The sequence below is a fragment of the Balaenoptera physalus genome, assembly GCF_965194825.1.
Source record: "Balaenoptera physalus genome assembly, chromosome: 3".
NCBI classification, from domain to species: domain Eukaryota; kingdom Metazoa; phylum Chordata; class Mammalia; order Artiodactyla; family Balaenopteridae; genus Balaenoptera; species Balaenoptera physalus.
In genome coordinates this window covers 99765861-99905422 of record NC_138890.1, presented here as the reverse complement: position 1 = coordinate 99905422, position 139562 = coordinate 99765861, and the positions used below count along the sequence as shown (strand labels likewise).

The following is a 139562-nucleotide window of genomic DNA, read 5'->3' as shown; positions in this document are numbered from 1 at the left end:
GCAATAAGGAGACCAGGTTTTAGATTCTTCTCCAAGCAGGACGTATCTGCTTCCACAAACAGGGTTTATAACATCCCTTTGAACACAATACCTGGAATAGAATGAATTCTGCCTAAAAGAACCTAAAAGTATAAGTAAAAAATGCTTAGGTTTACTCTACAGGTATGCAGTCTTACTTGGCCGTGATATACATTTGCTGACAATGCTATAGAGAAGGAAACACTTGTAAATATCAAGTGATTAAAAAAAAAAAAAAACAGAGCTCCAGAGCTCCAGATTTATGTAGTCTGCCTGCTAGCCATGTCCACTTAAGTGTCTAACGGGCATCCAAACTTCTGTGTCTCGGCTGCACTCTTGATATTCTCCCTCCTTTAACCTGCTTTCCCTGCAATCTTTCCCATCTCAGGAAACTGAAACTTTATTTCTCCAGCTGCTCAGGCCAAAAGCTTTGGAGTTACGTTTGACTCTCCTCTTTCTTTCACACTGAATGCATCAGTAGATTTGGTCTGCTTTATTTTAATTATGTATCCTGAATCTGACTACTTAACACCATCTCCCTTGTTCTCAATCTAGTCCAAACCATCACCAGTTCCCTTCTGGACTAAGCAAGAGCTCCTACTCATCTTGTTCCCAATCTTGTCCTCTTAGAGACACTTCTCACCAAAGCAGCCAACAGGAAATTTTTAATATTTATTTTTTAAAATAACGTATACATGTACATAATTTAAAGAGTCAAATAATTTCAAAAGCTTGTTACTTAAACAGCAGTCCCTTACCTCCACCCTCCCTCCAATTACTGCTTCCCAGAGGCAACCACTTTGAGCTCCTTTATCTGATTCTTTTGATATTGACCACATTTCATTCAGTCACCAGTGCCTGTGATTATATGATGCTACAAAAGCTGCCATTACACCGCGATACGCCATGGGTTGAGACATATCCTGATTATGGACGTGCTGAAATGTGAAAAAATGTCTCAGAATTGAAGAAATATGGTACTTTCATTTCTTTGAATAATATGGTTTTATGTATGTGTATATATATATTCTTGATTCTTGGGTTTAGCCATTAAACATTGACCTTCCACTATGGAAGGTGAAGCTCTATTATGCTTTTATATCCTCTCCCCTCCTGTCATACCCCTCATCCACATATAATGTAACATGATTGTATTACTACCCAACATCTTCGCAGTATGACTATATAAACATAGTCACAGCTGGACCATATAATATTCTTTAACTATCTTGTCTCTTTCTTTCCCATTCCTTTCTGTTTTTCCCTGGAATTATTGTCTTTTAAAAAATTTGCTTACATTTCTATATAATTATTCTCAAATTCACTCTCCTGTGTATAAATCTCAGAAACTTTCGGTTCTTTGTCCCAGGGTCTTCTGAGCCCTCTAGCCAGGACTGTGACGGCAGAGCCTGCTGCAGAGCTGTGAGCTCGGCATTTCTTTTCACCATCACCCTGGGATTCTTGTTCCCTGTCTCAACAGGCCCTTGTTCCTTGGATCCTGCATAGTCTTTCTTGATTTGCTCCTTTGTATAGAGTGTCTATTGTATTACTTTTCTGAGAAAGTTTCAAAGTAATGTTTTGAAACCTTGCGTGTCTAAAAATAATTTTATTCTGCCCCTGCATTTAATTGCCTGGGTATGAAATTTCAAGCTGGAAAGAATTTCTCCCAGTATTTAGAAAGTGTTGCTCCATTTTTTTCCCCTGTAGTCCAGTATTGCTGTTATGTGAAACCTGTCTTCTCCCCTTTTTGAAAGTGCTCCTTTCTTTGTGACCAGCGTTCTGAAACTTCACAATGATTTGTCAGTAACTCCTTGAATTATGAGGGGATTCAAGGATATTCAAGGGGATGATTTCATCCCCTCCTCCCCAATATTCTCTTCTCTCTATTTTAAAACTTTCATTATTTGGATATTGACCTTGTGGATTATTGTCTTTTTTACCTATATATTTTTTTCTATTTTTGATTTTTCATCATTTTTTACATTCCTCTATTTTCTATACTTTTGAGTTATTTTCTGGAAGGTTTTCATTCAATCCTCTCACTGTTTTTTCCTTTATTTCCAGTATATATTTTTTATTTCTTAGAATTATTTTATTCTCCAAATTTGTCTTTAAACAGTTAAGAATCCATTTCCTCTCTTCTTGGTCTGAACACATCAACATTTTTTGACCTTTTCTTCTTATGAAGTTTTTGTTTCTTCTAAGTTATTATCTTTGTTTGTTGGCTTTGTCTTCTGACCTTAAGATGAGTAGCTATCCTCAAATTATCTGTCAGTCCTGGATGCCTGTTCAAATTTAAGTATTAGACACCAAAAAGCTCTTTTGGAAGCTGTGTGGCTGGGTTTCACTCCAACGTTATTTGGGTGAGCCATTTTGTTAACAAACACCCAATATTAGTATCTTCAGATATTTTCTCTTGGGATAATCATATTCCTCAGAGAACAGTCTCCATTAATCGCCTTTCTGATGTCTAATCACCTCCCTGCCAGAAAACTGGAACCAAGTAAGGGAAGACAGCTGAGAGTCTCAATATTCAGTAGGTAAATTTCACTCAATCTCCCTCTTTTCAGTATGTACCCCTGCTCTCAAGTGATTCTCTGTCTCTTTATCCTGCTTCATTTTCCTTCTTAGTGCCCTTCACTGCATGACCCATTATATATTCATCTGTTTGTTCATTCTTTGTCTTCTCCAATTAGAATGTAAGGTCAATGAAAACAGGGTTTTATCTCTTTTTTGTTCACTGCTGTATCCCCAATATCTGACAACAACGTGTTGCACGTAGGATGTGCTTAATAAAAATTTATGTAATGGGATAGGTTAAATCATATGAAATTTCTGCTATTCAACTATATGCAAATTCGTATAGTTCAAACTAAATAAAAGAGCATCCTAGTGGCTAAGGATTAATAGCTTTTTCTTAGTGATAGGGAAGTGATTATAGGAGGTATTGAATATCTTTTATAGTTTATTGTATGAAAGTAATCTAATAAATAGTGGGTGAGGAAACTCAAGCCCAGAGAAGTTAAATGACTTGCTCAAGATCAGACTATGTTAGGCAGTAGTAGAACCAGGACCAAAATCTTATATGTACCAGGCACTATTAGAGGCTCTGGGGATAAACCAGTGATTGAAGTAGACATGGCCTCTGCTGGGGATTTCTGGAAGTGAGAGAGATAAAAACCAAGCAAACAAGTATAACAGGGCATTGAATGGAATTGTTCTTATTATCTTGCAATTTCAGCCAAAGGCCCCAAACATAGGCAATATGAACCCTCATAAACTAAAGAGAGCAATGTGGAGCTGTCAAATACCCCTCCAGGGCCAGACTGGTCCTTCAGCTCTCACCCTGACAACAACCGTACCCAGCCTGTTCACTCAGAATACGGAAGTTCGTAGAGAAAGGGGCACTGATTCACAGTAAAGGGTAGTCTTAGGAATTGAGAGCACTGGTGCTTTATCTGCGCTGCCTCTGTATTCAGATTGGGGATATAGTAAAGAGGCTGGATTGTAAGTGCCCAGCCTGAATGCTTCTACGACTTGGTGCAACTATGATTCCAGAGAGATTTAATGTGGTGAAATTATGAGAGTATGTAAATATTAAATGTTCAAGCAAAATGACAAAAGAAAGCACATATCATTCCTATTTCTCCCAGAGAAGATCAACGAGAAAACTTGAGGCACTGAGTTACAGATTTCCCTGTTCATGATGTAAATCTAATTGGAGGGCTCTCCAACCATGTAGGCCTAAAAGAAGCAAAGTTGATATCCATCACACACTCACTCACATTTCCAGTTCTTGGTATCTATCTTCATATTTAAAGGAAATGAGAAACATTCATTGAGCAGATGGCAGTCTACATCAGGGCCCATGAAATACACCTGTGTCTCGCAGGCCACCGCTACAGTGGAAACAGCTGTTGACCTGGACGTGTGTGTTAGTTTTCCATTAGCTCACTGTGTTCACCAGGCCATCTGTAGTTCAGAGCTAAGTAAATGGAGTCATTTTTTCATGGTTGGCTCATTTCCATAGGTTGTTATGTAGAAAAACTGATAAAACATGATTGCTTCAAAGGGGGAAAAAAAAACCCTGCTCAGAGATTCTGGCAAAGTTTCCAGGAAGGTCATCATTAACAAGGCTATTCAATAAACTCTTACCGCCTGTAGGTACTTTACTAATCCTATGGCAGCCTGTGGGGGACGGGAAGTCTACTTGGATTGCTGTCAAATGTAGTGTGGGGCAGAGGCTTAGCATATCCACGTTTATGTTATTTTTCAATGGCACATTTCCTCCTCTCTCTCCCTTCCTTTTCCCTTCCTTCCTTCAGGAACTTTTTTGCCAGTGATATGGCGATGAAGTGTTTTATAAGGTGAATGAGCTCTCAAGGTGTGAAATAGCACTTTTCTTCATTTATATTACAGCAGGAATCTCTGTTTCTTTCACCTGTTGAAATACACTTTCCAGGAAGGAAGGAACCATTCTGAGTATTGGGTCCTCATTACCTACCATAGCATCTAGCACATAGTAGGTGCTCAATAATACCCATTGGCTGAAAGTATGAATAAATTGTATACACATACTGGGAGGAATTTTGGTCATGAGCCTAGATGGTCAATCTGTATTAGTCTTTAAATAGCACACTGGAGATATAGGCTGAAAATAGAATAAAAAATGAAGACAAGCAGGAAAACCCTCTAAACACAGCAGGATTTATAATTAATATAGAGATAAATGGCACTTTATAATCTAATACTAAGGCAGTATACCTGGCTGCCTTTATTATCACTGATAGAAATTCCCTAGCTCACTTTCTGATTTTTTCTTCTAAAAAATTGCCCTTGATTAAGATTTTCTTTAATAAATAATAAATTCACATTTATTAATTATAGATACTGTGCAGAGATGTTTCATCGATGTTTTCACCTGCAAATTACAGGAAGCAGAGACCATCACTATTTTGGAGATAAAGAAATTGAAGGCTCTGAGAGTTTAATTTTCCCACAAGTAGTAAATAGAATGGCTAAGATTTGAACACAGGCTTACTTGACTGCTACATCACACTGTCTGTTAAACATCAGATGGCTCCTTCAGTGCTCCCTGGATATACCTCATCCCCTTGAATTCTACTTAGGATAGAATTTCCTGAGAGCTTTGTTCTTCAATCCTTCAGTTTTTTTCTTTTGCCCATGAATTTGATGACACTGAAGTTGCACCCAAGATCTTTAGAATATGACTAGACCTGGGGCAGAGTTGGCTCTTATAGCCAATGAACACTGTGGTAGCTGCCCTCAGAAGCCATGAGAACCTGCAGGAGGAGGATTTGGGGAGGATGAACCCCACTTGCTCAAGAACACAGCTGAATACTCCTAGAGAGACCAGAACTCACCAGGGAGTGCAGCATTGGCCACAGATGTGGATATCATGGACTTGGACAGAAGATGAACAAGTCAGATGCCAAGGTGAAGGGTAACTGGGAGGTCCTATTTCCGGATTTAAATGTCCTTGTCCCTACTAAAGCAACAAACCCTGCTGGGGCTTCCTTCACACCTTCTGGGCTGAAATCTGCCAGATTTCTGCCTTTCCTCAGGATACACCTTGGGAACCACTCTCATATTTCCTTTATCTTCTGTGATCTTTCTTCCTTGTTTTATGGATAGCCCCAACCTGAGACCCCATCAGTGCACTCTGAAGAGAGCACCTTCATCATCATCTTAGAAAATTAGCTTCTAGATGTCTTTTTCATCAGTTTATACTCAACCCGATGAAACAGTTTCACTGACTTCCTGACAATCTGTGTCTCTGCCCAGCATTTGGAACAGGAGTGGAGCCACTTCCGACACTTCCTGTAAGCTCACAATTACTTTCTGTTCCTTACATCACTGAAACCTCACTTTCAGCCCATCCTTCTCTTTGTTCGTCATGGTCAGGCCCCCAGGCTGAACTGCAGCAGTGCTTTTCTCAGTGGCTTTGGCGTTTCATTTGGAATTTATTTAGTGCAGTGTCCAGGCACATCTAGGAAAGGAAATTTTTTGCTAATTAGGACGTACAACCCTCTCTCTTTTGATCTGATCCTCCATTTTCTTTGCTTTCTTCCTTATGAGAGAATCTTTAGCATCTGCTTGAATGCAGGCATGCATATCTTTCCGCTATAATACTTTCTCTCCATTTGACAGGCAGGATTGTCTTACAGGGAAAAGCTGAACACTCTGACAGCTGATTACGTTACATGCCTTTTAAAATTTTGCTCCTTAAAGAGCATTGGATGACAGTGATGATGACCTATGAAAAGCAATTAAGGCTTCAGGATCATTTCTACCTGTGAGCCGGGAATGAGATGGCAGGGAGCACCAAGGGACTCTTTATGATGGATAATAGCTTCTTTGGGTAAGGCACAAGGTAGGACATGAAATACTGTATCTTAGCTTCTGTAACAATGAGTGTTTTTCTACTAAAATAGGTAAACAAATGCAATAGAATTCTCGAATGCTGGTAGATCAACTTAATCTTCTCTGTTTTTGCCAAAATATTCCACAGAGAGTGTAGCCATTTTTCTTTTTCAGGAACACCAGGCTTTCCTCTCTTACTAAGGTGTAGGGCTTTCAGAAAATTGCTTAATATCCTGGAAGATTTGCAGCCCTGTAGAAATTTTCATAGGGAATAAAAGCGGCTACTCCCTTGAAGACAGTCTTGTGAATAACTTCACATCTAAGGGTGGAATTGTAACGCTCAAAGGCGCAGCATGAGCAGTTTTATCATCGGTGAGGCTGGTTTTGCTGGATATGGAGCATGTAATTTCCTATTGACAGAATCTGAGTTGTTGGAGCAATGGAAAGTCTTGTTGTTCTTTGAGTCACTAGCAGAAGCACCTTGACAGATTATTGTCCTATTTGATTGGTGGGAAGAAGAAGCCTGATTGAGAAATCTCAATCTACCAGGATTCTAAAGATCTTTGGCCTTGCATGCTATCTTCTTAAACTGGCTGTTTTTGCTGAAAAGAGTTGATATTTTGCCTATTCTGAGTGTGGGCAGTAGGATTTGCTGTTCCATTTAGCATATGAAGTTTATATAAAACGTGTAAAAACATTAAGATTGGGCACTTTATGTAGAGAACCTCTTCCGTGCCACTCAAAACTGGATAATTGCCAGCTATTCAAATATACTTGGTGGAGAAAAGATGAGTTTCCATGGCACCAAAGCAATGTCTGCCTGAACCATATGTTTTCCAATCCAAATACAAGGTTTTTTTAAAAAAAAATCAGAATGTTCTCCCTCTTTTTCAGATTTTTGCTATCATGACAAGCAAGAAAACAGCAGGAAATACTTAGGACCTTATAACACAGATCCATTTCCAGAAAACAAGCCAGTCCTTTAGAAAAGGACATTCCAGAAAAAATCCTTTATATGCCCATGTTAAGTATTTAATCTATTCTGAAACTTTTGACGTAGAAAAGGTGTAATAGAAAGCGTTGTGGACTGAAATAATTTGATTTCCATTCTCTAGGCTCGGGATGAGGGAGGTGGGAATGCTACACGATGAGAACACCATCCTAAGCCTTCTTTGTGGCTCAGCAAAGTATCAACCTCAATCTGAATAATCCATGTGCCCGTGGGTACAGTAAGCACCTATGGCTGCTTAACATCTTTTGAAAACACTCTCTTATGTCTTGACCATGTCCCCATTTTGAGTCCTGCCTTGTTGAGATATGATGCAAAAGACTGCCCCAGAATCCCTCACTGCTTAAGGTACAAAAGCACATGACCTAGATTTTCCCATTTGGATGCACCCGTGCAAGAGATGGATGAGGAAGGGAACAATGCTAGGATGTGGTCCCACATAGACCTGGCCAGCGTGGTGGCAGAGGGGTTCTTGTTCTTCTGGGTTTGCAGTGGTGGCACATCTGGCACCCAGTCCCAGGTACTCTCAGTGCCGAGCAGAGGGCAGTGGCAGCTGTGGTGTTGTCACTAGGGTGTTTCCCTACAGGTGGTTGGGTGTTGTTCTTGGGCACTTTATTACTCACTAGTCAGCAATGTAAGTCTAATTCTCTGACTCTCCTTGAGATTCTGGAAACAAAACATGGTAACAGAGAAGTAGTTTAACTTCAGCAGAAATAGATAAGAAGGGTTTTGGAAATGGAAGATTCAGAGTGTCCACAGAATAAAAGAATCTGATAGATTTTGGAGGCCTTCAAATTGAATGTTCTTTTTTTTGATTAAATATGAGATTTTTCCCTTTAACTTTCCCCATAGCTGTACAAGGAAAGACACTAGGGAAAAATTCTTGAGTATCTTCAAGGGCTTGTAAAATAGTATGAAGGAAATAAAAATTGTCCCAAATCATCATTTGGGATAAGTTATTATTAGCTTTTTTCGCTCCAGTTTTATTGAGATATAATTGACATACGACATTGTGTAAGTTTAAGGTACACAATATGATGATTTGATATGTGTATGAATTGCGAAATGATTCCCACAATAAGGTTAGTTAACACATCCATCACTTCACATAATTATCTTTTGTGTGTGTGTTTATGTACAGTGAGAACTTTTAAGATCTACTGTCTTAACAACTTTCAAGTATAAAAATACAGTATTGCTAACTGTAGTCACCATGTTGTACATTAGATCCTCAGAACTTATTCATCTTATAACTGGAAGTTAGTACCTTTTGACCACTTTTATCCACCCACCCCCGCCAGCCCCCTGCCTCTATCTAACTTATTTCACTTAGCATAGTGCCCTCAAAGTTCATTCATATTGTCACAAATGGCAGGATTTCCTTCTTTCTATGGGTGAATAATATGCCATTGTTTATCCATCTATCTATCTATCTCACCTTTTCTCTATTTGTCAAGGGACACTTAGGTTATTCCTACGCCTTGTTTATTGTAGGTAATGCTGCAATGAATGTGAGGGTACATATATCTCTTTGAGATAGTGTTTTCATTTCCTTCACATATATACCCAGCAGTAGACTTACCAGATTATATGATAGCTCTGTTTTTAATTTTTTTAGGAACCTCCATACTGTTTTCCATAGTGGCCGTACCAATTTACATTCCCACCAACAATGCACAAGGGTTTTCTTTTCTCCACATCCTCACCAGCACTTGTTATTGCTTATCTTTCTGATAATAGCCATTGCGGTTCTAATAGGAATGAGGTGATATCTAACAGTGGCATTGACTTGCATTTCCCTGATGATTAGTGATGTCCAGCAACTTATCATGGACCTGTTGGCCATTTGTGTATCTTCTTCGGAAAAATGTCTATTCAGTTCATTTGTCCAATTCTTAACTGGATTATTTGGTTGGTTTTTTGTTTTTGCTATTGAGTTGTGTTAATTTCTTGTATATTGGGTTGGCCAAAACGTTCGTTTGGGTTTTTCCATAAACATTTTATGGAAAAAACCCGAACGAACTTTTTGACCAATCCAATATTTTGGATATGAACCCCTTATCAGATATAGGATTTGTAAATATTTTCTCCCTTTCCATAGATTGCCTTTTCATTTTGTTGATCATTCTTTTGCTGTGCAGAAGCTTTTAGTTTGACATAGTCCCACTGGATTTTTTCTTTTGTTGCTCATGCTTTTGGTGTCATATCCAAAAATTCATTGCCAAGACCAATGTCAAGGAGATTTTTCCCTATGTTTTCTTGGGAGTTTTATAATTTCAAGTCTTACATTTAAGTCTTTAATCCATTTTGATTTAATTTTTGTGAGTGGTGTAATATAGGAGACCAGTTTCATTCTGTTGCATGTGAACATTCCTTTTCCAGCATCATTTATTGAAGACACAACCTTTTCCCCATAGAGTATTCTTGGTCCCCTTGTCAAATATTAGTTGACTGTATATGTATGGGTTTATTTCTGAGCTCTCGATTCTGTTCTGTTGGTCTATGTAAATGATTTGATGTCAGTACCATACTGTTTTGATAGATCTTTCCATCTATTAATGTGATGTTTCATATTTATTGATTTACAGATGTTTAACCACCTCAATAATATTGAGTGTAAAATGGACTTGATTCCAAAAAAATTATTTATTTATTTATTTATTTATTTATTTATTTATTTATGACTGTGTTGGGTCTTCGCTTCTGTGCGAGGGCTTTCTCTAGCTGCGGCAAGCGGGGGCCACTCTTCATCGGGGTGCGCGGGCCTCTCACTATTGCGGCCTCTCTTGTTGCGGAGCACAGGCTTCAGACGCGCAGGCTCAGTAGTTGTGGCTCAGGAGCCTAGTAGCTCCGCGGCATGTGGGATCTTCCCAGACCAGGGCCCGAACCCGTGTCCCCTGCATTGGCAGGCAGATTCTCAACCACTGCGCCACCAGGGAAGCCCCCCCCCCCAAAATTTTAAATGCTACCCTAATAAATTATCTTTGAGGAATTTTGCATTTCAATATCATGAGGCTCTACCAAGCAAGTTAATATATTCAGCAGTAGATTAGGATGACCTCCCAATTTGAATGTAAAAGTGGGAATAATGATCAATAACAGTCACATAAATAAGAGAAGTCAGAAAGAAAAACAGTTTAAAAAGCCTCTTTGACAGTTTGTTCACATGCACTGAAGACTGCTGAACTTAGTCACTGGCACAAGATGGTGAACGCAGCTCTTGGTCTCCTAGGGAAGCTGTTTGCTCTGCCATGTCACATACATACTTTTTTGATCTCAGATACTGTTCTTCTGTCTGGTTTCCTTGTGTTTAACACTTCTGACATATGGCTTGTTTCTCTGTCTACCTTTTATTATGTCGTTTCATTGGGGGTACTTTGAAATCAGTATGAGGAATAATCAGCAGACTACAATTCTGTTTTAAGTGCATTTCCTTATCAAAATACATAGAATTATGTGGCATTCTTAGGATTCAGTGCTTCTACTGATGACATATAATGTAGAGCTGAGTAAAACTATACAGCCTGAGATAGTTAAGTCTATTATTACCTGATATAGAACATAAAAACGGAAGAGGGAAAGCAGCTGGATGAAAACAGCCAGAGAAAGAAAAGAAAGATGTTTTCCTGCTGTCAGTTATTTCTTTTTCTGAGCTTTGAATTTATCTCCTCATCTCCTCTCTCCTTGGGACTCTGTATTTTCAGCTAGTTTGATATAACTTAAGCGTACTGTCAGTACAGTGAAGTCACCTGTGCTCAAATGCGTCTTCACCACTTATTAGCTATGTGACCTTGATCAAGTGACTTCAGCTGTCTGTGCTCTAATTCCCTTTCTATATAATGGGGATAATAATACGTGACTCTACATCATTGAATGAAGATGAAGTGAAACAATTCATGCACCATGTTCAGCATCCTGCCTGCCACCCAGTGAGTCCTCCATGGATATCAGCCATGACTCTTCCGCCCTACTTTTACTCATTGGCACTTTTATCTCAACTGTACTTTAAATGGGTAGGAAAAATAAAGAACTATATTAGATACTTCAACAAGTACATATTAAACTATTTTATACCAGACATTGTGCTAGAGTTGGGGATACAGAATGAAAACAAATAGTGTCTAGAAGGACAGATGCTTTGTCCATGTAGCACATTACTCTATTTCTAGCCTCTATCAAAGTGTCTGACATATAGTAGATGTTTTAAAAATATGTGCTGAAAAGCAAATAATCAACATATGAGGTAAGTATAATTACTCTCACCGTTTTACGGGTGAAGAAACTAAAACTTAGGAAGATCCATTTATTCAGTGTCACCCAGCTAGTAAGTGACGGAATCAGAAATGTAACCACCTCAGCTTGACTCAGCTTGGAGTTCGTACCTATGCTGCATCTCTAGGAAGGAAATGCTAGCACGAGCTATCCGTGATGCTTGAGAGGTATGAATTTGGCTCCTTAATTTCTAGTTTCCAAAGAATATCATCACCCTGAAGATAAACCAAATGCTCAACAAAACACTTCCTAAGTATTTATTGAGTATTCACCTTCTTGAATAGGACACTGTGTTAATCTTTGAGGATGTATCAGTTAACATGAGAGATGTTAGTGGAACTTACATCCCAACCATGGGGACAGCCACTAAATAATTAATTATGTACATGATTGCCTTTGTGATGAATGCTGTATGGGAGCATATATCAGAGGTTCTAACTTAATCTGACAGAATGGTCAGAAAGTCTACACCAAGGAAGGAATTTTTATTTTTTATTTATTTATTTTTAACATCTTTATTGGAGTATAATTGCTTTACAATGGTGTCTTAGTTTCTGCTTTATAACAAAGTAAATCAGCTATACATATACATATATCCCCATATCTCCACCCTCTTGCGTCTCCCTCCCGCCCTCTCTATCCCACCCCTCTAGGTGGACACAAAGCACCGAGCTGATCTCCATGTGCTATGCAGCTGCTTCCCACTAGCTATCTATTTTACATTTGGCAGTGTATATATGTCCATGCCACTCTCTCACTTCATCCCAGCTTACCCTTCCCTGTCCCCGTACCCTCAAGTCCATTCTCTACGTCTGCATCTTTATTCCTGTTCTGCCCCTAGGTTCTTCAGAACCATTTTTTAAAAAAAGTTTTTTTTAGATTCCATATATATGTGTTAGCATACGGTATTTGTTTTTCTCTTTCTGACTTCACTCTGTATGACAGACTCTAGGTCTATCCACCTCACTACAAATAACTCAATTTCATTTCTTTTTATGGCTGAGTAATATTCCATTGTATGTATGTGCCACATCTTCTTTATCCATTCATCTGTTGATGGATGCTTAGGTTGCTTCCATGTCCTGGCTATTGTAAATAGAGCTGCAATGAACATTGTGGTACATGACTCTTTTTGAATTATGGTTTCCTAAGGGTATATGCCCAGTAGTGGGATTGCTGGGTCATATGGTAGTTCTATTTTTAGCTTTTTAAGGAACCTCCATACTGTTCTCCATAGTGGCTGTATCAATTTACATTCCCACCAACAGTGCAAGAGGGTTCCCTTTTCTCCACACCCTCCCCAGCATTTATTGTTTGTAGATTTTTTGATGATGGCCATTCTGACTGGTGTGAGGTGATACCTCATTGGAGTTTTGATTTGCATTTCTCTAATGATTAGTGATGTTGAACATTCTTTCATGTGTCTGTTGGCAATCTGTATATCTTCTTAGGAGAAATATCTATTTAGGTCTTCTGCCCATTTTTGGATTGGGTTGTTTGTTTTTTTGATATTGAGTTACATGAGCTGTTTGTAAACTTTGGAGGTGAATCCTTTGTCAGTTGCTTCATTTGCAAATATTTTCTCTCATTCTGAGGGTTGTCTTTTCATCTTGTTTATGGTTTCCTTTGCTGTGCAAAAGCTTTTTAGTTTCATTAGGTCCCATTTCTTTATTTTTGTTTTTATTTCCATTTCTCTAGGAGGTGGGTCCAAAAGGATCTTGCTGTGATTTATGTCAAAGAGTGTTCTGCCTATGTTTTCCTCTAAGAGTTTGATAGTGTCTGGCCTTACATTTAGGTCTTTAATCCATTTTGAGTTTATTTTTGTGTATGGTGTTAGGGAGTGTTCTAATTTCATTCATTTACATGTAGCTGTCCAGTTTTCCCAGCACCACTTATTGAAGAGGCTGTATTTTCTCCATTGTATATTCTTGCCTCCTTTATCAAAGATAAGGTAACCATAGTGCATGGGTTTATCTCTCGGCTTTCTATCTTGTTCGATTGATCTATATTTCTGTTTTTGTGCCAGTACCATACTGTCTTGATTACTATAGCCTTGTACTATAGTCTGAAGTCAGGGAGCCTGATTCCTCCAGCTCTGCTTTTCTTTCTCAAGATTGCTTTGGCTATTTGGGGTCTTTTGTGTTTCCATACAGATTGTGAAAGTTTTTGTTCTAGTTCTGTGAAAAATGCCATTGGTAGTTTGATAGGGACTGCACTGAATCTGTAGATTGCTTTGGGTAGTAGAGTCATTTTCACAATGTTGATTCTTTCAATCCAAGAACATGGTATATCTCTCCATCTGTTTGTATCATCTTTAATTTCTTTCATCAGTGTCTTATAGTTTTCTGTATACAGGTCTTTTGTCTACTTAGGTAGGTTTATTCCTAGGTATTTTATTCTTTTGGTTGCAATGGTAAATGGAAGTGTTTCCTTGATATCTCTTTCAGATTTTCATCCTTAATGTATAGGAATGCAAGAGATTTCTGTGCATTAATTTTGTATCCTGCTACTTTACCAAATTCATTGATTAGCTCTAGTAGTTTTCTGGTAGCATCTTTAGGATTCTCTATGTATAGTATCATGTTATCTGCAAACAGTGGCATCTTTACTTCTTCTTTTCTGATTTGGATTCCTTTTATTTCTTTTTCTTCTCTGATTGCTGTGGCTAACACTTCCAAAACTATGTTGAATAATAGTGGTGAGAGTGGGCAGCCTTGTCTTGCTCCTGATCTTAGTGGGAATGGTTTCAGTTTTTCACCATTGAGAACGATGTTGGCTCTGAGTTTGTCATATATGGCCTTTATTATGTTGAGGTAATTTGCCTCTGTGCCGACCTCCTGGAGGGTTTTTATCATAAATGGGTGTTGAATTTTGTCGAAAGCGTTTTCTGCATCTATTGAAATGATCATATGGTTTTTCTCCTTCAATTTGTTAATATGATTTATCACACTGATTGATTTGCATATATTGAAGAATCCTTGCATTCCTGGGATAAACCCCACTTGATCATGATGTATGATCCTTTTAATGTGCTATTGGATTCTGTTTGCTAGCATTATGTTGAGGATTTTTGCATGTATGTTCATCAGTGATATTGGCCTGTAGTTTTCTTTCTTTGTGACATCTTTGCCTGGTTTTGGTATCGGGGTAATGGCGGCCTCATAGAATGAGTTGGAGAGTGTTCCTCCGTCTGCTATATTTTGGAAGAGTTTGAAAAGGATAGTTGTTAGCTTTCGTCTAAATGTTTGATAGAATTTGCCTGTGAAGTCATCTGGTCCTGGGCTTTTGTTTGTTGGAAGATTTTTAATCACAGTTTCAATTTCATTGCTTGTGATTGGTCTGTTTATAGTTTCTATTTCTTCCTGGTTCAGACTCCGAAGGTTGTGCTTTTCTAAGAATTTGTCCATTTCTTCCAGGTTGTCCATTTTATTGGCATATAGTTGCTTGTAGTAGTCTCATGATCCTTTGTATTTCTGCAGTGTCAGTTGTTACTTCTCCTGTTTCATTTCTAATTCTATTGATTTGAGTCTTCTCCCTTTTTTTCTTGATGAGTCTGGCTAATGGTTTATCAATCTTGTTTATCTTCTCAAAGAAGAACCAGCTTTTAGTTTTATTGGTCTTTGCTTTGTTTCCTTCATTTCTTTTTCATTTATTTCTGATCTGATCTTTATGATTTCTTTCCTCCTGCTAACTTTGGGGTTTTTTTGTTCTTCTTTCTCTAATTGCTTTAGGTGTAAGGTTAGGTTGTTTTTTTGAGATATTTCTTGTTTCTTGAGGTAGAATTGTATTGCTATAAACTTCCCTCTTAGAACTGCTTTTGTTGCATCCCATAGGTTTCGGGTCATCGTGTTTTCATTGTTATTTTTTTATAGGTACTTTTTGATTTCCTCTTTGATTTCTTCAGTGATATCTTGGTTATTTAGTAGTGTATTGTTTAGCCTCCATGTGTTTGTATTTTTTACAGATTTTTTCCTGTAATTGATATCTAGTCTCATAGTGTTGTGGTCAGAAAAGATAATTGATATGATTTCAATTTTCTTAAATTTACCAAGGCTTGATTTGTGACCCAAGATATGATCTATCATGGAGAATGTTCTATGTGCACTTGAGAAGAAAGTGTATTCTGTTGTTTTTGGATGGAATGTCCTATAAATATCAATTAAGCACATCTTGTTTAATGTATCATTTAAAGCTTGTGTTTCCTTATTTATTTTCATTTTGGATGATTTGTCCATTGGTGAAAGTGGGGTGTTAAAGTCCCCTACTATGATTGTGTTACTGTCGTTTTTCCCTTTTATGGCTGTTAGCATTTGCCTTATGTATTGAGGTCCTCCTATGTTGGGTGCATAAGTATTTACAATTGTTATATCTTCTTCTTGGATTGATCCTTTGATCACTATGTAGTGTCCTTCTTTGTCTCTTATAATAGTCTCTATTTTAAAGTCTATTTTGTCTGATATGAGAATTGCTACTCCAGCTTTCTTTTGATTTCCATTTGCATGGAATATCTTTTTCCATCCTCTCACTTTCACTCTGTATGTGCCCCTAGGTCTGAAGTGGGTCCCTTGTAGACAGCATATATATGGGTCTTGTTTTTGTATCCATTCATCCAGTCTGTGTCTTTTGGTTGGAGCATTTAATCCATTTCCATTTAAGGTAATTATCAATATGTATGTTCCTATTACCATTTTCTTAATTGTTTTGGGTTTGTTAGTATAGGTCTTTTCCTTCTCTTGTGTTTCCTGCCTAGAGAAGTTCCTTTAGCATTTGTTTTAAAGCTGGTTTGGTGGTGCTGAATTCTCTTAGGTTTTGCTTGTCTGTAAACTTTTAATTTCGCCATCAAATCTGAATGAGATTCTTGCTGGGTAGAGTAATCTTGGTTGTTGGTTTTTCTTCTTCATCACTTTAAATATGTCCTGCCACTCCCTTCTGGCTTGCAGAGTTTCTGCTGAAAGATCAGCTGTTAATCTTATGGGGATTCCCTTGTATGTTATTTCTTCGTTTTCCCTTGTTGCTTTTAATATTTTTTTTGTATTTAATTTTTGATAGTTTGATTAGTATGCGTCTTGACGTGTTTCTCCTTGGATTTATCCTGTATAGGACTCTCTGCGCTTCCTGGACTTGACTGACTATTTTAGTTCCCATATTAGGGAAGTTTTCAACTGTAATCTCTTCAAATATTTTCTCAGTCCCTTTCTTCTTCTCTTCTTCTTCTGTGACCCCTATAATTCGAATGTTGGTGTGTTTAATGTTGTCCCAGAAGTCTCTGAGACTGTCCTCAATTCTTTTCATTCTTTTCTCTTTATTCTGGTCTGCAGTAGTTATTTCCACTATTTTATCTTCCAGATCACTTATCCGTTCTTCTGCCTTAGTTATTCTACTATTGATTCCTTCTAGAAAATTTTTAATTTTATTTATTGCATTGTTCATCATTGTTTGTTTGCTGTTTGGTTTTTCTAGGTCCTTGTTAAACATTCCTTGTATTTTCTCCATTCTATTTCGAAGATTTTGGATCATTTTTACTGTCATTACTCTGAATTCCTTATCAGGTAGACTGCCTATTTCCTCTTCATTTGTTTGTTGGGTTTTTACCTTGCTCCTTCATGTGCTGTGTGTTTCTCTGTCCTCTCATTTTGCTTAACTTACTCTGTTTGGCACACTTTTCTCGGGCTGCATGTTCATAGTTTCTGTTGTTTTTGGTGTCTGCCCCTAGTGGCTAAGGTTGGTTCAGTGGGCTGTGTAGGCTTCCTGGTGGAGGGGACTGGTGCCTGTGTTCTGGTGAATGAGGCTGGATCTTGTGTTTCTGGTGGGCAGGACCACGTCAGATGGTATGTTTTGGGGTGTCTGTTCCCTTCTTATGATTTTAGGCAGCCTCTCTGCTAATGGGTGGGGTTGTGTTCCTGTCTTGCTAGTTGTTTGGCATAGGGTGTCCAGCACTGTAGCTTGCTGGTCTTTGAGTGGAGCTGGGTCTTAGTGTTGGGATGGAGAAAGCTCTGGGAGAGCTTTCACCATTTGATATTATGTGGAGCCAGGAGGTCTTTGGTGGACCAATGTCCTAAACTCGGCTCTCCCACCTCAGAGGCTCAGGCCTGACACCCAGCCGGAGCACCAAGACCCCATCAGCTGCACGGATTTTGGGAGGTCTGAGGTCTTCTGCCAGTGTTCAGTATGTGTTCTGTAGGAGTTGTTCCACGTGTAGATGTATTTCTGATGTATTTGTGGGGAGGAAGGTCATCTCCACTTCTAACCCCTCCACCATCTTGAAGGTCTCTACAACAGTCCACTTCTATGTGGTTTGTACCCTGAAGTTTCCTCCTTCTGTAGTTCAGGAACTTTCTGGTTCAGTCTGTTGACCGATCATAAGATGCCCAAGTGAGAACTTTACAAAGCCCCTGTTCTTAAAAGCCTGGCTGGAGTCTCCAAGGTGTCCTGTGTTTTCCTTGACATTTGAAGCCACCATTTTCAGAAACAGGGCACATTTCTCAGTATAATTGCTTTACAATGGTGTGTTAGTTTCTGCTTTATAACAAATTGAATCAGCTATGTATATACCTATATCCTCATATCGTAAGGAAGGAATTTTTAAATTAATCTCTGAAGGGCAAATAGAAAAGAATTAACTAGAAAATAAATTGAGAAAGAGCATTTCTGGCAGAATAGCACGTAGTCATGACTAACTCAGGGCATTGCAGTAAAAGAAAGAAGGCCAGTGTGCTACACCCAGAGAGCAAGTAAGGCAGTAGTTTGCATGAAGCTATAGAGACAGGTTAGGGCCAGATTTTTCAGAGCTTCAGAACCAGGTTAAGCATTTTGGTCTTATCCTAAATCCAGTAGGGTTTAAAGAAGAGAGTGATGTGGTAAGATATACAATTCAGAAAAATCACAGTATGAAAGGACATGAGGGAGAACTCTGTTGAAAGAAGATGGCAGTGTGGGCCAGGATAGTGGGTAAAGGATGGAGAAAAGTGGGTAGATTTGAAAGATACCTGTGGTATAGACTTCATAGACTTGTTGACTTAGATCAGGGAGATGAGCAGGAGGCCAGTCCAGATTTTATGGGACCTGAAGCTTATGGAACTGTGCAGCTCCTCCAGAAATTGATTTCCTGTATAGAGGAAGGTCCAAAGATGGCTGGCAAAGGCCCAGAGACATTGCATGCAGAACACAATGAGGTCTGGACGAGGAAGAGGAGGGGCTTCCTTTTCTGCATCTCTCTTTATTGAGGGGCAACACTTTCCCCAGAATCCTTCACAGCATTTCTCTCAAGTGTAGGAGGTTGGATAGAAAAATAGACGATCCCTTCCAATTCTGAGACTCTCTGATTGTGGTGGGCAGAAAACAATTTAGGCAAGTGCACTATCATCTGTGAGCCAAGAAGGCAACCCACACCCATGCTCTAGTAACAAAACGCAATTATCGTCCAACAAGATACTTTTGAAATAATAATTTATGCTTGGACAACAGAGATAAACTGAGCTGTACTCAGCAAATTGGGACGATGGCCACTCTATCTATTATGGACATGAGTGACTGGGTAGGTTCCCTCTTTTTTCTCACATCTCACTTGTCTCCCCTCATGAAGATGAGTGCCAGCTCTCCCCAGGGATCACTGTGGATGGGCTCTGACTCATCTCCTCATTGATAACAGTTGGCACACGTTTTCTGTCAGCTGATGGGTGCTGTAGCACTTTGTACTGAGGCAAGGAGAAGGCATGAGCTGTACGGTCTCAGAAAGAATCAGGCATGTGGTGATTGTAAGCCTTACCTCTGATAGAACCCAGAATCACGCTGGGAAAGTATTAACTGGAGATAGTTTGCTGGAAGATCATGTCTCCCCAAGTGAGCTGAGAGAACACTGGTCCTGGAAGATGGTCCAGGAAAAAGGGATTCTGTCTAGAGAAGTACATCTGCCTCTTGAAGAGTTAGAATGCACAGCATTGTATTGAGAGGACTTCTGAGAACTCCTACAATAAGGGAATACAAAAAACTCAGTTTTTCATTCACTGTTTCACAACTGTACATGACCAGGGAATCCCTTTTTAACACACACACACACACACACACACACACACACACACACAACACGTCACTGATTAATATGCTGAAGAATACACTTTTGGGGAAAAAAGATACATCAGCATCAAGGCAGGAAGGGCAAATAAAATGGCCCAACGTAGTAGAAAACTCCTAGAGATCATGCCCAGACTAATAACATCCATTTTCAATATGTTTTGGCAGCCCTTGGGCTGGACTACACATAAATTCATGTGGAGTTGATTCTTGATCCAAAGGATGCCTGAGTTATTGGATTGGACTGTTGCTCTCTTAAGAGAAGAGCTTTGGTTCATTTCAAGATCGGTCATAGAGTGATTACTGATAAAGACAACTGCCTCTCCCAGTTTTAAATTTATTGAGATTTGAAAATTTGAAGTAAAGAAGCAGTATAAAATCTATCTAGTTGTTTCTGGAAGCATAAGATTGTCTATTAAGGCATCAGTTTGAAAGTTGGAAGTACAACTGAAAAGTCAAACAGGATGGCATAGTGAAAAGATGGGGTCAGATAGACCAGTTTTAAAATTTTGGCTTAGCTGTGTGACCTTGGGTCAGTGACTTAACCTCTCTGAATCTCATTTTCAATATCTGTAAAAACATTTCCCTTGTAGCATAATGCAAGCATTAGAAATAGTACATCCATTCTTGTGAATTATTAACTCATCATTGTGAAAATATAGAACCTATGTGCTTATCATGTAATAAATGTTCACTTAAAGCTATTTCTATTAATTCTAATAGAAAAGAACTAAGACACATACTATTCATTTGATTCCCATACTATAAATATTTTCTCAAATCTATGTCACCTTTTTGTCTTGCTAATATAAGGCATAGCCTGGGGTCTGGAATTACTGCCAGGTTAAAATCTCAACTCTACTACTTGTTATCTATGTGACCTTGAAAAAACCACAGTACCTCTCTCTGCCTCAATTCTCTAATCTACAAATTAAGGACACTCATATTATCTATCTCCTATTTCTTTTACAATTTTTGTGAGAATTCAACTAAACAATGCAACGTGCTGCAGATATAGTTAAGGACTCATTGTTTTTCATTGTTGTTAGTATCAGCATTTCTCAATGCTTTATATAATGTTTGAATTTGAAAACTCTGACTCATTGCACACAGAAAAAGTGATTGGACATAAGACAAAATGTAGCAAATGATTTCTTTATTTCTTCATCTCCTTCCTCTTCACATGTCACCTGTGGCTTTCCTTGGCCTTGGGTAACTGCTGTCTGAGTCTTAACTGTCACTTTGACACTCACTTCTCATTGCAGTCCAATCTTCATTGGCTACAATTAAATGGTTTCCAATATTGCCTTAGGAGAAGAAGGTTCCCATTGGAATGACAATTTCCAAGGCAACATCACCTTGGCCAGTAATAATTTACAGTATTTCCATCTTCTTCATTGATGCTAATTTTTTCTCCTTTCTTGAATTTGTAGGTAAGAGCTGCAAATTCAAATCTATTTGGCTTTAATGTCCATTTTCTTTTCACAGCACCACAGTAATAATAAGAGTAACAGTCTCACTAATTATAAAAACTAAAATTTATTGAATATTTATTAGGTCAAGAACCATACTAAATTATTTATCTCCATTATCTTATTTAATTCTAACAGTGAACCTATGAGCAGTAGACTTCATTGTCATACATGAAGAAACAAGACCCAGAGAGGTGAAGTAACCTTCTCAAGGGCACACAGCTGGGACATGGTAGAGCCAGAATTCAAATTCACTTGTGCCTGACTCAAGAACCTATACCTTTAGCCACTTTGTGTTGCTGTTGCATTTTCAGACTTTTCTTGCCCTTTAATAATGATGATGCAAGAAGTAACTCTAAAGGATTTAAGGCAGAACCAGATATAGAGGCTACTCTCCTCACATCAAAGCAGCATCTAGATTTATAAATCATCTGCTGTTAGGGCTACTAGGGACAGGGATAAAGGAACTGACGATGGAAGGGAATAGTCATGACAGCCCTGCAGGAACAGACCTGAGAATGTTTCCCCCTACCTTCTCCTATGAACAAGACCCTTTTTGAGACTGTGGCCCCTTCTCCAGGTAAATATTCAGTGAAGATACCTACAATATGGGCTTCTGTGGAGGTGGAGGGTATGTGGGTGTGGATGAGAGTGAAAAGTCCTTTGTGGAGTTCCAGGCAAGTTGTCTGGAAGGAGCACATATGATAGAGGTCCCGTATAGAAAGTGATTTTTGCCTCCCTCGCAGATGCCCTGAGAATGGTAATGACCATAGTCACCTCTTTGTCCATACATTGATGATAGATTAGTGCTTACCTAATATCTACATGTAGCAATATACAAGCAACACGAATTGTACAGATGTACAAATTGCAAGCCAAAACCCAAGTGAGCAAAAGTTACTTCATTTTTTTTGTAACAGAACTTTGTTTATGTTGAAAGTTGGCTTTCTAATAAGTGGTGTCAACTTGATCTCAGCCAATCAAGTTTTCTTCCCTTACCCTGGGGTTGCTTCTGAGAGCGGCTGGTGGACCATGGAGGCATTGGATGGGGTAGGGACAGGGGAGAGAGGGGAGCATAGGTGTCTGCTCTGAGCTACCTTCTACCAATGCCACTGTCAGCTGAAACATCCATTCTAGTCTTTGGGAAGTCTTGTGCTGATCAATGTTACTCCATGCTCCTTGAGAGTTATGTGAGAGTCATTTTTGCTCTTGGCTATTACCTCCTAAATGACTACCTGTATGCAGTTGTTCATTATCTGAGGCTCTGCTTCCAGGTGGAGCTAAGCTTGGGCAGGGTCTTTGTTTATCTATTGGATCAGCATTAAAAGGTGTATGGTTTAATACTGGCTCTTTTTTTGTACTCTAGGCTCAAGAAGGCACAATTTGAAAGGGATGGTATTGGTAGTGGAATGAACAAATGGAACTTTTATTAGTTTTGTTGATATAGTAAGGCTGTGTAATCAACCACCTGAAGACTCGGTTGCTTACAACAAGCATTTATTCTCAATTCAACTTGCCAAGGTGACAAGTTCAGTTTATTTAGGCTGTACTCATCTGGACAGCTCTGGTTCATGCTGTGAGATGGCTGGGTTTTGTTCCAGAATGTGGATCTGCTCCATATACATCTGTTCTGGAAACAGGCTGAAGGGGCAATAGCTCCCAGGAACGTACTCTTCTCATAGCACTGAAGCACTGAAAAGTCAGCGCCAAGCCAAACTGCGAGCAGATTTAGGGCCCTTATTTGCACCACATTCACTAATATTTCATTGACCAAAGCAGATCAAGCTTAGCATCCATAGGCCAGGAAAGTACACTCTGTCCACTGGGGCAGAAAGAGTAGAGTGAATAATCATCATCATCATGTGTATTAGTGCTATATAGCCTTGTAAAATTATGAGGCAGTTAGGAAAACATTACTCTTCCTCCTTATGGGTTTAAATTTATATTTAAGAATTAATGTCTGTCCTTGAGTCATGTGTGTGTATTTGTGTTTGTACTCACAACCTGCACATGGTTAGTCCAATAGTTACCAAATGGGCATTCAAAAGAAAACAGAGATATATCTTCAACCCTCCTGGTGGGAAGACTTTGAAGATGGCTGGATATGGAGGAAAAAAGCCAGTTGAACAATCCTCTGGAATTCTTGAAAAATTATTTTAGTTTTACTGAGTATTTATTACTTAGGGGGAAGGAATGGGGTCTGGGGGAAAACCAACACTTCCCCCCCCCACCCCCCAGTAGGAAGAGGTCAGATTCTGAAATGGTGGGTGGAAATTCCTGGAATGAAGGTTTGAAGCAGGAGAGAAAAATGGGCCTGAGAATAGGAGATCAGAATTAGGAATTGTGGGCTTCTAATGAGGGGCCCTCTGGGAAGGAGTTAATGCTTAGTTGCTGTAATCTGGCCTATAAACAATGTCATGATTAGTGAACTGTTGCAAATGACTTCTCTCACATGCAGTCCCTGTAGTTCGGGTTTTTTGTTTTCTGTTTTTCCCTCAACACTTTAGTTAACGCTCAATCATACAACTCACACAGTGAAAGACGGGGCTATAAAGGAAAATGAAATATACCTATTTAAGCAGATTCTTAAATTACCTTCAAGAAAGCCCATTTAGGGACTTCCCTGGTGGTCTAGTGGTTGAGACTCTATGCTTCCACTGCAGGGGGCTCGGGTTCAATCCCTGGTCGGGGAACTAAGATCCCACATGCCCTGTGGTGAAGCCAAAAAATAAACAAGAAGAATAATTAATAAAAAAAGAAAGAAAGCCCGTTTAACTTCTTAATGTAAACCTTCACCTTTTCCTTTTTACAGTTCATTTGGGAAATATAATAAGTAAGAGAAGGAGGTCCTGTTTTTGTTGGAAACATAAGCTTTTTTTTTTTGACTTTGTGAGAAACCATTTATTCTTTTGATTTATAAGCATATTGTACATATTCTAGTTAATACATCAAGTATATAATGTGGGAGTTCCTTTAAAAATGCGAAGACCATACATGTTAAACTCAGCTACACATTGTATTAGGCTATTAGACAAATGTCATTTTTAATACCACAACACATATATATTACACTTTTTTTTTCACTGACAGAGGAACATGCCTTTCAAAAATATTTTATTGGATGAAACTCTCTTATTCTCAGGAAAATTTTGGTTTTTGATATAATTTATTATGCCTTTTAAAATTCTGTTTGATAAAAGCATTTGGTAAAGCATTATAAATACCTGTAAAGAAAATATAGTTTAAAATTCTGAGGGAAATATTATATAAGTTTCCTTTTCTACATTTTCACAAAAATCCACACAGGCACTAAGAAAGACTGACAAAAATATTTTATGTCTGAACAATATGTTCCAGGTTGGAAACATTCAAACATGACTTTATTTAAACATTAAAGCTTCTCTTGATTGAACCTTTGGCTACAATCCAATGGTTGGTTGGGGTTTTAACCGGGAAAAGATACTGTCAGAAGAATGAAAAAGAAAGCTTCATACAATTAGCACTAGGTTAGGAATGGGGATAGGATGAGTTTTCATTTTTTACCGTTTATTGGCCTCTCTGGGCCTTAGCTTTATTTTTTTAGTTGAAAATTGATCCAATAACTCTCTGGTACTTTTCAGCTTTATTTAATACTTTTTGATGTGCAGAAATTTTCAAAATTCTATCTAACACTATGTATCAAACAACATGTGATACTTCCAAGGACAGAGTGATACTGCAATTCTTTCAGGAGAACATCCTAGATGCATCATGGGTATTGCTCTGGAAATACCCTCATTCTGCACAAATTCAAATGGTAGAATTGGGGGTGAAAGTTTGTCTTACCAAACACACTTTAAAGCAAGTGATAGACTCTAGGGTTCTTTTCCTGATCTAGTTCAATGTAGTTCTCTTCCTGGTCCAGTGCATGTGTGGCCTTATGAAGTTCAGACTTCATGGAAGAATTGCAAACAGCAAACTCAGTGGGAGAATGCCAGTATTGTAGGTGACTGGAACCTTTGTGAGCATATAGGGAGTGGAAAGTGAGGGGATTGGCAGTTAATGAATTAGTATAAATGAGCATCTGGGTAAGGTGAGATTAAACATATAAGTCAAACAAGATTTCAGAGGTATTTTCAGGGGTCTCAAATACCATTTTTTTTTTTTTTTGGCTATAAATTAGATCATGACAGATTCTCATAATTATTGATTATCATACAGGTCCTACCTGAAAGAAGTTGGGGATATTTTTTTCCTAATGCATTTACACTTTGTACATGTTCATTAGTGCAGGAAAGGGTAAAATCAAATGCCTATTGAATGCTGACCGGTAAGGTGCCTGTGATAAGCAGCACCAACTGTTGCGATGAGGGAAGATGGGTCTGAGAAGTAGGTTTTATGTGAAATCTCATATTTTCAATAATCACTCACATATTTAAAACATTTAACATGCCAAACAAAATCTAGCCTTTGGGCTGCCAGCTTGTGTCCTCTGAGTTGAAGCTTGGAGACAATTTGGTGAGAATTTGGATACTATCATCTATAAGACTGGAGAAGGGCCTTTAGTGTCAAGGAATGAACGCTCAGTTTCAAAGATCCAGAAAAATCTGCTCTAATGAACATAATTTAAAAAACAAATGAAACCTCCCATTGGCTCTCCTTATTATGAATATTTTCCTGTTATTGGTTTTCCATGTTATGAGTGGTTTCCTATTAAAAAAATTATGATTAGGAATTTGCCAAGTCCCAAGTATAAGTTTGTTCTAAGAAAGTGGTATCAGTAGCTCTCTCAGTATTTAGTTGGTGGCTGAGAAAGGAGAAGGTAATGAGGAAGAGAGGAAGGCCAGAGCTCACAGCATGAGTCACAGTCACCTTTAGATCCATGGAGCCCTCTCCATGGCACACCAAGCAAAGAAAAATGCTCTAAAACCGCTCAAACCAGAAAATGCAGGGTTTGAGGCCTGCTTCTGGATCTAAATAACCCAGCCTTTCCCCAGAATGATCTAATGGCCACTTCCTGAACGAGCAGTACTTTGGAGTAGAAAGACCCAGGGTGTGAGTCTGATTGTGAACTCCTTCATTAGAGACTTTCCAAACCCTTCTTTAGCATTACAATTTGAATCACCACATGGCAAAGACAGAGGACAAGCTGTTAAGAATAGTCTTACTTCCTCTCATTTTTTGCAGATTACTTTTTCAAATTACCTGTTGCCCAGATTATGCTTTTTCTTTTCAGACATGAAATGGGAGGCCTGAGGAGGCATTCTCATGTGGTATGAGGACCACGTGTGAACCGTGGCTCCAGAAAGAACAAAAGATTTGACTTGTGCAGGCAGGGAAGATGTGTTTTGAAAGAGCTATAATCAATTCAGGAAGTTGGATTTACTGCTTGAGCTCATAGCTTTCAACTATCCAGGCTGGGGAGAAAAAGAAAAAGTACCGCAAAGGATATTACAAGCAGAAGAATCAATGACAAAACAACCACTTCAGACACAGGCAATATCTAACGGGAAGGAAGAAGCATGACTATTTCCAACTTAGGACCACCACTCATTTTAATTTTCCTTCCTCAGAATGTCCACCAGAGCTTGCAGCAGCCGGTCATCCCTGTGCTTGTAAGGCTTCGTGTTATAGAAAACATCAACGTAGTCATTATACAGACTATCCTCAGAGTCTTTAAGCTGGGAAGGTTTGTTCAGCCTTTCCAGGGCTTCATAGAAATTTTCGTAAGGGATGTTGAGCTTTGCACTTGGAGACTTCTTTGGTGATTGCTTTGGGGGTGGGTTTTTGCTGAAAGCGCTTTGTAGGAGTTGTAGCATGGCCTCAGAAGGGGCTCCCTCTGCCAGCTCATCCCTTCTGCCCCCCACGCCGCTGCTGCTGGGGCTTTTGGATGCCAGAGGGTTCTCATTCAGGTTCTCTTGTGTGGGCTGCTCCTGAAACACAGAAAGCCACCGGCAAAGGGGAGAAGGCTCATTATTTAGGAGCAGGCAAGGCAGCTGCAGCACACGCCCACTGCCTGCCCCTCGAGAGGCAGTCTGGGGAGCCGAGAGAACACAAGGCTTGGATTCGCACTAACTCGGAGTTCAATCCTCATTTTCTCATTTACTGAGGCACCTTTGGCACCTTTTTAATCTCCGTGAACTTCTCCTGTAAAATGGCAATTAGAATCCCTCCATTTCTGGTGGTTTTGAAGACTGAACGAGATGATGTATGTAAGCGCTCATACCTATCGGTCTCCTTCACTTGTCAGCCTGCTGCAGTAGAATTCATGTTAGGGAATTTAACAATATTGGATTCATTAATTTTAATGTCTGAATTCTGGATGAAAAAATAAATTTTAAAAGATAGTAGGGTTTCATCCTATGGAAAAGAAGCAGTTTAGCACTCCCACTCCCTTTCCTCCCACCCATGTTTTGGGAAGGAGCTGATAATAAAATAGGTAGTAACTCGTACAGAGGCACCAACAGTGCTGTCGTGTGGGAATAGCTTTCTAGAGGCCTCTGGCTCTGTCAGGAGCTGCCCTTTCAGCCTCTGAGTTGTCAGAAGGGACCTGGGAAGAGACTGGGGTGGTGGGCGGGGAAGGGGGGAACTGGAGAAATCAGAGAAGCGGCTCTTTGTCAACTGTTGTGGAAGCATTTCAGTATTTTAACAGCCAAAGGGTCCTGTTAATACCCTTTAAGGAATCTTGGAGGAAGAAATACCCACAAGGTCCACCTGCCTCCAGAATTGGGAAGAGCAGGCCTCCAAGGTGGAGTCCCAGAGGAAAGCTATTCTGCAGAATATAAATGGGGCCATAATATGAGCTGAGGCCTTCTCACAGCTAGTTTATAAATTTCTTGAATAAATAATGTCTTTGTACCTTCCAAAACACCCATCACAGAGCCAGACCTATTCAGGGAAGGACATTCTGGAAATTATGATAACCTACCTACTACATCTGAGGCACTGTGCTAGAGGCCTGGGGGATACAGAGATAAAGAAAATGTGCTTTCTGCCCACCGTCTGATAAGGGAGAAGCCAGCAGCCTCAGTAGGCTGAGACCTAGGAATGTAACTGACTGACTTTAGCTTTCCTTGGCAATTTTCTGAGAGAAAATGTGATTCTATAGCTCCCCTTGGAGTTGCCAAGAAGTGTCAGTTAAGGAATTAGTAAAGAGAAGCCTGCATGATTTGGTCATTTGAGCCTTGGTCTTCTTTCTGTAAAATGGACATATTGAGGTCTATCCTCTCTAGGTTACAAGGATTATAAGTTAAATGAGACAATGTGAAAAATGCTTACAAACTAGGTGCAATACAAATGTTAGCTATATGTGATCATACAAAAAGACAGCTCTCTTTAAAATTTGATATTGTTATAAGTGGAGAAAATTCATGTTAGAGAACTGAATAATTTTGAATTCATTAATTTTAATTACTAACTTTTGGATAAAAGAATAAATGAAACAATTTCCTGTGGAAAATAAACAGTTTACTCCTACTCCCTTTCCTCCCAACCCATGTTTGATTCGCTTCCTGCCTAAAAGTTAGGGGCAGCTTCACCTACTACATTGTCTACTACAGTTCACAAAAGAACATGCCAGTAAGAACAGAGCCACACAGACCTCCCCCGAGTCCACCATCTTCTCCACCCCTCTTCGGTCATTCTGAACGGTGTTGTAGGACGTGTACACTCGGGGCTGTTTCATGTGTTCTGGTTGAGAAGAGGTCCCATGCAGAATTAGCTTCCAGTTCACGATTCTTCCTTCATTTTGCATTCTTCCAGACTAATGAATAAGCATACATAATTTTAGTGTATGTCCTGAGCAATATAAACTCCTTCAAAATAGCTAAATTTTATAGTTTAATTTTAAAATTCTGTGCATTTCATGTGTAGAGCTCTGGGTACAAAGACATAAATCACTGGACTCACTCTTGCTATGAAAATAGATAGTTGACAGGTTCAAAGATTTAAAAACTGATTAATTGCCTTCAATTAAAAAAGGAGAACTCTCTACGTGAACCTTCTTTTCTATATTGGGTGTGTCCTTGAAAAGTTGACTGTATCTTATATAATGAGAATTATATTTATCAATTATCAACTTGTAGAAACATTCCATTGGGAAAAAAAAATGTCTGCAGAGTAATCTAAATAGCCTTCAGCATTAATCAGTCCTTAAGAACTGTATACTTATGGGAAGAGTAATAATTTTCACAGGCCTAACAATTATGTTAAAAATAATGCTGAAATCTAAAATATCTTTTAAAAAAATCTAAAATATCTTTAAAAAACATCTAAAATTGTAGAGTCAGATTTTGCAGACTTGGTATAAAATAGTCCCATCTTGGTAAACAGATTTTCTTAGTTTCCTTATGGTGAAACTGAGTTAAAGAATGGAGGCCAAGGTTAGGAACAGGACCATAAACTAAGAATGTTTTCTTGTTCTCCCTATGAGAGCAGAAATTTTTACAACTTCCATTGCTAAATCACAATTTTAGCAGTCTTTAGGTGAAAGCTATTCTCAGAGAAAAAAAAGTAACAATGACTGTAGAATTTTTATTAATTTAATTAACATCTCCAGGAATGTAAAATCATTTATTTTTAAAAAGTTATCTAGACATTGAATCTGGTGCTACTGGTACTTATAACACTGCTATCTCAGAATAACTTGGACCCGAAAAACCATTCATTTATATGCTCACCTATAGAAAATGCTGGCGAAATGATAAAAAAATAAATAATTCAACTGTATTTGGCTTTTTGCTCAGACACTTTATTTTTGGGACTGTGTGTTACAATTATAGATGAAAATCAGAGTGTTAGCAAGCAGAAAGAAAACTGAGAAATGCTTTTGTTTCATAACTGAAACAAAAACAAAAAAGTCATATTAAATAAGATATGTTATCTAACAAGTAAGCTACTTTTAAATAGCCACTGCAGTAAATATTGGTAAGAGTTCTGTCATATGACCCCAGCAGAGTGTCATAGCAAAGTTGGTGTAGCATTTAACTATGGTTGTGAATACAGCTGATTCTGGTGGCTGAGTAGGTCATGTGGCTGGCTGTGTTCATGGGTATACTTGGATTTGCCCCACAGTCTGCCACATTGTGTATCAAAATATCTTTTCTGCCTTCTTATATGGCTGGTGCCTGATTTTTTAAAACTTATTTTCTATATAGCCAAGTGGGCAAAGCTTGAAACACTAAACTTTCTCCTTACCTCTATAAGGAGTGATCAAATTTCCTTTGGGTCCTTTCTTATGCACTAACTTTAGAAGTGCTTCAGAGTATTTAAAAGTGAGCTTGTGGTTCTGTATCCTTTCATTCATACTTACAATGTCTGTAATTCCCAAAGTCCAAGTGCCTATGGGATTCTCTCCCCATGTGTGAACAGACATGAAGTCCCAATTCTTAAAGCCATTAGGAGATGTATCCCGCTCTCTTTCAGCCAACAGTACGGTGCTGGTTCCTGTTTTCATGCAAGAATCACGAATTAACAAGTGTCCTAACAGATCTGATAGTAAGACACACTTTAGCATTTGATAACTGAAAATGGAAGCCGGGAAAAACTAGCCCTCTTAATTTTCTCTTTGAGTATAATACCAGGATGGAGACATTCTCAGGAAATAAAAAAGTTTTTATTCACAGTACTTAGTGCATTGCCTGACATATAATAAGTTGTCAATAAATATTGTAGAAAAATAAATAATGGATGAATATATTGAGTAAGGTTTATCTGAATAAGGAGAACTCAGAGAACTATGTTTATGAACTACATTAAAGAAGAGCATCAAAGACCTAACATACATATTAATGGAACTATCATTTTGAAATTTAAGAGGAATTTTTGAAAATTTAATAGGTGCCTGAGTCTATAATGTAACATAGACATAATAAAATAAAGCCATATATAATTTAATCTCTTGTCATATACAATCTACTAGTAAGAGTGGTTTACTAGTAAGAGTAGTTACTCTAAATTTTCAAATCCAAGTTCTCTATAGATCAATAAATAATATTTTTAAGAGAAAGTGTCAAATGAACTATAGGGCCATTAATGAAAAAGCATTCTGCCAATATTTCAGGCCAATTCCAAGGTATTAAGGAAGCATAATTCCAGAATTAACAGAACTTACTCCAAACCTCTAGGAAGTTCATATCCTGGAAGGGCATTATAGAGATAGTTCATCTTTCTCATACATCACTTATGGGAATTAAATTTAGTCAGTTGAATCCTACTAAAACATGAAAAAGGATTAGGACAGCTTCTCCTGGTTGGATCGTGGTTTATGTTTCACAAGCTCTTTACCATCTACGATCTTGTCTGACTTAGTAACCTTTCAGGAAAGGACAAGTGTCCGTATATCGTATCATATGCCTTAATCATATAATTGTGGAAAATTTGTTAGTCTCCTCACTCTCTTTCATGGATCAGAATTCTCAGTTTTTCCACTTAATTCCTTGGATGAGACTGATGTATCTGTCAGCTTAATTATTAGAGTAACTTTCACTAATGTGTTACCTGAGAGAAATGAATGATAGATCAGTGACCTGGGATAATGAGCACAGTTTGAAAATGCATAACTCAGAAGGATTTATTAATTGGTATTATTTGAATAGGCCTCACTCTTTGCTTATCTAAGGATCAGTTTGAATGAGGAGAGCAGAGGTCTGATGCAAAAAAAAAAAAAACCAAACAAACATATTTTTTAAGACTTGGAAGTATCTATGGGAAGACTTAGGTCTATATATAAACACAAATCAATCATTGATTTGAAATCATTTAATTTATACTGAAAAACTTAAACACATAATTTAGAAGAAATTGATTTTTTTTTTTTGAAATTTACCAGCAGCAGAAGTGAGGGTGACATGAAGGTCTCCTCTGCGGGAATATTCAATTGTTGCTTCAAATTGCACATGTTCCAGTGACTTGATAGCATTTTCTTGTCCTTCACAAGCTCTTGTTGGAATTTCTATGATAACTTCTCCATTAGCTTTCAGGGCTCTAAATACATTAAAGAATCATCACTGAACAAAGTGTACCTCTTCTTCCTTGCATTTTATGGAAATATGTACACCACACTCTTGAGGAGATACTCAGCTAGGCTTGTTGTCTCTCTCTATTATGAGTAGAACCCAATTCAGGATTAGGTATAAAGTAATTTTAATGCACAAGAAAATGATAAGGTTTTCTGGAAATAGAAAAAAACAATTCTACAATTTATATGGAATCACAAAAGACTATAAATAGCCAAATCAACCCCAAGAAAGAAGATCAAAGCTGGAGGAATCACACTTCCTAATTTCAAAATATAATACAAAGCTACAGCAATCAAAACAGTATGGTACTGAAGAAAAAATTAAAAAAACAGTAATTCAAAAAGATACATGCACCCCAGTGTTCATAGTACCATTATTTACAATTGCCAAGATATGGAAGCAGCTTAAGTGTCCATCAACATATAAATGGATAAAGATGATGTGATACACACACACACACATACGATGGAATACTAACCAGCCATAAAAAAAAATATGAAATTTTGCCATTTGCAACAACATGGCTGGACTTGGTGAGTACTATGCTAAGTGAAATAAGTCAGAGAAAGACAAATACTGTATGCTATCACTTATATGTGGAATCTAAAATACACAACAAACTAGTAAATATAACAAAAAAGAAACAGACTCACAGATATAGAGAACAAACTAGTGGTTGCCAGTGTGGAGAGGGAAGTGGAGGGGCAATACAGGGGTAGAGGATTGAGAGGTATAAACTCTTAGGTATAAAATAAGCTATAAGGGTATATTGTACAACACAGGGAATATAACCAATATTTTATAATAATTATAAATGGAGTATAAACTTTAAAAATTGTAAATCACTATATTTTACATCTGTAACTTATATAATATTGTACATCAACTATACTTCAAAAGAAAAAAAGTATAGTACTGGCATAAAGACAGAAATACAAGCCAATAGAACAGAATAGAGATCCCAGAAATAAACCCACCCATTAGACCTGAAACTGTAAAACTCCTTGAACAAAATATAGGGAAAAAGCTTCATGACATTGGTCTTGGCAGTGATTTAATGGATATGACATTAAAAGCACAGGCAGCATACACACACAAAATAAATGAGTAGGACTACATCAAACTAAAAAGCCTCTGCACAGCAAAGGAAACAAACTGAAATGGCAACCTGCAGAATGGTAGACAATATCTGATAAAGGGTTAATCTCTAAAATATATAAGAACTCCTACAACTCAATAGCAAAAAAACCAACAACCTGATTCAAAAATGAGCTAAGGACCTAAATCAACATTTCTCCAAAGAGGACATACAAATGACCAACAGGTATGTGAAAAAAAAAAAAGTTTACCGTCATTAATCGTCAGGGAAATGCAAATCAAAACCCACATCAAAACACCTGTCAAGAGTCAGATGACTATTACTAAAAAAAAAAAAGACAAGTGTTGGTGAGCATGTGGAGAAATTGGAGCCCTTGCACAATTGGTGGGAGTGCAAAATGGTGCAGCCACTATGGAAAACAGTATGAAGTTTCCTAAAAAAAATAAAACTGCCATATGATCCAGCAGTCTCACTTCTGGATATTTATCAAAAGAATTGAAATCAGGATCTCAAAGAGATATTAGCACTCCCATGTTCATTGTAGTATTATTCACAGTAGTCAAGATGTGGAAACAACCTAGATATTCATCAACAGATGAATGGATAAAGAATATGTAATATTCCATACATACAATGGAATATTAGCTTTAAAAAAGAAGGAAATTCTGCTTTATGTGACAATATGGATACAACTTGAGGATATTGTGCTGAGTGAATAAACCAGTCACAGGTAGATAAATATTGCATGATTCTACTTATATGAGGTATCTAAAATAGTCAAATTCATAGAATCAAAGAGTGGAATGTTGGTTGCCTGAGGCTTGTGGGGGAAATGGAGAGTTCCTAATCACTGGGCATAAAGTTTAAGTTAAGCAAGATAAATAAGTTTTAGAGATCAGTAGTACATTGTACCTATAGTTAACAATTATGTATTGTACACTTAAAATTTAAGAGGGTAGATCTCATGTTAAGAGTTCTTAACACAATAAAATAAAATGGGAAAAAAGGGAACAAAATGTTAAGGAAGACACAGATACTTAAATACAATGCTATTTGCCATGGCATTGAATTCAAGCAGATTTACCTTATACCCATCAAAAAGTGGTCCAATACTGAAATATACCCTCTTAAGAAATGATTTTCTCTCCCTAATGCAGGCCCTCCAAGCCTCCCACCCTTGGGTATTTTGTGTGAGTGGGTCTTCAGTATAATTGCAGTTGCCTTGATATGAGATTCTGCTTCCGTAGCTAGATGTAGTGGGAGAGGTGTAGTCTAATTGAAAGCCATATGATAAAAGATCCTTCACAGAAGGGAAGTCATGAATCACAAAGCACTGTGGTATGAAGCGAGGTTCTTTTGGAAGTAGGTTTGGGGTAACACTGGTTGGCAAGTACTGCATTTCATCATTTCTAAGATGCGTTAGAAAAAATTGTAACATCTTTGAATTTGGAATGAATATTAAAGAACTGATGGTTGGTAATAGTTTAACTGGCAATGATTTTTCTTAGTGATATATAAAACAATGGTGCACATTAACTTACTGCTATCTGGTTGGTAGGCTATGAGAGGAAAATACAAATATGTTAACATGATTTGCAAATCTTTGATCTCTGTGATTCCTCATGGACACACAGGGAACACTGACAAATGCCATCTCCATCTACTTCAGAAGGGTAGGTGAGAAAAATTAGGCAGAGTGACAAACGTCATACTCAAATAGTGCCATGGGCACACATTTGTTTAAAATTCCTAGAGACACTTACCTGGGCTCAAAGTCATTGTCTTTTACAACACACTCCTTCTTCTCAGGCACACTGCTCCAGGTCCTGGGATCAGCTAAATCCACCAGAGCTTTGGCATTTAGCAACCCGAATCCAAATCGACTATTCACCATCAAGCCTGCTCCATTCTTTTTCCATCCAGGGTTATTGGCCAGTGGGTCATACTCAGAGGTCCAGACAACCAAGTGCTGCATATCTCGCCAGGTGAGATTTGGACTGGAGAGGAAGTGACCCAAAGAAATCTTTCAGGGACAAAAAGAAGTTTCCTTGCAAAAGCAAGTGCTAAAAACAATCATCTCCATCCAGAGATGATGAGGTATCTTTTGCAACTGTACTTATGTAATTTTTGTGCGTATCACTATTGGTATGTCTTTCATTCATAATTAAAAATACAGTCTTGAAAACTTCTCCTCATACCGCATAAGTTAAGATCTTAGCATGAGTAAAATTGGTTTTCAGCATTGTAGAAAGGTAGAACTTGGCCCCTGATTCCTATGTACTTACATTTAACTGGAGCAAAAATTAAAAATGACAGCACTTCCTTTGTGCCCTCCAATCTTCTGCTGTTCATTAACAGCCTTAGTATTTTCAGCATTATGAACCCACAGTTGAGCTTTTGACTTCCTTCTTAGGAAGACTCAGATTTAGACATGGGCTGGCTACCTACTCTTACATATTTTTTTATCTCTTTTCTTTATATAGCAAAAGTGTCAAGAAGTTCTTAGCTACTTGAGATCATTCTTACAAGGCACCATGCTGAATAGTGTGGGGATATTCAAGGAGGTAGTTCATGTTTTTAAGAAGTGTACAATCAAGTAAAGAAACTAAGTCTTTCAATAACTATAATATATCTGTTGAATGCTGTATTCATAGCATAATGTATTGTAGAACTTTGAAGAGAAAGAATTCTTTTGGGATGGAAAGATCTAGGAAGCCTTTTCTAGGAGGAAATATTTGAGTTGATCTTTAAAGGGTGGGTAGAATGTCAGAAAGTGGAAAGAGAGAGAACAGGGGATGAGGCAATGGGTCAAAACCTCTGACGGGGGAAGGATAGGATGTGGCCAGAGTACAGTGAACAGTCTGGTTTACTGGAGCAAGGAAGAGGTGAGCAGGAGTACTGAGCCGAATGGTGAGGACCTTGAATGCCAGGAAAAGGAGCTTATACTTTATCGTTTGGGCAAGGGGGAGCCATCGAGGGTTTTTGAGCAAGGAAATGGTATAATGAGGAGTCTTGGCAAAATTAATTTAGCAGCAATATAAAGATAAATCAGAGATGCATGGGATTGTCAGGTCTGTTATAATGAATATGAAACCTTCCCTGATCACCCTATTTAAGATTTCAATTCTCCCCAAATACTCCTGAGCTCTCTTATCTTGCTATACTTTATTTTTCTTTTATAGTGCTTATCATCTTCTAACATACTGAGCAACTCATTTGCTTTGTGTATTATTAATGTCTGTCTCCCCTGCTAGAATCAGCTGGGAGAAGGGCTGAGATTTTTATCCATCTTGTTCTCTGATGTGTACCAAGCATTCAGAAGAATGCCAGGCGCAGGGTATATATGCTGGGTAAATATCGGTTGGTTGGATGATTGAATGTGTCTAAGTGTTAACTAGCCTTAAATACAATTTTAAAACTTACTGCTATTAGTCATTAGAGTCTTTCATGATCTCAAGCTATTCCTTAGCTTTGAGACCTGCATTGTTTCTATCAAGCCAATCAAGCATTATTTACTAAATAATAAATGCCTAAGTGTTGAGTCTTCAAGGTTTCTATCTTACCACTAGGTTGTGAAACAACCATCAGGGGAATCTGGCTCAACTTGCTATCTTCTCCCCAGAGCCCATAATGGACTGGTTTAACAATCCCCTGGTGACAAGCAAGAGGCAATACACATTCCTAAACACTGAGGAGTCGGTTGCTGGCTAAAAGCCTCGTCCTCATCATAAGCATTGCAAAGGCTCTATCTGGTGGGCCTCAGGGGGAAGCTGTCCTCTCTCCACACCAGCCTGAGTGCACAGCCCGTGCATCACCATCTCTGAAGGGAGCTGCAGTCAAGGACTCAGGCCTTCCTCCCCCATCAAGCTCTTCCCATATTTACATTCCTAGGCCCTGCGCCTTCATTCCTAGGTCTCCTTATCTGAGGCCTTGGACAAAGCTCTTCTTCAGGCGCCTCAGCCAAGGCCTCCTAATGCGGGGAGGAGAAGGAACCTTGAAGATACTTCTCCCCACTCTGACTCAGTACCCAGTACTTCTCCACTCCGAGCCTTCCCCCTCACCCCACCCCACCCCAGAGTCCATAAAACTACCAGAGCCTTCTGTTGGGGCTTCCTCAACAGTGAGACAACCCCCATGTCCATGCTTTCAGCTGACCATCAGCTGGTGCACCTTTCCATGGGGGAAAATGGAATAGGGAGAGTCAGTGTTTTGTCTGGTTTTAGACTCTGGCCTTTACCATCACAGTAAGTGATGAAAGGCTTAACTCTTTCATTTTTGGTCTGTTGCTTTAAAGCTACCCTGACCCCTGGCAGTTCAATATGCTTTCTCTCTGCTCAGCTGAGCTCCTGACAAACAACACAGAGAGTGACTGATAAAGGCCTAAACCTACTGAATCAAAATATCTGAGGGTAGGGCATGATTTTGTATGTATATTTGAAAAAAACTGTCTAGGCAGTTTTATGTTATACCTAAAATAAAGTTGGAAGAAAGAATACAAGCATATAACTAATTAAGACAATTAGGGGTCAGAATAGGGAGTAATAGAAGGCACATTAAATTATATTCTACTGCCAAAGACCTGTGTGAGCTTAAGCAAACCACTTCATCTCCCTGGGCCTGAGTGGACTCATCTGTAAGATGAGTTGTTGAGTATGACAATCTTGAAAATTCCATATTATTCAGAACTCCAATCTGCCCAATATCATATATACTTCATTGTAGATCTTGTTTCCACATTGGCCATCTCACACTGAGGAATAATTAACTAGCTGAGCAGAAATGGCTTATTTTCTGAATGTGGAAACTAGTTCTGGCCCATATGGCACTTTATTGAAATTCTTGCTTCCAGTCTTTTAAAGAGAGTTTTAGGTAAAAGCCTCTTATCAAGGGGGTCTCTGGGCAACACACCAATTTCCCACTTGGACTCTCAGTGTGGGCAGGTGTGTGTGTGTGTGTGTGTGTGTGTGTGTAGGTTGGGATGAGGATATGTAGTAAGGAGTCATGGTCTTGATAATCATGATAATCAAACACAAAGCTGATTTTCTACATTAGTTAGAGAATTTGTTTTTTATTTAGTTGCAGATTTTATTGTTTTTTAATTTTCTTTTACCTATTCTTTGCAAAATATTCAGAGGCTTCATTGTCATGCAATTAGGAAAATTAAGCCTATTTTTCATTTGAGTGATTGCATTTCATAAATGAAAAGGAGCTTCTAACAATAGTGCATCTCATTCCTGACAGTCTTCCTCTGTTAATTAGCATCTCACTCCTCAATGGCATCCAGAATAATTAAATTTTTTAAAACTACATTGGGTTGCTAATCAAGGATGTGTTTATAGAAAATAAGGGCTTTGGAATTAAACACTGAAATTAAGCATTGCTTCTAATTAGAAGAGTGTAGGTAAAGTAATCTGGAGACAAAATTCTAAGGTGAAAAATCTTAAAGGCTACGTGGTTTAGCCGCTAATCACAATTAGATAAGCCTAAATGTTGAAGATTTTCTAACCTAGAGACTTTCCAACATTTCACAATCCACTGAGTCAAGGATTTCTTTGATGTGATTTATCCAAAGGTTTCATGCAACTTTGAAAGTACGTTTCCCATCCTCTAACCTTTAATGAAAACAGAAGATTGGTTCATCTGTTTGTTTAATACCGCCAAAGGTGTGAAGGGATTCAATGTTTCACTTCTTGCTCTTTATTAAAAATTATTCTGATTCTTTGCTCTCCCCTCAAAAGACAGGTTACTGTCTGCCATCTTTCTTAAGTATAATAGTACCACAGGCATTTATCCAAGGAATTCCTGTCTCTCTTAGTGTGTGTGTGTGTGTGTGTGTGTATGTGTGTGTGTATATTATTATTATATATATATATATATTTCCAGGATATGCCTATGAAGTATCCTAATGGGCCTTTTCACAGTCACAGCCCAAAGAGGTTGTAGGAAAATACAGTTGTAAGGTAACCCTTCATAGCAGCTGTTTCTCAAATTTTGGCTAAGGTAACTACCAGCATAAACATTGCCTGGAATATCAGAAACTTCTGAATCTGAGTCGCTGGCAATTGGACCCGGGAATCTGCAAACTAAATAAACATCCAAGGTGATGACTGTATGCTGGTGTTTGAGAAACACTCTTCTAGGGAAGGAAAATATTCCTCTATACATTTGATCCAGAAAGTATTCTTTGAGCCAGAAATCATTCTTTCTCCTTCCCTCTCCTCTTCCCATTCCCCAGACTCCCATATTTAATGCAGCATAGTAAGTAGTCTGCATGACAGGAGCCTTTTATTCAGAATTCATAAACATGAGTTAAGATGTTTCTTTATCAGTCTCAATCTTCTTAACTCCTCTTTCTTTGAGGGGATGGTATTTCCCCTCCCTCACAGGACTATAGGAGGCAGTGTCCTGTAGCTGCTGGTAGTACAGGCTTTGGGGTCAGACAGACCTAAGTTTGAATCTTTTGTGGGATCTTGGTTACATTTCTCAACCTCTCTAAGTCTCAGTGTCTTCCTTAGTAAAATGCAATTAATAATTTCTGTGTCACAAGACTGTTGTAAGGATTAGAGTTGGTATTGTATATAAAGAGGTTAGCACAGTGTCTGGCCATGGTAAGAGCCTGATAAATACTGAATGTTATTATTCTTGATAAATTTAGCCCAGAGTTGTTCTTCAGTCTCCATAGTTGTTCCTTGAGGAGAAGCACATGGTTAAATGATTCTTCCAATCTTGATTGTCTAGGGACTCTTCTAGAAATTCTGGCATTCAGATTTTCTGAAATAGTCATTTTGGTATAGACGGTTGAATGGAGCTAAGAAAACTGCCCATTTGAGAACAGACATCCCAGTAATCTGTATGTACTTTGGCAGGAAGTTTATAAATGTTAAGATAGATTATGGCCATCTTACTGATGATTGAATCAAAATGAAAAGAATTAAATTCTTATTACATGCACCAGGGAGATCATAGACTCTTAATGTCTCTTAAATCATGAGCAGTGTGAGAATCTGATGGAACCTACAAACCATTCCCCCCAAAATGCCAGACACGCACTCTCAAACATTTCTGCATCTAGTTTCAAAGAAGTTCATGGACCCCATGTATTTCATAACAATCCATGGAGTCCCTGCTTTATAAATAGTCCATTAGGAATTAACTGAGATTAATGAGGCTAGATCATTCTTAGATCACTTTCTCCTTATACAGAAATAGAAGGTTTGAAATTTTAGAAGTTAGAGATTACACTTTTAAAATTTAAGTTCTTAGTCAAAATAACATTACAGCTAGATGGGTGTTTCTACTATTCTGGTCACTAGACAAGGATGGGCTAGGTCTGGCTAGTTACATTTGCATGCATCTGATAGGTGTTGGGTAGGGAAGACAAGATTTTAAGGATGGTTTTCTTTTAAAAGCTCCCTGGAGCTAAAAGCTTGTTTCCTAAAATCATAAATATCATGATCTTGTTTCACTACCTGTGTGTAACTACTTGCCTTTATAGGACCTTATTTCTTTCACTCTGGTCCTCTTACCACCAACCTCAGCAATTCATGTTAGATGATCTATATATGCTGATACCTTCAGTTTCAAACTGGAGGATTTTATAAAGGGAAAAGGTTTGAAAAAAATGATCTGATCTGACCCCTCCATTCTACAGATGATAAATTGAGCCCTCTTAATTTGCCTAAGGTCACATAGCTAGTGATACGCCTAGAACTTGAAGCCAGGTGTTCCTTGCACTTTTCACTGCTTAGATTATCTTTCCTCAAATTTGGTTTGGGTCTGCTGATGCCAGTCATAGCTTGTGTCTTTAGACTTTGCCCTCTGTCCATCCCCTTCCTGTTACAACTGGACTCAGATTCTGAACATAGCTTTTCTGTTGGATTCAAGAGCTTCAGATTTCCCAGTTTCTGACTGGGCATCTGGATTTGCTCTTCCTTTATCAGTATCTTTCCAGCCCCTCCAAGTAGGTAGACTCTTGATACAAGCCTTACTAGGCCTATCTTTCTTAACCGCTGTGGCCGTTTCATAGCTGAGGTACCAGGGACTAAACCACAACTCCACAGATGGCTCCAGGGCTCCTGGAACGATGCTGGACTCTCCTCAGGAACTGCAGGGCTTTTCCAGCTATGGCCCGGGCCAAGGAGTTCTGTTCTTCTACTACTGTGAACCTCACCTCATCTACTGAACATGACATGAAGGAACTGCTTTGTCCTCTCTGTAGAGAATATGGATGTTCTTCTAAGATAACTTCCTTTTTAGGAAGGATAATAGTAATTTACAAGTTTTAACACTTCCTCTATCATGCAACCATAGCACCTGACTTAACATTTAAAGATTTCTCACCACACAACATCAGAACATTTTTTCCTCTGTATGAAGTATTAGACTATTGAATAACTATTATGAAGGGAAAAATGTTGCTAAATCTCTTTTTTGGTAACATACGCTAAAATAAATTCCAGGGGGATTTAGAACATAAATATGGTAAAGGAACCATAATAAAAGACATATAAATAAATGTGTATATAATTTGGAGTTGTAAAGATTTTTCCGAGCATAAAAAGGAAAAAAACCTTAAAGAGACTGACAAAGATAACTGTATACATATTAACTTCATTACATTAAAAATTACATGTAAATAAAATTAAAAGGTAAATGTCAAACTAACCAAGCATTAGTAACTTTTCTAACTAAGGCCATAAAACAAAATCAAGGTCATAAACAATCACAGATGATAAATGGCAAAAGAATATAAAATATTGAGCTTCATTAGTAATGAAATAAAAGCATATAGAGATGAGATGCCGTTTTCACCTATCAAAGTAGCAAACATTTTAAAAGATAATAAAACTAGGTTTGATAAGGGTTTAGGAAACTGGCACTCTCACACATATACTGCTGGTGGGAATACAAAATGGTACCGTCTTTATAGACAGTAACTTGTCAATATGTATCAAAATCATTAAAACATGCATGCCCTTTGACCCAAAAATTCCAATCGTAAGTGTTTATCTTAAGGAAATTATCAGAAATGATAACTAATATCTGTGGACAAGGGTGTTTGAGCATGAAATGGCCTTAATAAAATTTGCATTTATATAATGGTATACTACAAAAAGATAAGAGTCCTGTTTTTAATTCTCATGTCCCCTGATGTGTTATATCAGCTCTAGGGTGGGGCTTATATAATCTAAAACAAAAGGATGTTTTTTAAACTTATTATTCTTAACACTACCCACAAGAAATTATCTGGACAGAGTCTTTCTTGGTGGGAATAAACAGAAGTGAGAAGGCCTTATAGCTGAGTGGTAGGAGGACTGGAGAGGACTGAGTGGGAGGAGAGCATGAGTTTTTAAAAGTCAAGGAAGATTGCTTTAGATATGAGAAAGTGCTCTTAATATAGGTGGATTAAAACAATTACAAAATAGTGTGTGAATTAAGATTCCAATTTTGCAAGGTAAGTGTGTGTATTAAATCTACATTGAGATGTTGACAGGAAGAGAGCTTATTTTTTATTATTTTTTGTAGTTTTCCACTGTAACCATATATTCAGAAAAAAATATATGCTATGAAAAAGAAAGAGAAACAGCTTTTTACGGGTGATTAGACGCTTTCTGGGCCTTACTTTGCTTCCAGGGCCAGAGCGAAGATGCCAGCAGCCAGGGGTGCTGATGCAGAGGTGCCTGTGTGGGTCTCTGTGCAGTCGTTGTGCAGGTCAGCACTCGTCTGAGGGGCACCAGGAAAGAAAGAAACATGGGAGAACATGTGAGGAGTGTGATCCTGTCCCCGGGGGTTAACCCCACCGAGGGCTGCATCTGTTAGGATCAGGAAGCCCAGCTGATTCGATTCCCTACTTCCTCCTCTAAACTACAGGCGGATGTTTGCCATCTGCTGATATTTTAGCTCACTCTCCTCTATATGCAACTTGTCTATAATTCTGGCATCAGAGTGCCTTTTCTGGGGATGAAGTCCTCCCACTACGAATTTTTTTTCCTCTTCTGAGATTCCCAAATGAAATGCTGTCTGTAAAAAAGGGACTGTTTCAAAATCACTGTGAATCATGCTGGCCCATTAATCATCAGGTCCATTGTGTTTGGCCTGGCATATTTAGAAATTTTGCCTCATGCACAATTCCCTTTCGCCTTCAGATTGACATTTGACTGCCTCTTCAGCACGAGGAGGTAAAGCCATCCTGATTTGGGCCACTTGAACTATTTGCACAAAACGTGTTTAGTGTGTAGCTTGCACTCACTGTTGATGTAATCTGATGGCCATGAGTTAGTGTCACATTTGTACTTTGATGAACATGGCGAGTTTTTTTGAAATGAAAGTGGGCTGGACTTAGATCTGGGCTCAAATTCTAAACCTGCCACTCAGTAGATGTGTCCCATGGGCAAGTCACTTGGTTTCCCCATCTGTCAAATGAGGTTGATATTTCTTGACTCATATTCTGAGGCTGAAATGAGATCCTGTCTGCGAAAGCATGTTCACACAATGTGATTGCACATAAGGAATTACCCAGGCTAATTTTAGCTTAGTGAAGAGGTTGCTGAGATGAAGGGAAGAAACCAAAGAGACTTCCGATTAGTCTGCCTTGAGGACCACAGTGTTGTTGGTTGAACAAGTACTTGGGCCAAAGGATTGCTAACAAGACACCCACCCAGGCTCTCACACTATGATTTTTAGCTAGCGATTTCAATGTGTGGGAGGGAGGTGCAAAAAAACAGTTTGTTCTATTATCACCTCCTTTGGCTTCCCACTTGGAGTCGCTGAATATCTCAAGTTCTGGTGGCCCTGTTCCTCTGGGGGCTGCGGAAGCAAGGTTGCCCTTTTTACCTGTTGACGCAAGTAAGCCCCAGAGATGACTGTGCTGAGGAAGAGGTTTGCATAAGACAAAGGCTATGTTAGTGCAGCCGTCTCAAATAGAATCCACCAGCTGTCTCTTCTATGGCTCATTTACCTAAGGAGGGATCTTTACAAAGATGGGAATTCTTCCTCCTGCTTCACAGCAGAGTGGCTCAGATGAGGGACCGTCTATGAAGTGGTGACTCTGAAATGGACCACAGGCCATTTTTTGAAAAGCCACTCGGAACACCCACAGGGCCATCAAGAGCCAGGGGCTGTGAATGCAAGTGGGGCACATGTCTGGTAGGCTCCTTTACAGCAGGGTATAAGATATACCTGCTGTAAAGAACCCCTAGGTAGAATGTTATTATCTCTTTGAGTAATTGAAGATATGGGCATGAGAGGTAGGCCAGGGCTTCTAAGTTGAGACCGTAGTTCTACTGTCTAAACTAGAGTAGGTTGCAGAAACAGGCAGTTCCAGAAGAGTGATCCTGCATGAAGATCGTAGTTCTGACAATTTTGTTGAGATGCCATTAATATGAATTTTACACACATTCCAAAGGCTAATTATTAGGCAGGTTACCCACAATCTAATTGGATCGTGACCTGTTTTTTAATTGAGATTAAGATCTACATACTTTAGCTGGTTGGTTCTTTCTGTGTCAGGAGTTAAGTTTGAGGCTTTCAATTTTTAAATTAAAAGAAGTGCCTCGGGCTTCCCTGGTGGCACAGTTGTTAAGAATCTGCCTGCCAATGCAGGGGACACGGGTTCGAGCCCTGGTCCAGGAAAATCCCACATGCCGCGGAGCAACTAAGTTCATGTGCCACAACTAATGAGCGTGTGCTATAGAGCCCACGAGCCACAACTACTGAAGCCCGTGCGCCTAGAGCCCATGCTCTTCAACAAGGGAAGCCACCGCAATGAGAAGTTCTCGCACCGCAATGAAGAGTAGCCCCCACTCGCCGCAACTAGAGAAAGCCCGCGCGCAGCAACGAAGACCCAACGCGGCCAAAAATAAATAAGTAAAATAAATAAATAAATAAAATAAATTTATTAAAAAAGAAGTGCCTCTCTTTGTTCTCAAAGCCCCCGAATGGGCCTTCCTCATCATGCCCTTGAAGGGAAATCCAATAATTGCCCTTGGTAGTCTGACTCATGGAAGTGAAGGCACAGCCAAGCGCGCAGGCTGGAGATGTTCTCTGAGCATATAACCTTCCTAAGCTGCTTATTCGGATGCTGAGAAGTTCACCTCAGGGGAAACTTAGACTGTTATTTTCCTGTAGGTCGTCCATCCTTAGGAGACATAGCTGGTGTATGCTCTGTATTTTTATCATCTGCTAAAGGGCAAGCCAGACATTTTCCCTGCTATTAAAGGATCAACAAGTACAAGGGTGATAGAGCTCCAACAACCCTAAAATCTCCTTTAAGGCTGTTTTCAGGGAGGCATCACACAAGCTGAACAGACATTTGGAGTCTCGGCCATATGTAATGACAGATTGGTGGCTTCTCAGGGCTGAGTTTAAAAATGACTGAGAGGCGACATCATTTTGGCAGAAGCATCATTATCCCTGGGAGAGAAAGCTTCCCGATATATACCCACCCTTCAAGTGAGCAAAGTGTGAGTCTCCCCAACTGAGACGTGAAGCTTAAGCAAATCAGTTTGACCAAAGGATCCTTCTGGAGGCAAGCCGCGTTCTCCTACCTAAGCAGAGAGAGTTAGACAAAAGCAACCTACGATTCGCTGGTCGGTGTAATCGCCGCTGCTGTACGAGGTGGCCAGCGTGGAGGAGCACTTCTCAGCGTACCAGGGGGATAGGCCTTGCTGCGAGGCACTGCTAATGGAGATGGTGTAGATACTGTCTGTGTACCCGTCACAGTCACAGTTATCTCCCTGACGCCCCCCATTTCCAGAAGCCCAGACGAAGATAGAGCCCTTTCCTTGTCTCCCCTAAAGGAAAAGCCAAAACATATCACGTCTATCATCATCACTGGGGTCACTGTCACATCCCAGTAAAATCCCCAACAAATACATAGATGCATGCATGAAGTTCTCAGAAACAGTAATCTGGAGTCTGTTTCAACTCCAGGTCCTCCAGCATCGGTGCTGGAACTCTCACGAGACTGTGTGTTATAAGCCACTGAGCTCTGGTTTGCCAGTCCTTCATCCGGGCCCTCTCTGGGACGGCGCTGAGTGAGGACTGTTCTTTTTTTTCTTTGTTATGTGGATTCATAATCTGGCCTTCAGCACTCACTCGAATTTTTTCACTGTTCCCTTGGCTTATGTCACTACGCTTGAATCTTTGAACTTCCTCTCTTTCTTTCTGCTTGAATCTTCTGGCTGACTGATAGAATGACAAAATCAGGCATTATTCAGATCTGCTTTGCAGCTGCATTAAAAGGGACTCTTCAATTGAATGGAACTCGTCAAGGCTACCCTTTCTATGATTTTCCAATTTGTGCTCTCCAAAATTTCTACTTTTGTTTCCTCCTGTGCAGAACGAGGCCTTAGAATCCTGGCGAGAATGCACTAAACCCCAGTGACAGAGCAACACAACCAAGGCACAAGTATTCATCAGGCACGTGCAGAGAGGGAGGTGACACATTGCTATATTTAAGGATGCATTTTCAGAGTATTTGAAAGAAGTCTGGGTAGTAGTTTACCTCGTGTAGAAATCCAAAAGCAGCAGGAAAATGAGAAAGGACATATCCAGAGTATTTTTGAAAGTAAATATTCTAAGGCTAATGAATATCTGTTGAATGTCAGACCCAGATGGGGAAAACTTTCTTAACCCTTAACTTCCATCCCTCTGAAGAACGATTTGGCTCTCTAAATGCACTTCAAATCATAAACAATAACAAGAAGTTCACAACCATTTCTTTGCATATAAACTAAGCGTTCTTCCCTTCTCCTCATATTCAAATGGTCAGGTTTCATTTCAAGTGGGTCTGTGTTAAGCATCTCACCTGTTTGACACCATATTCAAAAGCCTTCTGGGCTAGTCGGCCAGGCCCCTCCACAGTTTTCCCATCATCATTAGGGCCCCAGCTCGCACTGTAAATATCCACATGTCCAGGATTAAATCCAATTGAGCTGGCTTCAATAGCATCCGTCACAATGCCATCGAGCATTCTTATCCCTGAATAGCGAAACAGACAAATACATATGTTGATGTCAGTGTGTACATGTAGAATGGCACGATGCTCTTAATATTCATTTTTTTAAAAGGACTCCCAAAAGAGTCAAAAACAGGTTACGAGTGTACGTCCTAAATGCCTGTGACCGAGCTGCTAAAAGCACAGCAGGAAGATCAAGTCACCGCCTCCATAAGCTTCCTTATCTGCCCTTTAGAGATAACTCTATGTGCTGTGCTGTGGCCATGGTTGTTGTCACTTACAAAATGTCTCCCCTCCCTCTGCTGCCCTGATAACCTGAAAATGACAGGATAGCTTTCAGAAAGAGGCATCAAACAGCTCTCTCTCAACATGCCTGCTCATGACTATACCACGAATGGCTGTGGCCCAGTCAGTGCCTTACAAAGGACTCTGTACGGGAAACTGTGCAGCTTGAAAAGATCTACTTACAATAGGAAACTCACAAATAGGGAAAGAACTCTTGTTTCTAAGCACTGATTAAAAATAACCCAGAGGCCATTCTTTTATGTGTTTGCTAAGAAACATTTTCAAGGAACATGCTTCCTTTTCTTCTAAATAATCTCAAGGATGAAATCATTGCCATGGATTTCACTCCTGAGGGGGAATCAGTTTTCATCAGGAGAAGGCAGATGCAGTGGCTCTTTATTCTTTCCAACAGGCTGTCACCCATCATCAGACTCATGTATTCAAGAGCCAGGAAGGCAAAAGCAGTTTAGACAGATACAGGCAGCTACCTGGTTATTCCTGGCTTCAGGCTAATGATGCAACGGAGTGCACAGCTTTAGATTTTCACACTATTATTTACTATGGAGCTTGGGTAAAAGAACATGTAGTTGACATGACTAGTAGAAGTTATATTTATTTTTTAAAAATTGTTTAAAATGCATTTGGGAAAAAAATCCCAGCTCTGCTATTTACTAGCTCTGTGATCTTGGACAAGCCACTTAACTTCTATGTGCCTCAGTTTCTTCAGCTGTAAAATGCGGATGATAACAGCTTGTGTGCCTTGAGGATATACTATAGCAGCTACCATTGTACAGGCCTTAAACATATGAACTCATTTATCCTTATGACAACCATTTGAGGTGGGTGCTGTAATTCTCCCCATTTTACAGGGAGAGAGACTGAGGCCAGAGAGGGACAGGGACTTGCCCAAGGCCACACAACTTGCAACTGGGAAGCTGGGACTTGAATCCCAGAAATCTGGCACTCAAATCCATCCTGTTAACTTCCAGGATGTGGATAATGTCTTGGAAGGTAAATGATGGACATACAGTAGGTGTGTTTTGGTTTCCTTGAGAATCTTGCTTCTGATTCCTCCTCTATAAAATGAAGGGATGAGATGATTCTCTCACAGACTATAGCTACTTAGTTCATCATTACTTAAAAAGTGCATTCTTTTTCTAGGTGATTATGTAATTTGTGCTTCTGCCTCCATTTTCTTTAAATTAACATGGCATTTTGACGATGCTGGTATAAAGGAATCAAGAATGACCCTTAAAATCTAGGAGTGTGCTGTAATAGTGAGAGATGCATTCTATATGCTAGGATGTATATTTATTTGATTTCTGAAAAGGAATACAAAGCCAAATTCAAGGTATACTCAGGTAGAGCTTAAAGGAGTTTTACTGTCATTGCCATGTTCTACAATGAATCTTTTTTGTTGTGGTTTTAGAAAATAAACTAAATGCTAAGTTCATAGTATAACCATGAAAGCCTGAGGCAGGGCTAGTGTGAAGAGGAGAGACAAGTGTTTTATTCTCTGTGAGCCCCTGCAGATCCACTCTGCACCCTTCTTCATGGGAACATGGATGACAGCAGTGGGTTCTTTTGTCTTCCCATTGGTTTCAGCCAACTGAAACAGCAGCAGGAGGTTTGGGGGTGAGGGGAGAGTGAGGTACTTATTCCTGGATCCCCCCTGGTTAGAAGCAGCTCCATTGTTGTACTCATGGCCACAGCTCCTGTCCAGTGGCTGTCTCATGTGGTCACAGCTTTCTCTCTCCAGTTTCCGTGACTACTCCCTCCCCTTGCTTCATTAAGTCTAAAGGTGGTAACATCTGCTTACATCAGTTAGTCCCTTGTTGGTTTCTTTTAGCTCTTGTAAATAGTTCCTTTATTAAATTGCCCTGATGGAACTTACCATATGCTTACCTATAAAGACACTGACTGAAACAACCAGAGATTCTAAATTTTTGCTACCACAGATAACCTTTGGCTTCTTACTGTAAGAAATATGTATTCCTTTTATTGTTTTTAACTGTTCTTTGTTATGAACTAAAGGACTACAGAATTGAGAGGCAGGGAAAATCTTTGCCTAAGTTTACCTCCTCCTTCTGTTCTCTTAGCAAGCACTCAATAACAAACTCTTCTAAATCAGAACACAGAGAAAATTAGATTTGCTTCAAAAGCTATTCAACATTTCCTTTTCCCCCCAACAAAGATGTATGGGCTATATTCAGCTATCATTTTCTAAGAATCCAGATCCATTGATTTGCTTACAAATCACATTCAAGTCATGTAGCAAATTTTGCTACATGAAATGGAGTTCATTTCTTCCTCTGGTTGTTGAAAAGTCCCCCCGCACCACCCCATTTACACCAGGTAATGCAAGACTCAAATTAAATTGCAAAACTACAGGAACAACCCTTTGCTTTACCTCCAACTTTGGAATTGTATGCAACTCCGACCCCACACTTGTGATTATTTGCTTGCATGGCAATTTCTCCTGCACATCTGGTCCCATGTCTGAGGATTAGAAAATAGGATTTATAAAATGTAAATGAGGACAAACATTGGTGTTGCATATGAATCCATGGTACATGGATATGTTAACTTTTTGTCAGGCTTGTTGCTGGTTTTCTTCCCATCAGTATTAGATGAAGTGTAGGTATCAGGTGAAGGGAACACGTACTGGAGCCCAAGTATATGAGTTCAAGTTCTAGCTTCTGCCACAAACTAGTGATGTGACCTTGGGTAAGTTACTGGTCCTCAGAGAATTGTGGTATCCCATGAAATATTGTATGCAGAACACTTAGAAAAGTGGCTGGTATATAGTAAGAACCCAGGAAGTGTTAGCTATCGATACCATCTCAAAGAAATGGTTTCTGCACCAGAATTTTGGTGTTAAAGTGACTCCTCACTTCCCCTCACTAGTGACTTCCTTGGATTAGTTTAACCTGTACAAGTCCTAGTAGGAATGTAAAACAGAGCCCCCTCTCAAGCCCTCCTCTCCTCCTCTAACCATATACCAGACTAAAACATCTGAAGGTTTCCTGGTACCAAGAGGATTTTGAAATTTTAACAAGATGCTACAGGCTATTTGGAAAACCAGGGTGCTCCTGCAACTCTGACTGGGACCAGAAACCTGAACAAGACTAGTTTTGCAACTAGGGACAGTGAGGGTAATTTATGATTTCAGAGTGTTTGGGCAAAAAAAAAAAAAAAAAAAAAAAAAATCCATCTCTAAAACAGACCAAAGTCCACCATTAAAGTATCAGTTCTGAAATTCTGGGGATAGTGATTGTCTTTTCCCATCACTTCCCTGACCTCAGGAGGGTCAATAAGTTGAGAGAAACTTTAATGTGAATTTGTTTACTTCATGACTTTATTCCATTGTGGAAGCTCCTGGGAGCAGCATGAAGGCTATTGGTGCTTTGGAGGAGCCACTGACCAGATATGCTGACATAGAGGGAAAAAGAGGAAGGGTTAGCTCTGAGCAACTCTGTCAGCCAGCTCCCTTTGAACACTACTGTACTAGACATCAATTAATTTAGCCCAGCATGAAATATAAAAATCCTAAATTGACTGGGTCATTTAAAATAAGCCTGTTTCAATCCCTGGTCTGGGAAGATCCCACATGCCACAGAGCAACTAAGCCCGTGCACCATGACTACTGAGCCTGTACTCTAGAGCCCATGAGCCGCCACAACTACTGAGTCCACATGCCTAGAGCCTGTGCTCTGCAACAAGAGAAACCACTGCAATGAGGAGCCTGCACCCTGCAATGAAGAGTAGCCCCTGCTCGCTGCAACTTGAGAAAGCCCCCGCGCAGCAACAAAGATCCAATGCAGCCAAAAATAAATACATTAATTAATTAATTTTTAAAAATTGCCATCTCTCAAACCACTAAAAAAGTTAAAAAATCTAAATATTGATACTTGATTTATTTAATACTTGTATTATGAATTAAAGAAAAAATAATTCCTAAGAAAAAAAAATAAAATAAAATAAGCCTGTTTCTCTTATCTTTTTTTCCTAAAATACCAAAGATGATTTCCTGTTCTCCTTCCACTAAATGATGTTCCTCCTTTATGTTAATACTGGATAGGAGTCCTAAGTCAGAACAATGTAATTATCTTTAATTCACGGTCTTCCCTAATGTAGCAGACACCCACTTCTTTTTGGTCTTCTAGCATTTCCCCCTTTTGGGAAGTGGCCCTCGCACACTTCTTGTGATTCCCTATCATGAGGCTTGTCCTCCCAGAGAGCATTTCAAGAATTTGATGCAGATTCTGGGGGAAAGAATTATATTCTTTCTTTAAGTTCCACGTGAGCCATGTGGATCTTGCTACCAGGCAGTGTTCTATTGAGAATGAAGCTAAGTAGAGGTGAGCAGCACTAGGAGATGGATACAGAGTAATTGGTGTCCTGATAGCATACTATTTGAGTTTCTGGATCTTGCAATGCCTGAAGCTGAACATCTCTTGGGTAAAAATATTTTAATATCTCCATTTTACTTAATCTTTGTGTTAGGATTCTCTCACTTGCAACTGAAGCTCTCCTGACCAACACACCCATTCTCTGAGAAATGCATGCATGTTGAACACATAGAAGGCACCTTATGCCTGTGGATTAGCCTTCTTTCCTTTTGTGGAAGGGAAAATTCATTTGCCATCATCGGGGAAATATGCTACCAGAAGTCACCACCACCTGTATTTCCATTTACACAAGATGGAAGACAGCGTCCAAGATAGCAAAGTCTCCAGGTAGAGCCTACAGAATCAACCTGTTGGCAAACATCTCCAGCATTGTACCTCTGTCCTAAAAATGATGCAATATGACACTACCTATTATTTATCTCTCTTTATATAGTGTTTATCTCTCTTTACATAGTACTATTTTCTTAAAAGGTTCAGGATCATGGTACAAATAGGGGTTGATATCTTTGCCTCCTCTTATCCTCACTTCTCACCTCCACACCTTGAGAAAAAAAGACTTTGTCAAAATGGTTCTATATCATTCTTCCTAGACCTGCAGTTTTCTTTCCTTAAATCAGGCTCTGAGATAAAAGAACACTCTATTATCTTAGAACAATGGTTATAACTGGCATTTAAACAAATTGATTTTTAAAAAATTATTCCAGAAGATAATTTAAAGACTACTATTGTACTAGTTAAAATATCCTTGCCACACATGTTATAAAATAGAAGAATAATCTGTAATTGGTGTTGAAATACTGAGCACAAATTCATGCCAGATTAGTAGTAAGAGTTACCTGCACTTTTAAGATTTTGTTATTTAGTGATTCCTCATTTGATTTGCAGAGGAGAATTCAAATGCAGCTTTTATTAACCTCATTTACATAGTAATAAAGAACAGCAGCAACACAGATAGTTTGGAGAGATAATGCCCTTGGAATTGGGAGATAATAGGTCTCTAACTGCTATAAAGGCCAAGACAAAATGGGGCCATTCATTTTGTAAACCTAAGGGATTTATTTCTGACAATATGCTAGAAGGGTAACTCTACTTTTTATTATACCTTTTGATAAATGATGGGGATGCTAGCTTTTTGGTTGATAGTCAAGAGTACCCTGAGACATAGCTGCTTATTGTGTAATTTTCAAATAGCAGATTCTGAATTGGCTTAGAAAATTGTCTCTGCTTCTGCTCTTATCAGATGATTCTATTCTTGTCATGCTTTTTTTCTCAGTGAAAGGAGGTCTACCTTAGTTGCTAAATGAAAAGCCTTGATCATTATCATCATCATAGCACACATTTAACTTTTTCTGTATACAAGGCACTATCCAAGCCAATTACATATATAAACTTATTTAACCCCCTAAGAACCCAGTGAAGTACGTACTATTATTACCTCTTTAGTAGATGATAAAACTAGTCACAAAGAAGTTAAATAATTTGCTCAAGATCACTCAAATATTAAGTGGAAGATCTAAGATTTGATCTAAATCTAGCTGCAAAGTCTGTGCTCTCTTGTTTGGCCATGCTACGCTAACTCTGCTATGTGCAAGGTCCACGGTCTGCTATGCTCTGGAAGCTCAGAGTTTTCAGACACAAAATACATACAATTATATGTGTTGCTTCCTTGGGGCCTTTGGAACTCTGTGAATTGGGGGAAATGTGGCTATTATCAGTACCATACGTTGAGAGTCCCTTTTTTTGGGGGGAGGGAAGAGGGACATCTGAATTCCCCTTCTCATGAGTACAAAACTCTAGAGAATGTCATTTCACCAGGTATTCACCTATCATGCATCTACCACACAAGTTATCACTCTCTTTGGATCCTGGGCCGGACACTGCCTAAGAAGGAGGCTGACATCTTCAGCTAGCAGTCTCCTCAGCTGTGCCCGTGTGGTCGGGAGCAGATTTCCCTCTTAGTCTTGATCAAGGGGATGGAATGAGAGTTGTCATTTTTACTTCATTCTAGGAAGAGTATCCTTTTCTTCCGAGCACTTATTGCCCATTTCCTTAGGAAGCTTCTTTTAGGAGGGTAGGGAACAGATACCTTGTCACCATTTTAGGAGATGAAATAAAAAATAGAGGCAGAGTGAGATGAGTGATTTCCTCAAGGTCATCCTCCCTCCTGGTAATTGGCAAAGCCATCACTACCAGGCAGGCTAACATTACAAGGTCATGCTCTAAAAGAACAGGTGTTCCTCCTGGTCCTGCACTGCCCTCACTCAGAAATATGGCTGAACATTTGTCTGGGGTGTCCTGCTCTAAGTTCCTGAGACATCCCACTTTCCTCCAAGGGTGCCCTCTCATGGTTCCTTTTGTATTGTTACTGGAATTTTCTAACCTCAAGCGCTGTTTGCTGTTAACCCCTTTAAGAGATAAACCCTAAAAGAAGTAAATGGTACTGAAAGAACCCTCCTCAAGCCTCCCCTTCCCCTCAAGGAAGAAATATACACTTGGAAGTTGAGGCCAAATCCTTGAGCCCCAGCCTCCCTTCCTGGGGTTTGTTGGCCTTCTGGAGGACAATCCAAAGTAACAACTTTAGGTCAACATTACTGCACCAGCCACATGGGAATTCTGAGAAAATAAGGGAAAAGGGGAGAGGGAAACTGAGAGCGAGAGAGAGAGAGAGAACTCTATTGACCCTAATTGGTTAATAATCTGAGAGAGGAAGAAAGAAAAGGGAAGCACTTTACGTGGCATCCACAAAGAGCTTTTCACCACTTGCTCTTTCCATCCCCACTTGTAGCAGCACTCATTTTGCCTTGGCTTTCATCTGCTTTGGTGCAAGTTTCTTTTGGGTGGAGCAAATGAAGAGGAAAGTGTGAATGTCTCCTTTAAGTCTGTGAGAGACATCATTATGCACAAAGATGAGTTTTCATATGGGCATGGACACTTGAGGCTGTGTGCCTAGAGGGTGAAGTTCCTTTGGAGCTAAGAAAAAAAAGGTTAAAATGTCTCTTGCCTTTGGGTCTTTATTTGGCCTCTTGCTTTGGTGGGTCTGGCTCTTGGTCTCACTTATCACCTTGTGGCTGCTATGGAGAGTTAATTTAGGAATCAGAAGATGTCCTTTTTCTCTTCCCGTTAGCTTTAGAATGCCCAGCAGAAACTCTGGAACAGGCTACTAATTAGCCCAATGCCCTGGAGACTGTGTTGGATTTGAGGGCCAAGCCCATGGTATATTTCTCGTCTGGTGTCTTGCCATATTCTTCTGAGGGAACTAGTGAGCATGGTTGTGGCCACCATAGGAAGTCGTGGGGATTTGTTACCTTGGTCATCTATATTTCTCTTCATGACTAACACCAAGCATGTTGCTAGTAATAAACGATTCATAGAGGAATTGGGGGCAGGGGGATGGACTCAGATTTTTATTCTTTATGTCTCAAACAATTTTTTCTAAAGCCATAACTATTCAGTAACATTTGAGAGGAACATTTCATAATGTAAGAAGAAAGTTTAATTGAAATATGGTTCTATAAGCCCAAAGGAATATATATAAATAGAACCTTTTGTTTCTGTTTTAAAAGCAACAAAATATTGTGGTATGGATGGTGTACATGAACATTTTCTGAGAGCTAAAATGTGGATCATATTTATAGTGTAATTTTCTCAAGTAAGATAAAAGCATTTTAAAGCACTTACCCCCACCCCCAAAGCCACATTTACTCACTTGTTCTCATTTGTGGGATCATATCGGGGAAATGGATCGTGGTCATTATCGTTAAAATCATAGCTAGCCTCTGGATCCTAAAGAGAAAACAAAAATAACACTGTAGCATCATAAAAAAAGCAGTACTTTCCGAGTCTTCTATCCCTATTCTTTTCTCATCCTGGCTGATAGCTCGAAAGTCTGCATTTTAGAGTTTCTGGCCCAGTTGCTGATCATTTATCATACCCATAAACCAGGCAGAGGTGACGTACACAGAAAAGTGAGCCATCATCCAATTCTCAGTGAATGTTTCCAAAGCTATAGCTCATAGACTCTCATAGGATATTAGAACAGAAGGAGTCAACGTTTACTTAGTTCAACCACCTCATTTTCCAAATGAGAAGATTGAGGCCCAGAGAATTTGAATGACTTAATTAAGTTAGAGCACTAGTTAGTGACACTTTGACGCTCATCTTTCTTAAGAATACACGTGCAAAGAGCTGGCTGTGGGCTGGGGCTCAGGTCTACAGTGATCTCCTTCAGCCTCCTCAGTTAAAATAAACATGTAATTTAATTAAAGAGGCTGTGCTTGAAATTCAAGACAAGCTTCCAGGTCCCACCCCCTTTTGCAATCAGATTGCTACACTTAAACATCTTCCACGTAGGAATTGTATCACTACTACTGCTACTTCTCTATATTTTCCATATCTTTTAATAATTCCTAATCTTTTTCATCTCTTCTTTTCCTTCCTGTTTCCTTTGCTCTTTAGCTGGGGAATGTTGGTTGAGTAGAAAGGATGAGAGGAAGACAAGGGGTAATATTCAAGATGAAACACTGATTTAAAGACCTAAAATATTATGGAGAACTTCATAACCAATTAAGTAAATAATTTTCATTTACTTATTTCCCATTTTTAGTAAACTTTTCTCAGCTTGTCATTTTTGTATTGTGTAGTGCATGCTTTGATTTGCATGGAAGGAATCACATTCACATAACTTCACAATGTGAGAGATATTGACCCATAAGGGATGTGAGCAGGAAGACTGTGAAAATGGTCTCAGACGTCAGGCTTGATTTGATTGCTTTCACGTCCCCAAATACTGTGTGGCATAGAGTTTGAATGGCTTTTAATAATTTAGCTGATGTTAAGTGCCTCCCCCTACACCAACACACATGCTTTTGTACAATCCTTGGCTCCAGCGAATTCTTTCAATGCCCAGTGATACAAAAAAAAAAAAAAAAAGTTTATGTGCACTGGTAGAAGGGTGAGGGAAGTGGCAAAACCATGGCCCGTCATTACCAGGGCTGACATCAGAGTAGCCTCCTGCTTGAGGGAAGCAAAGCCCTAACTGTGTGTCAGTGTAGACAACTCCCTAAGTTGCAGCAATGGGAGGGCTTAGACTCACATAGTTGGCATAGATGTCTGTGTGATTCCACTCCAAGCCATCATCCAGTACAGTGATAACAACTCCTTTGCCTGTGATGCCTTTTTGCCAAACAGGTATCACATGGAGGTCTAGCTTGGGCAGGGCTGCAGTCATCCTAGTATCTTGCTGATAAAGAAAAACAAAGAAGCATTGGTAAAACCATGATTTGTTTGCTGCAAAATAAGAACTGAAGCTCCAGTCTGGAGACCCATCTTTCTTCTTCCTGGGGTCACTCTATTCTTTAGAAGCGGGCAATTAGGTGAAATAAAACAAACAAAGTTAAGGGTAGGACCAAGTGAATCATCAGAGTGCTGCTCTTTTTCGAGTTGTTCCAATGGGAAGTCACTCAAAAGGATGACTCACCCTGTGCCCCTTGTCTTTGAGCTGCGTGGCTTTGAAGAAGTTCATCCCTAAGTTGCTTTCATTTATAATTGCATGCTCAAGCTTTTCATCTACCAAAGCTTTATTTGATGTCCCATGTTTCCATCTCCCCCCGAATCCTGAGCCTCCACTGCCACACTGAATGTACTTTATATTGTCTGGTTCACAGCTATTCATGGATGTTTTTATAAATTTTCTAAAAGAAAAGGCAGAACCTGGAATGCCCAGGAGGCTGTGGTCTTACCAAGACTTGCAATCTAACTGCCTATTTCCAAGTATGAGTGATTTAGGGAGTAAGTATCTGTGAGAGAAGATTTGGGGTTTTTTTTCAGATAACTTTTCTGTTAGTTACTGGATGTGGGACTGTAAGGAAGAAGAGCTGGACAGCAAGGGGAACACGGATATGAGCACATCCCCAAGCATTCAAGAGAGATGCACTAGAGGAAGGCCAGCTTTTTAGTGAAGAGGTCAACAAGAAATTTATAAATAACAACAATCAAAAGTGTCAGTGAATGCACTGGCCCCTGGCTGATGCTCCTCAGAAAGAGGTGGGGCAAAACAAGAATTTCCTAGGCCAGCATGAAGCTGAATCACAGGTGGCTGGAACTACACACAGATTGCTGGAGAAGAAGGACTCTGTCAGTCAGAAGAACAATCATAGAGTGTGGTTGTTAAGAGTATGGCCTCTGGAGCCATGAATTATGGCCCCTCCAGTATAATTACGTGATTTGGGCAAGTTATTCAACTTGCCAATGTCTCTGTCTCTTCATCTGTTAAATGGGTGTACTTACTATACCTACAACAAAATGTTGTGTGAGAACTAGATGAGTTAACTCATGTCAAACATTTAGAATAGTATTTGACACATAGCAAATGCACCAGTGTTAGCTAATGAGTCTCTTCTGCTGCAATGAGGGGGTATTGCCTAGGTTAAGAGAGTTTCAAGAGGAATTGATCTCCTTTCCCATCCATTATGCAACAAGGATGTCTAAGCCTTAGCTTATGGTTGTCATGAAAATTCATCTTTTATAATAAATAAAATATTTTTATTTTTTTAAAAATATTCTTTTATAATATTCTCAACAATAAACACTTCTATTAACATGTATTACTACGATAGAGGCTTAACATTAAAACAGAGGTGAGCATTCTGCAGGCACTTACAGTTTCTCCACTCAGTGGCTACATTCCAACAAGGATTTGATAACTATCTTAAGGGTAGAACTGGTTCGCAAGTCTAGACATCTGCAGATAGATGCCTTTTGTCTTTCCTTGTGTTCCGTCCTTTAGCCTAGTTCGGAAATTCTCACCTGTAAGCGTGTAAGAATTGCCTCTCAGGGCTGTATGTACTGAATCATGTTCACTGTACTCTTTGGGTGATTTAAAGTGTTCTCAAGAGTAACTTTGATCAAATATGTTCTTTGCCATGAGTACTATTTTGGAACCCCTAACTTGCAAGACATGATTCTTCTGTACTTATTCCAGCTAAACTTAAGAAGACAAAAGGCAAAAACCCTTCCTCTCATAGTAGATAAAGATCTGTGTTTCAGACATCCTCACATAGTAAAACAGAAGATCCAGATCATGGAAGGTCCCATCAACCCTAATCTCTAGGTAACACAGCCCTCTGCTGAATTATCTACCATTAAAAAAATCTATTATGCAGATATAACAAATAACCCAGGTCCTACACAGTCCTCCTGTAGGTACTTACCAAGTACCACTGCTGATTCCACATCGGATCATTGAAGAGATCTAGTGCTGAGTCTCTTAGAACTGAACGTTTACTTCTCTCTTTTTCATACTGTTGTTCAGCCCATAGCACCTACAAGGAGTTTTAGAGCAAAAAAATCAACAAATAGCCACCTCTGGTGTAATCATCTTCCCTCTAACTAGCTCTAGTACTCTCTCCATCAGAGTTCAGGCAGCTCCACAGTGTTTTCGTTTGACTATAGATCAAACTGGCAGCTCAGTGAGAAGAAGGGATTGCCCACTGCAGAGATGAACATTTCCTCTATTACAGTAAAATGTACCTTTAGGGGGAGGAGAAGCAGTCAGTGAAGTGATGATTCCCTCAAATTATTTACACTGTGATTACAGTGGAAGTAAAAGTTCAGCCTGCTTTCATCAGCAAATGGACCATATTACTCACTTTTATATTGAGGTTCCAGGGTTCTGTGGCAGAAAATTTGTCCACTTTCATGGAATGAGTCAACAAGCTAAGAGATCCCAGAGACTGCTGTTATGTTGCTCTTACAGCTTAATTTCTCTTTCTTTATATACAAAAATAGAAATTGCAAATGTGACAAAAGACAAGAAAGGCGCTACGTCTTTGCAGATTTGAAATTCTGCCCCCTCTGTTCTTCAACCTTCTGCTTAAGCGTATTTAATATGAGAAACAGATCCAGGGTGATGAATGAGCACTACTGGACATGCACACTTACCATTGATTTAGTTTCATGTATTATGCAAAGACACCTGACAGTACAAAAATTACCTTCCCCACATTTATAGCATAATCCTATTATACTTGAGGCCCTGAGAGGGTGAGGGGCTGCCTTGTGGTTATATTCATTATGAGATAATACCATGCTCTAATTTTGCTGAGCAACATGACTCTTTCCTACCCAAAACATATCCTCTCTTCTGTACACATGGTGATAGTCCGTGGTGTGATAGGATATTGTTAATGTGAGAATACTAATGAGTCAGATCCAAAAATAAAAACTGAAAAATAATTTGCAACTAAAGGATAAAACCGTCCACTAAGACTGTCCTGAATTTCCAATTAGAAAATATACTGCAAACCTATTATAAACATTGGGAGGGACTTGAGAGTTGGAAATCAGTCACTATAATTTATTTTTAAAGTGCCTGTATTTTCAAGCTTAAGTGTTTTGGCTTAAAATACCTCAATGCTTGGAATATACTGCCTGTCTTCTGAGTTGGTCTTTGGGAATTGGCTGCTAGGGAACAAGTACTAATCTTTGAGGGAGAGAGTCACTTACAGTTGGAGATTTCATTAACAGACTTATAAAGATAGCTTATTGCTGCATTTCAGAGTGCTAATTTGAAAGAATATCATCCCTATCCAAAAAAAGGAGCAATAAAATGAAAATCAAAAGCAATTTTTAAAAAATGGAATATAAGAGGAGGCACTCTGTCATCTGATCAGATAAACATCCAATTGTTGGAAACAGTGTTATGATTAATGTCATTAACTCCAAATGCCATATTAATCTCTGTAAGAGGAGACCAAGTGGAACAGAGCAAATTAATGGTGTCCTTCTATTATGTATATAGTAAGTATCATGTACTTAATTGTAAATAATCCTTTTGATTTGAAAAGGGAATTAAAAATCATCTAGTCTAGCCTCCTACTGCGAGCTTCAGTGTGTTCTAGGGTTTTTCCTGAACTAAAGTTATTCTGGGGATAACTTTTCATAGGATTATATAGACTCCTTTTTTATGAAGTTATGCTGGAGAGTAAATTCTTAGCTCTTCTTCATTATGCTCTGAGATTTCTCCCGCAAATCAATTATTAAGGAAACATCTAAAGAATAGAACTGGGCCATCTGTTCATTTTAGTGAGATACTTGAGTAATAGTAACAGGTCTGCTCCACTCTATCCAATTTCCTCCTCTTAAGATGAGAAGGAAGGTCAGTTTGACTTTCTTGTGCATTAATGTCAGGCATGCATTTAGGCAGACAAGGAAATCTCTCTCTTGTTTTGCCCAAGGACTAAGCCTAGCCAGAGTGCTAGAAGTTGCCCCACTTTCAAAGCCCACATACAATTAGCCATCTGCCTTGGGACAGAAAAGAGAAGATTTCACTGGACAAGAAACGTTTAAAGTAATGTTCAGGGCCTCTGATTAGGTCTCTCACTTCTAGCCATTAACTTGGGTAAAAGCCAGCAATGGTTGTTTGTGAGCTGTGGTGTTGCTGTCTGTGGTCCTGATACAGCATTCTTGGTCTCGGTTTGGTTGCTTCTTTCATGTTTGAACACTGGTAACCCAGGCCCAGTCATTTCCTACTCTCATAATTTGTCTTCCTTTTCTTCTTCTTCTTTTTTAAATTTTATCAGTTGCATAAGAAATAAAATAGCAAATTATTTTACAGGGTTCACGAATTCCTGTACTTTCAACAGTTCTAGCACCTTTCTGTCACTTATACTTTTCTTTATGGGAAGTTGAAAGCATGTGTTTTATCTCTCACAAAGCTTCCAGAATTCTTTAGAATGTCCTAGACAACAGAAATCATGTACACAGATATCAGGCCAGCCAGGATAAGTTTTCACCAGTATGGCACATTCTTGAGAAAAGGCAACATTGTGTATGCAGATTCCAATACTTCAAATTTCTATTTCATATCAACATTCTATTGGTGTGTTTGCTGACCTTGAAAACAGACTTCAGAATCAAAAGGTACATTAGACGTACATGAAATTGGCTCCACACTTTACCTATATTCATTCTAGACATTTCCTGCTGTTGCCTAATCATTGAATATGTATACAAACCAGGATAAAAAGAGATCAAATGCTTTGGATCAGACTATACAATACTTATAGAAACATTTTCCTCATGAAGACATGGATTTAAAACTCCCTCAAAAGCACTAGTTCCCTACATAACCAAACCAGACAGAATGACAGAATGTTTTTTCAGTTATACTGAAATGTTATTAAGAACAGGGTTTATGTATTATATTTCTTTGGCATCATCACATCAGATATCAAAGTGCTTGGTACATAATAGGCATATAATAAAAGTCTGTTGATTGATTGTACTGTCAAACAGTTCATCAGTGCTGCCACTTGATTCTCAATATTCATTTTCATGCTCTTAGACTGGATTTGTGAGCTAGTGTTTATATATATATTGAAGACAAATGCACAACACTTACACGATCATCATCAGATAATCTCTTAGTGATACGAAGGGCACTCCTTCGAGACCTCCGAGGATGGTTTTTATGTTTGAATAAGTAGTGATTTTCAAGTGAGCCAATCTATAAGAGAAAAAATTAAAATAAAAATCCTCTTTCCAAAATAAGTATCTATAGGTTAGGTTGAAACACAGCTAACTTGGAGACAGGCAGCTTTTGTTAAATCCATTTCTTGTATTGAAGTTCACTTTTTTCTTCATGAGGAAGACACTGATAGAAGCCTTCCCTCTCAGTGCGTTGAGTGAGATGAGCTTCATGATATTGTGACTTGGGCTCACAGCATACTTGGGAGCTGATGATGCTTCTGCTTCACATATTTCAGAGGAACTACATTTGCTTTTCTAGGTGATGTTATTGTGTAGACAGACATTTCTTAAAAAATATTCATTTTGTCAGATTTATTCTGTCAGAGAACAATAATTTGTGGAAGGCAGGCAAACCCTTTGGTACGATATATAGGCAGTGCCACATTCAGCTAGAATAATTTGTTGTTATTATGAAATATAGCCATTGACTCCATAGTGATAATTATTATACTACTAGTAGTGACCATCTGACTTTCCAATAGTTCAAGGCTTTGAGGAAGAAGCCAGCATGCCACATTTAGGACAGGTGTTCCACCTTAGAGGGTGTAAACTTCTCTGGGTGACTATCAATACATTTGGTCCATTTAGAACTAAGTTCATTATTCTTTTAAGCTAGTTTCCCTTTATTCAAAATCGTACTTAATTGAACCTACCAAATTCTCTAGATGCCCTGTATGTTTTTAAACTGAGCCAAACAATTGACAATGGGTTATTTCAGAAGAACTACATTCTTTAAATTGGTGTTTCTTATCACCTAGAGAATTTTTTAATAGAGATGCTTAGTCCCTGCTCCAAGCATGAACCTCAGGGGGTGAATCTGCTATAAGCTTTACATGGAGTTGGGGAGAGAGAATATTAGCCATAAGAAAAGATCACCAGTGCTTAGCTCTGTTTCTGCTATCAACTGGTTTTGCTTCTTGTCACCCCTGCCCCCAATCCTAGCTTTTGAGGCCTTAAGGAGCTCAAGATAGTGACGCTAAGTTAAGTGTAAACAAAGGAAGAAATAAGCAGAACCAGGAAAGCACTATCAGTCTTTTACAAAGAATTATTATTTTAAAAACATTTATTAGTAATGCCATTTAACTGGGAATATGCATATGCAAATCACATGCAAGTATAGATAGGTTTTCCCACTATTTTCTAAAGCCTCTTGTGACTATGCCACCCCTTCCTCGAAGATCCTACCAAGAGTACTGATTTATTGTTATTTATTTATTAATTGAGACTTGTGATTTTGAAAGACAGTCTGCATAATGAACGGTCCGGGTTTGGATGTATGTCTGGGGCTAATAAGGTGAGAAAATTAAGAGGGAGGTTTTTTTTTTTTTTATTGATTTATTTATTTTTGGCTGTGTTGGGTCTTCGTTTCTGTGCGAGGGCTTTCTCTAGTTATGGCAAGCGGGGGCCACTCTTCATCGCGGTGCGCGGGCTTCTCACTATCGCGGCCTCTCTTGTTGCGGAGCACAGGCTCAGTAGTTGTGGCTCATGGGCCTAGTTGCTCCGCGGCATGTGGGATCTTCCCAGACCAGGGCTCGAACCCATGTCCCCTGCATTGGCAGGCAGATTCTCAACCACTGTGCCACCAGGGAAGCCCCAAGATGGAGTTATTTTTTGCTCTCTCCTCCAATCTCCTTTCACACAATTACCAATGCTATTTAGCTGCCCCAAAGATTAAGTTCCCAGTTTTTTTTTTTCCTCATAGGACACACAAGATTTCCATGATGCCCACAGTACCCACCCGTACAGTTCCGCCCACTACTCACTCTCTTTTTAGATCCCAACAATGCCTTGCAGTTTCCAGACTTATAAGTAAGTCACTTTCTTTTTATCTCCCTGGTTTCCCACAAGCTGTTTTCTATGCCTGGAGTGCCTTCTCCAATGTCATCATGTTCTCCAGGGCAACCTTTGATTCTTCTTCCTAAACCTGTGCAAGTGTTTCCTCCTTGGGCTGTCTTCTTTCACCCCTCCCCAATTCCCTTCCATCCTCAATCCTTCAGTCAACAAGTATTGAGACTCCAGGAACAGCTTCTATTGCTATACCAATTGCTTGCAATTGCAGTCATTTGTTTCTAAACCAGTCTCTAGACTCTTGATTCCTTGAAAGTTTATTTTCCTCCTATTATTCCTCAGCCCCTAACATGGAACCTAGCACAGAACAAGGACTGGGTAAAAGCAAAAGTATGGGTCTGCTACTGGGACACGGAGAAGAGAATTCAATATGTGTATTGACTTTCCTGCTGGGGATTCCAGACAGTTTGGTCATGAAGTTGGAGAATGAAGCCTCTGGCAAGGAAAGGCACATCCCCCAGTGCATCTGGATCTATGGAATTGCCAACGCCCACACCCCATTACTCATCCATGACTTCAGCTGCATCTCTACCACCACCTCTAGAAAAAACGCGCCAAAATGTTTTACAACTCTTTCCTCCCTCCCACCCCCCGTTTCCATGCACAGCAACTTACAAGGCAAGGAATGAGGGCTTGATTCTGAGCCAAGGGAAAGGAAAGCTCAGATTAGAACTCACACCCTCTGCGGCGCACAGCTAAGGAGCCCCCTACATAATGCCTTAACGCCCCCCCACCCCCCAGCTGTCTATTAACCAAGGCCTTGCTTGGACGGGCAACAGTTTTTTTCACAAGGTGAAACCCCTGGAAAGCTAATACGCATTTGGCTGGGGAACAAGAAAGAAAGAAATCCTTTCCCCAGTCACTTCGGCAGCTTGACCCTTCAGGGGAACTGACCAAGCAAAGTTGTGAAGCTCGGACTTTGCAAGTTTCCATTGAGAATCCAGAGCTCCCGGTAGAGGCCCGGAGAGTTGGTCCCATGTCTTTCACCCACCTCATCTATCACTCCGTAGCCCCCGAGCCCCCGGGTCGCGAGTCCCGGCCACTGACACTCTCCCGATGCCCTGGGCGTATCCTCGAAGGCTGCCGGCGAACATCTCCAAGCCTGCTTGACCCCTTGCATCAGGACTTGGATCTGATGCTGCCATATTGAAAAGAATGAAACAGCCAGCTCCTGACGCAGACCCGCTGAGTCCCAGGGGACAGAGCGCTCTGCCTCTCCTCTGGGCACCGGTTGGTAAGAGCCTGCGTGCATCTCAAGTTCCGTGAACAAGCGTGGAGGGATCTTTCTTCCATACCGCGCGGGAACGGATTTCAATTCCAGAGCGGACAACAACGAGACTAAGCTGTACCCAGCTGCAGCGGCTTGGTTCTGCCTGGCTGCGCCCAGCCCAAACAATAAATAAGGCAAGCCGTCTCCAAGCGCGCCGGGGCCGAGAGCTGGAGAAGCTCGTGCTCTTCGCCACTGTGCTGAGGAGAGTGCAGCCTGGAACTCCCGCACGGGAGATTACGCTCCAGTCCCGCCAGCCCCCTCGAGCCCCGGAAAGTTTTCTGAAAGTGCAAACTCTTACCTGACCCAGAAGGTCATAGCCCAGCTCCTCGGCTATCGCTGAGGCTGCCTCCGGTCCCCCGGGGATCTCCGCCGCCCATTCATTCACAAACTGCCTCTTCGCTTTTACATTATTCAATGCACACCAAGCGCAAAAGAGAGCGAAAGCAGTACACTGCAGAGCCCAGGCTCTTGGCTCCATGGCTCTCCCACTCGCTCGCACACGAGTGGGAAGGAGAGGGGGGATGAGAAGCAAGATAGAAAAGCCAGAAAGGATCGCCCCTTCCACCCTCCGGCTCTGGACCACTTCTCGCTCCCGGTTGTTCTGCGACAAGACAGAGAGACGCGCCGGAGAGGCTGGGTGGCGGCGAGCGCTCAGTGCAGCGCTTCGCTCTCCCGGTCTCCCGGTCTCCCGGCAGAGTGGAGCCCCAGCCCTTCCGAGTCGGAATGGAAATCAGTGTTTACACGTCAAATCTACGAAAGCCATCTCTTGACGTCAGATCTACCTGGACTAAGATCTGGATGGTATTCCCAGCGGGATGGAGAAGCGGCTAAAATAAGCAGCAGAGAAGAAAAGGAAGGAAACGTTTGCTCGTATCGGTTAAGTCTGCTCCCGTTCTGATTGTAAATTCTGTAGCCGTGAGAAACACCTTCACTTCTCAAAGAGAAGTGCCCCATTTGAATATAACTACCAGGAATCAAAGATCTGGAGTCCAGCACACTTTCCTTCCCTTCTGTCCGTTTTCTTTATCTTTACTTGATTGTCTTGTGTAAGAGGAGAAGGGAGGGAGGAGGATTCTTATAAAGGCCCTGTGGATATCGGCGCCTGCTGTGAAGAACCGGGCTTTTCAGCCTTTCAGATCGGACAGAGGCTGGGAGGGCAGAGAGGAGAAGGGAAGCTTCTACTGCCCGGATTCTAACCTAAATTGCCTGGGAAAATGAGCACTTCTGGAAGGCAATGCTAAAGCCATACTTTTAAAAACGTATTTTTAACCATTCAAAACCACCTTAGTTAACAAGTTTACATCCTTCTTTCCTCTGTTTCTCAACCTCAGTAAAACAATATCTAAAATTCTATCCCAGATATTGCAGGACCCACTATCACCCACTTTACAGTCCTTATCAGAAAAAATGATTAATCTCGTGATTTTAAAATTTTATTTATTTTTATTCACATGATTTTTAAAAACAGAAAATTATTTCCTTTATTTATAAACAAGGGAATGTAGGGACCCAAGTGCTGTTGTGTTGACTCAGGGAGAGAAAGAGCAGGTTTCATTCGCTCTGAACTTTCCATTCTTCCTTCAGCTCTTCACTTTGGGGTTGAACTGAAGCTATGCCATTACTTTCCCATAAAATGCACAATTTCTTTTTATGGAAGAGTGTTTTCCCGTGGAAAGAGAATAAGCAGACGTCTAAATGATGCTCCGCGCCACCCCCCCTCCCCCCCGATCCCAGAACAGGGAAATGGGTACAGTGCACTGTGGCTGAACCTCTTCTGATCCTGAGGGGTTGAACCTGACGGGAAATGCCAGGATCTCCATTCAGCACCGAGGGATGGACAGCGCCACAAGCGCTGGTTGCTGGAGCTGCCCTTCTGAGCTCCAAAAACTGTTGTCCTCCCGCAACCGCCTAGAACCAAACTGTTTCTCTTTTGACTGGTGCCTTTCCTCTCTTTAAAATGGAAAAATAAGAAATTGACCTCAAGGGAGAAGTACGGTTAGGTGATGATCGTGACTACTTGCGTCGGAGTTCGCGGGAAAGTGACGGTCTCAGCCCAAAAGTAAAATAGCAGGGGATTCAAAGTCTTGCCTGCGAAAGGTCTTTTTCTTTTTTTAAGCTCCCAGCCGCCGGGGGGCGCAGCCTATTCTAAAAGAAGAAAAGAGATAAGAGTGGAAGAAAGCATATGAGCTTGTGGAGAAAGGAAGCAAGAGATAACTCTTTACCGGAAGCAAATGAGATGGAGGCTTGGTGGAGGATAAGGCTGAGAAATGCATTTGCCTCCATGTTTGCAGAAATGTGGAGTAGATTGATAATTTCTTTAAACCTAAAGCTTCTTAACAAAAACAAATTCCAACGTTAATAAGCCATGTGGTGCAGTTAAGTCTATTACTATAATGTAACTGTCACATGAGGTGCTGTAGAATGGTCTCAGATTGATAATTCGTCTGTCAGCTCTGTAAATTCACATGTGTGAATGTTGATGGCTGGGTGAACTGTCTTCTTTTCTCTTCGTGCCTCACCCTGAGTTGTGGCCTCAAGCTCTCTAGGGTGTTTCATTCTCACAACAGACAGATGCTGTGTGCTAGCAAAGCAAAAGAAACTTGTGGCAAATATTTAATAATGGTGTTTCATTATTAAATATTTTTAAATATTTAATATTATTTATTTAAAATATTTAATATTACTTAATAAATATTATTAAATATCTACTGTCAGTTTGACAGTTCAAGTAAATCATTAGCGAGGCCAATGTCTCAATAATGAAGAATTTGTCTTAAATGGAGTACCCTACACACCTGTAATAAACATTTGGTTGATATATTTAATACGGCAAACTAAATTCTCACAGTAAAAAGATAATATCCCCATCCAAACGATATACTGTATATATATATATACACATATATATGTATATATATATGTGTATATATATATATATATATATGTCAGTAATTTATTTTGAAATTCTCTGAATCTTATCTGATGGACCTTATTTGGCACAGTTTCTGGGATGCAGAAGAAATGAGTGTTTACCAAGGCTGGAGGGTGCAAATAGATGTAGAACTCATCCTAACTTTGTCATATCAAGGGCTAGTCTTATCCTGCTATGTGGATGATAGTAATAACCTCCAGGCCCATCAGTGTCATATTTTATATCATGAATTAGAAGAGCCAATTATCACCTTTAAGTTGGTTCTAACAGCATTTGATTCATCTGATTAATTTATGTAGAAAACAGGATAATTCAGAAACCGAGGAGGACTGTGTTTCTATTACGAATTATTAAGTAAGTGTCATGCCTTTCATGACTGCTCCCAACTGCCCAGTGATACAGTTAATCATTTATTAGGTTTTCTTGGAAAGTAATAAGAGCAAGGCTATTATGAACAGGAAGCAAGAATATGTTCAGAGATGACCGTATCTCTTTAGTCTTAGAAAACAAAATGTTTAATCCTTTTGTTACAGTGCAATAAACTATGTACACTAAAATGCACAAAACCAGGTGCTCAAGGATTTATCACAGCGTGAACACTATGTAACCATTCAGGTCAAGAAAAAGAGCATTGCTAGCCCTCCAGTATAATATTCCAGGTTTTTTTTCAAGAGGCATAGGAGAAGGAGTGAGGAAATAACTTAGGTTTAACATTTTCCAATTATTACGTAGACTTACCTGTTTTCTTTGGGTAATAGTAGCTATATATTAAGACAAATATATAATTAATTAGTCTGTATACTAGAAGATATTTGGTAACGGAACATATTATAGAGGGAAATCTACCTATAGCAGTGTTCCCCCAAATAGAAAATTACAATATTTGTATGACACACTGGGGTAAAACTGGAGGAAATTTGGGAATATCTGTACTTAGTACTTAGTAAAGATATTCATTACATATTTTTATATGATACAGTTTTGACAAGAAAATAAAATACAATATTTGGAGCAATATATTAAAATTGAATATAGATAACATTAAATTGAGAACTGTGAATATACTTCCATCGATATAACTTTTTTAAAAAAATAAATTTATTTATTTATTTATTTTTGGCTGTGTTGGGTCTTTGTCTCTGCGCGAGGGATTTCTCTAGTTGTGGCGAGTGGGGGCCACTCCTCATCGCGGTGCGCGGGCTCACTATCGCGGCCTCTCTTGTTGCGGAGCACAGGCTCCAGACGCGCAGGCTCAGCAGTTGTGGCTCACGGGCCCAGTTGCTCCGCGGCATGTGGGATCCTCCCAGACCAGGGCTCAAACCCGTGTCCCCTGAATTGACAGGCAGACCCTCAACCACTGCGCCACTGGGGAAGCCCCATCATCAATATAACTTTTTATCTCAGGTTTTATGCTTGAAAGCCTATATACCATTTCTAATCAAAACATTTTCATGTAAGGCTTTTTGAATTGTTGATGGTTGCTGTCAATGAAAAAAAAATTTCGTACAAGAGAATAAAAATTTTGAAACAAGTTTTACAACCATTAAACAATTTGCAACATTTGATTTTAAATGTAGCAACTCTTCCTTTTAGCTCCTTGCCAAATTTACCATTGGAATTTCATAAGAGGATGCTATAGATTTAGAATTTACCTAAACTTTGTCAAGTATTACAAAATCATTTTTCTAAATTGAAAAATACACGTACCTTTTAGAGATGTTACCATGCACCTACTTTGCCACAAATGGATAAAAGTATTTAATGTATGGGAAAACTGATATTGGGGTCATCACCTAAAGATACACCTACCAAAAACCTCTTTCTTTCTCATTGTCTATCCTCCCATGGCCAAATTTTGGTGGGCATGCTATGCTAGTGAAGCACTTAAGACGTGAACTTCTCCAACAGATCCACAGATCCTTCTCCTAAGATAAAAATGGATATGCTTGCAGCAAGTTGCTCAAGTTGATATCAATGTGATAGACACTTGGCTTGGTTGAGCTCAATGTCTTGAGGCCAGACTAATGAGTGCTAGATGTCACTCACTAATCATGATTGACTAATTGCCAACCTGGTTGGGTCTTCTTCCCAGGAGCCCAGAATCAAGCTACTTGCCTGACCTTCCCAAAGGATAAGAAGACCAAATATCTTGAGGGACATCTATAATTCTACCAGCTGGAAAGCCCTAATCTATAGAAATGAAGGTAAGAGAATAATAAAGCAAAGTCAGTACACAGAAAGCCTCTGGAGTGGATGGATAATTATAAAGGACTTTTGTTGAATGAACTAGACAAACACTTAAAGTCTTGAATTTAATATAGATTTGGATTATTAAAATTGAAGAAATGAGTGCTATTCTAATTATTGAACATGACTCGTCACTTCTAATGAAAGTGGATAATTAAATGTAGTCATATACAAGTATTTATTAACAATTTTTCTTACCTTAGAACAGGTTCCTTAAAAATATGCATTTACTGAGTAAGTTTTGGAGTATGGCTGCTTCTGTTTCCAGGCAATGCTCCTGCTTCCTCTATGTGCTCAAACACTGCCATTTTCATATGGAAAACACAGTACATAACTGCTTTCTTTGTTCCTGAAGTGTATTTTTTTTTAATGAAAATTATAGACTCTCAGTATCAAAAAGTAACCTTAACAGTTCTCTGGTTCCTTGCTTTTCAAAGTGTAGTCCATATACCAAATGATAGGCATCACTTTGGAGCTTGTTAGAAATTTAGTCTCTCAGCCCCCACCCCAAAACTACTGAATCAGAATCAGTTTTTCTAATTAGTCCATGTTGATTCACATGCAATTAAAGTTTGAGAAGCACTGATCTAGTAAACACATCCCTAAATACTTGACACTCCTCAGGAATTGTCCTTTTCACCATTGAGAATGATGTTAACTGTGGGTTTGCCATTTATGGCCTTTATTTTGTTGAGGTAAGTTCCCTCTATTCCCACTTCTGGAGAGCTTTTATCATAAATGGGTTAATGTGGTGTATCACACTGATTGATTTGTGTATATTGAAAAACCCTTGCATCCCTGGGATAAATCCCACTTGGTCATGGTGTATGATCCTTTTAATGTATTGCTGGATTCGGATTGCTAGTATTTAGTTGAGTATTTTTGCGTCTATGTTCATCAGTGATATTAGCCTGTAATTTTTTTTTTTTTTTTGTGGTATCTTTGTCTGGTTTTGGTGTCACGGTGATGGTGGCCTCATAGAATGAGCTTGAGAGTGTTCCTTCCTCTGCAATTTTTGGGAAGAGTTTCAGAAGGATAGGGTTAACTCTTATCTAAATGTTTGATAGAATTCATCTGTGAAGCCATCTGGTCCTGGACTTTGGTTTGTTGTAAGTATTTTAATCACTGTTTCAGTTTCAGTACTTGTGGTTGGTCTGTTCATATTTTCTCTTTCTTCCTGGTTCAGTCTTGGAAGATTGTATCTTTCTAAGAATTTGTCCATTTCTTCTAGGTGGTCCCTTTTTTTGGCATATAGTTGCTTGTAGTAGTCTCTTACGATCCTTTGTATTTCTGTGGTGTCAGTTGTAACTTCTTTTTCATTTCTAATTTTATTGATTTGAGTGGATAAAGAAGATGTGGTACATATATATGATGAAATATTACTCAGCTATAAAAAGGAATGAAATAATGCCATTTGCAGCAACATGGATGGACCTAGAGATTATCATACTAAGTGAAGTAAGTCAGACACAGAAAGACAAATATCATATGATATCACTCATATGTGGAGTCTAATAAAAAAATAAAGATCCAAATGAACTTATTTATAAAACAGAAACAGACTACAGATATTGAGAACAATCTTATGGTTACCAAAGTGGAAACGTCGAAGGGGGGAGGGATAAATCAAGAGCTTTGGTGAACACACACACACTACTATGTATAAGATAGATAACCAACAAGGGCCTACTGTATAGCACAGGGAACTCTAATCAATATTATGTGATAACCTATATGAGAAAAGAATCTAAAAAGAATGAATATATGTATATGTATAACTGAATCACTTTGCTGTACACCTGAAACTAACACAACATTGTAAGTCAGCTCTACTCCAATAAAATTAAAATTTTTAAGAAAAGGAATATTTCTTTCAGGTGGTTAGGTAATTCAGGGTCTCCCAAAACAGCCCATTCTTTGGTTTGGGTTGGCTCAAATAGTTACAAAGCCCTTCCTTATAATGACATAAATCTTCCCTCATTATCTGCCTCTAGTCATGCTAACTTTGCCCTATAGTACCACACTGATAGGTCTCAAGCTCTTTTCTTTATGACAGCTCTTCTGATCTGGAAGACAGATTATTATGTCTTGTCTAAGTTTTTTCTACTCTAGGTTAAACATCCCCAATCTTTTTAATGATTTTTGCATCCTGGTTACTCTTGTCTGAACAGGGTCTTTTTAACATACTTTTAAAAATATGGCACCTAGAATTAAATGTAATATAGTTGGCCAAACCTGTGTTGATTAGAGCAAGAATTTTACCTCTTTTTGGAAACTATCCTTTTGCCACTATAGCCTAAAACTTAGTTAGCTTTACTTCTTTCTTATTGAATAAATAATTTACTAGAATCTCTATTTGTAGTCACATGTGCTGCTATTAAGTTACATTTCCACCCTGATTTGCACAGTTTTTATGTTTTTGTTATCTGTGTATATAGAGGCAGGGGGTTAAGTGTTTTCCTTGTTGAGTTTCAGCCTCTCAGGATTTTTGGAATCTTGATTTTTTCATCCATTGATTTGCTCCTAGCTTCATGCTATATACAAATGTAGTCAACTTTCCATTAGTATCTTCATTCAAGTTATTAATAAAAAGATTTTAATTAATTAAGATGGAACCATTAGAAACTTCCCTACAAGTTAACTGATTTAATAATCATTATGCTTTAGAATCAGTTACAAATTTATCTTGCCAGTGACTGCTTAAAAGGAAAGCAAAAAGACCTTGTCACATGATATGCAGAAGTCCAGATATATAGTGGCTATAGGACTGACTCTATGTCATGCTGGGTGTCAGTGATCAAAATTTATTTTGTGAGTAATAAAAACCAAAAATTTAATAATTTGTTCTGAAATTGATGGTAGTCCACTGATCTAGTTCATAGAACTTACTTCTTTTTCATTCTTGGAACTGAGAATTTTTGACTCTCTCGTCTTTCAGTACTGATCTTTATTCTGCTTTCTGATATCCCTCAGTGAGCTTTGACACTGGTTCAGGTGTCTCCCTTTTAGAATAAATTTATTCTTAATTGAAGTTTACCCATATTATCTGTCCCCTCCCCTTGAATTAGTCCCAAGTAGCAGTGGTATAAACAGAATCATCTGATACATGTAACATTTTTGTCTATCAAAACAAAAGTCATCTTGGATGAATCAAAATTATTTTGGTTTCAAAAGACAAAGAGCTGTATCCTAACTAAAACTAGCTTAAACAAGAAAAAGGAAATACATTGGCTTATGTTATTAAAGCTTGAAAAAAGAAAGAACTGGCCCAGAAGACTGGAATCAGAGACTTAAACAGCATTATCGAGTGTCCTCCCCACCCCCTCTCTCCTCACTTCTCAGCTTCTACGTCTTCTTAGCTCTCGTTTCTCAGGCTTTTCCAAAGGGTAAAATACACAACTGTTGGTACTTCTGGGATCACAGCTTTCCAGTTCATAAACCAAGGAGAAAACGAGGACCTCCTTTCCATCCTCAACATGAAAGTCTCAGAGCAAAACTCTGGGTGCTAGGTAGGTTTGGGTGATATGTTTGCCCTGGGCCAATCACTGTGGCCAGGAAGTTTTAGTGTTGTGATTGGCCAGATGTAGGCCATGTGGCCAACGTTGTATTTGAAAGTGGGAGGAGGGTATTAGCTTTACTACAACTTGTAGCCGCATCACTATTTCAGTGTTTTCAGTAAGGAAAGAGCAATTCCCCAAAGGAAGGGTGAAGTGGAGGTCCCTATAATAAAGGAAGAAAAAGTGTTTAGAAACAAAAGGAAGTTCCCATAATAAAAGGAGAAAAAGTGTTTAGAAACATAAACAATCACCATGCCCTTCAGTAGGCAGAAAGCAAGTAAAGAATAGTCATTGACAATTCATATTTTCCCATTCTGCATATTATCTGTCCTGTGATTGATGCATTTAAGCATCATTCAACATTTAAAAGCAAATATCAATGTTGAATTAATTAATTTAGACAAAATAATATAAATATAGCATGTGATAAATTTAAATCCTTAAAAATTGTTTAAAGAAGACTTAGGGGTAAGGTTATAAAAACAAGATAATATCTTTCCTAACTTTGCATCTTGAAAGTTTAGATTTACAAAAGGTTACAAAAACAGTACATAGAACTCTTACGTACCCTTCACTCAGCTTTCCCATCTTATGTATCTATAGTACAATTAGCTAAACCAAGACATTAACATTGATACAGTACTATTAACTATTCTACAGAACTTCTTCAAATTTTCTCATGATTAGATTGGAATTATGCATTTTTTAGTAGGAAGTGATGTTCTGTCATTTTCATTCCTGGTATCAGGAGGTACAGATATCCACATGTCTAATTACTAGTGATGCTATCTCTGATCACTTGAGTAAAGTGGCACTGGCCATGTTATCCTCCACGATAAAGTTACTATTTGAGAAAGACTGTTTCAATGCAAAAATAATTGTTGAAGTCATGATAAAAAGAACCAAAGTAAATTAATAATATCCAAATTTATTTTTTTGAGAAAATAAAAATAATTTCACTTCCACGGACACTTGTACTTATGATCCTCGTTATTTATTTTTCCACATTCCAGGAGATTGCTTTTCAGCCTTACTGATTGTATTTCTTGCTTGTCATGTCTGAGATCAGGGTTGGCCCACTCTTATAACCACAATTAGAGACAATTGTTTGAGGCCTGCTTTTCCTTACCTGTTTACAGCAGCTTCAGTGCAATCCTTCCTGGATTACATTTGTTTAAACAATAAGCAGATTAATTCCAGCATTCACTGGAGGGCGATGAGAAGCAAAGGAAAAGTTAGGTTCAGTCCATTGTTGTTTATCCCTCACTGGCCCTGCTAGAAAGAAAGCCTGAGGATGACCAATCCTAAAGCTGATGCTGGGGGATGGAGGAGGGTCTTAAATTGCCACCCAACACAGATGACTCAGTTCTCAGCTGCTCTCCTGGGCCTCTTTGACCACCCCTCTCTGACTGGAAAGAGAAAGCAAATCTGTGAAAGCAGAATCAGTCCATAGCACATTACTTTAAAATTCTGAACTGGTTTCCTACGCTCAGTCTCAGGAGATGTCTAATGCAAATAGGGTTTTCTGGCTTCTTTTAAAAACTAGAAAATATGGGTCTAAATTCCCGCCATTCTCAGACACTGAGACAAAGTGTCAATTTCTGCCATTACGTTTACCCCCGCTTTTGTTTTCTTATGACAGAGTTCAGGTATCCTTAACTGTATCGAAAGTGGGAAAACAAAGCACAGCAGAAGGAATCAAGTATTTAAAGACAACTTTCTCTTATGCCTGACTTACTCGTTCAGCTATGGTATCTGCCTATCTCCTCTGAGTATTTGTGTCTGCAACCTTTTCCCTGGAGCCTCCTGAAGACTCTTTCCTGTATTGTCCAGAACTGGCCACAGTGCAGCCATAGCTCTTTACTCACAACAAGAAAGAGGCAAAGGACAGCAGGTCCAATAGCTTAAGAAAAGGTGTAATTGGCCAGGTCTGGGTTGTTACATCCCAGGAAGAAACTAATAGGTGGCAAGAGTTCATTCCCAGCCCATGAACTTGGGAAAGAGATGGACTTGTGGGTGGGTGTGTTGGTGGGGATGGAGGTGGAAGGTATGTTAGCAAGGTGAAGGGGTCAATTCAAGGCTGCTCATGGTTTTCTGACTCTCCAGTCCAGATTAATCAGGATTCTAGGGTGGGGTCACACCTACACATGGGGAAATGTGGGGTTTGGCACTGGGAAAGCTGGGAAAAATGGGCATGAGACAGTGTTTTGTGGGGTGTCGTGGCTGGTGATCCAGTTTCTCCTTCCTGGTACTCTATCGCTCGAGAAAGCAGAAGCAGGGCCTTTAATTTTATTTGCAAGGTTAGTTGAAAGTTGACTGGAAAACTGACACCATTTGACAGACTGGCCCCAAACTCTACATGGACACTGTTTTGAAAAGCAATAAGCACAGAGGTAAGAACAGGCTCTGGAGCAGACTGCCTGGGTTTGAATCCCAGTTGTGCCACTTATTAGCTGGTGATGTTTGGACATGTTTTCGACCCTTCTGTGCTTTCGTTTCTTCATCTGTAAAAAGGGCTATAATAGTAACTTACCTGATGCAGTTATATAATATACCTAGTGCAAGTAAATGATAGTTATTTTTATTGAGAAAACAGCACTTTGGATATACCACAGTTTTTTTTGTTTGTTTGTTTGTTTGTTTGTTTTTAAAGACACCAATTGTTGGGGCTTCCCTGGTGGCGCAGTGGTTGAGAGTCTGCCTGCCGGTGCAGGGAACACGGGTTCGGGCCCTGGTCTGGGAAGATCCACATGCCGCGGAGCAACTAGGCCCGTGAGCCACAATTGCTGAGCCTGCGCGTCTGGAGCCTGTGCTCTGCAACAGGAGGGGCCACGATGGTGAGAGGCCTGCGCATTGCGATGAAGAGTGGCCCCCGCTTGCCGCAACTAGGGAAAGCCCTCGCACAGAAACGAAGACCCAACACAGCCATAAATAAATAAATAAATAAATAAACAATTAAAAAAAAAAATCCCCCTCCATACTCTTAACATGGAGTATAGTTTAAAAAAAAAATAAAGACACCAATGGTACTTGAACATTTATTATTATTTTTTTAAATTTATGTATTTATTTTTGGCTGTGTTGGGTCTTCGTTTCTGTGCGAGGGCTTTCTCTAGTTGCGGCAAGCGGGGGCCACTCTTCATCGCAGTGCGCGGGCCTCTCACTGTCGCGGCCTCTCTTGTTGCGGAGCACAGGCTTCAGACGCGCAGGCTCAGTAGTTGTGGCTCACGGGCCTAGTTGCTCCGCAGCACGTGGGATCTTCCCAGACCAGGGCTCGAACCCGTGTCCCCTGCATTGGCAGGCAGATTCTCAACCACTGCGCCACCAGGGAAGCCCCCACAGTTTGTTATAAAAGTGTCTTTTCAATGGGGAGGAGGTTGCGTGGGTGTGGAAGCACACTGGTTGTGTGATTTCAGTGCTTAAACCTGCCGGGCCCTGGCACCCAATTCGCGTATCACTCTCTCCTCTGTTCCTACTCACTGGTTTCCAGTGTGCTCCCCTCCCTCTTTTACTTCTGTCTATCATAGTCTTGCATATTCTCGGTAGATTTTCCCCATAATCCTGTTGAGAGAAGCAAGACAGATTTGATTAACTCTACTCCACTGAGATGCAGAAGAGTGAGGTAATTTACTTTGGGCTCATGCAGCTGACATCACACATTTGACTTTGGGTACCAGCTCCTTCCTCTTTGAGCGCTTGGCATTTGATTTCATGGTGGAGAATAAACAGTCGCTGAGTTAAGGGTATTGGGAGGAACTAGAAAGTTGCTCCTCTAAACACAGTCTCTAAAAATGGCACTTTAAAAAAATGAGGCACTATGTTGACTTGATCTGTTAAGTATGATGAAAATGTATTGTGTGAAAGCTTGAGCCAGTGTATTCTACAGTCAGTATCAGGAGCAGTGGTCAGATTTTGAGGCACCCAGAGAAAACAGTCAAAGGGGCACCTTTTTAAAAACTTTACTTCACCCCTCCACCTTGTCCTCCTGCTATTAGAACCAACCTATGATTCTACCTGTGTGATTGAATAGTAACAAAATTACTTCATTTCTGTTTTCTAACTTCATGTGGGAAGATTTAGATCTGGCCCACGTGCACCATGATTACAGGAATATAATGATAACTGGCATTTATATGGTACCTTATACTCTTGATAAGGAGTTAACATCTACTAGCTTCTCACTACACCAATACCACCAATCCCATTTTACAGACAAGTAACCTAAGTCAGAGGCAGGTGAGGCCACCAGAGTTTGCATAATTAATCTGATAGAGCTAAAATGAGAACTCAGGCGTGCAGTACTTCTGTCTTCCTTTGCATGGAATATTTTGACGTTTAAGAGTTTGAGCAGTTGAGGATATGAGTCTTCTTACTTAACCTGAAACTTCAGCTTCCTCATCTGTGCAGTAGGGGAAATAATACTGACTACTCTTTATAAGAACTGAAGGTGACTCAATCATGTAAATCGCTTAGAACAGGGCTTGGCGCAGCATGGTAAGTGCTCAGTAAAGGCTGCCTGTCATGACTGCTGGTCTGTCCTCTCTGGTCATTTTCTTGGCCTTGAATCAAAGAGAACTGCCCATGGTTTGAGAGTAATCCTAGAAACACTATGTCCCTAGGTTTATATTATCTTAAAATATTATTACCCTTTGTTGCTTTGGCAAGACTGGGAGCTCGAAAAATAAATGAGTTAAATTGGACAGCCTCCCTGGCATTAGTACCAGGCATATTTTAGGCCAGTAATTTTCAAACGGTTTATTTTACATAAATCTCACCTGGGGTGCTTGTTTAAAATGCAAATTGCTAAGCATCCCTCCTCCCATTCTGATTCTTGGAGAGTGTGGGGTGTAGGAATCTGCAAACTTTAACAAATACCCTTGGAGGTCATAAGAAACCCTGAAAGGCCCTTAACCAGTGTTGACTCCCACTTTGCTGTTCCTTCTCCTGCTCCTCTTCCTTCTGTTCCTTTTTTGTTTTTGTCATTGTGATCATCACCCTCTTCATCCCCTTGTCTTCTCTATCTTCTCATTTCTTTCTTCTTTTTTTTTTAGCCTTTCAAATAGACTGCCTGAGGTTATTTTCCACTGTTAAGCTAGCTATATTATTATCTCTTTAGAGAAAATGCCACTGAACCTGGGGGAAAAATACAGAGTAATTACTCAAAGGGAAAAAATATATATATATAACTTCCCTGGAGCCAATTAGGAAGACAATTATTTAGTTGAAGTGATCATTTTGCTCTCACATCGCTGTAGGGCTCTGGCCCTCTCACAAAGAGTAAAATAGCCCATGTTTGTTTCCGGAGCTTATTAACGTTAGAACCAAATTTAATGCCCTGACAGTAGTTTTAAAGTCTTTCCTATTAAGATGCATAACTAGGTATAGGATTATTATCCATACAATCCAATAGGAATCTTATTTATATTGATATTTTTGCTTCAAACCAGCCAGGCATTCCAAGAAATATGTTCTTGGTCCTCTCTCCCCATCCCAATTCCCACCTTATTGAACCTTATTGCTGAGAAACCAGAAGAGAGAGCCAAGTGCCAACTATAAACCACTTAAGTGAACAAAGTAGGGTCACCTATTTGGATACTATATCTGTACAGCTTCAAAGAAAGTAGATATTTAGCGCTTACCAACTTTTAAAGAAATATAAATAGCTAATCCAAAGCATGAGTTTCAAAGTGTTTTTAGCCCAAATTATAGATGTGATTATCAGTGGTTGTCAGTTCTTGCTGCACATTTGGGTCATTTAGGTGGCTTTTAAACAATACTGATGCCATGGGCCCACACCCAGAGATTGTGATTGAATTAGTGTGTCCCAGAGCATGCTAGGAAGGAAATCTACTGAGCATCATGGGATGGTTATTAATACACACAGATCAGATTTACTTGACAACTGCAGCTCTCTGCCTCCCTCTGTAAGGCATAGGTACGGATTAAGATTAGAAGTAAAATAAAGCAGAGAATTTTAAGAACGTTTTAGTCTCAATTCCTGCATATTTTAGGGAAAGTGAAATATTAGGTTTAGGACTTCTTAACTGCCTCAATTCTCCATTTCATTTTGCTAGGGTGTACTTGACCTTGTCAAAATACTCTTATCACCTAATAACATATGCAACTTCAAGGACCTTCCACGTGAATCTTAGCAGTATGAAGAATGAAGGTAAAAAGCAAGTTAAGTCTGCTGGTCAGTAATTTCTCATGGCTGAATCAGAGTAGTCATAGAAGTAGCCAGAAGGAGTTGAGAGTTTATTCACCCCACCTCACCCTTTCTGGAGCTTGTGAAGATTAGCTGGAGAGATTTATGTAAAGAGGCTATTTTTTTACACTGGTCTTCAATTTTGGCTTAGGCCTTTTCAGCTCTCATTGAAAATAGGTGCATTAAGATCATGATTTGCCAATATGCCTCGTGTGACAGATTTTTCACTTTGTAGGTGCTAGGCATAAAATTTGTTTTATTTAGAAAGATCACTAATAAAGTTCTAGTACTCGCTGTCTGCCTAGATGTTCTGGCACTTGGGAATAAACTTTTCCTGTTTTTTATATTTTAAAGTTTAAAGACCTTTTAGAAGTTGAATTCTTTTCTGATTTTATCTCATGCTGCAAAATCTGCTGGCTTATATAATTTAAAATCTTTCTTTCAAAGATTTCCACCAAATCATTGTCTATAATAGATAAAAGAAAAATCTTTTCTTTTTTTTACTACTATTTCTGGAAAATTTTTCTTATATTCCAGCTCTTCCACTGAGTCCTTCATTTTCATTTTTGCCATCATATTGTTAATTTCCAAGAGATCCTTTTTGTTTTACGAATGTTCCTTTTTATTTGTCCTTGTTTTTCTCTCATCGTTGCAAAATGTCCTCATATCTTTGAGAATAGTCATGTCAGTTTTTTGCTTTTTTGAAGTTTCCTCCCCCTGTGCAGCCCACTAAGTTTTTTTGTTCTTTGTTTTTTTCTGTTTCTGCTCTGTCAAAGCAAAGGCATTCCTCAGATATCTGGCGATCCTTGATTGCCAGACCTTGTTTAAGAGTGAGGCAAGGAAAGGATGGTTGGAAGTTGTGATCCTTTCAAAGGGGACTGACAAGTGAGAACTTTGCTATAGGGCGGTCTAGTAGATAGCCGAGGTGAGAAAACTGATGCCGGAGTCTTTTAAGTCTTTCCTCTTGGGTTGGTCAGGTGCCACAGAGAAGACTCCAACCACCAACCCCCAGTCTGGAGGGAGAGGGGGTGGCTGCAGAGGGAAAAGAACCCTGGGGAACTCAGCATCCACTATGCCTCACTTAGTTCCATAGGAAAACTCCACGTTTAGTTGTGCTTGTGTCCTGGTAAATCCCTGTTTTACTCTCTGTAGGGAAGAAACCTTTAGTCTTTGGCTGGGGTGGCAAAAGAGTGGATTCCTGGTAGTGATAAGGGGATCTAGGGGTATAGTTGCTTCAGAAGCAGGCTTTAGAGTAATCCGTTTTATTTTAGCATCTCTTTACATCTCAGCTTCCAGAGCCATTTGGTGCCATCAATTCCCAAGCCTTAGGGGAATTCTGAGATGTAGAAAGGGTTAGTTCTTAGTTTTCCCTGCTGCTGGCTTAAGATTCAATTTTCTTGGGTCCCCCAAAGTATTTGCTTTTCTGCTTCCATAATTTTATTGCTATTGCTTCCACTCCTGTTCTCATTACAATGAGTTTATGCCTTAAAAAAATTCCTTCCCTGTAGTTTTTGAGGGGTTTGGGGAGGGAGTGCATGTAGACACATGCATTTAATCAGCTAACTTTACCTGAAAGGATAATAGCCAAACAAATAAACACAATCTAAATGACCCCCAATATTTGACTAGTTAATAAACCGTAGGACTCTCAAAAAATGGAAGATTATCTAATCATTAAAAAATTATGCCAATGAATAATTATTGACATAGAAATATATCAGTTTCCATGTGGAAAATGACAGATTAATAACATTAATAATAGTAGCTAACAAAGTACTTTCTCTGTCCTCACCCTTTGCTAAGGCCCCTAATGAATTTTTTTCATGTAATTTCACCAAAAAAAATGTTATAAGGAAACTATCTTTATTATCCATTTTATAGATGAGGAAACTGAGGCTTAGATAGACTAAGCAATTTGCCCAAGGTCACAGTATCTTTGGCCCAGATTTGAGAAGACTGTAACTGGGTTCAAAAATGACAGAAATAGAACTCATAGGCACCAATGAATTCTATTCACAAGCTGTATCCAGCGTCAAAAGGGTATGAGAACAATATTGACAAGGATGCCTCTGACCAAGTATAGCCTCTGGTGTTCCTCTTCTTCCCCCAGGGATAAGGCAGTGGTCAGCAGCTTGAGCAGGTGAGAAATCTGACAAGTCTGAGAGGCCCAGGGCAAACAGTGGTCAGGCTTATTTCCTTTTATGCTTTCCAGGCCATTTCAATCCCCAGAAACAATTTATTCTACCATGTAATGTAATACGTAGCAATCGTGCTACCTGGCTATGTCCAGGTTCTAGGTCCAGAGATTCTTATTATGACACACTTTTGTGATTTACTTTATTCTACACCTGCACTGTGGGAGTCTTCCACTTATGTGTATTTAGTGGCTCTCCATAAGTAGGTCTGGTCACAGCCTATTTTGTAGAGTTAATAAGCCAAGTTTATAATATATGATTCAATTTCTGTAAAATGAAAAGAAACATGCTGGGTTCTGAGAAAAGATGAACCCAGTTCTCATTGTTCTATGTGAAATTGGAGTGGGGAGTAAGGGGTGCTGGGATTCTATTTGGAATTGCAAAATAATTTTGTGTCCAAAAGAACATCAGAGAACTCCTAGGATTACCTCCCTACCAGAACCCTTCATTGAGTCTACATAAGAAACCCATCCTTCTGTTGTTAACTTGACTCTTTATTATGGTATAAGAACCATTTACTCATGACCCTGGGTTACATCACAAAGTACTCTACCATTAACATGACTTTGAAGGGTACCATGGCCAGTTGCTTCTCTCTAATTTCTTGGCCTTCTTCCATATTTGAAAAAAGAAAGGACTGGGTAGGCCCATCACTCTTACGGGTGTGACAGGATAAAATTTGAGATATTAGCCAGGGTCCAACACCCTCTCCTATTCAGTCAGTAGCAAGCACTGCTTCACAGAAGATGTGGGGTTTTATACCAAGAATACAAAAGGAAAATAAGCAGTCAGTGCTCAGCTTTTGAATGTCTAAAAATAAAATTTCAACCTCACTACAAAGAAGGTAATCTATAAAGTCAAGGGTATAGATATTCCAGTTTCTTTTGAGCTGCAAGAGGCCAAGTCCCGAAGGAAATTGGGCATAAAGTTTGTGCTATAAACAATAGAATGGAAAGAGAATACAGAAAGAGTCAGAGTGCCCTATCCTGGAGACCAGATAAAGGTTATCTAGGCTAGGGGAAAAAGTTACCTTGAAGAAAAAGCAACAGTGGAATATGGGCATGAGACTTCAGCTCCTGTCCCCATCAGAACAACATCTAAGAGAGAGAAGAGGTGACTGAGCTTTCTATCATTTCGGAGATTTGAGAGTATAGTCATCATTCTAAGTATTTAACATAGCACAAAGATTGGCCAATTAGAAGAGATACACAATCAAACCAACTGATCATTTCTGGTGCATGTTGGCTAAATAACAGACCTGGACAGAGTGCAGTAATGCCTGATTCCCATTTGAGAATTCAGGGTGGCAGAGCCTTGCGTATGTGTTTCACAGGACAGTGGCAAGAGAGGAATAAAATTAAAAAGTTAAGGCATGAGAAAGCATGAGATACCTCTCTGAGTTTCTTTCAGGCTTCCAGTAATATGGTGACAGCTGAAAGTGTGCAGCCCCAAGGGGTCCTGGAAGTGGCTGAGAACACCAGTGGACTCTAAGAAGCTTGAACCCATGTTAGGGCCTCAGGCAGTAGCAGAAGTAAGGAGCATAAGGGCCTATTTCCAAAGGGTAGGCAAGACAATTTAGATAGCAGCTGATGCCAGCAGAGAATAAAGAATGCCTATTGACCACACACACATGCACACACACACACATGCACACCCCTGCCAAGCACTATTTAGAATTTAAATATCATTCAGGGGAGAAAATAGAGAAAGGCAGAACCTTAAAATTGTCTGAGTTTGAAATTAAAATAGCCGAGCAATAATTTTACTATCCACTTGGGAAAATTTGATCAAATTTTCTGCTTTTAGACAGAGATGTGGATTTATGATAGACATTACATTTATTTACAGATAAATAAAGATGTATTTTACCCATTGGGTGCCTAATCAGGTGTATGTGTGCACATACACGTGCACATGTATATAAAACCCAGATGTCAGCTGAGGGGCCCTGTTCTTTGAGATTCTAATTAAATTGACTCACATGCTCTCCATCGTGTGGTGAGACCACATATCTGTTCCAATCTCTCCAGAAAATACGCAGCAAGAAGTAGAACGGCTGCTCTGCTAGAACAGCACATGTCTACATCAGTGGTTTCATTTTAAGCGGTAGAGATGTCCTGCTGGATGGAACTCTCATCTGTAAAACAAGATAAAAGCAGGGCCCTCCTGGCTGAGTGGAGAGGAGGGACCAGGAAGCAACTCAGGGCATCTGTCTGGAGTATATTCATGGGATAGGACTGCCCCTATATAAAGAACATCATTTTGAAAACTACTGCTCTACTATTGCGGCGCTGGGTGTGTTACAGAGAGTGTATTAACAGGTGTGGGGGCTATTAATCTTTTTTTTAAATTAATTAATTAATTTATTTATTTTTGGCTGCGTTGGGTCTTTGTTGCTACGCGTAGGCTTCCTCTAGTTGCGGTGAGCGGGGGCCACTCTTCGTTGCGGTGCGCGGGCTTCTCGTTGTCGTGGCTTCTCTTGTTGCAGAGCATGGGCTCTAGGCGTGCAGGCTTCAGTAGTTGTGCCACGTGGGCTCAGTAGTTGTGGCTTGCGGGTTCTAGAGTGCAGGCTCAGTAGTTGTGGCGCACGGGCTTTGTTGCTCTGCGGCATGTGGGATCTTCCGAGACCAGGGCTCGAACCCGTGTCCCCTGTATTGGCAGGTGGACTCTTAACCATTGCGCCACCAGGGAAGCCTGGGGCTATTAATCTTAAAGGCCTAGGTGTAATTCCAAATGGAACTGGAAATTTGTGCATAAAATGTTTCTAATTATGTCCCTTGGACTTATAACTTCATCTGAGTCCTTGCCTTGCTGAATTTAAAGAAGTGATAGCAAGTAACCAAATGTTTTACTCTGGCATATGCAGACCATCCTGTCAACCGTCCCAAAAGAATTTGCTATATTTCATTCATTCATTCATTCATTCATTCAACGTATGTTTATTATGCTTTCACCAAATACCAAGCACTGTGCTTGGAAACAGTTTCCCTGCCCTCAATTGACTATGATATCTTTACATATATCCTAGGAACTATAGATCCTTCTGCTGCTTGCTGCCTTTTCAGATCAGAACAAGCTGTGAATATTTGGATGTGTTTCTAACAGTGCTTAAATTCTCAAAGCTCTTAGTACATTTAGTCCCTTCGGAAAGATCAACCCAGAAACTCGAAATATCTAGAGCTTCCCCAGGTTGTCATGTTCACATGAGGAAGGAATCTTGTCTAAGACACAGGGACACAAAGATCGTATCACTGATCAAAAAAGGTAGGCCAGCAGAGACCCTCAAAAGCATTTCTGTTTGCTGCTTAATTGATTCATATGCCATTTAAAAATGCAACCATTCCCTAGACCTAGACTCCTTGATAAATGGTGAAGAAAAATAATACCTTTAAAAATATTTGGCATTTTATTTGTATTAAGTTATACACATAATTAGATCAACTACTTCTGCTGGACTCATTATGAAATGAGGAGTCCTCTGCCCTCCTTAGTCTGTCCCATTTCCAGTTCCTCCAAAACAACCCTTTCTGCTTTCTTAGCTTTCAGTATTTTACCTTCATTTTATTTCCACATCCCTATATTATCTTACTTTCCTCTTTCTTAATTTTTTTTCCATTTTAAGCATTATCTAGCCTAAAAGCACCTAGTTTTCTTTAACCACATTTGCACTCCAGCCATATGCAGTAACTTTTGTCTCTTCATACAGTTATATCACAATCCTGTTTAAACACATATTCAGTGTTTACATGATTAGACTGTGTAAAGTCTTTTCACCCATGAGGCATATTGTCTACTATGATTACTTTTCCCTTCTTATACACTTTGCCAGGTGTGTTCTTTGCTTAGTGTTCTATGTGTTTATCACCAATTCATCTCTAAATTCTCACCCATTTGTCTAATTCTCCTCTTGTTATGTTCAGCTGCATCAACTAATCTGTCCATCTCATCTTCCTGGGGATATTCTCCCAGAGCCGCCTGGCCTGTCTGGACAGGATTCTTCTCTTCATGCCTGGTGTATCTTGTACACTTTCATCATCATCAGGGATTCTCTTCACCACCCTCTTGAGTTGGAGCCAATTTCCTGGATTCTGTCTCTTTTGCCTTCTTGGTATTTTCCCTTGTGTTTATAGAGTACTTTTTAAAATACAGTTCTGAAAAAGTGTAGTACGTGTCTGAAAATGCCTTCAATTTACCCTCACATTTAACTAAGAATTTAATTGGACGTATAGTTTCATGTTGGAAAAATGTTTTCCTTGGAATATTGTAAATATTACTCTAATTTCATACTACTGCCAAATGTTTTGTTGAGAAGTTCAAAGTTATTATGATTCCTGTTGTTTGTTTTTTTTTATTTCTGGAGGTCTAACATTTTCTTTTTAAAATTATCCCAGTGTTCTGAAATTTCACAGTGAAGTACCTCAGTGCAGATCTATTTTCATCCATTGTACTGGACATTTAGTGTATCTTTCAATCTGAAAACTCATGTGTGTCAGGAAATCTGAAGGACAATATGGAAACTCATTTTCTTGCCATCAGTATTCCTTATTCTCTCTTTCTGGGACTTCTATCTGTTATTTGGATGCTGGACCTCCTGGACTGGTCATTCTTATGGGCAGGGATTATTTCATATTCATATTTTTATCTCTCAGAGTCCCAGGTATCTTATCCTTAGCAGTTGCTCAGCAAATGATGGCTGAATCAGACTAAACTGAAGGAGTTCATATTAAGAAAATTCTCTCCTGCTGGGATGCCCTCCTTCTTCATTTACTGATATTCTGCCTTTCTTCCAAGATCTGACCTATGTCCTCTCTTCTGATTCTTCTACTCTTTCCCTGCAGTACTCCAGTGCACCTATCATTTACTTCTGTGGCATGTATTTAACTGTTTATATGAATTCTACATAAGCTTAGATTGCAAACCCCTGAACAGCAAGGACCTAGTCATACATCTTTGCGTACCACCTATTACCTACATATAACTCAAGAATCTAACTCAGTGCTTACCACTACATAGTTCTTAATAAACGTCTGTTGAAAGAATGAATAAATGAAAGTGAGGAAATTGATGTATTTTTAAAAATCCTGTCACAGAAATAACAAGTAGCTAAGGAATGACTTCAGCCAATGAACAACCATGACCCCCAACAACTATAGAGAAAAAAAAAAACAACTGTTTATTTCAGCTAAGAAAGAATGAACACAGAAAAATGGGCCTCCAAAGTATGATGAAATGTAAATCCTCAAAGTCATTGTTTCTGAATCTCAAAACATAGCAGAAACAGCTATTTAAAAATGCCAGTTGAAAGCTTAACCAAGGAGGTGAAAGACCTATGCTCTGAAAACTATAAAACACTGGTGAAGGAAATTGAAGATGACACAAAGAAATGAAAAGATACCCCATGGTCTTGGATTGGAAGAATAAATATTGTTAAAATATCCATACTACCCAAAGCAATCTACAGATATAATACAATCCCTATCAAAATACCCATGACATTTTTCACAGAACAAGAATAAATAATCCTAAAATATACATAGAATCACAAAAGACCCTGAATTGCCAAAGCAATCTTGAGAAAAAAGAACATGGCTGGAGGTAGCATGCTCCCTGACTTCAGACTATACTACAAAGCTACAGTAATTAAAACAGCATGGAAAGACAACTTACTGAACAGGAGAAAATATTTGCAAATGACATGACCAATAAGAGATTAATATCCAAAATATATAAAAAGCTCGTACAACTCAATATCAAAAAACCCAACTGAAAAATGAGCAGATGACCTGAATAGACATTTTTCCAAAGAAGGCATACAGCTAGCTAACAGGCACATGAAAAGATGCTCCACATTGCTTATTATTAGAGAAATGCAAATCAAAACCACAGTGAAATATCACCTCACACCTGTCAAACCTCAAAAAGTCTACAAATAACAAATGTTGGTGAGGATGTGGAGAAAAGGGAACTCTTGTACAGTGTTGGTGAGAATGTAAATAGGTGCAGCTGCTATAGCAAACAGTATGGAGATTCCTCAGAAAACTAAAAATAGAACTGCCATATGATTCAATAATTCCACTTCTGGGTATATATACAAAAAACCAAAAACAATAATTTGAAAATATATATGCACTCCAGTGTTCAAAGCAGCATGATTTAAAATAGTCAAGATATGGAAGCAACCCAAGTGTCCATCAACAAACAGGTGAATGGATAAAGAAGTTGTGGTATCCTAAAGATGCCACAAGAAAACTACTAGAACTAATCAATGAATTTGGTAAAGTTGCAGGATACAAAATTAATGCACAAAAATCTCTTGCATTTCTATACACTAACAATGAAAGATCAGAAAGGGAAATTAAGGAAACAATCCCATTAACCATTGCAACAAAAAGAATAAAATACCTAGGAATAAACCTACCTAAGGAGGTAAAAGACCTGTACTCAGAAAACTATGACACTAATGAAAGAAATCAAAGATGATACAAACAGACGGAGAGATATACCATTTTCTTGGACTGGAAGAATCAATATTGTGAAAATGACTATACTACCCAAAGCAATCTACAGATTCAATGCAACCCCTGTCAAACTACCAAAGGCATTTTTTACAGAACTAGAACAAAAAAATCTTAAAATTTGTATGGAGACACAAAAGACCCCAAATAGCCAAAGCAATCTTGAGTGAAAAAAACGGAGCTGGAGGAATCAGACTCCCTGACTTCAGACTATATTATAAAGCTACAGTAATCAAGACAATATGGTACTGGCACAAAAAGAGAAATGTGGATCAATGGAACAGGATAGAAAGCCCAGAGATAAACCCACACACCTATAGTCAACTAATCTATGACAAAGGAGGCAAGGATATACAATGGAGAAAAGACAGCCTCTTCAATAAGTGGTGCTGGGAAAACTGAACAGCTACATGTTAAAGAATGAAATTAGAATACTCCCTAACACCATACACAAAAATAAACTCAAAATGGATTAAAGACCTAAATGTAAGACCAGACACTATAAAACTCTTAGAGGAAAACCTAGGAAGAACACTCTTTGACATAAATCACAGCAAGATTTTTTTTGATCCACCTCCTAGAGTAATGGAAATAAAAACAAAAATAAACAAATGAGACCTAATGAAACTTAAAAGCTTTTGCACAGCAAAGGAGACCATAAACAAGATGAAAAGACAACCCTAAGAATGGGAGAAAATATTTGCAAACGAATCAACTGACGAAGGATTAATCTCCAAAATATATAAACAGCTCATGCAGCTCAATATTAACAAAACAAACAACCCAATGAAAGAAAGGGCAGAAGACCTAAATAGACATCTCTCCAAATAAGACATACAGGTGGCCAAGAGGCACATGAAAAGCTGCTCAGCATCACTAATTATTGGAGAAATGCCAATCAAAACTACAATGAGGTATCACCTCATACCAGTTAGAATGGGCATCATCAGAAAATCTACAAACAACAAATGCTGGAGAGAGTGTGGAGAAAAGGGAACCCTCTTGCACTGTTGGTGGGAATGTAAATTGATACAGCCACTACGGAGAACAGTATGGAAGTTCCTTAAAAAACTGAAAATAGAATTACCATATGACCCAGCAATCCCACTACTGGGCATATACTCAGACAAAACCATAACTCAAAAAGACACACACACCCCATTGTTCATTGCAGCACTGTTTACAATAGCCAGGTCATGGAAGCAACCTAAATGTACATCGACAGACGAATGGATAAAGAAGGTGTGGTACATATATACAATGGAATATTACTCATCCATAAAAAGGAACAAAATTGGGTCATTTGTAGTGACGTGGATGGACCTAGAGTCTGTCATACAGAGAAAAACAAATATCGTATATTAACGCATATATGTGGAATCTAGAAAAATGGTACAGATGAACCAGTTTGCAAGGCAGAAATAGAGACACAGATGTAGAGAACAAACTTACGGACGCCAAGGGGGAAAGTGGCGGGGGGCGGGTGGTGGTAGTGGGATGAATTGTGAGATTGGGATTGACATATATACACTAATATGTATAAAATAGATAACTAATAAGAACCTGCTGTATAAAAAATAAATAAAATAAAATTCAAAATAAAAAAGAAAAGAAAACCCTAAGGTATGTATAAATTGGTTAGAATGAATAAGGGAATTTATTGAAGTTGAAGATACAAAAATCAATTATATTTCTATATACTGGGAATGAACAATTAAAAAAATGAAACAAAAAACTCAATTTATAATAGCACCCAAAATAATATACTTGGAAATAAATTAAATAAAAGATGTTCAAGACTTGTACACTGAAAATATCAAAATGTTACAAAATAAATTTAAATAAAGTATAAAACAAAATGAATATGTGGTATGTATAGAAAATGGAATACTACTCAACCATAAAAAAGAATGAAATTCTGCCATTTTGCAACAACATGGATGGACCTAGAAAGTATTATACCTAGTGAAATAAGTTGGACAGAGAAAGACAAATACTCTATGTTAACATTTATGTGGAATCTAAAAAAATAACACAAATGTATATGAGAAAGCAGAAACAGACTCACAGATATAGAGAACAAACTAGTGGTTACCAGAGAGGAGAGGGAAGGGGTGAGGGGCAAGATAAGGGTATGGGATTAAGAGATACAAACTACTATATATTAAATAAATGAGCAACAAGTTATATTGTGCAGCATAGGGAAATATAGTCATTGTTTTATAATAACTTTAAATGGAATATAATCTTTAAAAATTTTGAATCACGATGCTGTACACCTAAAACTAATATCACATTGTAAATCAACTATATTTCAATTAAAAAAAATTTTAAATGCCAGTTGAATAATTATCTGTTATTTTTCACCACGTATATGCATAAATCCAGTTTTGATCCTGTTTCGCATTGATTTAAGCACAGTTATTAATTGTATTTAAGGAGAAGCAGTAAGGTTTATAATTGGTGTACGAAATTATTTTCCAGATTAACTTTATTTTGCCACTACCTATGTGTGGTGAACCTTAACAGAGTTCTTCTAGAGAGGACTGTAAGTAAAGGAAACTCTGAATTTTAATTCTATTTAAGGGAATAGAATTCCTTTATGAAATCAAGAGTGGAACAATATAAAAAAGAAAATGGCTATCCTGGCTATATTACAATAATGTGTCAATGCAGCTGCAGGAGGTATTTGGGGCCTCACCATAAAGCACTGTTGGGGGAGATCCAAGTGTGATTTTTCTATTGACCATGACAGTCTGAGCGAGGTCTGAATGTGTAATTGTTTCCAGTGTATATGGGGTATGATTCATTGACCTTTCAGGTAACTAGACTCAATCAAAAGCACTATGTTGATCTAATCAGAAGACTTTGGCAGCAACTAAAAACCTAAATCTAAAAATAATTCTTCAGTATGCAAAAACATCCATGAAACACAATGGGCAAAGTGATGCATCTGTTGGTCCACAGCTGTATCCATGCTGCAGAAGAGAGAATTCTGGAAATCATCCAGATGAATCAAGACAATAAAAAAACAATGCAAACCGGCCTTCCTTAGTTCTAATGAGCAGGATTTTTGATCTGGAATGCCTGCATAATTTCTTCAAGATTTCTCTCCAATTTGTATCCTTAGAAATGCTTTTTTGACTTTGCCTAATTCTCTAAATATAATTTTTTCTTTCTCAACTATGATGTAAGAAGAGGCCTTGGAGCTATTGTAGACTATCTATGTGGTATCCTAAAAAATAGCTCCAAATTACTGCAGCCCTACTATGTGACAACCATAATATATGTGCTACCTCATTAGTCCTGATAACATCTCTATGAGAAAAGTATTATCAGACCCATAATACAGACAAGGAAACCAAAGCCAGAGAGATTAAATAACCTGGCCAAGGTCTGAAACTAGCGAGTTCCTAAGCATATATTGGAACATAGATCCAAAGTTAATTCCCTTTAAAAATTCTACAGTGCTACTTTCATGTCGTTATAACACAAAAGAGGTGTTGGTGATTGATTCACTGTCAACAGACCCAACACTATGATTTTATTGTCCAGGAGTTCAGCCATCTTACTGTGCCCAAATCTTTGCAACCAAAAGAAGCAATTTTGTGGATGTCTGGCAGAGGCAGGGTGCAGTTGTAGTTGTAGATGTCAAGGTGGCAATTATGGGGTGTCTTTCCTGCTCCCAGCTCTGTGCTGAGCCTAATGGGACACACAAAGCACTGAAATGTCCAGTCCACTTCCTTGGTACACTAAATAGACATTGTTTCTTTGAAAAATTCCCCTATTTCCCAAATATTTCACCAGTGGCAATTGAAATGATTTTAGGTGGTCCACTGACCCCTGAATTAAGTAATATTGAATCTCAAAGGGAATATTGTATTCCCTTTTCTATCCTTCCAATAATCATCAAGAAGAATGGCTTAGCTTGGTGCCAGTATGCTTTTAAAGCTCCTGCTAATCTCTTTTACAAATAAAGTGAAAGCAGGCATTTGGTTCAGAGGTTGTGGCAAGCAACAGAGCATTTATTTTATTAGTAGCTTCTATTTATGACAACTGATGCTAACTTTCCATTTGTGATAGTGATATAAATTGTCCTTTCTAAATGAATTTAGGCTAAAAGTGAGCCAATTGAAATAATGATATTTTAAAAGTAATAATACAGGCATATGGTGATAATACATGTTAAAAAAATAGTACAATGATATGGCAAGATAGCCAACCCTGGAAACGGACTGAAGTGCAACCAAAAGAGAATAGGCAGGGTCTCAGGCAGCCCAACCTGCAGTAGGTCCTGAACTAGGCCTGCCCCTGCTCAGTTGTAGGGAGAAGCTACCTCCAACCTCTTTTATAGAGATTAACAAGTGGGCAGTTCTTTTTTATAGGAGAGAAATTGTGCGTTAAAAAAAATTACTCCTGTAAGCCTCATTCACGGTCATAAATAAACAGAGTGACCAATATGTGACTTTTATTCTAGGCAAACTGTAAATAACCCCTGGAAATAAGATGAAGTTGTTTATAAAAAGATACAGATAATAAAGCTTGACATCATGGTTCTACTAATTAAGAGAATTTCACTTGAGGGGTTGAAACCAGAATAAGCAGGTAATACATCTGCCACTTAGTTGTCACAGCTAAGGAGCATCTTGCCTCCTGTACAAACTTTCTCCTTAGGATGCAGATATGGGCAACTTAATGATGGCCCTCCTACCCAACACCGGCCGAGAATGTACACTCCACTAAAGCAAACATCCCAGATCCAAAGCTTGGTGATTTCACCCCATCATCTGGCTTTAGACACCTTCTGCGTGCTGATGTTCTTGTGTCAGCTCCGTCAGGGTGGGATTTTGTCTCTGTCACTGGAACATGTGGAAGCAGTCCTGAATATGTGCTGATTGAATTAACGCAGGCTGCCACTTAAGCTCCTGATTTTCTATAGTCATTCCAGACAGAAATCATCCTGTACTGTTTTTCACCCCTCCGCAATCTCTAAACCAGAGCAGACTGTCTATAGCATGACACGCGTTACCTCTGTGTATCACGGTTGTCAGTATGAAAATTAAATAACTAAGGCGCAGCTACACAGACACTGACCTCCTCAGGTTCTATGAGCACGAAGCTGTTTCCCTCACCACATGGCCCGGGTTGATAAGCCCTCTAAACTCTTGCCACTACTTTTTAATGTTTTCCTTTCTCTACCATTGTTACAAGACTGTCAGGTATCATTATCATTCACTGTCAAAGTACCTGACTTCAGCAGACTTCTTTAAACCTTCTAGAATGGCTGCTTCTAGATAACCAAGCTTGTTAGAATTCTGCGATATGTAAGTATAAATATATATACATATAAACACACACGTATGCACACATACATACATACACATATAATTTTTCTGGTTGGAATCCAGTGCTCTGGAGAAGCAGGGGGACGCTTTTCCACGACATGGTTAGTAGAGTGCTGCACGAGCTTAATACGCGGGCTTTGTGACATTTGTTTTAGCTGCCGAGAACTACTTTCTTTTCTTCTTCATTCCCAGTTGTGATCAGTCTAGTCAAAGTTTCCAGATAAATGACCTCTGAATAAGTGGGGTGCTGGTGTAAACAATAAATAAATACAGCCTGATGATACTTTGAAGCTCGTTTATTTTTTACAGTTTGAGATTAGCCTGTGCCAAGTTATTTCCCAAGGTAATACCTGTTTTACCCAATTACATCATTTCAGAGATACTGGATCCTCATGTTGCAGTCTCCACGAGCTCTGCTGATTCATTTCAGTTTGCCATACGTAATTGATTCTTTTAATTAAAAGTTTTGATTCCTATTAATCCACCTTCACCAAGAAAGGTAATGTATTAACTCTCACCAGTGAGTTTAGTTTAACACAAAAACATTCCAAATTCTTTCTTGAAAGCAAGTTTTGGTGATTATTATGGACCTATTCCTTGTCAGGTGGGCCTCAGGGCCTTTGCTATTGTTCTTCTCTCCGCCTGGCACATTCTCCTGCCAGATGTCCGCATGACTTGCTCCCTCACTTTTCTTCTGGTCTCTGCTCAAATGTCACTTTGGCAGTGAGGCCTGCCCTAAACACTTTACAGAAGGAGCGCTCAGCCCCCTTATGCTGCTCTACTTTTCTCCATAACATTTGTCACTGTCTTGCATACTACTTACTTATTAACTTAATATCTGTCACCCTGCACTAGAATTTAAGCTCCAAGTAAACTGGGACTTAATTTTGTATACTTTTGCATCCCCAGTACCCAGAACAGTACTTGGCACTATAGGTCCTCAATAAATGTCCGTGAATGGATGAATCATACCCCATATACACTGGAAACAGTTACACATTCAGACCCCGCTCAGACTGTCATGGTCAATAGAAAAATCACCCTTGGATACAGGATGCTCTAGAAATATCTGACCAAGACTTGGCACATCATGGAAGGCTTTTTTGGAAGAGGCCACATTTAATGTTAGCCCTGAAGGATAAGTAGGAGATGTTGGGCTATAGAGGGATGATGAATGTGTGTGTGTGTGTGTGTGTGTGTGTGTGTGTGAATGTGAATGTGTGAATGTGTATGTAATGGCCTGGAGGCAAATGACAGCATGATAGCTTCAAGGATCTGAGAGAAGTTTCTATATGGCTATAGCAAAAATGAATGAAATGAGATAGAAATAAATCAGTAAGAAGAGTTTGGAACTGTGGAAAGCTGGGTTATGCATATTGTTATAAGGTCACAGGAATGCTGGGCTGGTATTGGCAGATCTTCTAATTTTTCAAGAGAAACTGGATTTTGAAAGATTGCCTCAAATTTATAAAAATGCTGTATAGACTAAACAAAACAACCACATAATAGGTGTAGCTCCTGACAATTCCCTTTTAACCTCTGCCTTCCACAGTAAGATACACATTTTTAGCCCACCTTAAGCTCTCCACTAACCATGTTTGCAACTTTATCTTTAATTCTTCCTGAGTCCAAATCCCATCCTATGACTTATGAATTGTCTTTCGAACTCAGCATGTGTTCCTACCTGCACAACTTCATACAAGTGAGTCCCTTAGAATTCCTGACTCTTTTCCCTTCCTATCTGAATCATGTTTCCTTTAAGGGATCGAATGGTCCCTTGTCTCCCCAAACTCAGAATAGATCAGTTACTGTCCTCCATTTGGAAGCCAACCCTCCCAGCAAAGGGATTCTGTTGGGACATGCACCTGACGAAGGTCACCTAGGTAGGGAGCTGTACTTTTTCTCTGTGCTGGGTTTATAACTCATTTGTGCAGCTTACAGTTGGGCTTTAAAACTTAATGCATTTCATCTTTCTTATGTTACTGATTTTGCTCTGGAAAATTGATTTTAAATTTCCTTTCATGATATATATTTACATGAAAGGAAATTGTCAAGATAAGTCTTATTCCCTGTTTTCATGGGTTAACAGCCTGTCCAGTCTCCCGTCAGTAAACTACGGACCAAGGGCCAAATCTGCTCAGCCACCTATTTGTATACAGTTTGAGAGCTAAGAACAGTCATTGCATTTTTAAATAGTTGAAACATCAAAAGAGTAATAATATTTTGTGGCACATGAAAATTTTATGAAATTCATATTTGTGTCCATTGATAAAATTTTATTGGAAAGCAACTACACTTACTTGATTAGGTGCTATCTAGGGCTGCTTTTCACTACAATAGCAGAGTTGAGTAATTGCTAAAGATATCATATGGTCTACAAAGCCTAAAATATTTACTATCTAGATTTTACAGAAATTTAAATCTAGAGAAGTAATTACTAGACTTTGGGATTTCCTGGATTAGTAAAATTAAAGAATTGGAGAGGAGAGTAAATAAACAGAGCTGCCAACTTGTAGTTTCTTACCAAGTAAAGACACTTAAGCAAATGTTGCCGTTATCACCAGAATTTAATGAAAGAAAATGTATTATAGCCCAAAGAAACAAGAATGAACATACTCTTAGAATAAGGAAAATATTGTGCATTTAAGAGCATGGGGCCTTAGAATTAAACCCAGCTGGTTTGAGCCCAGTTTCCTCTATATGTGGGAAATAGGCCTCATTACTTTACCCTTTTAATCTTTAATTTCCTTAATTTAAGGGATGTCATAAACACTTTCAGAATTAATCCTTTTTTTAGTATTATTTCAACAAAATGACAAGTTTCTAGGTTATCCCATTTTGCCGTGTTATCTTTACCCAGCTCACATCCTCAGATCTCACCGTACTGAGAATGCCTATAACATGAGGATGTGGCCCATGTTTTGGCATTTATTATTCATCACCTTCATTTATGCATTCGAGTACCAGATTAGTTTTAATATCCTCAAAGGCAGAGACTACAACTTACAATTTTTTTCATTTTTTAGTGCCTAATGTGATACCAAAAATATAGTTAGTGCTCCTATACCGTATACGGTTAGTCCTCTTGATGAAGCAGGCTCCTGGCTCTCCACACTGTCTCTTCTGCTTTATCCACAGAAAATACTGAGGCTGAGAAACAAATAAAATCATCAGTCTTTCCTACTTACTGGAAATAAATGACTGCTCTCCAGGCCTGCTTAGGGTGGTCCAGTGTTGGCAATGCAAACATGGCAGAATGCCTCCTTTTATCTCTTTCTGTATAATTCACTTCTCCTTTGGTCATATAATATAGATCACAAGGTCAGGGGCATCTTGCATATCAACCATGTGACACAAAGTCAAGTGAGGTTCCTATCAAAATGGGTAACTGGGTCAATAAAGCCTGTGCTTACTGAGAGGAAAATTAATATAGTAGTTGAAATATATAATTTGCTGGCTTAGGAAAAATGGGCCGTGATGGCTCTTTTAAAAAAAAATTAACTAATTACAGCAGGATTCAGCTGCTTAAGCTTTAATTCGGCAGAGCACCAAAGAGCCCTCAGGACTCCGGCAGAGTTTTCTCTCTCCCTCTCTGCTGGAGCTAAACCTTTGAAGTAATTAAGAAATAATTTTAGAGTAGCCACACATGTAGGCAATCACACCCAATATAAGAAACACCTGTTTTTACTTCAGTTCTGGCCTGCTTGCTAATAGGGCATATTTGTCTTGGGACATTGTGTTTGCTTGTGTAATTGTGCATAGCACATTTTCAGATTTTACCACAGATGGGTCCTGGAAGCAGCTCTGAGTGAGTGTGTCTGAGTAAGCAAGACAAAAAACGTTCCTCATCTTCTGTACATACAGACGTAAGCAGAATGAGGCCTTGCCCTACCCTCTGCCCACATCATGCAGGGCAAACAGGAAGCTGTCCGTGAACAGCTTTGGTTTTTCCAGGCTTAGCAACAAGCCTTCTTTTGTTTGGTTAACAATTCCAGACCTATCCAACCAAAAGGGGTGGAAAATATACACAGTAACAGCTAAACATTGAAAGTGCTGACAATGGCCCTGATGTCACAGAAGTAGAAGAGGCTCTGACCCAGTGCGAGGATATGTTTCGAGTGTTTGGACTTTCAATATCGTGCGTATTAGCTGCACTTTGACGAATGTTTTCATGACCTAGCCCGGAAGAAGGATGTTCTGAGAAGCACAAAAGAATGGGAAGAGTTCCTTGAAGACATGGAGAGCATAGAGACAGAAAAATTGCAAGGAGAACATGATCAGAGGAGAAATAACACTCAAGTCCAAAGAAGTAGATAAGAATGGAACATGGTATCCAGTAGCCTTGTTTATATCTGTGAATGGAAATGAAGTGGAGAACAGAGGCAATGGGATGGAAAAAGCCATGCTTGCAAAAAGTAGCTGCCTATTCATGGTAAAAGTATTTTCAGGCTTGAATTATCTTTTCCTCAGTTTTATACTTTGTTTTGAATGGAGAGAACTATATAAAAATATTAACTATATTCATGACTTCCATATAAACTGTATGTCGTTAGACAAAATTTCTTAGATAGAAGTTATATTGAGGTATAATTCACATACTGTAAAATTTACTCTTTAAAAGTGTACAGTTCAGTGGGGCTTTTTCATATATTCCCAGAGTTGTGCAACTCTCACCACTACCTAGTTTTAGAACATTACATCCCTCCTTCCCCCAGAACCCTATGCCCAGTAGGAGTCACTCTCCATTCTTGCCCCCAACCTCTTCAATCACTAATCTGATTTCTGTCTCTATGGATTTGTCTGTTGTGGACATTTAATATAAATGGAATCATATAATATGTGATCTTTTGTGTCTAGCTTCTTTCACTCAATATGATGTTTTCAAGATTCCTCCATGTTTTAGCGTAGATCATTACTTTAGGTCTGAATAATATTCCAGTGTATGGATATCTCACATTTTGTTTATCTGTTCATCAGTTCATTGACATTTGGATTGTTTCCATTTTTTTTTTGGCTATTATGAATAATGCTACTGTGAACATTCATGTGCAAGCTTTTGTGTGGACGTACGTTTTCAGTTATTGGGTACATAGGAGTGGAATTATTGGATCATGTGGTAACTAAATGTTTAATTCTTTGAGAAACTATCCAGAATCGCCTTCCAAAATGATTGTCCCATTTTCCATTCCCTTCAGGAAGGTTCCAAGAGGGTTCCAATTCCTCTACGTCCTCTCCAACACTTGCAATTGTCCATCTTTTTGATTATAGCCATCCTAATGAAGTGATTAGACACAATGATTCTTAGTGGCCCTCCAGAATGGCCTAGTACAGGTAGAACAGGTCTGGGTCTTTCATCAGCTTTTACCATCTAATCCATATTATTTGGGGGCTGCAGACTAAATTAATTAAACTAAAAATATATATTTTATCCTAATTTGGGGCTGGTTTTACCCAAGACTAAACCATTAGTGGATATCATTTACTATGGGTCATGTTTTAATAATTATCATGGGCATAATACATGCATACTTTCATTTGCAAAGTCAAGTTTTCTGTTAAGTGCGGATATATACCAACTGATTAAGCTGATAACCAAATAGAAATAGATAAGCACTCCATCTGCTGGGGTGTGGCCAATACTGACTGTAACTGCTTAATAACCAAACAGAGCAGCACAGGTAAACAACCTTAATAATGAATGATTAGGCCTTTTCTAATGGAGGTACAACGAAGCAGTACAACATGAGGTATTGAAAAGAGCCCTGGCCTGGGATTCAAGGGATCTGGATTTCAGTTCTGTGAATGAACTGTATCCTACCCTGTTCCCCAGAACTGACTCTTTCCTACCAGGTTAGACATGTCTGCTCTTTGCTTACCATACTCTCCCCATACTGACCCTAAGAGTGCACTTAAAATGTTTTACACTATTTCTTCCTTAATTGACTGCCTGTGGCCCCTAGATTGTAAGCTCTGTGAGGTCAGGGAATCCTTTCTGTTGTGTCTACCATTTCATTTTCAGTGCTTTAGCCCAGTACTTGACTTCAAGCAGCTGGTTAGTAAATATTGTAGAGATCTTGTACAAGTCACTGAACTACATCTTCAACTTAACATTAGAATGGAGCGTTATCATTTACCTAAATAGTACCTCTCTCTACAGGTTAGATTCCTTATCTGTGAACTATAAGATGGGATATTAGTAGTACCTACTTAATTGTGTCATTATAAGGTCTAAATTAAATATTAGTTAACACCCTAAAATTGGTGGCACATAGTAAACAATCAGTAAATATTCATTGTTATCATTATTTTGATTCTCACTCTGAGGTATCAATTTCTCAATAAAAATTAAAAAGGTCTGAATGAGCGTCTCTCTAACATGCCTCTCAGTGCCAATATTTTGATAATATGTTTGTTAGCATGATAATCCCTACCCATCGTGGTTCTGAATATTTCATTCCTGGGGAAAGTGGTATGGTTGACACATGTATGTAGGAGCTTGATAACAATGGAAGTGCCCAAATTTCATTCATGGAGACAAAATTCCATTTGATAATTTATATTTTTCTCTAATTCATTTGTGTTTTGGAACTCAGCTTTATTTTTCTCTTGTACATTGATGATACAGAGTGAAATATTAGGGTGAGTTTAGAAAAGTTTAAGAAAATGTCGTGTCCTTTTTGGTGAAATCAAATCCTGTGGGTTGGTTGCTTTTTGATTTAGAAAAGGTTATTACCATAGACCATTTCAAATCCCAAAGTAACTTTCAGAGCACATTGCTCCTTGGAGGAACCACATTATAGGAAAAATACCAGTCCTTTCTGTGAATCCCTGATCTTATCTGGGAGGGAAACACAGTATTAATTCCTGTTCTTCTGAAAGTATTTTCTTGAAAATAGTAAACCTCCAGTTAGAGAAAATGGCTGTTACTCCGATTCCCTTCATTCATACGGATACTGATTTGTGTTAAAGGATTTTCTAAATGGCTTTGTCAGTCATAAGTGGATTAATGGAGCATAGATAATAGTGCCTCAGTTGACCCCCATCGGTAAATTTCACCCAATTTACCCAATCTATCTTTGTGTTTCTCCTTCCTCTTTCACCTCCCCTACCCAAGACTGAACTTTCCATGTCTCTTCTCCTTTATCTTTCTTTGTTTTACCTTCTATGATCACTTGACTTTTGCTTCACCTCCATCTCTTATTTTTTTTCTGAAACTCTTGCCTCTTTAACCATTCTATTTTAACATGAAGACTCAGAAAGTGATAGGGAGAAAAGGGAGGAAAAAGTAGAAGGTGGGAAGAAAAATCTGGAGGAGATGTAGAAACAAAGTTAATTGTGATTGAGGAGCATAAAATGGAAGAGAGGACAAGTTACCAAAGTACTTAAGGGAAACGTATGTGACACATTTTCTGGGAAGGCAAGGATAGAGTGTTTATAGAAAAAGTACCCAGGCTAGACATCAACACATTTTTCCCGACATTGAAAAAGAACTGCAGAAAATATCCTGGTAAAAGAAACATGCTATCTGGCTTTTTAATAAATTCACTTCCTCTTTGAAACAGACAAAGTATTTCCCTAGGTTGTTTCTCTCCCATTATTACTTGTGAGCTCTTTTGTTCAGCCAAAAATGGCAGTACATACTCTCTCTGATATATTTGAATAGGGTTTCATGCTAAGAGTAGTTACTGAATTCAAGGACCAGGCCCTATACCCTGTGTGTGTGTGTGTGTGTGTGTGTGTGTGTGTGTGTGTGTGTGTGTGTGTGTGTGTGTGCGCGCGTGTGTGTGTGTGTGTTTTCCTTTTGGTAAAAGTCCTAGGTTTTACATAGTCCCTTCTTACATCTTAATGTCACTGTACTTGAGATTGCCATAGCTGATTCCACTCAGGTCAAAGAGCATATAGTCAAAATACCAAGTCACGTATTACATGGCTTTGAGCCATTTGCAGTCCAAATACTTAATACCCACAAATGAATCTTGGTTGGAATGACAGAAAGAGAAAACCATTTTTTTTTTTTAACAAATTTCGTTGTTTAAATATACCCTTTATTGTGAAACGTAACACAATAGAAATCATCTATTCCACAATAAAGTGAGTAAACCTAGATGTATAGCTTAATGTATATTGTAAACACCTGTGTAGTCATGACGCAGATCAAGAAATATAACATTGCCAGCTATAGATTTTTAGGAATCTTGACATCTGCTCTGGTCTGAATGTTTGTGTCTCCCTCCTAAATTCATACCCTAGCCCCAAAGGTTATGGTATTAGTAGTTGGGGGCCTTTGGAAGGTGATCAGGTCATGAGAGTGGAGCCTTCAGGAACGGATTAGTGTTCTTAAAAAAGGTCCCACAGGGCTCCCTAGCCCCTTCCGCGATGTAAGGATACAACAAGAAGTCTGCCACCCAGAAGGGGACCCTCACTAGACCATGCTGGCACCCTGATCTCAGACTTCCAACCTCCAGAACTGTGAGAAATGTATTTCTGTTGTTTATAAGCTCTCCTGACTGTGATATTTTGTTACAGCTACCCAAATGGACTGAGACAACATCTAATAGAGCAAGTACCCCCAACTTGTTCTTCTGGTGTGGCTTAGTTCTTCGCCACCATTTGTTGTTCCATTTACATTTTAGAAACAGGTTTTCAAGTTCTAACAAAAATACTGCTGGGGCTTTCATTAGGATTGCATTGGGTTTATAGATTGATATGAAGAACATAGTATATTTATCAGTTATTTATTTAAGCCTATAGTTTTAGAATGATCTCTGTAGAAGTCTGACATATGCTTTAGAAGATTTATTCCAGGGTATTTGATCTTACAAAAATTGTGTCATATAATTTTATGTGCAGAAATCTTGGACGCACTTTGATAAAATTTTTCCCCTAGATATTTGATATTTTATAATACTGTAAATGCTATCTCTATTTATCTTACTCTTTTTATATTTCATCATTTAGAAAGAAAATTGATTTCTGTGCATTGATATTTTTATCCTGCTACTTGCCCAACTATAAATTCCTTTAGATTTTTTAATGTACAAAACCATACATCTATAAATAATAATTTTTGCTCTTCATTTTAATCCTTATATATATTCTTTTCTTGCCCTACAATACCAACTAGGACTTCCAGTGCAATGTGAAATAGAAGTGTTGTTCCTATCTTGAAAGGGAAACTTTCAATATTCTTATCATTAAGCATAATGTATGTGATAGGTGTTTATAGATAATCTTTGTCCAGCTAAGGACGTTTTGGGGTTTTTTTCCTAATTTGCTATGGGATTTAGTTTTTTAATCATGATGGATTTTGAATTTTGTCAAGATCTAGGTGCTAAGGTGCTCATTGTTACTGGAGTCTCCTTGCTTCTAGACCTTTTTAGTGAAGAGAGCTAGGAAATATAGGTAAGGATGGATATACTCACACATATACATGAATCTATATCTATCTCTATATCCATCTGTGTGTGTGCGTGTGTATATACCTTTGAGTTCATAACTGGTACCTCCAATTCCAATTCGTCTCCACAGGGTTCATTCTAGCCTTCCTCCTTGCCTTATTTGTAATTTTTTCTCCAACAAGAAAAACCTGGATCCCATTATCCAAAATATATTTACTTATTTTTTCAATCCTAGAATACACATAAAGTAGTTTTAGATTTTCTAACCCATAACCCTGTAAAAAACAAATTTACTAACTAGAGTACTATATTTGTATATAGTTTCTTTTGTCTTTAGCCTTGGAGTTACTGTGAAAATATTGTTTTACAAAGTTACTTAGGTTCCTTTTCTTTTTCCCCTACCCCCTTCAGTGTGATTTTTTTTGTTGTTGATTTGTTTTATAGTTAGGCACATTTGTTATTCTTTGTATTCTGTTTGGAGTTGCTTTCACAAATTCACATCAATGAATTTAAATTTTTGACATAAAATAAGATTAAATTAATGGTTGTGAAACATTACCATGGTTCTAAAAGCCAGAACTGTATGAAAGGGTACACTTGGAGCAGTGTCACTTTGATCATTCCTCTTTTCTATTTCAATTCTCCCATTCTTTCCATCCTGTTCCCACCCACCCTTTGTAGATAACCTATCTCATTATTTTCTGTTTTATCCTTTCTGTATTTTTTTGCACAGATGAGCAGATAAATACATTTTATCTCATATCTCATTTCCCTTACAAGATAGCTTACCACAGATACTCTTACATTTTGTTTTTTTATATTTAACAATATATCCTGGAAATCACACCATATCAATTCATAAATCTCTTCCTCATCCTTCTGATTACTGCTGCATAGTACTCCATAATTTATTCAGGTACTCTATAAGAGATTTATGATGTCTCCAATATGTTGCAGTGCAAACAATGCAACAATGAATAACCTCGTATGCATGTATTTTTGTATTGTTGAAGATGTAAATTCCTAAAAGTGGAATCACTTGGTCAAGAGGTAAATGCATACATAGATTTGTTAGAAATTGCCAAATTCTAGAATGGTTGTACCAGTTAATGTTTGCATCAGCAGTGTATAAAACTGTTTCCCTACAGCCTTGCCAAAAGAGTGCATTGTCATACATTTTAATAGTTGTTGATCTTATAAGCAAAAAATATTATCTTAGTGTTTTAATTTTTATTTATCTAATTATTAGTAATTTTGAACATCTTTTCATATGCTAAAGGGCTATTTTATATTATTATTTTTTTCCTGTAAACTGTCTTTCATGTCTTTTCCCCATTTTCCTATTTGCTGTCCATCTTTGTCCCTCAAATTTTAAGAATTCTTTTTACATTAGGGGTGTAGTCCTTGGTCTATGATATATGTTGAAAATATTTTCTCTTAATGTTGAAAATATTTTCTCCTATGACTTTGATTATGGGTTTGTATTTTTTTTTGCCACGTACAAATACTTATTGTTGTTGTTATCAAATTTATTAGTCATTTCTTTTATTCCCTCTAGATTTTAAGACATAGTTAGAAAAACTTCCCCTACAATGAGATTAAAGAGAAATTCACCCATGTTTTTCTTCTAGTATTTGTATGGTTTTATTTTTGCATGTATGTATAATATTGTTTTTAGTATTTGTCCCTAATTTTCTTGGAGTTCATTCTTGTGTGTAGATCTAGTTTTATATTTTTCCAAATGGCTACTCAGTTTCCTTAGCACTGTTTATTTATAAGCCCATCTTTCTATAATGCAGTGTTGTACCTTGAATTGGGTCCTGGAACAGAAAAGAGCGTTAACATCTGAGGCTCCATGTTCTCTTGAGCAAATTGTGGATAATATCACTTTTCAAAGTACTGGTGTGCAACTTAAATGATGTAACCTATACACTACACTGGGCACTTAATAAATGCTAATTTCCTTCCTATTAAAGAGTTACTGTCTGTTGGCTAAGTGTATCTAGATGAAACACTGTCTAGAGCAGTGGTCCTCAAATACTAGTGTTCATGAAAATCTCCTGGCATGCTGGCTAAAAGGCAGATTACTTGGCCCTATCCTTTGGATATTCTAACTCAGTGGGTCTGGTGTGGTTCAGGAATCTGCATTCTACCCATGCCCATGTGTTATTTTGAAGACAAACCCCAAGAAGCATTAGCCTAAGGGGTGTGCCTATTGCATCCAATCCCATGGTAATGAGTACAAACATGCAAAAATTATAACCCAGTTGGGTCATAAATCACTATATTCATAAAACTATTTTACATCACTTATAGACCAATATTTGATAAAAATACTGAAGACTTAAAAACTAAAAGTGCAATTAGAGTTGATTTTAGTTAGTTTGAAACAGATAATTTTTGAGACAGATTATGAAGAAAATTAGGAATGAGGATGAAAAGAGAGCCGTTGTTTGTGTGTTTAGTAAATTTTGGGTATGTTAGTATGTTGCCCACACCAAAACGTCCTCCCCTAGAATATGTCAAATGGAGCAGAAGGATAGAAAAAGCATCTTTTTATTGGCATTCCAAAGCTAATTAGAGAAAATAAAAGATAAAGGGGATCTCTTCTAGAACAGATTCTTTTTGAGTTCCAGTTAAGCTAAAAATAATATGTGCTTGACTTACACACAAACTTAAATTTTATGCCAGAAAATGTCTCCCCAACTATTGACTTCAATAAAGAGACTGATGCTAAAAGCCCATGTACTGTTTAGAAGCCATTACGAAAGAATTCTGTCTCTGTCTCTTACTCCACTACTGATGCAGGCAGCAGGTGACAGGGAGACCATAGCTATGATTCATTCACAAGTATTGTGTCTAAAAGTAATTTTTGTGGCAGCTCAACCACTGAGTGATTTCAAATTTCTAAATAGGTGGTAAAGTACATCAGCGTGATTAAATGCACTCCCACAAGAACAAGTGTTTGTCCTCAATATCATCATGTAGCCTGTACAACTCTAATTTGAGAGTCTAGATGTTCAAAAACACCTGTCACAATATGTTGAACATGATTATGTTTTGTGTGGTGAGATGGTGTATGACAGTCAGGCGCTTGACTAAAAAGTAAAATTCGAAGTGGCCTCCTTCCTCCAAAAAGGATTCAACTGCCAAGGTGATTTTTTTTTTTCTTTTATCTAGGAATTTTTAAAGATTAGAAACCAACTTTGCCTTTAGAAAATTTGGTCACTTTATTCCAGTTGGGTGATTTCTCAGCTAGGTGACTTTAAGGAGTCAGATACAAATTGAGATAAGACCACCCCTTGTCTCATTCTAATGGAGAAAATAGAATGCGTTGGAAATAACCATCAAGATACTATACAAATAATATGCACTTATGTGTATACATATGATTTACATCACACACTGTTTTCTAGTTTGGTGGTGATATGTAGTCTTTTGAAAACTATCTCTGTAAAGGAGCATCCCTCACAAAATAAGAGGGGAGAAAGGAGCAAATAGATATATGTATTTTGTGTTTGTATAAAGTTTCCAAGAACTTTAAAATTATCATAAAGATGGTGTGAATTAAAATATAAAACATGAGTATCAATTTTTTATAAATCTATGTTATCTCCACCTCGTTCTATTACATTGCATTCAAGTCTGTATTGTTATATCTCAGACTTCTTCAGTGTGGCCTTCTTTGGCAGGACCCAAGATTCCCCTGCCACGCCTACCCCCCCACCCATTTCCCACTTCTCAAAAGGAAAAAGAACTAGGTGAAGAAAAGGAAGTATCACTATATAAGCAAATACATACAGGGAGAGAAAAACAGACAGAGAGAGAAGGCATTCTGATTTTAGAAATGGTAGAAGGGATGATTCACACTGAAACCACGTAACATAGATGCATAACGTCTAGTCATTACAGAAATCATGGGTCATAGGCCAAAAATATTGTTGATGCACATATGTATCACCATACACTGTAGCATTAACCAAGCTACCACAGTAAATAAACAGATAATAATGGAGCTAAAATAATGATAAATTAGAATGGAAAGGCAAAAAGAACAGCATCTAAAATGACATCTATTTTAAGACAACAGTGGTGCTACAGCAATACCAGGATTCTGACATTCAAATTATGTGTATGCATGTAATATTCAAACTCTACCACATTTGATAGCACAGTGTGGTCTTCATAGTATAATACTGAATTTAAGTCCTCGGTATGCTTAGTTAATGTGCTAATTTTGCAAATATCAAATTTAAGTAACTCTAATAGCTCACCCATTAATTTAGCCATAAACAGCCTTAAGTCCTATGTGAAAATAAAAGTCTACAGTTTTGTGTATTCCTTACTAAGAACTGAGAAAGGATGTACGTTTCGAGAGAGTGAAATATATTAGTAATCCACTTATGGCCTTGGAGCTTACTTTAAGAGTCATTGGTTACATGGCCAAAGGGAAAGTGCATATTTTTTTTAAAGCAGCCATAAATTAGTGTATGCAGATGTCACAAATTGTTTGGTCAGAGAGTTTCACATTGTTAAGGGCTTAATGAGATTCAGTGCTCAGTTGTCACTGGTTGGGCTGACCTCAGGGCCTCTTCGCACAAAAATACATAACAAAGTTGAAAAGGGCTTTGAGGTCGTGGAGAGAGGACATTCCTTCCAGTAAGTCTGCAGCCGAATTAGACAGACTTGGAGGTCTTTGTAATTGTGTTAGGACCTGAAGGTTGCAGTAGCCGTAAGTGACTTGACTGATATCGCAAGCCAGGTGGAAGACAGGTCAAATTTGCACAGTTCCATAATTTCTGAATGTTGAATCAGTAACTCCCAGAGTCCTATTCCTCAGATATCAGCTGACAGAGAATAGAATATTTGCCAGAATATTTACCAGAAAATTCAAGCCATACCTCACCTTGAACTGTTACCAGGCCTTTTCCAGATTCTTGGACAGCAATACCATAGAAATGAATATCGCTTCCACAAGACTCTTAGGCAAGTAAAGTTTTTTATTAAAAGAGCTTGTGCACAAGGAAGAAGGTGGAAAAAAAAATGACAGCTCCTCGAGTAGAAGGGACAGGTTGCTTTTATAAAAAATGAGAGGGTTTATCTCATGATCACTGATAATTTCCAGAAATCATCGCACTTCTTTGATCAGCAGCAGGTGGCCCCATGGTGGCTGTCAGGAATAGGGAGTGCTTCTGTGAGGAGAAAGAGATGCGTGATAATTTTATGCAAGAAAGCACAGGAACAGATAAGGTGAAAATTTATAGTTGAGCTTCTTGTCTTGTGGCAACTAGGTATACTCATCAGTATAACTGAGATAAAGTTAATCTTTTATCCCTGCAAGCTTAGTTGTTTTTCTCTGGGAGTCAGGCCCCCAGGGTCTTTGTTCTTTAGCTTGCAAGGCCTGTATTGCCCAAGGCCGGTCCCCAGTCCTTTTCCAAAATGGCTGTACTCTTGTCTGTCTGTGTCAGAACCAAAGTGTCCTCCTGAGACTACCATAATGTGCTCAGATTTTCTCAGCCTCCAGCCAAAATTATGTTCCATTTTCTCTTTTCACAATCAAATTACAATGAAAGACATAATTTTGCTTCAAATGACTGAAAAAAAGACCTCAAGTATGGTCAAAGGAGGTGGTATAACATGAATTGAGGTGTCTGGCATGTTGATATAAAAATGCCTGCTCTACACAGACTGGAGAATTTAGGATTTACAGACACTGACATTCTGTTAATCTGGAAAATGGATTTGCTTACACAGCATCTGTTTCCAGTGGATTCCTGACTCTCACCAAATTTTAGAGCCAGATTCTTTGAGACCAAGATAAAACCTTAAGTTATCCTTTCAAATTGAATGTGCTGTATGTGTGTGTGTGTGTGTGTGTGTGTGTGTGAACTTTTCATTTGCATATTGGACTGGTTAAGTCTTTAAATTTAGCTTGCATTTTTTCATTATTTCTCAGAAGTTCAGCTAAAGACACATTTAACCTCATACCAGCCTTATTCTGGACAACTATCCACAGCTATTATCTTAAAGTTATCTACAACACCTTCCAACCTCTAGCTTTTACTCTATAATGGAAAATGAAATTCTTTGCTTCACTGAGGTACACTCTGAATTTCTTGAGATTCTGATTTAGGCAAGAGAATGTCCTTAACTCTTCCCCTGGGATTTAGCGGTCTGTTTCATCTAGCACCAAGCACTCAGCCCCTCTCTTCAAACTGAGGTCCGCCACTCCTGTGCTCTTTCAACATCAAAATAAGAAAGAGCTGCCAGCAGACCCAAGTGGAGTAAATTTTTATATGAAAACAAAGAAAAGGTACATACAACTGTGGAACTGCCTGAAAATCCAAGGCTGAGGGTTTGGAAAGATAGCAAATTGAAGGTAAACTGCCTCGATTCTTCCCTCCCATGTTTATGGAAGACATCTTTACTTCATCAGAACACTCTTTCCAGGATCAGCTCTATGGAGACAAGGATTGATAGATTGGTTGATTTTGCTCTTTTGTGTGTTTTGGATTCCCAGAACCTAGAACAGTACTTCACGTATTCACATAGTAGGCATTCTATAAATAATTGTTGAATAAGTGGAATAAATGACTCAAATGCAGCTTCAGAATCCTGTGCAACACAGTACTCTAGGCAATCAAAATAAAATCTGTTTGCCATCCTTGGATTCCGGGTTCTTAGATGCTGACTTCATTGTGAGGATGCCAAGACACAGAATACAGAATTAACAAATTGTTAGCTCACAAAGCAGACGAAGTATCTCTTCTGGCTCTGATCCACCCCACATTATAGCTCTAGGGCTGACCTGCTCTAAGAGAAATACTAGGGTTGGTGACTCTAACATAAGGTGGCATGGTGCCAATCTTAATACTGCAGGCATGGGCACGACATTAGATTTCTAGGACTGCTGTAACAATTTACTGACTACATATGGCTTAAAACAATAGAAATTTATACTGTCTCCTTTCTGGAAGCTAGAAATCTAAAAGTATCTGCAGTACCACACTCCCTCTGATGGCCCTAGGAGTGAGGCTTCCTTGCCTCTTCCAGCTTCTGGAGGCCCCGGGTGTTCCTTGGCTTGTGGCAGCATAACTCCAATCTCTGCTTCCAGCATCGCATGACCTTCTTCCCTGGATGTGTCTTTGTATCCAAGTCTCCCTCTCTTTTCTCTAATACAGACACCAGTCATTGGATTTAGGGCTCTAATCCAATAAGATGCTTCTTAACGTGATTACATCTACAAAGACTCTATTTCCAAATAAGATCCCAATTCACAGACACCAGGGGTTAGAATCAGAACACAACTTTTAGGGGAACACAATTCAACCCACTCTAATCACTGTCCTCATGGAGCTTACCATTGAGAGTGAAGATACAGACAAGTAAATAGGAAATTCATAGGGGCAGTAAAGGATGCTGTGAGAACAACTAAAAAGAGCACCTAGCCAGAGTGCCTAAGGGACTCAGGATTGCGCTCAGAAGGCTGACAACAGTGACCTAACTAAATAGAGATTTATTTGTATTACTTAACAAGAAATTGGAGGTAAGCAGTTCATATCTGATGCCACTGTACCAGGAAGTCATTGAGAACCCAGGCTCCTTCTGATTTCCTTCTCCTCCAGTGTGGCTCTTATCCTTATGGCCACAAAACGTCTGTTTCAATGCTGGACATCAGGTCTGCATTACAGGTAAAAAGGGAAGGAGCAGGGAAAGAGGCATCTGTAGACTGAGTCTGACCCTTTACATCCTGGAGGCCCCACTTGGCCGACTTCTACTTGCAACTCGTTGGCCAGGACTGAGTCACAGAGCCATTCATAGTTTCAGAGCGACTAAGGAGGTGAGTAGCACTAACTGGGCCCACAGCAGTCTGTGTAAAATTGGGGTTCTGTTAGTGATGTAGAGGGAGGAGGGGAACTAGCAGATTCTGCCATAGAAACTGTCGCAATGATAGTGGTGCCAAAACGAGACTCAAAGACTGAGTAGGTGCAGAGGGCAGAGAGGGGTTTTCCAGACGGAAGGCAGAGAGTTTATACAGTTCTGGAGGAAAGAAAGAGCCAGCAAGAAAAGATGAAAGACTTTAAATATGTCTAAATTGCAGCGTATGAGGTGGGAAGTCACACTACAAGATAAATCTAGGGAGGAAAGTAGTGGTCGAATCATAAAAGGTCCAGTAAGCCATATGTATCATTTAGGGCTTTTGGATGCAATTAGAAACCAGCTACGGCTGTTTCAAGCAGAAAGTGAAAGTACTAAAATGTTCTTAGGGAGCTCACAGAATTTTCTGGACCTAAAGAACCACATAGGGCTGCACTGTCAGGAAGAAGGTCCAAATTAGAATGCAGAACAGATACGTGAGGCTACCGCTGCTGAACGCTGACCCCAGCAGACATGAGATGCCACCCCCGAAGCCCTTCTTCTGGGGGCCCGGGAAGGCTCCCCTCCTGAACTTCCTTGCTAAGTACAACTTGTGTCAACCCCCAACTCAAAGTCTGTGCAAGAGATCTTGATGGCTGGGGCCCCTGTCATGGGCCTAAATTACAGCTTTCAAGGAAGTCTGAATATTTGGCATTTTTTTTTTGCCTTCTGACATGGGAAGTGGCTCTTCCTCTCACCAAGAAATTCCCCCAAACATTGGAAGAAGCTTCAGATGCTGGCAACCAGGATGGCCAAGGGACTCAATGAGATAACAGAAAGGATGTACAAGGAGTACCTGAGAGAAAGGAAGAAGACCGTGGTCAGGAAGTGGGGTAGGGGGGAGATTGAATTTAAGAAGATGAACCACCCTGGGGTCTGGTTAGGATCTCATTCTCAGAGAATGCCTTTGCCTAAGGAGATGGTGTGGACACTGAGACCAGAAACTAGGTCTTCTGGATTATACCAGGCTGCCTTGTGGGATGAGACAACTGCGATATTTAGCCTTTCTGTGCCTGTTTTAAAAACAATAACAATAAGAAAAACTGTGCTGTTGGACAAGAAGAAGAGAAGAGGGAGCAAGGCCTCACCTGTCCTCTGCCCTTTGGCTGGTGCTCTGGGCCACAGGCAGCAGCTGTCTACTCCCCATGGCAGCGGAGATGGTCACTAGCCCACTTCTACCCCTGCCCCCCTGGAGGAAGCCCTAAATACAGCATTCATTCCCGGAGACCAAGACCCCAACCAGACCCCAGGCAGTTCCTCCTCTTAAATTCAAATGCTCCCCACCCCCTTCCTGACCACAGTCATCTTCTTTCTCTCAGGTACTCCCTGTACATCCTTTCTGTTACCTCCCAGAGTCCCTTGGCCATTCTGGTTGCCCAGAATCTGACGGTTCTTCCTGGCCAGTGGTGAGTCTGTCAGAATGAACCCTCATCCCAACCTGTGGGGAAATGAAGCACCAGGGTGAGTAAGTAGCTGAGGACAGGACCTGGGATCATGCCTCCCCAGCTTTACCTCTCGTAATAGCATCTTCATCTTAAATGAATTCATAAGGATTTATTACCATGGTACTTTTCTCCCTCTGCCGCTGAGGAACTGAAGTCTCTAAATCCCGCTAAGATTAAGCACCAGCTCTAGTTGCAGGAAGACATAAATAATGAAAATCTCTGGACATTCTCCTTTCCATCTCACACCAAATCACGAGAAGGGAACCTGGATATTGACTTTAGCAGCTTTTAGGCCCAGCTGCTTTTCCTGTTAAATAATGAGCAGATGCTGCAAAGCAGGTCAAAGGGGCTGAGTGCCCCGGGGTTGGCGGGTGGAGAAGGAGCTGCAGTAGTGGTCAGGCTGTGCCCTATTGACCACACAGATTATTTTGGCAAATCCACTTGGTCCATGAGTGACAAGGAGGGGTCCTGGAAGTTCCCACACCCTCCAGTGAGGGGATGTGGATTGGCAAATGTTTGGGGGTGAAATAAGAGGTTGCTGCAAAAAAGATTGTGAAACGGGGGGAAGTTTCTAGGGCTACACCTCCAAGGGTAGGGGGCAGCTCATTTTCTTGAATGGCCAGACTGAACCAACTGCAGCTTAAGGGTCAGCAGTGCAGGAAGAGAGTAGAACAGTAGATGGGTGAGGAGCCAGGGGACGGTCAGTGGATCTAAGACTCCAGCTACCCCTGCCATAGGGTCACAATTAGTTTCCCTTCATATACCAGAACTCCGTCGCTTTATCTTGGGCAGGAAAAGGGAGTCATCCAGAAGAGGCCATTTAAACCCTCCTTTACTTGTTATGGAACATTTAGAAGAAAGTAAAATACTATTTATTGGCAAGTCTTCTCCCTGCTGGTGAGGACCTCATAAGGAAAATCACTTCAGCCATAGAAAATAAAGAAGCTGCTTTGTTGGGTGCACATTTGGTGTTAGAATGGGTAAATTTAAGGTGCAACTACATTTTGCATTAAAATTTATTTTTGTTGATTTTTTTCATGCCAGTGGTTTTTTGTTTTTATTTTCGGATAGCACCAAACTTATTTTTCCCCATGTTCATGCTTGTTTGCCTGACTTGATTATTTCTTAACAATGTTAACTTGAAAGAGTGTCATGGTTATCTGATGCCAAGTTGACCACTTACCATCACTCCCAGCAGCACTTCTAAAGTGATGCTAGGAATCATTCAGAAAGATGTTTTAGCTAGAGCTACGCTCAGGAATTTTTAAAGCCAGGACAGAACAGTATCACTCTGCCTCTTCATTTCTTGTTCTTTTTTAATTTCATCCAAACACTTGAAACATTTTAAATGGAAGCTCCAAGGAAAATTATAAACACATTTCAAAAACATCGGTTCCTTGGCTAGCCTTTTCTCTGTGCTTAGCCTGAAAGACTACCCACGTGGGTATCCCTCAGGACAGTCCTGATATTCATGGCAAATTAGTCCAACTTCCAATAGACAGGAAGATAATTGTGCAATATGATACTTTTCTTTCCTCTCACATTCTCTCAAAAACACACGCACACACACACACATACACACTCTATTAACACATCTTCCTGCATATACACTTCACAGTTGTCTCAAAATAAGTGGACATCTCTTGCCTTAGCGTAGAAAGAAACAATCTCAATGCCAGTCATGATGTGGACAGCTAAAAAAAAAAAAAAAATCTATTATTAGAGCCCTTTTAATTAAGTCCAAAGATCCCAGCTAGACATCAATCTCTATTTCCCTCACCGTTGTCGATCTAGTAAATGGTAGATCAATGTGTCAAAAAACAGAAGTTTCACAGTATCAGGAAACCCAAAAGACTACTTTTTATGTTTCATAAGGCAAACATGTACAAATTCTACTGAAAATTTGCAGGATCTCTTTAATCTAGGCAGGATAATTATTTTATCAGTTTAATGAGATTTTTGTAGTTTACATCAGGGAATACATATATAGAGAGATATATGGGTAGAGAGAGCTAGAGATACATGCACACATACACACAATATGAGGATCTCTAGACTGGCTCTGTATTTGGCCCATTCATTTATTCTTTTTACTTTCAAATGGATCCATCAACCTAGGTAAATAGTGCCTTTGTGAAGCCTTCTTACAAAATAGTTACCTCTCGGAATAATTCAACAATCACCTTGACAATTTGCTTTCACAAACATTATTATCAGCAATTACTTTTACAATAGTCACCATTATATTTTGACCCATAGTTTTTCAACATCCAACGATGGTGTCCAGCGTTCCTAGGTTGATGGTACAGGCTGTATATGCTCTCAATACCACCCCTGGGCTATTTTAAGATATGCTAACACAAAAACCTGCATGTCTTTTCTTCCTAGTCTTTGCAGGTGAAAATATTCATTTTCTCTCCCAATTTGATTCAGTTATCCAGGTTGCAAGTGCCAGATTTGAACATATAATCAAGGGTTCTAAAATGAGGACAAAGAGCATCAGAGAGGATGAGAAAGTGGGAGGGTAGGAAGGCTTGTTGATTTTCCTCATCAAGCAAACTGTGTAAGAAGGGCCCTTCAGGCACAGAGGCTGGAGATGACAGCTAGGCTCGAAGGCATGGGATCCAGAGCTTGTGCTACTCAGAGACACAAACCAAATGTTCAAACACCCGTTTTCATGCCCCTTATTCACACTGCTAATTTAAGCATTCCTTTTTAAGCAGTGATATAAGTATATTTTCCAGATAATGGATGACTTTAGACCAATATCTCACTTTTCTTTTTAAGAGACTTAAATCATTTGTAGTTTCTAAAAGTTCACCATTTTTATAACTTATTTTAATTTGCTTTATGAAAATAAAGTATTAATCCCCTTCACATGCCCTTATCTCTAAATAAGTGAGAATATCATCTATCCTGAAAAGGTCCAATAGGAGCCAATTGTACCTCCAATAAAGGAAATATTGGTTTAATTCTTTGCTGTGAAAAACTAATAAAAAATAAGTGCATTTTATGCCTCATTTTACCCCACATCAAATTTATGTATCTTAAATATTACACATCAGTTGAAGCACATTTGATAAGAAATGCACATTGGCCAAATGATAGGATTTAGATGCAAAGTGAAAATTGTCCCATTAATTGTTTCCAGTCTTCTTGTCACACTCGGTTCTTGGTTTTCTGTCAGTTTTCTGGAAAGTCATTGGTCCTTACTATTCGTCAAGGTGAAACTTCAAACCATTTCACTCTTTGCAGTTTCATCTGGTTAATTATTTGAGTGTGGTCGCAGATTGTACTTAATATACCTACACATAGTCATTAAGAAACGATTTACATTAAAATGGATTAACATAAAGTAAAAAGAATACTCCTTCTTGTTTCTAACATCGTAATTTATTTACTGGCATTTATCCAATAAGCAGCTACTCACTGAGTACTTACTTTATGTCATGAGCATGACTGGTGACAATGATGTAATATTAAGAAGGCTCTTTTCCCTCCAGAAACCGTAAAATGAGTACTGACGTTGGAGTTAGAGCCCGACTTGGCCACTGAACAGCTTTATGATTACAAGCTTCAGTTTCTTCCTTATCAAATAGGGGAAGTAATGACTATTTCACAGCATCCTCGATAGAACCAATTGAACACATGAGGTGGTACATAAGGCATGACTGGTGATAGTAGTAAAGGTGGTGAGAAATGAAGTAAGGTGCTAATTGGATGTAACTGAGGGAACAGAACAATAGTAGAAATTGAAGAAGTAAAAAGTGAGCACCAGATAGGATCCACACAGAGCAGGATATCTGTCTAACAGAACCCAATCCAGGTCTCCAAGTCATCTGGGAGGAGACTGCATTTAGATGCCTGCAGGTCAACATCTGCCTAGTGAAGTCTCTTCCCAGGTGACTTAGAGACCTCATTTCCATAGTAGATTGAGAACTCAGACATCAGTGTTGATAGAACTCCTATCATTGGTGGCACCAGACAATCAACTTAACAACACTAGTTCAACAGATCTCTTTGAAAGTAAGTGCGCATAATGAGAACATCTGGGGAGAAAGTTGCTGTGAAGTTAGCCTTTGAAATTTATTCAATCATTGAAGAAAGATTTACTCAGTAACTACCATGTGCCAAACACCCTTACATATTTTGGAGGGGGAGGGAAATCACAATAAACTATAAGAGGGAAAATACAGCTGAGGCCTAAAGGGAGAAAAACAGCTTACTAGGCGAAGAGGCAGGCAGGAGCGCTCCAGGAAGCAGGGGAAGCATGGGCAGCTCCTTCAAGGTAAGGGGCAGCCGAGCTCTATGGAAGAACTTTATGGGGGGGTGGATGCTGGGTTTATCGGGAGAAGAGGCTGGAGAATTAAGAAGCCACAAGAACAAGCAGACAATTGTAAGTCATGTTACAGAGTTTGCATTTGATCCTGAGAGCTTTAGAAAGACATTAACGGCTTGAAGTGGGGAAAAAAACATGATCAGATGTGCAGGAAAGTAAGTTGACTCTGGCCGCAGGGTGGAGCATGGTTTGCAGGAAATTGAGGCAGGAGTTAGAATAATTAGGAAACTCAATGGGGAGTCTGGGCAGGGAAACTTGGTGGCCTGGACTGAGGTAGTTCAGTGGAAATGGGAAGAAGGGAAATGAATATAGAAACAAGGTACAGAGGAGTCTGGGTTGAATCCTAGTAAGCTGTTGTAAATCATGATGGATAAGGGGCAGGGAGAGTGTGTTTGGAGTGGATGTGGCTGGAAGAGAGAGGAGGAATCGTGTTCTGGGCAGGTTGACTTTTTAGCGCCTACAGATACATCTAAGTTGATATGACTCGTGGACCATTGTATCAATGGATCTGGTACTCCAGCGATAGGCCGAACTGGAGACAGAGATCTGGAAATCATTGACATTTACAGTACTAAGAATTGGAGTTAGGCGGTTGGATAAGATCACCCAGAGAAGGTAAGAGGATAGCCTGGGAATGAACCCTGAGCAACAATTACATATAAGAAATGAGCAGAGGACAAGAACTTCATGAAGACAGAGAAGTGGTTAAAGAGGCAGGAAGAAAACCAGATGTTCTGGTGCCACAGAAACCAAGGGAAGAGCTTATAGTAGGAAGGACAGGGGGTCTATACTGTCAGGGTTCACAGAGAAGTAACCAGTGACATTTTGAAAGCAGTTTCAGTGAAATGGAACAGGCATAAACCAGATTAGAAGAGAGCAGATTAGAGGGTGGCGAGCAGATGGAGATAGTGGGAATAACTCTTTCAAGAATTGTAGCCATGAAGGGGAAGAAACAATTAGGACAGCAGTTAGACGGGGGCCAGATTTAGACCACAAATAGCCTTCCAAAGAACAAGATGGTCACTGAAGCTGAATTCATTGGAGCTAATGGATACCTTTCATAGTCATTTCTGGAGGGAGGCCTACAGCTAAAATGGCACGAGGAGAGAGAGCTCTCAACCAGAAAAAAGAATATGCGTGAAAGAAGCAGTGAAGGGATGTTGGGATCCTTCTCATCATTTTTAATAAGCAGAAAAAGGCAAATAGATTTACGTTTCGATTCGTGCTCTCTCTCTCTCTCTTTGCTCCCTGCCTCCCTTTCTACTCCTCTCCTGTATGTACTGTATATTCCATTCAAGAAGACTCTCTAGTCTAGAACAAAAGGAACTCCTCATCAGAAGAAATAATCACTCATAGCCACTAACCATAGCACTTTCTTGTTTTCATACAGTCAATATCCAATTCTCATTTGTCACATTCTGCTCAACTGCTTCTCTCTTTGCTTAATAAATCAAACTTATTGTGAAGCTACAAGAGCCAAATGACAGGTAGTTCTAATGGAGATCAGAGCCTTCTTTTACATCCGTTAAAAGCAGTTTTGAGAATATTTTCTGGCATTTTAAGTAAATATGCTGATATCTAATTTGTAACCTGAGGAAGCCAGTTTAAAAATTCTTTATTGCTCATTCAGTCTAAAAGGCAGGTTGAGCTGAATCGTCTGTGGAGCTGGGTTATTGCCTCCTTGGGGTCCAGTAAGAAACAGATGTATCATAAGTGACAATGTTTGTATTTATTTACAAAGCATCAATATTTCAACCCCCTCATAGCCATAACATTTCAGGAACAGTCCTTAATATTCTCTCTCCCTTGCACTAAAGCATCCTTTCTTATGAGGAAATATGTGAAAGGTATTTGATTTCAAGATGAACTCAAATAATTTTCTCATCTGGAGAGTACATGAAAAGGTAAATAAGTGGAAAAATACTTTTGAAAGGATTTTTGAAAGGATTTAAATTAGTGGCATTCAATGACTAATCATAAAATCCTATTGGTTAAAAAATGCCTACTCATGTCCGAAGGGGAAGTAATAAAATATCATACCAATAAAAAGTAATAATCACAATCACTGTGGATCTACAAAACCTTATTAAATATCCCTTGACAACAATTTTGAAAAAAACTCTAAGTAATTATCGAGCCTCATTTTAAATTAAAACCTGGCCCTGGTGCCCACGTCACTCTTACGCACACATGGTAACAAAGGAGACTTGTGATGGCTTTGTGTATATTGCTATAGAGTTAGCTGGCTGGCCACCCTTATGATATAATCTCCTTCTACTGCAATTTAATTAAAACAGAAAGATCTGACCTTTGCTGGAGATTTTCTTATCCATAGTACTAAAAATATCCCCTGGAAGCAATCTGTCAATATGATCTTTCAAACACGATCATGCTAGTACTAGAGAAGAAGAGAAAGGAAATGAGAAAAACCAGGACCCATAAAGGTTAGTACAGGTTAGCACATGGTTAGTTGTACTGAACCAGAGTCACAAGGTTGTCTATAAGGAGGATAAGAAATACATTTAAGCCACCTAATTACATGAAGCAATGAATGAAAGTCCTCCGTCTAGTGCCCACGTATAATAAGGGACTTATATAATAGAATAAGGCAATGAGAATTGCCGCTCATTCCCCCACCCCTCTTCTAGGAATTATCCTTGCATCTGTTTTGGTTTGGATGATCCTTAGAGGATTCAGAACCTTGATTTATAGATATTCATAATATTTTCCTATCCTGTAACCCCCAGAATTCTGTGCATTCTGTAGCAAAAGATTTTGCAATGAAGAAAGAGCTCTTCTCTATTGATGGTGACGGGAGTTCACTACCCACTCTGTTCTAATGATTGAGATGTTCCAGCCTGGTCATAGGACAAATGTCATTTATCTCTATACCTATGATGAGAGAGGAAATTTTCTCTTTTTCACCATGTGAATGTGGGCTTCTAATTTTTAAGTATAATCTGATGGGTGAGGAATGAAAGTGTTGGAGAGAAAAGTATAGCTCAGGGAGAAACAGAGCCCATGCTGGGAAAGAAGATCTGCTAATCGTGCTTATCATTCAATGGAGAATGGTAAAAATGTCCAGATTTGAGGTCAGGCAGACCCAGAGTCAACTCCTTCAGCACTTCCTAGTCACCACGCTTTAGGAAATATACCCGTCACTTCTGAGCCCCTGGGTCAGCCCATTAAGTGGCTATTAAAACAGTATTATCAACTTTGCAGACTTCTCTAGATAATAGAGAGAACTTTACTATATCATCCAGTATATATTTGATGTTTAATAATAAGTAGAAACTATTATAAACAGTCAAGAAAATCAAAACATCCCTAAAGAAACCGTGGGTCAAGATGGGAAGCCACAGATTCCCCCAATGAAATCCAAACTTAAGTTAGATTCTAATGACCAAACTCCTGTTGTCAACCAATGAATCAGACAGCACACGTTGGTCAAACCTAACTAGTACTTCAACTATCTGTGCTTTAACTAGTGTCGCTTACCAACTGTACATTTGGAAAACTGAGATGAATCTAAGGCATGGACAAAGGCTAAGAGAAACTATGTTTTATTCATATTTGTAATCAGAGCTAATCCTTAAAATCTTTAAGAATCAGTACGGAACGAGCATCGACCATAAGAATGGGTGCTGACTACAGACAAGTGCAATAGTTGTGACAGTGTTTGCAGGATGATTATCAGTCCTACACTTCTCTGTAATGTCTAGCATTGAACTTTATATATAGTAAATGCTCAATTAATATTTATTGAATTGAATTCATACTGTGTTAACCTGCTCATTTTGCAAAAGTGAGGTTAATTAGGAAAAAATGTTGAATTAACAATGATCAATTTGAGGATTTATAAAATAATTATTCTGACTTTTTTCCTCCATGAAGATTTTTCAGTTTTTTGTGGATCAGTTTGAGTGTATGTTGTCTGACTTAAATTTGATCTTCACTATTTTTCTTTTGATTAAATAACATTTTAGTTATTTTAAAAAATAAATTTATTTTTATTGATTGCAAAATCCATTTGTACCTGACTTGTTCCAGAAGGATATGAAACAGCTCTATCTTGATTTATAATGTACAAGCAGCTGTCAGGATTCTTGTGTCAACTCTTGAAAAATGAGAAAACGAGTCCAGAGCGGTCAAGTGACTTGCCAAAAATCAGACAGCCAGTGAAGTGCAGAGTCAAGATTCACACCCAAATCACATGGTTTCAAATCCAGTGCTATGTTCTCTCTACACCGTGCACCCTCTTGGCTGCGGATATGAAGTCAAGGCCAGGCTTTATTTGGGGCAGACTCCAGCCTTACTGACAATTAATTCTCTTAGTGCTGTGTTCATCTCCTTGTGCTCAAGCTTTAGCAGCTAGGACAGAATCTGCATACATGCATGTTTAATAGTCTCTACATGTGTTTGAGGACTCTTATCCATCTTTTTACATTACCAGGATTCTCTGGTTCTCATGAGAGGCTGGAATTTCTCTGAGCCTATTCCTCCCTTATGCCTATGGTTACCATTACCAATGGCTGTACTCACCATCACAACTGTTAAGTTTCCCCCAACACACACCAGTTGTCACTCTTAAGCACACTTTCATCCCAGCTAATGGTTTTGTATGAATAGATTGGAGTTGTCTGAAAAGTGAAGCCATAACAATTTCAGTTGTGATGAAACATATATACTTTGCCCCTTTACGTCTGCTTTTAAATCAAGTATAAACTTTAATAATTATTCTCAGCAGAGGCATCTGGAAGATGTGTTGATACTTCTTGGCAGTAGACACCAGATGGGTTATTCAATCTGGAACAGATGGTAAACTGATATTAAATAATGATAAGCCTGGACTTCTCCACCATTCATGATTCTCATTTTCTATTGATAGGTTTACCATTTTGGTTTAGCTCAGTTTTCTAAATTTCTTTTTCTAACCCATACGATTTATGGAGAAAAAGAGGAGAAATTTTCTCCTTGATCAGAGAATATCTGTGGCCCTCAAGACACTCTGGGATTGAAAAATGAACTCTCATGAGCCCATGATATTAGGATAGAGCTAGGAGACTCATCATTGTTTTTATGACCACAGATCTAGGATTTTTCTACTCCTGCTCTGCCAATTAATGCAGCCCATTTCCCACAATCCTCCTCCCCCTATTCTGTACTGTCAATAAAATTCCCAAGGGGAATTCTATGCAAAGGAAAACAGCCAAATGAGAGTAAAGTACACTTTTGTTAGTAGCTGCTTAAATATCCAATATTCAAATGTAGCTCTCTTCAGAAGGCAGGAGTTGGAGTAAGCATGTTAGAGTTAAGTCCTGAATGGGACTTCTTAAATTGAAATCTTGGGCTAGATGCATGAAATAAGGAAATGGAAGAAAGGAGTGAGTTTTCTGGTCTATGGATCAGTTTCTGCTTTGTCTCAAGAGAAACAGTTGCAGGGTCACCAAGGCTAGGCTGTGAATCCACTTAGACTCCTGGATGGAAGAGTGAGAGCTGGATTGGTGACATGCAGGGACAACACAAACACTCTAAGTCAATGTTGTCCAAGTTGACCAATCAGATCATCAATCCCTCTTCCCTTGGAGAAGGGGAAGAATCTAGGAAGGGATAGAATTAGTGGAGGAAGAAAGAGAGTAGGTGTCCACATGGAGCAATATCCAGGGTTCTAGAAAGTTACTATTACATCCATAGTTCTTAACTCTCTAATGCCTGAAGTTCTACTAACAATCTGTTCAGAATTTTATTTTAAATATTTTATAGCTAATAAAATACTGTTTAAAAATGCTCAGAGAGCTAATTTGGTGGCTTAACGAATAGAGTAAGGAGGCAATGACTACAAAAAGAGGAGAGGGAGTATAAGGAGAGTGGGGGAAAAGACACCCAAATCTGAACAGTTCAAAGCTAGGACCATTGAAAAAAAACATGATTTGCCTTGGGCTGGCCTTAGAAGTCAGTTAAGGTATAGAAGAATTGTTTTGGGTTTTTTTTTGTTTTTGTTTTCTTTTGCACCGTGTGGCTTGCGGGATAGTTCTCTGACCAGGGACTGAACCCAGGCCCCTGCAGTGAAAGGGCTGAGTCCTAACCATTGGACCACCAGGGAATTCCCTCTAGCAGAATCTTCTTAGTAAGAGTCTTACTAACTGTTTAACTTCTTCACTGATTACCCAAAGTGGAGTGAGATATCAGTGAACTTGTTTCATGAAGGCAGGGAGAACACCCAGAGAGAGTGCATCTTCTCCCAGTTCCACCTCAGTCAAAGGTTTTCCTTTCTGTATGGAAAATAGAGCACTCATCCTCATTTATAAACTCTCCATCATGCCAATCATTGGGGTTATACAAAGAGTACACTGCAACTAAAAGTTAAGATTTTCTTTTGAGCTCTTGGATTTTGTTGCATTTTTTCCTCTAATTTACCTAGAGACAACACAGAAGTTAGATGGGTGGTTCCTGAGGCCATAGTAGAACACCTCTGGACTTCTAGAGAAGTCAAAAATAAATAACACTACCTTTATGAAGTTAAACAATAAGAAGAATATATACTACATCAAAGCAGAGATATAAAAAGCCACCATAAAGGTAGATAATATCTCCAAAGATAGGAGAGCAGTAAATGAAGATAGTACCACTTCTAAAGCTAGAGTTGATCAATGTACAGAACTAGAAACACAGTCCCAGGAAAGGAGAAGCACCCCTTTCCAATGCAGGAGTAACCCATGCCTCTGAGAATAAGGGAGCCAGGCCTTTGAATTCCCAATTCCAGCAACAGCAGTCATCTGCCATTGCAGACTCCTGAGCACACACTCTGGTTGGAGACACACTCTCTTACTAAGTAGGATTTTATCCTCAAATCCATATGTGATTGTCTACCTTAGTGGGCACTACCAAACCACCCAGGGGCCTAGGCAATGAAATTGTGTTCCTCAAGACCCCAGGTTTCATACAATTATCCCATGGGCTGCCTCAGGGAGTGCCAGGGAGGTTGAGCAGCCAGAGCTTCTCCCTCTACCCCATCACCATTTCCACCAGAGTAGCTCACTTTCATCTGTATATTACACTGAAGTTCTACATAAGATCTCTTGGGGACAGATTCTGCACCTAAAAAGTGTACGAAAACTCATTGGTATTTATAAAGTCAACCATTAGAGTCTGCTTTTTGGATTCTTCCCGGTGGGCTCTACCTTGATCCCCAGGTGGCCTCCAATTGAAGCCCCTTGGTATCTTATCTATGACATGGACCTCTATGAGATTCTCTAGAGAAAGAGAAACACAAAGTCACGTATCTCAGAAATAAGCCAATCAAAAAGTGGGCATGCTGTACACAAGGTAGAGATTTTTAAATTCTTGATTCTTTCCGTCAAAGGCCAACTTGTGGATCTCAACCAGGAGTTGAGGTATTGAAAAGTGGGGCATTGAAAAGTATGTGAGGCTGCTTTTGACTGTTATAGTGATTGGGGAATATCATTGTAATCTTAGTGAGAGCCAGAATGCAAAACATCTGTAATATGTGAGACAGTTCTGTATAATGAGATTGGATCTCTCCACTAGAAGGCTAATACCATACTTGTTTAAAAATGCTGCATAAAAATGGTCTATTCTCTTAACATAGTAAAATCATGGGGAATGTTCCTGGAATTCTCCCTAGTGGTTAGAGAATGCAGATATTTGTTTATATAGATTGATACATCATATTGTCATAGCATAATAACATTAAACATACAATTAAATCACTATTTCCTAATTCCATACTTTCTGAGCATCATTTAGAAGCTCATATGGATCTGTTGATGACTATTCTATTCACTATATCAGTTGTAGTCTCATTGTAAATTAATATATTAGCCATCCGGTTCTTAGACGTTGGTATCTCATGAATTGGTCTGTGAGACAGATCTATTCTCAGACACTGAATCAGGCTTCAGAGCCTGTAGAACAAAGGACTCCTAGATCAAGGATAACTCACAAAGTATAAGCCACTGTACAAGGCTCTGGATAACCTGCTGGCCTTTGCTTGTAACATCACTGCCTTAACTTGAACCTTATTTCAAACTGTAACATGCACATTTTTCTTGTAGAAAGTACTTAGACAAGAGCAGATTAAAAATTTAATTCCAGAGTATGACTTTTGAAAGCATGTGAATGAAACTTAATTTATATTCGGTCATTGCTGTGAATCAGGACGGCATCAGGAAATGGCACGAAACATGCAATGTAAACAGAGGATTAAGGTGTATGACGTTATACATTAGGAACAAAAAATACAAACACTTTTATGTAAGATTTTTCTCTAGCGTTCTACTCATTGTTAATAACCTCCTCCTTTTTTGCTTTTATGTAACTTATAAGAATCTTATAGAATATGACTAACTCATAAAATTTTAATAGAATTGGACACATGGCTAAAAATATCACCTGTTACTATAATTATTAAGCAACTTTATGCTTCAGAGCAGAACCAAGTGGGGTTAGGAAAAACAATCCCTTTGAAAAAAGCTATTTGTTTGCTAATACAATGTGTTATGGGAAGGGTTGCCCTTAATTCAATAGTCTAACCCAGGGCTGAAGTGATTATAAAAGAGTTAGAGGATTTTAGTCCCTTTTCCTGCAAATTCAGTATTCTGTGACAAACAGAACTTAGATATGTTCCTGAATGGTAAGAAGTCATCAGCAGTACTTAATGATATCCAGAATAAAAAAGCAACAGTCAAAAAAACTGAGTGTTTGCAAAATGAACATTGATGAACCATTTTCTTATTTTTGTTACATCCTACAATATATTTCCAAAGTGAAAAAATGCAAGACCCCAACATAATAACAGCCTTATGATAACAGCCATTGTTTGAATAGTGAAAAAATGCAAGACCCCCAACATAATAACAAACAGCCTTATGATAACTGCCATTGTCTGAATACTGGTTGTGAACAAGGCACTTTGCCAAATGCTTTACATACTGCAGAGTGCTTAGTGAGACGTAATATTTCTTTTAATCCAGAAAAGCCACCAGATATTTGTTTCTAGATGGAGGTAGCAGGTTCCTTAGAGTAGATCTTTGTTGGAGAAAGCTCCATTTGTTAGATTTTTGAAGTTATGCAGATGTACAGGAAGTAAGTGGTAACTATTATCTTGGAGGAAGGATGTAGTAGAACCTTCTGTGAGCTGACAAAGGCTTCTCCTCCCAAAGTCCCTGGCACTAGGAAAAGTTTATTAAATTTACTTAGAGAACAGTGTTCTTTTGGGGAGAAATAAGACAAGACCCCAAACTCTTTCCTTTTGAGGTTGAACTCTATTCAAACTTCTCCAATGTATGGACATGGCACAAACTGAGATTTTCAGGCAGAAAAAGACAACAAGGACCCCAAAGAGCAACTTGGCATAAAGGAAGGGGGCATAATATGGTGAACAGGATCAATATCAGACCTGCCACCTTTGTACAGAGCTGACCTCAGGAGAACTTAACTGTGCCCAATAATTGGATTCGCAAAACTCCTGGAAAACACCTTTACTTTATATGACACATGCACAGCTAACCAAAGCTCTCTTGACAGACTGAGTAAGGGAATGAGAGATTCTGAGAGGATAATTACAAATATTTGTCCTGCCTTTGCAAACATAAATCTAGGTTTCAACAGAGACTCATAGGCATAACAATTTCTGTTTTGCTTTTTAAGCCAAATTGAGGCAGACCTGAGGGTAACTAGGGAGTAACAAGGGTTAGGTTTTTCTGAGGTCAAGCCCCTCTTCTGCCATGGATAAAGAAACTCATAATGACATGAAGGTTACCATTTTTAAATGTGCAGATTGGGTAATGAGCAACCACAGAAAATAACGTCCTCATTTATTACAAAGGGAACGGTTCTCCTGGTGATGCAGTTTGTGAATAGTTCACTACATTTCCAAAATTGTATAATGTTATATTTCATAATATATTCTATAATATATAATAAGTAATATACACACAGTACACAAATCCATAATAAAGAGAGAGCATTACTCCCAGGTCTCCTGGATGCGTCATGTGTTAGGGCAACATGATCGTGTAGGAGTCGTGGCTGGGAGTGGATATCAGACGTAAGATTCAATTTGTGTGCTAACCTTCTTACTTCCTGCCCTTTCCAGCCTCACCCCCTCCTCCATCCCAAGACTATCAATAATAACCGTGTCTAGGCGATGTGGACCCTCCTGTTTGTTGACAGGCTATGATAACACTTAGATAATAGGCCCCAACAGCCTCTAGGAGATGCCACCCTCTCTTCACACAGCTGGGCTTAGAGGTGAGACTCCTGTCACATAGAGACAGGCAATTAAACTGACTATGGCTTATTAGTGCCACTTAGTTCAGGAACAATGAATTTGAGGCTCTGAATAAGAAAGAATCTACTCCTTTGAGATGGACTCAATGACCTCTAGAAGTCACTTCTATGTCATTTGAGACAGTAATGAAGAGGAAAATGCAGCTGAAGATAAGATTTCATAAGAGATGACGTCTGGATGTACTCTCTGGGTGCTTTAGACATCTACAAAGCAGAACTGTATCCTCACAGAGCCTACCACTGGTGAGGGCCTTATAAGGATCACCGGTGATTATCAAATCCCCCTGCAATGGCTTTTCATTGCTCTTGGAACAAAGCTCAAAATACCTAACATGATCTATTATGCCCTGCCTTACTAGACCCATGTACCTCCCAGTCTCGTCTCTTCCCACTCTCTCATGTGCTATACATAGAAAACATAACAGGCCACTACCCAAATGATCCAAATATTCAATAAATTTCGACCAAAATTTTAGCAGAGGGGTGTGTGTGTGTGTGTGTGTGTGTGTGTGTGTGTGTGTGTGTATGTAAATTGTCAAATTGACATGCTGATCCAAATTGCATGTGAAATACAAAGAGCCAGGAATAGCACCTCAGAGGCAGTCTTGAAGAAGAATAGTAAAGCTGGAGGAGATATAATATGCACTATCAAGGCATATTATAATGTGATGGTGACAGTGTGGTGTGGGCATAATCATATACAAGTAGGCTAATGGAACAGAAGTAGGGAGCCCAGAAACAGACCCACACATGTATGGATACAAATGATGACAAATATCATGTTGCAGTGCAGAAGAGAAAAGATAGTCATTATACAAATGTTGCTGAATTAATTGAACATCCATATAGAAAAAAATGAACCTCGACCCCTACCTCATACTATACACAAAAACCAACTCTAGATGTTATAGATCTATGTATGAAGTGAAAAACAATAAAACTTTTAGAGGAAAACATGGGAGATTATTTTGGGGTAAACAAAAAAATTCTTAAATAGGATATGAAAGTACCAGCTATTAAAAAACAAAAACAAACCTGTTCATCAAAGAACAACATTAAGATAATAAAAAGGCAAGCCACTTGATTCGAAATATTTGCAGTACAAATGTCTGACAAGAGACTCATATGTATCAAAAATATATAATCCCTCTATTTCAATAAGAAAAAGACACACAAACCAATAAAAAAAATGGGTAAGAGATTCAAAAAAGACATTTTACATGAAACAGGATGTAAACCATGGAAAATTATTCAACCGTAGTCATCAGAGATATGCAAATTAAAATTACAGTGTGAAGTCTTTGCGCACTCACCAGAATGACTGAAATTTAAAAGCCTGACAATACCAAATCCTGGTGAGGATGTGGCACAATTTGAACTTTCATGTACTGCAGGTGGGAATGTAAATAGAAACAACCAGGTTGGAAACTCATTGGCAATATTTATTTAAACTGATTATAAGCAAAACCCATGACACTGCAATTCCATTCCTAGGTATCTACCCAACAGGAATACATATATAGGAAATGTGCATGGGAGTATTTATAGTAGCAGCATTTGTGATAACCCCAAATTGAAAACAACCCAAATGTCTATCAACAGTAGGGTGGATAAATAAATTGTGATGTATTCAGGCGATGGAACACTGTAAGCAACGAAGATGAATAAACTAAAGCTACACAAAGCAAAGTGGATGAATCTCACAATGTTGAAAGAAAGAAGCTAAACACAAAATAGTACATACTATACAATTCAGTCATTTATATAAAGTTCTAAAACAGGCAAAACTAACATACTGGGACAGAGTCCATGTAATACTCACCTCCAGAGGGGCTAGAATTAAGGGGCTAGTAATTAAGGACGTTCTGGGATGCTGGTAGTATTCTGTGTCTTGACCTAGGTGTTGGTTATGCAGGTGTGACCAGCTTATAAAAGTCATTGAGCTATACAGTTGATTTGTGCACTTTTCTTTATGTATGCAATGTTTGAATAAAATAATTCACTTTAAAAAAAAGCATTTTAGGAAGGGATCTTCAAAGCTGCTACTTACTCTTGTTTGAGGGAGGCCCTGGTTCTCTTCAGGCTTAGCCAAGGGAAGCTGCAGGGAAGCCCTGTTTAGAAGGAAAAAAGAGATCTCTGCAGAGTGGTAATTGTTTACGTCGGACCATGGGTACATGTGATTTCATTATATTATTCTCTCTAATATTCTGTATTTGGTTTTAATTTTCCATAATAAAACAATTTTTTTCCTAAAAATCTATTAGAATATAAAACCTGATTTGCACCAAATCAAATCAGCAGCAAGTGAAATCTCTTTCTACTCTGTCTATTTTGTTAGCCCCCTAAGGAAACCTCATCACCAGAGCTTTTTGCTCACATTGAAAAGCTCTCCTCCAATTCACTTGAATCTTTGGAGAGTTTGTTTTTGTGTGTCCTGTTTTTCTCTCCTTGGAACTAAAGATGTTCACCGTTTCCTCTCACATGAGACTCCCACCAGCCAATTATATCCTCTTCCATCCCAGTGCCAGAGCCTAATGAATGACCTAATGACAAGTATAAACTTCACTGAAGAACGTGTAAGGATGTAGATAAAACTAAAGAATATGAGGCGAGAAGAGACTAAGTGTCAAGCTAATGAGAGGCCCCATGCCAAATCAGCGAAAAGGAAGTGATTAATTATGGGAGTGGAGCAATAGAGATGCCCCCAAACATTTCAGTGAAGTGCAGTGAGGCAGGTTAGAGTCCAAAATAACAGCCCAATTGATTCGGGAGTGGGAAAATATTTGTTTTTAATTCATATGTCCCCTAGAGGTGACCCTATTTTTACCACACACAAAAAAAATCAAGAAATGCTTTAAAAGATCAATAAAGTAAAACTACAGATAATTTTATTTTCAGTATACCAAAATATTCTTCCTAAATTAGGGGAGAGAAACAGTGCTTTGTAAAACTGATTTATTTTAAAAACCATCAAGAGAGAATGGTTGCCATTCAAGAAGTCACACAACCCTATATGTAAAAATACCTATAACTCTGATTTAGTTTTACTTTGAAATTATTGTTTTTATGTACCTTTTTATAACATTTTATACTGTTTTCACTCCTCTTCAGGCTTAAACTTTTCTTCACTTTTTCTCCTCTTCAGCCTGGGTAAAGTACCCTGCTCTCCCAGGTATGGAGCAAAGTGAAATTTTCCTTTGTCTCCACAATCGATCTCCATCTTGCCTCTTCACCAGAGAGAGATTAAGGGGAAGTAGGTTCAATTTCCTCACTAACTGAATTACAATCCCTGGTTAGAAGTTGGGCAAGCTGCAAAAATAAACCTCAAATGTAGTTCAGTCCCTTGGAAATTCTAAGCCAGTAGGTACCCCCACTGACCCCAAGGCTCATGCTGTGCATACTTTGAGGCACTGGACTTGAAACACGGCAGGGAGGAGGTTTAATGATGTTACACTGGAGTAGCAGAGAATCCATGTTTCTTTGCAATGAAATCCATTGACATTAACCAAGAAAAGAGTCAAAATATAAAACAACTCTTTTCTTACTCTTCATAGTATCTGAACTTCTGCTAAGCACTCATGGCATAGATGTAGAAGACAGGGCAGGATCAGGAGCAGTCCAAGAACATCAAGGCCAAGCAAACAGGCTGAACCATTGCTAAGAGAATAAGAACAGACCCTCAGGTTTCTTTGAGGATTCTGAGCTCCCTTGTAGCAGTACAATACAAGGGTAATGGTACCTTGTGCTGGGTAGTTTTCAGCATGTATTGAGGACTCATCTTTATCCATACTTGCAAAATATCTAGAATTTAAAATAAAATATGAGTAATCACATGAGTTGGGGCTGAGATTTGTCTTTATCTGCAAATTATACTCCTAATATAAGGACATAATGGCATTGGAGAGCATGGAACAGCAAGAAGAACAGAATGAAACCAGAGACAGTCCTCTTAAGCACACCTGCTGAACCTTTTAAACCATTTTCTTAGTGCAGAAAAATTGGGCGAAATTAGTATCAAAATGAACATCAACTCCCTTATAATCTGCTTTTCTTTATATAATTACTTTAAGTTAACCATATAGTAATGTGTTTACAAGTAATTTCAGTCTGTAGTGAGTGCTCATACATTCTAAGCTACTTTGTTTTCATGCTGTAGGTAGAAGAATACTTGCCTATAATTGGCAGAAACAACAGGATATGGATGTAGCTGGTTCCAGGACTGATTTTATTCATAACCCAGACTCTTTCTACCTTTCTGCTCTCATCCTCAGCATATTGATTTTTCTTCTTCAAGCTTGATCCCTTATGATCACAGGATGGTGATCTCAGTTTCAGGCATCTGTTCTGTATGCAATTACACCCCAAGACAGGAAGGCCAGTTTCTCTTCATGTGTCTCTTTTCTTAGAAATTTTCCTGAGAATCTCTCAGCAACCCTGCTGTATCTCATTGGTCAGAACAAAGTCATATGCCTAAGTATAAAACTAATCACTGGTGAGGTGAATGGGATTACCATTCCTGGTCTAGACTCACCATGATTTGTCCCTTGGGGCTGGGCCACCTTCCTTATGTGCCATGCCTCTTAATACCTAAACAAAACAGGGGTTCTCTTAACATGAGAAAAGGGATGCTTGCCTGTTGAAATGACAACAGACTACATATGCCACAAGTACTTTCATAAAGTTCTGAATTAAGGAATTTACCAGGTATTATTACAGGTAGATATTGGGACTAGGTATATAAACATTAACTATGGCAATGACAGTCCTGTTTCCCACAGTGGGACAAGCAACTACTTACACAGTAGTGTGTAAGTTAATCTTCTCTGAGTAACTACTCTGTTCCTGTCCTCTGTGTCATGATAAGATACAATGATGAAGACATCAGTGTCAACCCTCAAGAAACTCACAATCTAATAGAGTTTTGAGATATAATCAAGATTCTGGTGAGCAAGAAATCAAGGTGGGAAGACAAGACAAAAAAATGGACAAGACAGAGTTCCCTATGGTGAGGAAGCTTATAATCTAAGTTGGAGATAGGACCAATGCTAGCAAATCAACTGGAGAATAATTAGATGAAGCTGAAATAGTAGGTTAGGAATACTACACTGAGGGCAGATTTAAGTTGTTTGGAGAGCCATAGGAAGTTTTTGAGTGCAGTAGTGATATGACCAGATCCCTATAATAGAAGATAAACATGATGGCTGTGACATAAGAAGAAAAATACTGTGTCTAGCAGAGCCACTGTAGTCGCTATTAAGTGCGTTACTATGAAGCACTAAGAACGTAAACTGAAGTTGTGATAGTGGTTATGGAAATAGGGGATGGAAGAGAGATTTTAAAGGAACAATGGTCAGAGTTTGTTGACTGCAAAAGGCAGAAGTGAAGATGAATCCAATAACTAGAGCCTGGATGACAAGAAGTGCCTAACAGCTCCTCCCAGAGAAGCTGTAGCCCCAGGTACTGGATCTAACCAGCCTCATGAGGTCCCAGGGCAATGTGGAATGGGGTGGAGTGGGCTGCAGAATGTAGTACCAAGTATAAATAAAAAGAAAGTTAACAAAGTCATAACTAAAAGAGAGTTAGGTAGAGTGTCAACCTGACTGAGGTGTCAACCTGAAAACTTAGGCAGAGAGGCTTGATCCAGATAAAAGACAAAGTTCAGACACCAGAGGCATCAAACATGGGAAGAGGTTATTAAATGTGAAGACTTGGGACAAATATACAAACAAAATAATACAGAAAAAACAAACTTAAATATGTCAGTAAACACAATAAATGTACACAAACTAAACTCTTCACTTAAAAGACAAAGATTAGAAATATAAACTTTAAAAAAATCTTATCTATAAACAGTTAACAAGAGACATACCCAAAAGACAGGTATGAAGAGGCATAAATTTGTCATCCCAGTTAAATACTGATCAAAAGAACACCTGTAACAACATCAATATCTGACAAAACTTATTTTAAGGCAAAAAACATTACTAGGAATAAAAACAGTAATCACATAATCATAATAGGTTTAATTCACCAGAAAGATATAAAAATACTGAACTTATAATAGTCATAAAACATGTAAAAACTTACCAGAAGAAAATCTGTTTTGTTTCTATACATGTCAAATGAATACCAAAGAATGTTTATTGTGTAAGGTGTAAAGGTCAACCAAGCAATGAACCAGCCCCTGTATCCACCACTCAGCTTAAACAATATTCAAAAAGAAATAGACAAATCCACTATCAGAGTAGGGAATGTTAATATACCACTTTCAGTATTTTTTTTAAGACAAAACCATCAGTAAGAATTTGGAAGATTTGGAAAAACACAATTAGCTAGATTGATCTAATAATCCCACCATGTATATTTAACCTTTTTCTTCTCACAGTACCCATAACACAAATCCTGTACTTCAAGTTCCTGGCTCTGTCCCTTACCCCGCCAAGAAAAACAACACAGAATTCTACCCTCTTGCCTTGGCTTACATTGCTGTCCAGCCTCCAAAGGTACAGAATATCTTGACGTACATTGTCACTTATCTTTCCCTGGTTGTTTTCTCTTTGTTCATATTATTTGGAGTAGTGTGTAAGCTAATTGCTGGCAGAAATATGGTTCTAAATTTAGCAGCATCTCAGCAAAGGGCTGAGTTCACAATTTAAAGAATTTCTTTTTAATTAAATTATTTAAATTAAATATTAATTAAAGAAATTTGTTTTAATGAAAAAGTAATATATGTTCATTGTTACAAGTGAGCAATCCAGAGATGAGTATAGAAAAAGTTAGTATTTTTCTCTCTCTCCCTCCCTTTTAAGGCAGTTAAGTTTACCTAGTTATGTCTGTCTGTATATCTATTTATCTATCCAAACTTATTTACTCATATCATTTTTTGGGAGGGAAGAATTTTTTCACTAAATATTTCACTATATATTTTTTCACTATATACATTACTTAGAAACTTTTCCACATTTAACAGGTTATGAAAATTTTTTCCAGATTAAATCACGTGTGACTCTAACTCATTCCTTTTGATATTTGCATGACACTTTATAATATAGATGCACCATAATTCTTCATCCCTCCTTGACTCATGGTCTTGGGTTGTTTCCAGTTTTTCTGCCACCCAACATACGGGTGCTTTTCATTTCTGTAGGATAAGTTACTAAGAGGGGGGATTGGGGAGTCCTTTTTTAACTTTAAAAGTTAGTTCTTTGTTGCCCTACCAAAAGCCTGTTGTAAATTACCTTCCCACAGCAGTGTATTGAAAGGTCTGCTCCCTGCCTTCTGGGTACTCTTGTACCTTTCCATTTTTGTCAATCTAAAATGTGAAAACTGATACCCCATTGTTGCTTTGGTTTGCATTTCCCTAGTTACCAGGGGTGCCAAGCCTTTTCATATATTAACTGTACTTTATATATTTTTGTCTGTGAGTTATCTGTTTATATTCTTTGCCCATTTTTCTATTTTGTTTTGTCTCAGAAATACTTGTTCACAGTATATTCTTTTATGTGAGATGGAAATAAAGGGCGGGGTAGGGGGTTTGGCCAGCACAATCCTCTTTGGCCTGAATTATTAGAGCTTTGCCTCAAACCTCCCTTTCATTTTGGCTGTGAAGGCATGGTTCCATCTCTCTGAGACGCTGAATGCTTCCCTTTAAAAAAAAAAAAAGGAAAAGAGAATAAAGGGGTAGAAAAGCACTTCCCCACATCACATAATCCTCTTTGCTATCCATGAAGCCTGCTGCTGCTGCACAGTTCATGTGGGATTTGTACTCCAGCAACCAAAGAGCACAGCACAAAACCCACCTGCAGAGACCCTGCAGTCTGGAGTGCCAATGTTCAGGAACCATCCACTTAAGGTCGTGCTGCTCTATTGAACAATGTGGACTCCTTCTAGTCTCAGTGGAGGGAATAGAAGCCCCAAGCGTAGAAGCCAAAATGACAGGACTCGTGCCCTCCCCTAGACCACGCTTTTATCCCACCTTTTCACACACTTCCACATTTGTCTTTTCTTCCCCCGCCTTGCACCCCACTTTTCATATTTCACAAGAGTGTCTCACTCACATTCCTAACTTTAATGAGCTTCAAGCTGGTTTTTAAAAAGTAGAAAAAAAAAACAGCAAAAGAAACCTCATCTTGCCAGCCAGTATGCCTCTAGCAGGCTTTCCCACAGAGAGAGAAAAGTGACTCTCGAGGCTGCGGGGCGGCTGACACGCAGGGCACGAGGCAGCTGTCTGCTTTTATTAAAACGCCACCTTGACCAGAGTCTGATTTCTTTGAGGACCAGTTGACTATCGTTCAAATGCAGGGCCCATGACACATGCTCTGCTGCTTTTGTCCCTCAGCTCTCTTAGCAGGTCAGTTGTAGGGAGGAGATTAAAACCGTGCGGCCAGCCCCCAACCCATCACTCTCCCCACCTCCCCGACTCTGTCTGGCCCTATCAGCAGCTTCTCTAAAAGGGCTTCACCAGCACGTCCAGTTCAGCACAGTTCCTGTTTGTCTCTTTTCTCTTTTCTCATTTCCCATGCATGGGGGCAATTTATCCTCTGATCCTGTCAAAAAGTCCTCCAGAGAATTCCAAAAAGAGAGTAACACGAATGTGCTTGCATATTTCAACCCACACAGAGACCAGCTTGAAATGTCAGATGATAGCTGTGTTTGAGCAAATATTAATCTCTCTATGAACAGATTTTAAATTTAAATCATATCCCAAGAATATAGTTTGTGTTTAGGATACTCCTTTTTTTTTTTAGTCTAATTTTTTTTTTATCTTAAAGGAAGACCATGCCTAAACAGTTTCTTCCCCTTCCCTCTTTTAAGAGCTTTATTGAGGTGTCATGTCTCCATAAAACTCATCCATTTTAAGCATACCGTTCGAAATGTTTTGGTAAATGTAAGTAGTTGTGCAGCCATCACCACAATCCAGTTTTGGAACAGTTCCATCACCTCAAAACTTCCCTCTTGCCACTTGTAGTCGATCCCACTTCCAACCCAGGCGACAACTGATCTGCTTTCTGTCTCTGTAGTTTTGCCTTTTTCTAGATGTTTCTTGTAAGTGGAATCCCACAATATGCAGTCCTTTTTGTCTAGCTTCTTTCAGTTAGCATAATGTTTTCGAGGTTCACCCGTGCTGTTGCGTGTATCGGTATTTGCTTTACTATGGCTGGATAGTATTCCATTGTGTGGATATACCACATTTTATTTACCCAGTCACCTGCTGAGGGACATCTGGGTTGTGTCAACTTTTTGTCTATGGTATCTCTACTATGAACATTTGCATGTAAGTCTTTGTGTGGACGTGTTTTCATTTCTCTTGAGTAAATTCCATGTAGTAAAGTTGCAGGATCATATGGTAAGTGTTTGTTTAACTTTCTCAAAAACTGTCAAACAAATTCTTAAAGAAAACATTTGATTCTCATCTTTAAGGTTGCATTTGCCATGAAATTACCTAATCTAAAAGAATAAATCACAATTCTGAGCATCATTTTGCAAAGTTTTTAGGATTGGAATCATGGACAATAAAAGTAACAGAACTAAGGAAAGGGAGTAGTCTTAAATCCTATTCCATTTCTTCTCAGTCTTCAGCCAAGACGTCTTTAGAATTCTGCTGACAAAGGAAAAGTAAAGAATCATCACCGGCTCTCAGTCCTTTTGTTCCTACTTTCCTTGCCCTGCCTCCATGGGCCCACCGCTGAAAGTGCCACTTGCAGATTTCTTTGGCTAAGAAGGATCAAGTGAGCCTCCTGAGGGGGCAGGAACAGAATCCAGAGGATTCTGGATGCGTGGGTCTTGCCAGTCCTGTGGACAATGACAAAGCGGAAGCTGCTAGAAGGCACTTCCTCAGCGGGGCGCCTCAGGGGCTTCTTGGGTTTCCTTCCACCAGCCTTCCAAATGCCTCGGAGGTGATAAGCTAGGATTTCCCTGCTCTTGTAGTAACTATGGGTTCTGGACCCCTGAGATCAGAAGAGAAGCTTGTCTCTGCCCAGGTAGTTTGGGATGACAGGGTCATAGCCACAGAGGAAGAGATTTTTCAACTACAGTTCTGCTACTGACATATTTATGACCTTAAGCAAATGATTAACCTTTATAATTTTCAGTTTTTACCTGACAGGGTTACTGTGAGGATTAACTGGGATAATGATAGAATGCATATAAGGTAAGCTCTTTGATGGCAGGAAATCTCTGTGTGAATCCCAGGAGCCTAGAACAGTGCCAGGCACATAGTAGGTGTTCAGCAAATGCTTATACACTGGCTAAAGTACTTAGCATAATACATGATACCTGGAGAGATTATTCATTCATTCATTCAGTTTTTTGTTTAATATTTATTGAGCACCTACTATATGTTTGTCAAGAGCTAAACTGAGCCACCATGTATCAGAGTAGCTGATTAAGACAAGTCAAAACAAAATGGTCTAGCCTTTCATCACTTACTGTGATAGCATAAGCAAGAGGTTACAGTAGAGGAAGCACCGATTCCCCCACTGTTCCATTTTCCCCAGAGAACGACACCAGTGAGGTTACATGGATCAGCCCAGACGTGGAGAACTGTCTCACTCTCAAGAGTCCTGGTCGAAAGACTCCTGCCATCTTATGGACCCCAGGGCCATGGGGTGGGAGGGCGATGAGGGTGGAGGGGGAATAGCTGGAAGAGAAAAAGCACTGAGTACTGAGTAGAGTGAAGAAAATGTCTTCAAGTTTTCACTCCCCCAGGCCTCCCCTCAACCCCACTCTCAGCTCTCAGAGGCACCCAACAAGACCTCTCCTTAAGGGTCTTGATAAAGAGGCCTCCAAATAAAGATCGCCTGGCTGTGAGTACAAATACATGTAAGAGCTTGACTGGTCAGGGGGGCCTGAGTCACTGACTGCAGCTCCCTTCAGAGGCTGTGCACCAAGTATATGGCTGTGCACCAAGTCTGGTGTGTGGAGGGCAGCCTTTCTTCATCAGGCCCTCCAGGTAGAGCCTTTGTAAATGCCTGTGGTCGGGCCTGAAAAATCACACACAGGTTTTTGGCCAGGAGCCAAACTCCTCTATGCTGCTATTAGAGTGGATGTGGCCTCTGCCTTCATAAAAGCGAGCGAACTATTGAGTAGGCAGACCATAAACAAACAAATAAATCCATAATTGCAAATTATGATGAGGGCCCTGAAAGTGCCAGGTGGATGGGGGGGGCAGAGTCTGGGGAGAGGGAATAGCAAGATGTTCCTGCACTAGCCTGAGTGCTCAAGCTCGCGCCCTCAGAGCGGAGATCTGAGCTGAGGACTCGGGCTGAGAGCAGCCGGCCACAGTAAGGGCAGGAGGCAGGGGTTGGGAGGGGTAGCGCACACAAGCTAAATAAACGTTCATTCATCCCCCACTTGGTCACACCAGGCTTTAACTAATTATAGTGACTTCTGCTGTGGCTCATCCAAATTTGTGTAATAATCCACCACTCTATAGCAATTTTTTCTTTGATGTATAAAACTGGTGTATCCAATCGAATCTTATCTGTGGTTATGCAGATCTCAAACACACATGAGTGACATGTTCCTAGGATCTAAA

General features: G+C 39.0%; 1 protein-coding gene across 1 annotated transcript; it reads right to left on the bottom strand.

Moving 5' to 3' along the window:
- Positions 1-18528: 18528 nt before the first annotated feature.
- On the bottom strand, positions 18529-68539 carry PCSK1 (proprotein convertase subtilisin/kexin type 1). The gene is made up of 14 exons (XM_082458099.1): positions 65919-68539; positions 62375-62479; positions 59184-59294; positions 57068-57214; positions 55682-55758; positions 49974-50062; positions 47129-47301; positions 45900-46112; positions 42944-43044; positions 35085-35318; positions 32030-32187; positions 30515-30648; positions 28805-28966; positions 18529-27137 (listed from the first exon to the last, which is right to left on the bottom strand). Exons 1-14 carry the CDS (start codon positions 66096-66098, stop codon positions 26760-26762), a joined length of 2262 nt encoding a protein of 753 aa, XP_082314225.1. The 5' UTR covers positions 66099-68539; the 3' UTR covers positions 18529-26759.
- Between the last annotated feature and the right edge of the window lie 71023 nt (positions 68540-139562).

Bases quoted from the DNA above. Each gene is read 5' to 3' on its own strand.
- PCSK1 (XM_082458099.1), bottom strand. From the start codon at position 66,098: ATGGAGCCAAGAGCCTGGGCTCTGCAGTGTACTGCTTTCGCTCTCTTT. The intron at 57,215-59,183 runs GTAAGTACCTAC...TTTCTTTATCAG, and splicing joins GGAATCAGCAGTGGTACTTG to CAAGATACTAGGATGACTGC. The intron at 50,063-55,681 runs GTGAGTAAATGT...TCTAATCCTCAG, and splicing joins GATCCCACAAATGAGAACAA to ACATGGGACCAGATGTGCAG.